This window comes from Aquila chrysaetos, chromosome 14 (genome assembly GCF_900496995.4).
Source record: "Aquila chrysaetos chrysaetos chromosome 14, bAquChr1.4, whole genome shotgun sequence".
In the NCBI taxonomy this organism is placed as follows: Eukaryota; Metazoa; Chordata; class Aves; order Accipitriformes; family Accipitridae; genus Aquila; species Aquila chrysaetos.
The window spans coordinates 30,219,191-30,335,318 of NC_044017.1; the positions used below are offsets into that span (position 1 = coordinate 30,219,191).

Consider the following 116,128-nt stretch of genomic DNA (forward strand, 5'->3'; position numbering starts at 1 on the left):
TCCCCGCGGTAAGTATTTTAACGTGCAATAATAAATCATTATTGAGAGAAAAGGTCAGGAGGCTAGAGGTGTGGGTTCGGCATTGCAAACCAACCGACAGGAATACAAGTCGGGTGTTTCATTCCCTAGGGCTCCCCCAAAACTCACAGCTTTTGTGCTTTTCTTCCTGAAAGACTGCGTTCAGGGTGTGTCAGCACAAAGCAAAATTGCTTTATCCTGGAAAGCTGAGAATTCGGTATTTTCTCCCCTATAAGAAGAGGACCTGCTTTCCACAGGTTGTTTATTGCTTATTCTTACTGGTTGTCCGTTAGCACCTCTTCCCCTTTCTTGCCCTCTCCAGGCAAAAAATCAAAGCCTTTCCTACCACCTGCGATGCTTTAGTACCCCACGGAGTTAGCAATTAGCTTGCGCTGCTCCTCCACGCTCCATGTTGTGGACAACCCATCCGACCACACAGCCCAACATGCCCGAGGGCTTCCCTCCTCACCAAGAGAGGGAAACCACCGGGAAGCGACAACCACAACTCCCAAAGAGCCCATCTCTTCCCAAATGAAAATATTACGGAGCTGTGGCCTGAATACAACAGTTGTTCGCCAACGAGTCGGAAACGTCTCCAAAAATCTCCCCTCTGGTCCAAGCGCGAGGACCACGTGGTGCCCGGGAGCAGATGACCGCCACGTGGCACGGTGAGCCTGTCCTGCTGCAGGAGCCTCCATCAGCCGTGCCTGTTCGTCTCGGTGAAGAAGGACCTTGATTTGGGCTAGGAAAAGGGGTAGGGGTGATGCACACCAGGATAAACACAGTTGACGGGCCACAGCAGAGACCCTCGGAGAAATGCAGCATAGCCTTCAATCACAGCGTCTGACAGCTCGCTCGGCTGTGCTCGGCAGTTGCTGCCGTCTCGGTGCTGCCTGTACAGACGGCTGCAAATAGCCCACCCTTCGCGGAAAAATTCAAAGATGCTGAGGTGCACTATACACTAATAGTCCACGTCCCAAAAGTGTCATTTAAACACATTTTCATAAGATATTCACGCCTCTCCCAGCACCAAAGACATCTCCAGAAGGACTGATCTATTATCCCGCTGCCTTCTTTGCAGTGCCTTGCCCCCTTTAAGTAAACAGTGCGGGAAACCCTTCATATTTAACTGCTCCAGAGAAGCCCTTCGGTTTAACCTTATCAGGGTGCATCTGCCGGAGCAACAACGTACTGTATTTTCTGTCTCTCTTATTCGCATGGGTCGAGGAACCAGGCTGCCTACGCAACCGCCTTCCAGATGGAGCGGTCCCACACGCATCCAGACCTTTGTTAGCAGTTGCCAGACTCACGCGGGACGTGAGAAACGCCTTACGTGTAATTACAGGGCTGCAGCATTTTGCTTAATTGTTTGGCTGACGGTTGAAGGAATTGCCCCCTTGGAAACCTCCCTGTCCACACGTTTTAGGACACTCGAGATAAACGAAATCTCCTAGCAGGCTCAGGATAGACAGATATGGTTTCATGGGGGCTGGGGGAGAAAAGGGTCGAACTTGTAATTTTTCAAAGAACAGCTCTCTCCTCCTTTGCTGCGCTCCCGATGTAGTTCTGCAAAGATGACGGCACACATAAGGGACTAGAGATGGAATCATTACCACAGCTGGTTATTTTTTTTTGGAAATGGCCATTGCTATTTTTCAGTCTAGTTGATTTAGCCAGCTGTTTCCAGAGAACAAAAAAGTCGGTGCTTTCTCTCAACCCTTTGTTGCAAAACGCAACCTGAGCTATCTACTGCAGAGCAGTTGGTGCCGCACAGTGTCCAGGTTGTAGATGCTGTAAGAAAAGCACTCCAGAAAGTCTTCTGAAGTTAACTCTAATTTTAAGAGGCTCCACAGAGCTGCAGCATTGTGCAAGCCCAGTTTGAATGCTGCTTCTCACCCGTTTGCACAGCTAAAAGCGAGCAGCCATTTACCTTCTCCATTTTTGTAAATGAGGTTGCAACCTTTAGTCCTGCCTTAAGGAACAGATTGAATTGCTTTTGATGATCCAGAACAATGTCATCATTTATTCCCTCTCCAAAAGCAATTAGTTTTTCAGCTGGATTATTTGCATATAATATGAGTCACCAGATGAAATACTATGGGTAGAAAAATGTTCCTTGATAGAGAAATCACTAAAGGTTATTTAAGATTAAAGATCCAACATATGCTTAAATACCATAAAACTGTCCCACATCAAGAAAAAAATTTCAGCTCCAATTTGTGAACCAGGAGGACTGACCCTGTGTTTCTGTTTAACCCCAAACCCTTAATTAATTTGTTGCAGGATCAGGGCACCGTAACGCCAAAGGCAGCTTGTGCTACTGTCAGAGCACAAGAACAAGTCTGCTCCAACACGATTTCAGAGCTGTCAAAGCATCCAAAAACCACCCAAGTCAGGCCCAAATGTGTCATTTGATCTTAAGAAATAATTTTGGATTTTTTTTTTTCCTCTTATTTCTTTTCTGATTTCTAGCTCGGTGTATTGCAGCTCATTGGTATTTTCAGCTCTTTTCCTCAGAAACTGAGGGCTAGAAGCTGACTCATTCTTAATAGAAGGTACGAGTCTCATAGGAGCAGCTTGATATCAGCTCAGATTTTAATGGAATCATCAAATCTATCCAGCATTACGATAAGGTCATCAGAAATTAGCAATACTGAAGGTGTATCCTGGGTTTGCTTCTAACACAGATCACAGCTGATATATACATATGTCTGTACTGACGTTGCCAAGTAGCCTCACTGGCGAACTTTGGAGTTAAGTGTAGCTAGAAATGGAGGTTTGTGAAAATTTAGACCAAAAGTAAAGGTTGTTTGTCTTTTCCCTCTTTTTAGAAAGAAAAAGGAAATTGATGTCTGTGAGCTTTCACATGCAACATCTGAGAAGGGTGGATGTGCTTTCATTTAAACCTTCCCTCAGCTGGGTTGGCCTCAGCCCTGCCAGGATGACATCCTCGTCAGAGAAAGCGAAAGCAAAACTTTGCACAAAAATGAAAGTGAGCCATTTAACGATGTCACGTCTAACGAAAAGCAAGTAAAAATCGATGCTAACGAGGGATGCCAATACTCAAAGTCCTCTCCTTTTCTGAAAGCGGAGAATTACTTCTTTTAAGTATCCAAGCGGGTAGGCGCGGGTGGTGAAGGTGAAGAGACGGGGTCTGCGGAGGACACCACGTTAGCCGTGCGAGCCTACCTGAAACCTCAAGGGCGAGGACTTGCAGAGAAGCTCACGACACCAAGTGCCAGGCAACGTATCCACAGCAGAAAACTCCATGTCCGAAGTGATGCCCGGGGGGTAACGGCACGGATCGGGGCCAGTTTCGGGCTCCAGGCGTGCCGCAAGCACCAAGCACTGGGGAGCCAGGCTGGAAAGGGACAACTGCGGAACAAGTGCTCTTGCAGAGCGAGCAAAAGGATGGAAATGACTTTAAACACGTGCCTGGAGGACACGTCCAGCTGCAGCCTCCGCTTTGGGAAGTCCCAAACTTGTTGGCTGCTGGAAGGTGAGACGATGCTCGGGACGAGGAGGGCTCCGTGCCTCCCCTCGCGTGTCTGCTGCTGGCCGTGGCCAGTCGGAGGTGCTGGGCTAGGCGGGCTGGCTCAGTCCTCACCGAAAGCCCAGGCAACGCCGTTATAGACAGATAACGCACCGAGCTGCTCAATTTGTACTGAGCAGAAAGCATCACTTTAAGTGTAGCGACATCAGTACCACAGTACTTACGCTGGAGAGAGTAGCAGGAATAACCACTGCTAAAATACAACCAGGCTCATGCTAGGAGCTCCCATGACCCCAGCAACAGGCTCCATCTCTAGCAGAAACCCCTACTTTTAAGAACATAAACGCATTTTGGGCAGCAGTACTTTGGGAATGGCTTGTAAGGGATGAGTCAGCAAGCGGTGTTCCAGTATCAGGGTGCAGTATTTTTATGCCAGGCACTTCACTAAGCGGCGTGTTTTCCACTCGTGCCCGGGGTGCTGCAGCACACACTTGGTCAGGCAGGAGCTGGAACGGCGATGAACTGCCAGGCTGTGCTGGAAAGACTCTTTCTTCCCCCCTGGGATGGACCAGGGTAAGATTTTCATGACCAAAACCACCAAAAATCACCGTGTGCAGAACTGCCCTCGCCTTCTGCAGTGTGTTTTTTATTTACATTAGTTGGGGTTGGGGTTTTTTTGTATTACTCATTCTTCTTGATTAATTGAAAAGCACACCTTAAATTTATCTTGAGAAAAGGCAAAGGGTCTAACCTTCCTGTAAACAACAGACTGCAGATACGAGAGCTTTTTCCTCTCTAAATTACTAATAACTGATACCTGTATTTTCACATCCCCAAAAGGAAACTTTTTTAAAGAAAGGGGCGTTTGCCACTGAAGCAGCACAGTGAAATGCAAACAGAGTTGTGGTGCGGGTTGATTTTACCTCCGGGCTGACTGCGAGCAGCCACGCCGAGATGAAATAAGAGTGCCACGGAAAACCAGAGTGTTTTCCCCTGGGCTACAGGGTGCAGCTCTCTCCTTGCCCCGTGTGCCTCAGCACTCGCCACGGGCATTAACCCACGCGAGGAGCACCGCAGCTCCTCGAGGGAAGGGTGGGTGGGCAACGGCCGGCTAAAAGCCCCCATCCCATGGTCGCCTGGTCTTACAGGCCCTCCACCTCCCGTTCCAACAGGATCAGCGTAGATGGTTTGGGGGGTCTGGGCACATATATCTGCTCTGCTAAAACCCAGAGCGTCCAGGAGCAAGTTTAAGCACTGCAGGTGTTGAGGATGCTCCCGTAGAAAAACAGCCCCAAAACTCCTTGGGGGCAAGCCTTTAAAACAGATAAGGGCCCACATTAGACTTCAATATTGTGAGAGAGGAAAAAAAAAAGGGGGGGGCTTTCTCTTCAAGCCTTTTCAAATATCCCCTGCTCTGCGTGAGGTTCATCACGGCAGCTTGGCCCTGGTATCTGCTCCCAGACCTCGCTGGCTACCAAGGCCACCAAAGCAGCCCAGGGCTCGAGTAAACTCATTGCCTAACTCCGACATTTCCAATGATGCGGGTATTGGCATCCAACAGGTCACATCAGAATACGGCCTCTCCCGTCACCTCCCTCTATCCTAGATCTACCTGAGCACCCCCAGCCCTGACTTATCTGTGTCCTATCGTTGGTTGGAGCCACTTCAGTTTTCTCCACGTGCCCTGGCAATACAGCTACTGCCATTCCTTAGAAAGCCCGAGTGCATTTATGGCACTTAAGCAGTAAATAGGAGTAATTGCCTTCTGAACAAACAGGCTGTCCTGGCTCAGATCCTTGACACGAACCCATTAAACAGGGAGCTGCTGTTCATTAAGAGCATGACTGAACTTGATCCACCACCGTTGCTCACTGGATTTAAAGCTGATGGAGACAGGGGGAGATGGGTAGGGGACTTTTTCCTCCACCGCCTACAAGTACTTACACTTCCATCCTCTTCTCGCCTCCCTCTGACAGACACGAAGCACTTCCATTGTCACCGTTGGGACAAATCCCTTGTGAATGGCAGGTGGAGAAAGCCCACGGCTGCAGGGCGCTTACCAAGGCTTTGCTAAATCCTACACTCAGGGGGTACGGACAGGTAACGGCACCCTGACCCATCGGGGCTATACTCAGGTGCATTGTTCCGCTCCCCGTTTGCTTTTCTCCCATCCCAGGTAAGCATTAAATCTGCCTTTCTATCAGCTGGGGGCTGCTGCTCCCTGAAGGCAGGAAAGCTCGCAGTGAGCCGCAAGCCACATCCACTCCCCGCGCTCACCTTTGCTTTTCACTTCTCTCCGGATCTGGGGTTTTTGTCAACTGCATCTTTTTTTACAAAGAAGCCCCCACAAACCTCCCTTCTAACTGCTTTCACTTGTGATTTTGCAAGCCTTTATAATCAGTTTTTCGAAATGCTTTAAGCAAGACCACTGAAGCACTTCGTAACATCCTTCTGGAGCGTTTTTAAACAAGGTTGTGCTTCATGTCAGGGACCAGCCTGCCATTGCTTAGAGGTCACCTTTACCTCTAGGGTCATGGAAATATTCCAAAGAGCTGTTCCTCACAGAGGCTCGGTGGTCTGGCCTGCCCAGAAGGTGTTTGGAACCTTGCCTCAGGTCACTGCAAGCAAGAACGGCGGCCCCGGAGCAGCCGGCACCGCGGGATATGCACTTACAGCACTGAAGACTGAAGTAAGTCGGTGAAAATAAAGCAGCCCAACTTCTTTTGGTATGGACGTTCCTATCAATTCATCGTGCTTTCACGCCCATGCAAAAGGTGCAATAATTTACCCCTGGAGCACCTTTGGAGCTTCTTCGTCCTACCTCCAGAGGCAGAAAGACACCGCTCTGCAGCAACCACCTCCGATATGTTATAAAGCAGATTTTTGCGGCTCCCGGGTGATGCCAAGTTTCTAGCTTCTTTCCTGCTTTGCAAGGAAAAGGAAAGAAACTCCTACCAGCCTCCTGTGAGGAATGGGTCCCCATTTCAACCACCTGTAAGCAGGGCCAGCGGGGCAGGAGGGAGGACGAGCCGGTGGCAGGAGGCAGAAGTCCTGGGGCAGAGCCCTGCAGGCTGCAGTCCCGGCGAGCCCACGGCGTGGAGGGCACTCTGTTCTGGCAGCGGCCGGTTTCACAGAGATCGTGAGTTTAAGCACATATCTAATTGAATTGCAGATGTCTTTTCTGATGGCTATCTGGTAGCAAAGCTTTGATTAAAGCAGCAGCAGAGAGGCAGAACAGGCTGGTTCTCAGTAATAAAACTAATGGAAGGAAGAATGACCATTTACTGCAGCCTCCACGGGGAGCATAACGCAGGCAGATACTTTAAATAAGATTTTGGGGGGAGATCTGAGAGCTCAGCACAGATAGCCAGCTTCCAGCTCCTAGAGATCCTGATGTATGTTGGACTGGAAAGCAGCTGACAGTAATTTAAATAATCCACAAATAAACTCATCTACCCTCCCTTCCCATACTCCCTGATGAACAGCAGATCTGCTTTCCTTTCTGAAGGCCACAGAGGTTTGTTCTTCTTGACTTTGTTTTTTAAAGGCTGACAAATTTTATTTGCTGCCCTTTTGGTACTTCCAAGATTCAGGTGGATTTGCCCTGAGCTTGCACTTGCCAGATCTCAACTTCTCCTCTTTTCACAGTGCCTTTAGAGCTCCAAAGAGGGAGAACTTTAACAGAGCTCTCAGTCCACCCAAACTAGAAGACTGTAAATTGGAGTGTTATGACCTTTTTCTTTTTTTTTTTTTTTTTTGCCTGCAGCCACTTTCTCATGACAACTTGAACCGCATCCAATATGTATTACCACATACACATCACTGAAAAACCACCCCCACCCAACGCAGCTGAAGAATCAAAGTTAAGCTTCAAGATGACCTAAGAACCTGGCTTAGCTCTGGCACAAGGTTTTTGAGAAGTTGTTTTCCCTTTCCTCAGCTGGTCGTTACGCTGTACCCAAATTCCCGTTGTGCTACGTTTTGGGGACCTCTTGGCCACGTCCTACCCAAACTCTCTTGGCCCAGCACGACTCTCCTGGGGCACCTCAATCAATAACCACCACCCGGGACGCAGTTTCGAGGAAAGCCCTCGCAGTTTTGCTCCTTTTCCCTTTCGAACCGCTGCCCTTTTCTGATGTATTTACAATGTAAGGAAGTTAGTTTATTCACGGCTTGGCTTTTAACTTCATTGTTGAGCTTGGCTTTGCTCCTGTTGGAAACTGGACCCCGATTCAGGAGGGCAGTTGCCAGTGTCTGCTGGAAACTCCTTGCCACGGGATTTTCAAACACGCCGTTTGTTGGCCTAGCTCAGCACATACTAAATGCAGTGAGAAGTCTGCTTACTCACCGCAGGAAAAGGATCGGGCCGCTGGCAGGTGTTTGTCAAGCATTTCAAATGCCTAGGCTCATTCCAGACTTCCCCAGAGCTCCCTCCAGCAACCACCACCCTCCGTTTAGTTTCATACATCTGAAGTTACGCTGACCAGCAATAGCTGGAATTGGGCTAATTTCCAGCTTAGGCAAAGCCTTGGATTTATAACTTGTTTCAGGTTCACCCCAGCAGAAAACTCTCCAGAAAGTTAAAATGCATAATCCCAAAGAGAGAGGAGAAAAGCAAGAAATAATGCAACGTCTGTACGACGTGAACTGTTACTAAAGTACTCAAGACGCTTAACAAGAGGTTTTGCAAATGGCATATATTAAGCTAAACAAGTATGCCTTCAGTCAGCGAGCTCAAGTACTGCTATTTCACCCTACAAGGAATAAATAATAATTAAAATTCTTTGTATTGAGATAAATACATTCACTGTAGCTACAGAAATCAAGAGTGGTAATTCCCAAATAGCCTCGCTGGGTTCTTTCTCCCGTTGAAAGACGGGAAGCTGCCTCCCAGGCATTGATTTATTCCATAAGAATTAGGGAGAGGCATCTCTAAGGCACTGCATTCACTCCACTGCTGCTGGGAGGTTTTGTCTCGGTGCTCTCCGGACAGTTTCCAGGCATGTTATTGAAGCATACTTCTCTTCCCCAAGTATCTACAGAGCCCCCAGAATTTGGACAATCTGGACTTGCCTTAAAATTATTTGCCAGAAATTATTGGTTTTAAAAAAAAAAAAAAAAAAAAAAAAGCCATGAGAGGAAAAAAAAAAAAGCAACTTGGTCTCCCTGATAATTTGCTTCTATCAGTTTATCATATTGCTGTTAAAACAGAGCAAGTGTGCAGCTAATTGTCAACAAGAAGTTAAATGACAAACAGCTTGAATATAGCCTGAAGAGTTACTGAATTGGAGATATGCAGAGAATAAAAAGCCTTACACATAAAAGACGGATTACAGTTAATTTGATTCTCACTGTGGATGAAAACCTGAGCATCTCAGAGTTTGTACAAAGAAAAATTCTGGTGGAAAAAGACGACACACTTGACTGTTGATAACATTTGATTTAAAGTGCTCTGAAAAATGATTTGTTCTAGAACAAAAGCAAAAATCAAAACAATTCATTCCAGAAGTATTACAACACACACAACTGACTGAAACATCTACTCTTTGTTTGGGTCTCAAGTGCCATTTTAGTCAATTTGAATCCGTTTCATGAAGAGAAGCTGCAGTTTTGGCAGAGCTGTTGCTAAAATCATCTCAGCAACAAAACGTTGCTCTGCCTAACTTTAGCAATCAATAAACAGCTCCAAAAACCGGCTCCGTAGTTTTAAAACTATTCAGTCCCTAAGCCTAAATGATCAGATTTGCCAACATTGAAGCACAGTGTACTAAAATTATTAATGTATTACCTAACTGAAAACCTTCAGACTTCCAGATACTATATTAAAGAACAGTTAAAAAAAAAATAAATCTTGGATTTAGAATACACTCAGGCTGCTCTTCAAACGAAGTAAAACAAATAAACCCAGAGGTCAATTTCTTTTTTAAACAACAAAATAATTCTTTGCAAATTTTGGTAAGCGAAGCGGGTGAAAAAGCCGATCTGCATGTTAAGATTGACTTTTTTTATATACTCAGTGTTATGGCCTGGAAGTGCTGAAGAGACATTCAGAATATAAAGGCAACTGGAGACAATTAAGCCATTTAAAAAGCACCAAAATTAGCATTCCTTTTGTCGGATCCAAATAATTCAAGTGCTGTTCTGTCACAAAGGCTATCATCAATTTCTAATTTTAGCTTAATCCATGAAAAAAAGCATCTCGCATTTCTCTCTTGTGTTTCCTTATTAAGAACACTCTTATACACCGAAATATCAAGAACACAAACTACGAATTCAAGTTGACACTCAATCCCACAGAGACACTCTCGTGCGTGCACTTTGAAATACTAATCCCAATAAAGGTAATGCAACTACTTGTGCTGTGATACAGCTAAGCAGTGCCTGAACTGCTGAACGATGAGTACCAAAAAAGCAAGAATTTAGCTACGCATCACACAAAAAGGTGATCTGTCCTGCCTTTGAACCCTCCGCCTTCTTGTTTCCTCTGCTATACCTGACTACTCTCAATAACATGGAAGTTCCAAAAGAATAGTATCTATCTCCTGATTTTCATTATATAGAATAGGCAGTCATACACGACCCTATTGAAAAAAAAAAAAAAAAAAAAGATTGTAATTAACCCTTACATTTTAAGTTAAATTAATTCCTTGTATTCAAATTCTAGGACACCATTTTCAAGGTCAAAATACTGTCCTACTACTCCAAGTACTATTTTATCTCACTGTGAATACTCTTAAGTATCCAAGATTCACATCCTCAACACCAGCAAACACAATCCACTGTAAAAACTGCAAATTCCTTCGCTCCCCTGGTTGCAGGCTATCAATCACAACGTACCTAGCCATTCACCTAGACATTTGTAGGTTTAGATTCAGTTGTATTTTAATCATCATTACTAAAGAGGAAAGGATTTTTTTTTTTTTTTTTTTCCAAACTGAAGGGAAAGTTCTATCTTCACACAGAACTGGAAATTCTTCTCAACAATTTCAGAGGGCAGAATTAATACAACATGCCGAGTTCACATGATTTCAACTCACAAAATAGCTATGAAATAATCAAGGTAGGAGCTGTGGGGGTGAAAGCAAGAAATTCTTGGGCATTGAGATTTCAGCCTGGTCTCATCACTGGAAGTTTCTGAGAGACAACGGTGCTATGGCTGACCTGCTGGGGAAGCTGTAATGCTCGCCGTCTTTGTCACCCTGAATTAAGGGTGTCGAAGCTGCTGCCAGTGTGGGACAACCCGTGCCCAGGCAAGGGTGCAGTTTGCCGCTGCAGGGAACAACTGCTGGTCGAGATTTATACGTTCACGGCTGATCATACAGATGTCTGTGCTCCTGCTTACCTACTACTCCCTGTATAGAAGGCAGCCAACAGTCCCGACTGTACAGGATTGGACCAAAACAAGGAGCTCTGCTTAGTCAGGCCCCCTATTCTCCCCCCCACCCCTTCATTTGACTTCAAGCTCACTGCTTTTTTAAGAAACTGTGGAAAGCAGGAGCTGCACTTTTAGCTGAAACTAAAGCTCTGAAGCCGACAGGCAGGATCTTGCACCCAGACCTACGCTTCCTGACCTCACCGCTCATGTAAAGCTGCACTGCAACATGTTGAAAGAGACTGCAGTTAACATTAGTACAATATACAAACAGTGATTTATCAACATTGTATGCTTTATTGAAAGTTGACAAGTGCAACAGTTAAATACATTGACGTGTTACAACTGTTTAGAGAACATGCACAAAAACATATGCATACTACTATACAGATCATATGCAAAAAATCCATACTGGGAAATCCAATTTTTTTTTTTTTTTTAATTCTTTGCTAGCAGGGTTTGATAATTTTTGGAGTGGTTTTTCCTGTCTTGAACCAAACTACAATGAACAAAGATTTACTTCAAGATAATCAGCAGCCAGGGAACTTCAGAAGTTACACAAACAGCATAAATCTGCCAAATTCTGAACAGTTGCGTAGGTGCATTCTTATTTATGTAGCATTAAAAAAAAAAAAAAAAAAAAAAAAGACTTTCCAAACTTCTTCAGATCAGCCAATGAAACAACTAAACTTCAATCTGTACAACCTAAATAGTTACAGTTTTCTATTTTACAAAGTAATTACACTAAATACACAAATATACAGTAGGCAAATAACCTTCATTGTAATTATCCTATGACCCAACAGTACGTCACCTACCTGCTTTCTATATATAATACAGCTTTATGCACCTGTCCACTGCTTCAGAAAACGGTGCAAATATTTGCACTTAAGGTTTCAGGTGACAGTTAAGTGTTAAACACTGAATTTACCTTTCTCCCTCTTCCTCTTAGATCCTATGCACCAGTCCTCACTTTGGAACCCCAGTGCACTATGGGGGATTGAGCCATCGCTTTTTACTCCAGTCTATTTCTTCATATTTCCAAGCTCGAAAAGCACTTGTATCAGTTATATCACTGGATGAGTGGAAGATTTAAAAACAAACCAAAAAAAATTCAGGCATGCAGCTTCGTTTCTCAGCCATTTGCAGAAGCTGCTCAAGTCCCCAGTGTACTTGTGCTAATTCTCTGGAAGAAGTTTATTTTATTCAATCAACCTAAGAACAAAGACTCCTTCAAGCCAAAGGGGGAAGGGAGGAAAGAGAGAGACAGATGAGTGCGTAATACAGGGGGGGAGAAGCCTCTCCTGATGTGTGCAGGGCATGGAGTCCTCAGTCTGGGTTGCAGTGTGCACTGAAATGGATGAAGGGAGGCTGCGGCGGATTCCCGCTAGTCCTTCTTGCTCTGGGCAGTCCAGAGGCCAGCGATCACGATGGCGATGACATCTCGAACTACGCCGAAGGCCCTGACCCCTGTGATGCCGGCTGAGCAGGCTGCTGTGTCGTCCCTTGTGACTGGGAAGAGGAAGGCGGGGAACCAGTCTGCAGCTGTGCTTGGAACTGGGCAAGCTGCTCCGGGCTGGCAAGTGTTTTTAGCAGAGTGTTTTCTTGCTCCAGCTGGGAGTTCTTCTCTATCAGCTCTTTGATTTGCTCTTTGAGGACCTCCACTTCCTCCCTTACCGCATACATCAAGTGACTCTTTACCAGATCCTGAAACGCAGAACAGAGCACGTGCGTTAGGAAAGCAGCCCAGCGCCCGGCCCGGGCTCCCTCCCAGCTCAGCCGGAGATCCAGCGGATGGATCCACCTTCGCAGAGAGCCGGTGCGAACCCAGCTCCGCTCGGGCGCAAGACAGCATCCCGGCCAGGGCCTCGAGCCCCTTGCTCACGCCCGCGGGGCCAGACCGGCGGCCCTTCGGCGGAGGGAGTGGGGCCGGGCAAAGCCCGGTTAAGACGTGCCGGGGCTCGGCCGCCCCAACCGGGGCCGAGGACGGGGACCGGGACCCGGTCCCAACGCCGCTGCCTGCGGCCCCGCCGCACACGTGCGGCCCCGGAGCCTGGCCCCGCCCTCCCTCCGCCCTGGCCCCGCCCCCTCCGCCCTGGCCCCGCCCCCGCCCCGCGCACCGGCTGCAGCCAGTTCTGGGCGCAGGTTGCCGCATTTCCCTCCCTCCCGCCGGCCGTGCGCGGCCGCCGGTGACGTCAGAGCGCGCCCCGGCCAATCAACGCCCGAGTTATTTATAGCCGGGAGTTAAAGGCTCGGAGTTTGCCTAGCAACAGTCGGCAGAGGCTCCCGTGAGAACGGCTCCAGGCACCGCTCCAGTAACAAAGGGCGGCCGGGCCCCAGGCGCAGCGCGGCGGGACCGCGCCGGGGGCAGGGCAGGGCAGGGAGGGGGGGGGACGGTCGGTCGGACCGGGCCGGCGGACCCCGAGGGTGAACCGCCGGCTCCGGGCGGCCCGACGGGGGGGAGGGAAAAAAAAAAAAAAAAAAAAAAAAAAAAAAGCGAGGGCACGGAGGCGGAGGATGCGCCTCTTTAGCGGGGGGTGGTCCGGAGCGGGATGCGCTGGGAGGGGAGTTCAAACCAGTAAAACGGAAAGCGCCCCAAAATACACTCCTCCCCCCCGCAAATAAATGCCGCTCGCTGCCCCAGCAGCGCCCCTCCCCCGCCGCATGGAGCCGGGATCAATCGTTTGGGGAGGCAGGAGCCAAAAGCGATGCCGTCATTCCTTCCCCGGCATCGATAGAGAAACGTGCGCATTCCTCCCCGCAGGAAGCTTTTGATCAATTAAACCACCACCACCAAAAATCCCAAACAAACAAACAAAAAAAAAAAGCAGCCCCCAAAGCCAAACCCCTGCGTCCCCCCCTCCCTGCTCGGCCCCGCTATAAAAACCGTGTCCGCGCACGGGTTAACCATCACCCCGCCGCATCCCCATATTGTTTACTGCTTTAAACACGAACGGGGTTTTATGCCCCAATCGGTACGTACCATCGCTTGCTCGATTTTGTTGTCGATAGCTACCACGCTTGCACCAGAGGAGCTGCAAGAGAGAAAGAGAGAAAAAAAAAAAAAAAAAAAAAAGAAACAACATACAACATTAGCGGCGGCTGAATTATTTAAGAGACAAGAGACGCGGGCATTGGTAGCCAGTTGGCTGAGAAAGTCATCCTCACGCTGCCCTGCCGCCGCCGCCGCCTCACCGGGATGCTCCAATGCAGCAAAGCAACCTGTGAAGCCGCCCCGACCCCCCCCACCTACCTCTACCCCCCCCTTCCCCGCCTGCAGCCCGTTCAGATATCCCGGCGTTTAGCCCCCCAGCAGACCACAAAGATGGAGCTTAATCGCAGGGCTGCGGCAGAAGCGCTCGGCGCCGGGGAGGGCAGCCCCTCCGGGGAGGCGAGGCGAGGCGGGCGCCCGGTGCCGCCGCTGCGGCGGCTCCCCCGGACAAAGGAGCCAGCCCGGCGTTCACCTGCCCCGCTACCGCCGCGCCGGCGAGAGCCCCCTCGGACACAACACGTATTTACCTACTGTCGAGCCTCAGGGACGAGTTGTCGGTGCCCAGCAAGGACGATAAGAAAGAAATTGAGAAGTGTCTTAGTTGATAAACTCCTAGATCCATTGCCACTGGTCTACAACATCGGGCATTCATGCAATCGCGGCCAGAAACGCTCCCCGGAAGAAATCAGGTCTCCCTTTCTCCGGACGGACGGACGGGCGGGCGGGCGGCGGGGCAGCTCCGCCGGGCGGCGGCGGCGGGCGGCGGGACCCTGCGGGGCGCGGGGCTGCGCTCGGCCAGCTCCCAGGTCAGCGCTCCGCCGCGCCGCACAAAACCTGGCCATCCCGGCCCCCCCCATAATTTATGCGGCGGCGCCGGCGCCCATTGGCTGCGCCGCCCCCCGGGCCCCGCCTCCCCTTCCGTCGCATCTCATTAGGAGCGCTCACCCCCCCCTCCCGCCCCGGCGGCCGGCAGCGCCCTGCGCGCCGCGCAGCGCCCACGCGGGACGGCCCCGCACGCGGGGGGGGGGGGGGGACGGGACACGGCACACGGACACACGACAACACACACACGCACACACCTGTGAAACCCTGACAGGCTCGCCGTGCCGATTTCCACGCGCGAGAATGAAGGGGGAATTAAAAAAAAAAAAAAAACAAAACACCAAACAAAACCAAAAACCCCCAAAAAACACCGAAAACCAACCAAACACCGCAATAATAATTACGGGAGCGGAGGGGAAGCCCAGCCGCCGCCGGCGGGAGCGAGGGGCCGGCCCGTCGCCGCGCCGACACCGCCACCTACGGGCACCGGGCAGCGCCGGCAGCGACCGGCCCCGCCGGCCCCCCCCAGCCGCAGATTCGCGCTCTGTCCCCCGTGGGGAGGCAAATTTTTAGCCCCGGAGATTGAAACCCGTACCCCGCTTCGGCTGCGAAAGGCGGTAAAAAGCAAGACGGGCGCGCACCGTATGCGGGTAAAAAAACCCTTTCCGACTCTTACGGAGCCCCCAGAGCAGCAACCGTCCCTCCGTATCCCTTACACAGGCCTCATTAGCACATAAAACCATTCATGGAAAGAAAAAAAAAAAAAAAATATTCAGGCATCAGATCATCCACAAAAAGCGTGGACAGCACAAGCCTGCAGATTTCTAGCAAGCCAGCCCATATACTCTTCTTCTACAGCAACCTATTCACTCACGTTTAGATTCTACCATACGGCACTTACAGTCTTAAAAGTTGCAGCATGTGCGTTAATAATTTAGGAAAAATTCTTCTCCCACCTAACTGTGGTGTGTTTCTCAACACACGTTATGCTCTCACGTGTCATGGAACACAGCCACTGCAGTCACAACCCGTTCAAGGGACCCTCTCCACCAGTGACAGTTACAAGACCCAACAGTTAGAATTAGACCACTGCAGAATACCGCCACAAGAAACGGCCCACCTCTAAAACCCGCTATTTTCTAGACTGCACTTTCATCAGGCATTACATGACTTAAAGGCACAAAAATGAAATCAAAAACCTCTTCGATTCTCTACTGCAAACTTCTCCAAGAACTAGAAGTCACATCTATGTCACAGGTGTTGCTCCCAGAGAAGCAGGAAAGCCAGGAGGCACAGAATAATCATCTTAAAGCTAAATTTAGCATTTGCGTATCTGCATCATCCTTCTTAGTTTATTTATGCTGTCCTAGCCCACTATTCTTTCATTCAATAATGCCAGCAGAGTAGTACAAACTAATCCTATTCACGAGAGAGGTCACATTTAAGAGTTCCTCATAGCCGCTTTCCTGCTACCACATAGGATGCACGTCCCGCAAGGGCACAGCTCTCATCTCGCCCTTCGGGCACCTGGGGAAGCTGCACAGCATAGCGCCTAACGGGCAGAAAATTAAAGGAAGTTTTTCAAAACAACCCCTGCCTGTGTTGACTTGCAAATTTAATAGCGAGTAAATTAGAAGCAACGCATTAAGACATATGCATCCACCTCCTGACGGACAAACACCCGGTAACCATACCTTGTACGTACGCTTCAACTAACCACTTTCTTTGCAGAGGTTACTTACTACACACGATGGTACTCATCACATTCAGTGATCAAGCGAGCCATTTAATAAACAGCTCCAAAAGCACATCATCTGGACCAGAACCTGTATCAACTCCTGTCCTAGGCTTGGTCCAAATTAATGTTTTATGAAGGGTTGGGCTTGAAAATCAGTAACGTCTCAAATGACTGCTCACCATGGCAGTTACTGGGGACCCTAGAATTAACAAAATTGCAGCTGGACACAAGCTCAGGGCAATCTCCGTCCCCTGAAGCTCTTAATCAGAAAAGGGCAGAGTAGGTGTAAAAAGGGAGAAGTCCTATTTCTGCTAATTAGGTCCTTATAAAATGACACACTCAAGATAGCAAACTCACACGCCTGAACAAACATACCCTTGAAACGTCTGCTTTGCAGTTGCAGTACAGACAACAAACATTTGTATGTATATTTTTACATGTACAAATGAAAAAAGTCACGATGCATTGTTGGTGCTGCCATAATGATAATTATTAAATGCCATCATTCCACTTATGACAGAAAAACGATAACGATTAACAAGAAATAACATTGCCTTCTTTAATCTACATTAGTATATCTTCACGAAGAAGAGATACAGATATGATCCTAAATCCAATTCCCACTAAACTCATTAACCATCTTCCATTAACTTCAGTGGGCTTTTAGCAAATTCTTTCATTTATTTTTAGATGCCTACAAGCTGAGTTGTGATTCAACAGAAAGCTGTCAGCTGCGTAACTAGGACTGCATATTAATATGCATGTTCTGCTTTGCCCACCCTATAAAAAGCAAACTGTAAGTGTCCCTTTATGGCTGAGAAAGCTCGGAGCTCTCAGATCATCTAGGAAATAAAAAACAGGACATGTACTACTTTCATCCCCAAAATTGGGTGGGGGGCAGGGAGCACCACTAATCTCCGATATTAGTCTCAACACCCCATCGTCTGCCTGATGAGGACAGAGACTGAACTCCATATTTAAAGGCTGGGGGTTTGCTGTTGCTTTTTAAAAATATGTATCATTTATGAAATAAAACAATCTATGGAAGATCTAAGGAAAATAATCCTCCGAACTCCCTTTCCCCTTGCCTGCTCATCGCTTTGTCTCCCCTCCTGCCTCCTCCACCATGACATTCAACATGCACTTCACTCAGATTATGGTGTTTTCACTCACTCAACAGCACTAGAAGGGAATCAAGATGACTACTATTGTGTTGCTCAAAACCTTCTAACCATCTCATTTAACACCTCATTAACAGATACTACACGATATTAGACTCCTGCAAAAGCTTACAGTTTTACATTCCTGGGAACAGAGGTGAGAAAGGCTGCAGAATTCCACATTTCTGTAAAGCCACACGAGGGACATTTGTCCAGAGACCCCTCACACGGAGGGCCACTCGCTTCGGAAGCCTGCATGTCTACGGAGCACCCCGGGTGTTCACAAACTGCATAAAGTAATAGAAAAAAGACTCGAGATGGGTGATTGAGAAACGAGTAGGGCAGAATACAATACAGTGCTAAACAAGTAGTTCACCGGCATCTCTGATCCTCAAATAAATTAACTGCTTAAGTTGAAACATACAGGGTAGTCAACGACTTTTTAACAGCTTCACCTTTTGTAGTGTTTCAGTTCTTTAACACTGTTTCTCCCGCTAAATAATTTCCTCTTGTCTCAATTCAATCGTGCTAAGCACTTGAATAAAGTGCTTTTCATCTTGAGCACATAATGAGGTAAGCTGCAGCACAGAATCATTTTGTCTCTATGCAAGTCTGGTTTGGCATATATTTCTGTGTGCATGTGAAAAAATTCTTTCACTTAAAAAAAGTTATCTTTCAAGTACCTTGTCAACGTATGCTGCCTTTAGATGCCAACATTAAAAGCCCTAGACAAGCATCCCCTGAACTTAAAATAAATCTTGTCTTTTGACTATGTTGCAAAGACACCACACCAGAAACCATATTAGAAAACAGCAATTTCTGTCACAGCGCACTTTCATCTTACACGACAGACAGGCTCAGATCCTGTGGACTTCAGCTGCAGTTTTCAACTATAAAATAAAAGTACTGAAGAGGTTAAAAAAAAAAATCTGTTAATTACTCAAGAAAAGACTACAGTAATTAGATTCTACATGACATCTGACTTGACATTTCACTTGGCATCTAAAAAATGGTCAAGAAGTGGCAAAGTACTATTCTGCCTTAAAATTCATAAATTCAAAACTATGTTTATTGACAGCAACCACCCCAGTATCAAACTTACGCACAATTGCTCCAAGGTAATAACCTAAAGAGGAAACTCTGGCTGCAGTTGACATCAAGGACTGAAGGATTATTCCTTTCAATAGGCTGTGATTTTTTTCTTCATCTCAGTAAAGGTACAAGATAGGCTGGAGAAGCTGCCCAATGAATTCTTTTTTCCCCACAGTAAGTGAAAGTTATGTTTTTAACAGACTAAGGACCAAAAAAAAAAAAAAAAAAAAAAAAAAAAAAAAAAAAAAAAATCACATTCAGATAGTCTAAATAAAGATCACAGCAGCTCAGCCAACCTCCTTTTCCAGACTCAAACTTGTAGCTAGGATCTTGATCTAAAGAAACCAAGCCACTGAGAACTTATTGCTCAGCACCAAAGGCTAACACATATTTTATTTCTAGTTTGAATTCTGCAGATTTCAATTTACATACCTCTGCTAAACTGAAGAACCTCTCGCTACCAGATATTATTCTCTCAGTTTTCCTAAATGTGTGCTTTTCCTCCCCCACAGTAGTTATTTGCATCTATAATTTGGTTTGCTAGGAACTGGTTTTTAGTTCCATGAAAAACAGATAAAAGGGAAAGCTATGCAAGATGCTAGTGAAATGAAGTGCTGTATTTGTAATTTTTTTTTTTTTGCCAGATGTGCAAGCATAACTAAATAAATATTCAGCGGAAAGAATACATACACCCTACTGGGGTTCTGGAAATAACTTGACAGTATCTCTAATCGCAATGCGTACACAGAAGTATCACGCTGTGCTCTATGCACAGGAGACAGAAGGCTGCATTTAAAAGCAAGAAGATAACCATGTAAGATCAAAAGACAAATAAGGAGTGGTTCTCACTGGCTCCTCTGAGAATATCCTCTTTCCCTTTTACAGGCAACTAATTGCTAAGTCAAGCCCAGTTGGTTTTAATGAGAATTATAATGATTCTACCAATTTTAATGCTGACAAAATAAAACATAAGGTCTGTATCAAGTACCTGGATATAGACAAACACAGAGATAATCCACTCTTCACTGGTCAGAGGGAACTCTGCAAGGAAGTATGAACCATCTTAAAGCAATTTTGATGCTTGGAGAGGGACATGGGGCATCCACTTTCCTGAGATCATCCATAGACAACCATCTAGTAATGCGGTTGGGATGAAGGACCCTGTTTCTGTGCACATCCATTGAGTTTCAAAGCCTCCTCACAGAGTCAAGTCACTTGACTTATTAAAAGCGAAAGCCCTCCTCAGTATCCCATAAACTGTCCTTGACCAAGGACTGCAAGTGGGAAAAGATCCACCAACTGTGTTAGCATCCTGAAAGTTTTAAGTGAGACATCTGAGCCAGGAATTGATTTTCCTTCCTCCAGAAAGCTGCACAGAACGTCACTCTGCATGCTGACACCGTCCCCAGGATAGAATGGGAGAAAAACCGTTTAGTGCCATAAAGCAGCATATGTAGAAAAGTTATAAAATGTTACAATCTTTAAGTTTCACTACCTGAAGCATGGAGCTGAAATTCGCTTTTCCTTTATGTCAAATTTGTTTTAAATTATTTTAGATTTAACATTTTTCATAAAAAGAGCGTTCAATTCCCTGGTCTTACACGTAGCTTTCACGTGCAATGCTTTTCTCAAAGTGAAGGAGAGCACCTCGAAGTAAAAACCACTTACGCTAGCATTTAATCCCACTTGTTCTAACTGTACAACAGATTTTTCAACCATGTATTCCAAAATTAAATGAAGAGGGGAGGAAAGAGAGTCACTGGAGCATTTCAAGTTACACCTAACATAACAAAAGAAACATAGCAAGTGGTTTGGCACGACAAGCATTTGGAAAGCTGAAGTTCTCTATATTAATATAAACAGCATCTCTGACCCAGGGGGGCAAACAGCCCAGGAGTGACAGTGGCTGACACCCACCCACCCCACCCTTCCTTGATAACACACAGTGGGATTTAGTCATCAAATTAAAAAAACCAGCCAATTTAACCTGTAACTGAGAAGGGTCATCTTTTGCTATTTTTTAAACTCTTAATATCTTCTATTTCCTTAAGGCTACAGAGGAGTCACACCAAGTCACATGAAATGGGAATACCACATCTTACTGACTGGTGCTAATTGTGGAAGGGGGCAGGGGGGGGTAGAGGACCTTAAGTCCCTCCATTTCCCCTGTCCCCAGCCCCCTGTAAAGCCTACACCTGTTATTCTTTTTTTTTTTAACCACTTAATCCCTTCCTTCCTCTTTTCCCACCTCCTCCCCTCTTTCTAATTGTTTCCCTTGAAACTATATTGAAAATCTTGGATCAGCTAATAATTTAGTCATGCTTATTAAGAAATTATTTATATGGCATAACAGCTGGCCTACACATCTCACTGAGTATCGTTTTCCCTTTGATGGCCACTTTTCAACACTTGAAATTAAGCCTGTATTTCCCACAGAAGTATATCACACTAGAAGCCAACTCAAAGTTGCCAGGAGCAAAGCTAAAACCCCTGCAATTAACCAGCATTGTCCTATGGTCTTCAGAAAGCTTGGAAAGAAGTTCCCTACTCCAGCTTCTATGGAAATTATTAAAAACAGTCAACAAAGATGAAAGGAGAAAAGTACAGAAACAAAATATAAGGTAAGACCACAGTGCGGGAATGGAGCACACGGGACGTGGAATTCAATCTGCCGTGAACGAGGATGAAGGTCTGCCACTGCTTGGCTTTTGACATGGCAGATCACTCATTACCACCCTGTTGTGCAGAGCAACTTTTAAGGCCGTTCTGTTAAATAATAATAAACCTCGAACACCGCTACTCGGTTACACGTGTACTAGAACAAAGACAATAAGGTGAGAGTTCAATGCCACTTTTCCTCCTCAGCAAATATGCTAAGACAACAGACTTCTATCCACTTGTCTGTTTACACTCCCACAATCTCAGTTTCTTCGCAATCCCTGGCAAAAGGCTTCAGTATCAATGAACAACTAGGTGAATTGCTTTCAGATTAAATCCCCTGGCTCTAATGCATGTATATGACACAAATTTGTAATACCGCATTTCCTAATTTCTGAGTGGTCAAAACACTCTACTTCAGTTGTGCCTGAACCCACAGTTTATCATGTTTTGGAAACTTCCTAAAAAATTTAGAGAAAATACCAAACCTCCTGTTCCATCCAAGCAGAAGTGCACTTAAACAGGCTGAATTCACTCTAATGTATTTAAAGGTATTTTTATACCCAAATGGAAACTTTCCTTTATAGAAATCAAATCTCATGTATCTCCACCCATTCAGGAAGCATGGGGGAATTTCCAGAAACACATAAGAATGACCTGATTTACCAGATTTATTGCACAGTGTGGTATATTCCAAAGTCTTGCTTCCCTTTGTAAACCACCAAGTTGGGCATTTGCTGGACAATTCCCTGCCCAGCCTGTGCTTTTCTTTTTTTTCCTCCTTTTCTTGTGGAAACAAGGATATGAGAGAAACCCGATGTATGCTTGTGCTTCAACTCAGTTTGGCGTTAAGAAACAGGTACAGCTAGACCCTGGAATGGGAAAGTACTCCCAGGCTTCTTAATCCAGGCATAGCTTCAGTGACTTAAGAGACGCAAATCCTGCTGACTCACTATTACAGAAATCCCAACAGAGTATCTCCATGTAAAAAACATTTAAGCTTCCCCTACTGAAGAAAGAAATTGTAAAACAATACTGGTTTGAAACAGAATGCAAGATACCTGGGAAAGTACATTAGACTATGAAATGAGGTGTGTTTTAAAGTTACTTAAAAAATTACCTAAAGACAGATAAATAGATATTTTAATCTGACCTGACTGTGCCTTACGGCTTTTGAGATGTATTACCCACTGCAGCACAACACTACTTTCCTGTAATCCTGCCACACTGCAAACCAAAGAGAACAGTCAGAACACAGATGTGCCGGCTCAGCATGTTTTGAACATGTCCCTGGAGCACCTTCCAGGCCAGAGACTGCAAACGGCTGGCATAGGTCCACATCACCTACGGAAGGCTTGTATATCCTGAAGTCCTGGTTCTCCTTCAGGTGGGATTCAGTCTTCCTCAGTACCCTACTGCTGCTCTAGAGGAGACTCAGGCAGTAGAAAGCCCTCCTTTTCCACAGGACTGTATCTTCTAGCTTGTAAACAGCAAGTACCTCAAGACCATCGGCTCTGTGGTGGCCACTGACGCCACTGACATTTAGCCACCCTTGAGCCAGACATTCTGCAAACAGAAGATACACTCTTAATCTTTTAATACACAGCTTGCGAAGGAAAGATTACAGCATATTATTTCATACTTATTCAATAACCAGGTAATCGTCTTTATGCAGAGTTGGCTAAATTTATGAGTGGCATCCTGTTTACGAAGCAGCCCAGTCCATTCCCTCATACTGCTGATGGCTGTTTTCTGGTGGACATCCACCTAAAATATGTTTCATTAGCTGTTCCAACAGTCTTTCGTACAAAACAAGGTCTGAGCTCATGTATATACTGTGTCAGGCACCTAACACTTCTTGAAAACAATTACCTCATCCTCCAGAAACCACTGTCGTTAAGATGACACCTTGAACCTTTGCGGCTTAAAAAAACCCACCAAAACTCAAAACAAAACAAAACCCAACCAACTCCAGTATCAGAAGCCTGAGATGAGTAACCCACTTAGTAACGCATGGGAGTCCAAAACAGCTCCCAGGGACGTTTCCTCATTCTCACGCAGGGTGTTAGCCCAGATGCCCAGTGGTCCCTCTTCCACAGCATCAACGCGGTGAGCTGCCACACCGCTGTCAAGTTATAGGAAGGAGAGAGAACTCCTGCTGTGGGACAGGATCTAAAGCCCCTCTTCCAGCTCCACTGTTGGAGCCAGGGAATCACCGCTGCGGTGTCCCACCAAGCAGAGGATAAGTCACCTCTTACAAGAACAACCCTAGGCAGCCTTCCCTCTGGGGAAGCACTGCCTGCACCCACACAAGGTACAGAACAGGGGAATTCCTCTCTGACTCTTCCCAGCCACTACTAATTGCTAGAAGCCCCAGGCAGGTAGACCGTAACAGCAATCAGCAGTTCAAGTACAAGCAATCATGACAGCTATAAACAAAAATATTTGTTAAGTGAATGTTTTGAGTCACAGGGTAGCACTGGTGCAAACTGAGATAGGCTCCTGCCTTGAATTAGTTTGCCCAAACCTGTTTTTCAGCCCCATTACTGAAGAACTCAGCATTTTAAAACAAGCTGTTGATAAACCAAAACAGGTAGAAAAGAACCATCGAACTGATTCAGAGATTGGGGTTGAGGGAATTTACTTATACTGATAAGACTAAAAGATGTCAAGATACTTCAAAGGATCCTTGAAAACCCTGGAAGGACCCAGACCTGATTTAACTAGCATGAACAATTACTTTTAAATAGAGTAAATACTAGGTTTCAGGGGCTGTCAGATTTTTGTTTTTATTTTTCATATTAGAGGGCATCTATTTATCTAATGATGAATTAAAGTCTGCCTTTTAAAAACAGTAAGAAGGACTATAGTGGGTTTTCTATCCCTTGGTATCATCAGATAGAGACTGGATGCCCTTTACTAAGGTACGCTTTAAACAAACTGAAGTTACTGAAGTTCGGATAGGGATGACCTAAATATAATAGCGCAAGACCCAGTAGTTTTTGCCCCTGCCTTCAGTATTGTTCATGTATGTTAACCAACTACAGCCCACCTTAAGCATCCCAACAGTTAGCAGGTGCATCCAGCACGCCCTTCTCCTACCTGATGCCATAACTAGAGGCTCAAAGATCTTCTGACTTGTTTTTTCCCCCCCGCCGAGGCTCACATCATCTGCGTTTCCAACCAAGTTTCAAAAAGAAATATGGAGGATGCCACACCACCATTCATTCAGTATGAATATGGAGAGGTGCTGATATACACCGGATCTCAAGTGGACACAGCCACTTGTCTGTGGTCTGCACTAGAAGAGAAGTAGGAGCTCCTGCACTCCCATATAATCGCCATTTCCAGCTGCCTAGTGCTAGACAGCTACCCAGTAGCACAAAGACATTAGGGATCACTTTTCCAAAGCACTTTGGTGGAGCTCCAGTGCCTGAACTCTAGATCTTGGACTTCATTCTGGCAGCCAACGCTTAAAATGAAAAAGTATAAAGTATTTAATTTTCTTAAGAGTAATAGCCCTTCTCAGTAGGCTGTAAACTGCCCTTGACCAAGGACTGCAAGTAGGAGATCCACTGTGTCAGCATCCTAAAAGTTTTAAATGCGATGCCCGACCTGGGAACCGCTCCTCTTTCCTCCAGAAAGATGCACACAACTTCACTCACTCTCAAAAGAGATTCTGCCTCTAACCCGGAGAAAGCCAAATGGTTCTTTGGATTTGGCCCACGCATTCAGTAGGGTCAGTTTTGGAAAGAAAATACAACCACATGCAACATTAGCCAAGAACAGCTGCAAGAGAGGTTAAAGTTTCTCCCTCATTTGCAATTTATGGTGACATGACAGTCAGCCAGCCTTAATTCACCAGAAAAACAACTAGAGCAAAACCAGCATCTCTGCAAGAGAAACTAGAGGAAACAAAAGCAAGTGAGAAGTAAACAGGAAGTAGCTTGCTGAATAAGAATACAGGAGAAATCATCCAAATTTTCTATACAACACTAACAGATGCAGATTTTGGTTTATGATTAGAGGTGCTACATCATGCTGCTATGTGCATCAGTAAAAATCAGTTATAGCAAAACCTCTTAATAATGCAGAAAGGTTAAAGAAAATCACATGCCTACTCCATCACACTTTTTTCACTACACTTTTGTGGAATAGCATGGTTCGTGGTAGGAAACAATCTTCTCAATACTGCTTTTCCTGTTCAGCAATATATAATGACACAGGTCATTGCTGTATACACACGCTGCTCAAGCATAACATAACTTTTGTCATTATAGTTGAACTGCTATTATAAAAGATTTCCATTACGCTGGTTCCTTAGGCATTCAGATGAATTAGTGTAATTTTTAACATTAATTTGAAACTTCAAGCATGTTTTCAGATACTGTCAATTGCTGAAGAAATTAAAAATGAGTTTTCAAAAAAAAGTTTTCCAATGTATAAATTTATATTCTTTAAAGAGGCACCATTCACAGAGGAAAGCTATTCTCCACAGGCAATACCACAAACATAACATGACAAGAATATCACGTAAAATATATTAATTGGTATTTGTCAAAATTTACATGATAAGAGCAAAGCTTTTGGATTTTAAGGGTGTGGCATAACAAAAAGCACCAGTTCAGAGATCAGAAGTTACGAAGAACACATTCTGTGCTCCCTCCCACAGAAGGGTATTTGCCTTCTGTACACAGAAAAACAACTCTGCAACATGACGAGTCAGGGCATATCTTTTCCCCCACTGTCATATATTTTTAACTCAATAAACTAATTCTTCCCATTCACCAAGTTAATTGGTATTTCTTTTAAACACTAGAAGGGAACCAGATCAAAAACATGTATTTCATATTTCACTGTTTATATGGAAAAGGAGGTTTAATAAATGTAACTTGCAGAAGACTAAACTGTATTTCAATGCCTCTCCAAACATTTAACAAAACCAATTAACTAAACTTTTCTTTAAACATGTGACAAGACAGAAGATAGTATATATTATGTATGAAAAATATTTGAATGAATATGAACATGTTTGATAATAAGTTTCAAATCATGTTAAAATTCTTATTTTTGGTTTAGCATTACATTACTTAAGATTTGGAATAATTAGAATAACTTTTTTTGAAAAGAGGAAAGAGAAGTACTGTAATGGCAAACATTTTATAATATGGATTATTTTAAATATTGCGGTAAAGATTTCAAGACATGTTGATTTTCAGTGAATAAGTAAACCACTCTGTGTGACACAGTACCCTCAAGCAGTATGACACTCCTAGCTTGAAATAGTTTTAACAAGTGCCAAGCACCTTGGTTCAGGAGAAGCATTTTTAAGTACTTGCTCAAACAAAATAGTTTAAGAAATCATTAAAACAGAGGAAGACGAGTAAATCAAGCATCTAAAAATTAAAAACTTTATAAATACCTCTTTAGATGCTGTTCCAGTTCCAAGAATAACACTTTCATGGTTATTCGGTCAGAGTCTTGTTTCTGGAGAAGTGTCACTTTCATTGATGTATCTATTTAGTACCTGCTGATTAGTTTCCCCCAGATGGAGGGTCGGAAGAAATACCTCTCGGTCCTTGGCAGCCGTAAGATTAGCATTAGCATTCCACTATTAACCACGGGTCCTGAACTCCGCAGCACTTTCAAGAATCACAAAGCCTCGCCCGTTAAAGATTATCCACTTGCTTCTATTCAAAGTTTGCAGAGTTTAATAGTGGTTGGTCATGATCAACAAAAACAAGAAGGGCGAACAGTGACGACACCACAGATCCTGAGATCACATGGTGTTCTGTTACATAAAGCATCAAGAGAGATTAAAATCTTCACGATTAGGTTTTCAAATCTCAAACAAATGCATCTTCTTTCAGCACTGCCAAATTCGCCAAGTCTCAAGCTGTTTCAGCCTGCTCCCACTTTTTGTAAAGCACATGTTCATTGCTACAGGTAGCTAATTCTGCTTAGAGAAAGGCAGCTGAGTTGTACTGTTTCTCAAATCAAAGTTCCAGCGCTTAATGGCAACTGTAATTAGACACAGAATCGACAGTACCCACTTTGCCAGAAATACTTTACACAGGCAAATCCTATCCCTGACTGCTATTATAACAAGAACCTGTGACAAAGAGTTACAGACATGCATCTAGTTACAGTCTTCTGCAGGCCAGATAAAGACGATGACTCATCACGTATCAAGCCCAAATTCAATCAAATATTGCATATTCTTCCTTGCAGAAACACAGCTCACCATAAGGAATTTTTGGTGGATTGTAGGACATCTATACCATGTTAACTACAAGCCTACTTGCATAGGTAGCATTATCCAACATTGCTTCAACGTAAACATATTCCTTCCTCTATCATGGTGAACACTTTTCAGTGCGAACAAGAGTCGACTGCCCATGGTACATTGTAGTGAAATGAACAACCTTCACTTTCCTAGTCTACAAGTGAGCTGGAGAGCCAGAGGGAACCCCTTACGATGGAAATAGCCGGCTACTTGCAGCATGTGTGCAGGAACCCCCACCACAGAAGGGAGCATAGGCATTGATGTACATTCTTCCATCAGACCGAGACCACAAAAATGCAGACAAAACCAGAAATCAAACCTAGCAAATGTTACTTGGGCTTACCGCTGACTGCTAAAGCGATGTCAGATGTGTTTCCTCAAGATTTGCCTTGTAAGACTATGTAGGAAAGAAACCAAATGGAAAGGCCAAACAAGTTGGCTAAGAGCATGGCCATGTACTATTTAACTGCATTTCTGTTGTACCTTGCCAAGGCACTGAAGAGGTGACTGATGGCAAGAGAAGCAGGTAGCATACAATAAAAAGAAAACAGACTGGCTTGGGGGAGGGAGGGGTAAAACCAACCCTACTTATTAGAACCAACAAAGTCTACCATCACACAAAGGAAATATTTTGGTTAGGAGGTGGAAAGGAAGCAAGCAAAAAGAAATAATGCAAAAAATATTTTTTTTTCTGGGGGTGAGGGGTGCAGTGGGATTAGTTCCCCATTCCCAGAGCCAAGAGGGAATTCAGGTAATTTAAACTGGGCATAAGAGCCACTAACTGTTAAGCAGCACAGAGTATTTCTAAATGGTCTTCCCAGAGTCTGGTATGCCTGGCTTGTAAGGACAGAGCATCACGTTCCTTTTAAAGCACACCAGGGAGATTGAAGCAGACAAGTTACGCTTAACAATAAATGTTTCTCCCATTACATCAAATCCCTCTCCCTCAGCAGAGCATGGAAATGGGCAACAGCCACGGCTCATTTGAGCATTCTCCTCTCGCTCCCACCGAAAAGCCGTGGAGGTGGGACCACTCAGATGGCGGAGCACTTGTACTCCAGGATCTCGGTCCTTGGAGAAGAGGCAGACAGGTATAACGGCCCTACGAGAGTGATGCTTGCTACTCCTGAAAGCTTCAAGTGGAGACTAACATGGTACAACCACATATAAAAGGGGGGGGGGGGGGGGGGGGGGAATGATTTGTAGAAGGAAGTGGACTTTCAACAGGTTTTCAAGGAACAGTAAGCTAGGAGTAAGTAACAGTAAGCCATCTTTGTTGCCTATATTCCCCTCTATAAAGCCGCACAATTGACATTCGCTAGGAAGAGAATCTTTCTCCGTGACTGTTGTGCATATAGTACATGCACTGGTCACAGCTGTTTTCCAGGATGCCTAAAACAATGAATACACATTGTGCTATGTTGGAGCAGGAAAGGGATGAAAGCAGTGATGTTAGCCTTTCCCGTGGACAGTCTTTACTTTCTCCTTTCCTATTCCAAGATGCCCTCTGAGCAGGAGCTCCATCAGGGCTGTATCAAGACAGTTAAAAACAAGATCCACTAAGTTGTGCACATCTGACCAATACATCACTCAGCTCCAACACCGCTGACTCAAATCTGGGTTTCCTTTATAGCCAGAAGGATCATTAAATGTTAGATTACATGGTGGGGGGGAAATAAATTTTTTAAGAGACACAAATCTAAGCATTGAATATAATTTATGAAAGATAAATAACCAACTGTACTATCGTCTCATGCCCACTCAAAAATTAAAAAAAAATACTGTAAAAAGCTATCTTTCCAGCATCCTCCTCATGAGCTTATGCTAAAATCCTTTTAATTTGCTCTGGTTGTTAAAAGAAGTCATGCCAGAGTCAGTTTGAAAATGAAAGGCAAATATATATAGGGAGATATAGATATGCATGTATGATGCAGGACTACTGAATATATTCAGCTGCTTCATTCTGCAGAGAAGCCTACGAAGAGAAGCCATAGGTAGCTCCATCTCTGGTAACACTCATCACCTTTCCTCATACTTTAGCCCCAATTCTAGTGATGACTTTACAGTAAGGCAACACTCACAGGCTTCATTTGATGCTAATTCTCCAATTATACCAAGTAAAATGGTTTCTATACCACTGATCTAAAAGCAGCTAATTCCAACTTATCACCTTTTTATTTGGGGTGTTTGTGCCCCAGAGGAGTCTTATCAGTTCCATTTATCACCTTCATGAAAAACAGCAAAGGATTTGCTTTGTCAGTTACCAGATTGAAACCAAATTAAATGTTAAAACATAACCACTTCAGAGGCAGGTATTCCAGTAACTTCGTGATTTTTCTCGTAAGCATTCCCATAAATTTGACAATTCTGGTTACAGTGCATTCAAGTAATTAAAAACATTGCTCAGTTATGTGTAGGTCAACAACTTACAGGTAATAGAAACCACAAAGAAATTGTAAGTCAACTGGATTAACTAAGCGATGGAACATTTTTACTGCTTTGAAAAATAGCCTCTAGCTGCAACCGAAAAATGCCTGAAGTACAAGGATCTTCTTTCTTCTCCTGTCACATTCAAGAATTCAGCACCAAGCTATGCTTTCCTTCCTTTGTCCTGAACCATTGTGGCTGTTATATAAAGTGACAGATTGCGCACAGATGAATTATCACTGTGGGTACACTAGGATGTCAGATACGCATAAGTTTTAGCATTTAATGAAACAAAAAACAACAAGATTTCATGCATGATAGCATCAGGGTACCTAGGTTCCCCCCCCCCCCCCCGCCCATACCTCTTATGCCCAAAGGGGAGAAGGGAGTATATTTCAAGATACTTAACTTGCAGTACTCCTTGACAGTTTTGCTTAAAAAAAAAACCCAACCAAACAAACATCAGCCCAAGTTTAGATTTAACTTGGTAAGTGAATGAATCTGGCATTCAGCCAACAGAATTTACTGTTTATGTCAGTCTGAATGAAGTGCAGCACTTGAGCACGAATTCCTGAGCATGTCACACATCACTGAGTTAGCTGACATACCTTCATGGGGTAAACATTTAGCAGGTTCATTTTCCGCATGCTATAGAAGACTTCAGAGACAGCTTGAATAATCCAGACTTTACCATAGGAAAAAGCAGAAAATAAAGCACAAGCCAACCTTTAGACTACAGCCATAAAAAGCCCTACGGTAACAATGTCAATTTTGATGTGATGCAACAAACTAAGAATGAATTTAAAATTCTGATGTGCATACAAGTGCTTGACAAAGCAGAAAATATACCAGACAAACATTCAAGCTCTTCTGGAAGCTTTAAAGTTACAAACATGCAATCCTTAAGATATTTAAGGGTTAAAAAATTACTAAAAGAGTGATCCGAGACCGATAAAAGCCACCAGTATTCAGGATTCCCAAAGTTTCTTTTGTGATCACAGCACAGTCTCCAAGACTACTACTTTAGGGGTTCAAAAAGAACAAACTTTTATATGAAGCTACAGCGCTTATTGTTATTGGAGATGCCCCAGATACAATTTGCATCGTAACATGGGGTTTAATGCTTTGTTCTCCGTCCCCCAACTTAAATCAATCTTTATGGAGTACTTTGGCACAAAGTGTTTTGCAAGACTGCTAGTCAGTGACAGCAGCACACAAAAACCAAATCTGACTTCACAAAATACTCATTAGAACTCATCAGTGAAGCAATGCACGCTGGATTGTCAAAGGAAGTAAAACTGAATGAGAAAAGGTAAAAAGTACAAAAAGCTGTACAAAGACATCTGCACCATAATGAAAACCAAAGCACTGAAGTGAAAGACAAGTGCGTGGATGGTGGGTTGGGAACTATCTCATTCCCAAATGCTAGCAGCAGAAGTCACTCCTGTACCTTTGCTATCTTTGTATTTTGAACAGATGTAATGAAGTGCAGTTAGAGAAGATAGCTTTATTTCAGTCCATCATTAAGCAACTCAAAAAAAGTGTGTCTTCAGCTATTAACATCCTAATTGAACATCTGAGGAATATTCTTACACATCCTTCATAGTCATCACCAAGCAATACATCAGGTAAGGCTTTCAGTTACACAAAGATAAGCATTACAATTGCACAGGATTAGTCTGTTGTTTTACACTTAATTTTTATTTTCATCTTGGTACCACTCCATATACTGCCAAAAAGCAAATTCTCTCTATGTGAAAGATCAAGAAACACATACAGGAAAAATCATACTGGGTCTGAAACACCCATCTAGCCCAGGAGCCACCTCTAGGCATGGCCAGAGGCAGAGGCCTGGGGGAGAACCCAAAAAGGCAGGCAGATAAACGCAACTTTCCTACAGTATCCTCCTACCTGTCAGCAACCAGCAGCTTGAGGAGTTCCTGCACAAAAAGGAGTAACTTAGTGTTTAATAACTCAAGAGCACTTTCTTCCAAGAACTGATCCAGTTGTTTTCTTTTAAAGAAATTACACACACCACATAGTTCTGAGACTTTGAAAAACTCTGGTTGGCTAATTCCAAGTTAATTACCCAGGGAAGAGACACTTTCCAAACTACCAAATATGAAGCATCAACCACCCTGGCTACTAAGGAGATATGAATTTGAATCTCTAGAGCAGACCTGACTTGAAGAACACACATTATGAACACCTGGAAGCCACCAGAAGCATGACAGAGCAGCTACAGGAATCAGTCTTCTCCAAGAACCACAGTGAGCCATCTGCAAGCGAGTGCTTTACATTCCACTAACTGAAGTCACTGAACTTCTAGCATTCAATCATACAAAAGAACAAATGTCCTCAAAGTGTATTCAAGCTGCGAAACTATGTTAGCATTGGGACAAAGAAAAATGTTTAAAAAAATTGAGTAAAATATCTTCAGGGGAAGAAATAATTTCGAGCATTGGTACTGAATATGTATTGCCAACTTTAATATTTACTGGTTACTGCTTTTTGTACTGTGGAGATCAGTAAAATCAGATTCAGGAGACATGCCTAGCACCTCTACTTCTACAGGTAAGGCATCTCTTTACCCTGGCTACGCTATGCTATCCTAGTCTAAAGGGAGTGCTCCTTTCCTTTGCTGTAGCACCTGTGAAATCCAAACCACCAGAATCTCTGATTAACCAGGAGCCTGATTAACATGGACTGACACAGCAGCTCAGCATTTTTTTGCTGCAAGGGAATGTCAATTTATTTTGCACATTACATCAGCTGAATGCAAAATTAATAATGAAGGATTTATGGACATTCAGCTAGATTGGAGGGGAAGGAACCCCCAACACACATGCACATGCGTTTGGTTGTGTTGGGGTGTTTTTTTTTTTTTTTTTGAACCTACGCATGCAAGAGAAAACTTCAGAGAACTATGAAGCTGCTAGTCATACAGTCCATGAAATGGAGCCTCACAGTTCAGGGTAAATTAATTTCAACAGACAACTGCAGCACAAAGCAGGACTCTCAAGCCTTCCTACAGAGAAGGCTTTCCTATTGAGAAAACCTTCACAGGACTATTCCAAACCAAATCTGCATCCTGCCCACACCTCCAAACTGAGACTGGTCACAAGGTATGGGCTAACAGGAACCAGTTACAGCTGTTTCTGGTTACCAGAAACTCCTCGATAACACAGGAACTTTATGAGACTAAATTACAGCTGACATTCCTTAAGCATTTGGTGACATCCATATTAAAGGAGTAAGTTAAATTACAACAATGTAGTTTAACTATTATCGAGACAGGAAGAGTTTTTAACTCTACAGCAATCCTCCTCCAAGTTGTTCCTTTCTTTCAGATTCCAGACAGCAGCCTGCACTCAAGCAGCAGTTCAGGCCCAAAAAGCTTTGGGCTCTGTGATGCAAGCATCTTATTTTTAAGAAGTCAGCCTGTTTCAAAAAGGAGGCAAGTAGCAGAACGATGCAGCATCACCTCTGAGACACTACACAAGCAGAAATTCATACAGGAGTAACCAACCCCTTTTGGTATTGAGCACAGCAGCTGTAACATGACTTTCAATGCTCTAAAGCAAGCTGCGGAGACCAGACAGACAGGGCTTCTCTGCCACACTCAACTTTTTCCCATGGAGGGAGCAACACTTTGCCATCCTGATTCTCTTCTGCAATTAGGCCAGAGACTCTGCAAGGTGAGATCTAGCTAGAAAGTGATTCTCTGATGTTTAAACCAGAATAAAACCCTCCAGAAACCCACTGCTACCAACAAGAAGGCCACTCTCCCAGGCCCAAGCATTCAGCTCCTGGACCACCAGGACCAGAGGTACGGCAGCAGGACCTCTCAGCAGCAGCACGACGCAGGCGATACAGGCGCAGAAGGAAGAAGGGTGTCACTTGCTGCTCAAACTGAAACTTCAGGGTCTGACAAGTATTCTGTGCATAATCTGTTCTCATACAAGTAATTTTCACCGTGCTGTGAAACCTACTCAAGTATGCTGATTTCTCTGAATGTATGCAAGTGCTTAACAAGGTTTGACAGGAAAACAGCAGCAACAAAATAACACCGCAGGTAGCAAACTGGATACCTTGCCATTTTAAGCCACAGATACTGTAAAGTTTTTTTCCTGCAATGAATCCCATCAGTGGCCCACCATGAATGATTAAGCCACATTAGTTCAAGTGTCAGCAATACCCTAACATTAAGCATTAGTTCCTTCAGCAGGCATTAGAAGACACTGCTAATCCTATACTTGATTAGTTCTACTGTGAACAGTTAACTCTTACACAGCTCTTACCCTATGTCTATTTCGGTATTCTTCTAAATTGAATGTATTCAGCAATGTTCATTTCAGAAAAGACTGGAAGTCACAACCTTCAGTTTTCTTATCTGGCCACATAACAACAGCAAGCGGTTCTGAAATTAGCTGCTTCTGACAAAGCATTTTCTTCTGAAACCTTCTGACTATATTTTCATTTCTTCCCTTATCAGTAGGGAACACAGAATGTGACAACATTGCAGATGTGCTGAAATGCCCCTCTTTTAAACCAGAAATTGGGACTTCAGTTCCATAACCAGTAATCATCAGTCGTTTTTTTGGAAATTAATTGCTCTAATCAGGTAAGTAAAAGCGATGGAGGTTATTTGGGAGACCAAAATAGAGGTTTGGAAGAGTATTACTACATCTCACAGAGGAATAGAGATTATTTTTATATACACTACTATTAATGAGACTGAAAAAATGTATTTATCATTAAAATAAATAACAGACTCATAGAAAAACGATCTAACTACAGATTTGGGAACCAGAAAAACATGTCAGTGAACTAAAAGATATAATAATGAGGAGAAAAGAATAGAAATAAAAAGGCAAGTGGAAGCAGGGAAGGAACAGGGAGAAAAAGTAGTCAGAGGCAACAGCAAGGAGAGCAAGGCATTAAAGACAGAAGGGTCAGGAACCGCATGAGGGAGTGAAGAGGATAAAGGAATTATGGGCTAAAAATACCCAAAAGAAAGGTAACAGCAGATGTTATTTTTTTGGTACATTTAATACAACATCTGAAAATCAGAAAGCAGCATTTCTGGAAGTGCCGGGTTTTTCTGGAAAAAGAGAAATATAGGAAGGGAAGGATTAAGAAACTAAATCTACAGCGAGCAGCTGCCAAAGCCCTGCAATTTCCCTTGGCAGACCAGCACTTCGATTCATTACCCAATGCCATGACATCACTGTCTTACAATGACAGCTTTTGGAAAAGAGGAAGAAAAGGGGAAAAAAAAAAAAAAATCAGAAGTTTCAGATTCTCAATCTCTCTTCTCTGCATGAGCGAAAACATCCAACCTGTGACAACTCTCCTTAGTGCATGCTCCAAATACAATGTACTGGAGAAATACTTCAACCGGTCCAAGGTACAAGAAGTAAAACAGTTATGTTAGCCAAGATCTTTATGTGGCTCAGCTTACCCCACTGGAAAGGTCTAAGGTTGCAACGCTAGGGTAGCTTATTCCAAAACAACTCATACAGCTCTGAACTGTGCTGCCCTGCATTTTGTAGCCATGCACAAAAGCCTCTCCACCATGAAATTTCTCCTGCCTGGAGCACTGCAGTTCAGTATCACACCAACAGCCCACTAAGGCAGCTGCCATTCGGTACAGGTGGGTTAAACAGTACAGCAATTAAAAGCAAAAAGCCAGCCCACACCCACCTTTCCACAATCACAACTGATTCAGTCACCACAAGCATGAGGATTTTTTAAGATAGTGGCACTCTGTGTGAGCTCCAAACAATACAGGGCTATTTTCACTCCTCTTCAGAGCACAGGGAGGAAGAGAGAGCGAGCAGGCGTTTGAGTGGGGAGGACAGATGGACGGACACAAAGCTAGTTTACTGACCTATCTGCATTTCAGCTGTAGTTAATAATGGCTAACACTTCACACTGTTCACTGAAAAAATGCACCAGAAGCAGTAAGGATGATGGGTTCTAAATGTATTCCAAAAAGTCTCTGTACCTCTGGCTTCTGAGTACCAATTTATCAAGTTATAAGAACTGAGAGTTCTTGTTTCCAAGGTGCCTGAAAAAAAAATCAAAGTTTATTACTTTCTCCTTCAGCAAACAGTTCAATATCCCATTAAACATTTGCGGTGATCCCTATTGGTACATACATACCGATCTAAGTCCAAAGATGTAAGTAATCTGCTCAGGCATTCATGGCAACAGGCTTTCCATTGACAAAGGCTGAACTTTCCATGTTTTAATAAAAAGGCACGAACGCAGCTAACAAGACCAGTTAAATAACATTCTTTTCCTCTCACTCCATTACACATATTCCACTATTGTATTTCACAATGGGCTCCAACTAATTGCCATGAAAGGTTCTCCTACTTCATCACACCCACATGTTCTTGCCTTCTCCTTTGCATTGGATCTGATGGAAAACCAAACATTACTACCTGCTACACCATGTGAACAATATAGAAGTGAAAGCAGAAATGAGTGACTGGCAGAGAGGGAAGAATGAGAATATATAAACATTTTTCATTCAAGGCTGCTTTCCCCTTCCTTACACACACACACAGGCCAACTCCACTATCAGCACAAGGTCTTCAGGAAACACCAGGCAGGAAGCACTACCACCAAAAAGCAAACATATAATTTTGTTGTTATTATTGTCTAACTGGATGTTTTATTGTTGTTGTTGTTAAAAGGGGAGAAGAAATAAGAAAAACAGATAAGGAAGAAAATATTCAGGCCATTTTCCTGGCTAGTCATCTTTGCTAACGATGCCCATCATGGCAGTAGGATTTCCCTTTCCCAGTCTACAGCTAAGTGTGTGGCATGTCTGATTTAAGATTCATTGCAAACTGGCAAGCAGAGGGCATGCTCAGTAAATACAGATACAAACAGACTGATATTTACCTGTGTCAGAAGTTTATCAGAACAGTTGAAGAACCACATTCCAAAGAAGATAAGCAGGCAGGCAGAAAGGACAGCAGAAAAGAGAAAAAAATCTAAATTATAATCAAAGCTATCATATTAAGAGATACACAACAGCAAGTACAATTAACATTAAACCTGTTACTTCAAGGTTACTTGAAAAGTGATTGAATCATTTGTGCCTAGGAGCAAAGAGGTATTGACACGGATATAGCATTATGTAACTATTTTATTAAAAAAAAAATATGGTTAAGTCATGGATTTGTTACTGTGACACTGTCCGGTCCGTTCAAAGGAACCCTTCAAGATAAGCACATGATTAAAAAAGTCTGTTTGCAATTTTACTGAAAGTAATTCATATATTGGCTATCAAGAGGTGTTTCCCAAAGCTCACTTTAGCATAGGCAAGCTTTGATGTCTAGAGGGTACTACCCAGCCTAAGGCCCACTGTCCCTGCCCTTCTCTCCACTAACCACAGCGGCAGCCCAACACAATGAATCTCCCGCACTAAGGTTAGCTTTTATAAATATCCTCCCCTCTTATAAAGCAGTTTTTCCAGTGGCCAGCATAAGCCAAACTCTAAAAGGGAAGCTCATAAAACAAACAAAAAACCCACAAACAAACAAAATCAATTCAGTGGACTAAGAGAATTCTGGTAGCTAAAAGCCATTAGGCACAGCACCTAACAACATTCTGACTTCACAAGGTTACTCAAGCTGATGCCCCTACTGTGAAGGAGCTTAGTAGCACTTCATCTGTTCCTGTGCTTCATTTTCCTGGTTTCTGACCCCGTCCACTTCTCCTTCCCCACCTCCCCCGTATTCTTTTCTCTGTCCTTTCTGGTACTTTTCCCTTTGTTTTAGTAGACTGGCACACAGTAAACCTTCCAGGTGTTTCCCCGCCACCCACCAGAAGACACAATTGGCCATCAAGTTCCAAGCATGAGGGTAGTGTAAGGAGATGGGTCGAGTGGCAACGGCAACAGATACCAAGCATGCATAATTCATCCAAGCTATGGCTGTCTCTGTAGAGAATGGAGAAAAATTGTTCCTCCTAGCATACCACACTGTAAAGAAAGCTGAGATCCACAGCACACAAAAAAAGATCAGTCTGGCACCTTTAAAAAAGCCAAAGGTATTGGGGAAAAAAACCCCAACACCCAGCAATTAAAAAACTTTATATATTATCCTGAACCGCACAGACTAACCCTAAAACCATTTTAAGTTCAGATATTTTTACACTCAGCTCAACAGCTCTCAAGAAGTGCTCAAAAATCCAACAACTCCCATTGCCCTCAAGAAGAACAGCTGGTATATGTTTTTTAAAGACCTGAACCTTTGTTCAATTGCACAGCAAAAGGTATCTGAAGAAACTGGAACATTACAGTCTTAATTCTGTTTTATCACTTGTCTCAGTTATTTTCTTGCCGACGTGAATTAGGAGAAAATTAGACAGTTTTCAGTCTCAAATTGCTGATTATGCTCATGCAAAAAAGAAAGTTCTACTAGAATTAAAAGGTATTCCACCTAGCACATTTTGTTTTTTAAAGCAAGTAGTTATTCATGCTGACTTGAGACTCCCTTCGTTCACCAGTTAGGGGGCTGCTTTTTTCTTCAAGGCCGCTATTTGTAGAATAGCTCAGCTGCCTATAAAACACTCCTATGTCTCCATGCAACAACCATGAAAGACAAATTACCCATTTTTGATACAAACACTCCTCTAAATGCACAAAAGCAACTTCTTCTGGTTTTCTTATTCTTTATCTCTGCACCAACTTACTTTTATATTAAGATGAAACTGCCACTGATAACAGGCACCTAAAATAGCAATGCATCTTTAAAAAAAAAAAAATCAAAACCCAAAACTATTCTTTGACCATGTACATAACGTTTGAGGAAAACCAAAGAGATCATGCGTATTTTTAAACTTGCCATATAGCACACTGCACACAAAAATAGGAATCAGAAGTGCACAATGATTCCAGAAATGTAACCATAAAGTCCGCAGTCTCACTGCAGGAAGGCTCAACATTATCCACACCAACCCTGCCCCGGAGGGCTCTTTATATGTGGAATTAACTTTCGCAGTCATGCCAAGACAAAAAAGCCTCCCCGTTTACAACTGGGAACTTGAACATGAAAGATATTTTTCTCCCACTCACTATTTTTCTCCCAAGCATCATGGAATTCTATGATTAATGATTCTACCTGGGATTTATTCAATGACAACAATAATTAAGGATGCCTTGAGAGTACCATACCTGAGTGAACTCTGTTCCAATACACTACATGACTGACAACGCAGCCTCAGTGGAACATAACCCAGCCCTGGCATTTTTGAAGCTTTTTCTGCCTTTCCTTCCTTTAATGCTTCCCTCCTGTCGGGGTCTGTGGGCTTGGAGAGGCAGCCACTCCTCTAGTCAGAGACACACAGCTGGTTTGCAGAGGTCGGGCAAACACCTAATGATGACTTCTCCCCAGAAGTCTAGCTCTAAATATCTTCTATGTTAAAAGCTGAATAAAAATGAAATTTAAGTAAGCAACCCCAAACCAGTACTCTGCAGAATCAATCACCATCATACGTAAATGCAAAATAGCCAAATATGGCGTCAGAAAAAGCAACTGCAATGCTATTAGTTACTTCCATCAACCACCCCACAAAAATGTAAGGTATATAAGGTCAGCTCTGCCTAATTTACTGAGTACCACTTCACAACTGTCATATGCCAGCAGCCTGCATCCCTGTAGATCATAGTGGAGCATCACCGCTCCTTCCCTCAACCCACTGCTGTTAGTTTGGTCAGATGCAGATACAGCTGTGTTTCTGACTACCTGTACATGCAGATAGGAGTTATTCTTGACCAAAGCTGTTCTGGTTTTTACTGGCTATCAAATGGTGTTTAGACTGAATCCTGCTTCTGGTGAAACAATCTACTTAGGAGTAAAATCCAAATCAACAGTTCAGAACATTTAAGATCTCATGGGGAAAATGAAGACGCCAAATCGTGCAAATGCCTCACATTCTGCCTACTTTGTTCACTCTGCACAGCCACCACTGAACTCCACTGCCTTTTTTCAAGGAAACGAGGACTTGACCCTCTTCCCCTCTGCAAGACCTTTCCGCTGATACCACATTCAGCGCGGCTGCACTCCAGAGATTAAGCTTCCACCAAGAAGAAAAAAAAACCAAAACCTCAAGTTATGTCCAGTTTCTCGCAATTCCTGAGGATGCCACTTCCACACGAACACTGCTTTACTTAACTCTCCGCGTTAACTCGACAAAATCTAGAGAATTTAGAAAAAAGTCTAGGGCCAAAACGTTCCTTCGCTGCCCAAACCGTTCATTCGCACCCCTCGGCTGCCGACGGCGCAGGAGGAAGGAGGGAGGCCAGCAGTAACTCAACCCCGCCACCTCCTGGCCGCTGCCGGAGGGAAGCCGCGCTCCTCTCCGCCGCTCCGTGCACGGTGGGGTCGCCCCCCCCCCACCGGCTCTCTGCACGGATACGGATTTTGGGGGGCAGAGGGGGGGGAACACGGAGCGGGGCGGACGGACGGACGGACCCCCTTCCCGTAGGCGCCGGGAGAGCTCGCCCGGCCGCGGGGATCCGCCGGCCCGGCCGGTGCCCCGCCGCGGCCGCGAGGGGGCGCCATGGTGCCGGCCGCCGGCGGGCCGGGCGCCGGTTAAAGCCCGCAGGGCTGCCCGGGGAGCTGCGGGCACGGAGCGGCTTCTATACCGGCCCTAAAAACTCGCCGTAAACCGAATGAATCGATCACGATACACCCCCAAATAAAACGGGATGGAGCCGTCCGAGGTCTCCTTCGTTCCTCCAGAAAAAAAACGTTGCGTCGCCCTGAAAACAGTCCGCAAACCAAGCACCCAACCGGCCGGTTTTGCCTGCGTTCACACAGGGAAAGGCCAAAAGTAGACACAGAAATATCTCTTTTTTTACACAGCGGCTGGGTATGTAAGAGCCTCTGACCCCCGCGACGGCACTCGGAGGTGCTGCAGACAAAACCCGACTCGCAGCACAAAGCGGGTTCTTGGGTGACGGCGGAGCACAGCCTGGAGATGGGACACGGGGACCTGCCTGCCACATCTGTCCCCAGCTGCTCTCCATCCCCCCCCGGCCCAGGCCACGCACCTCCTACCTGGTTTTTATATCCTCCTCCGGTTCATTTTCTTTTACTACAGGGTTAATGCATGAAGACCATGCCAAGGGGAAGCTTGCAGGGACAGAGAGCCCCAGAGAAAACCTGAGCAAGTCAGTCTTTGCCCCGGGCCATGTTCCCACCAGCAACTCCCCTCGTTGACTGCCTGGAAAAAGTGGGTGCCTCCGGGACACAGCACCAACCCCACCAGCGTGCCCCTTCCCCAGGGCATCCATCAGAGTCACTTGCTGCACCTTCAGGTCTAAAAAGAGCTCAGGGCCAAAACCTGTGTTGGTTTTCCTGCTGAGTAAATATTTAAGGCTGTGTGCATGCAGAAGCCCAGATAGATCTCCGCTGTAATTCACGTACATAGAAGAAGCCAGCGCAGCTCTGATTGGGGGAGCCTGCTTGTGAATGGGGGCAGAAAGAGACCGTGATCCGAATCAGACTGGGAGCACACCATGTTTTTCTTGGGAGAGTTAACCTCCAAAACACCACGGCAGACAGGCTGCAGTACACCACGCTTGCCAACTCAAGTCAAGCTAGAACAATGTCCTCCCTTCCCTCAGTCCTCTCATCAGCGACAAAGCCACAGACAAGGCTAGCAAGGTACTGGTGTCACACCAGAACATCCACACTTGATGAGAAAGGGAAAAAAAAAAAAAAAAAAAAAAAAAAGGAAGAGCATTGCAATTTATGGAGGCATAACTTATAAGAGAGACCTACTCCCCCCCCCCCCCTTCAAAACACTGGATTCACAGTATGTTTAAAAATCCTTCTCCCTTCCCCACTGAAAAGCCAATGTCACTTCTCAGATTAAAGTAATCCTTATACTAATTGGATTACTAGATTCCCTCCGGTGTCTTCCTGAAAACTCCCCTAAATTTACTACTTTTCATTGCTAGGAGGTCATTAGCTTACCCACAACAAACATGCCCACAGCATTGCAGCTTTATTGAGAAATGACCCCCATCCTTCGTGCCAGCCTCACAGCATATGACAGGACAAAAAAAGAAAAAAAAAAAAATATCCAAAGAGTTGTTTTAGCCGAAGATGCCAAAGGGTCATTGCACTCTCCCCCCCCAAACCAGTCCAACTTTGCTCACTGGCAGTTACCTTTGATCAAGTACTAAGGCAGCAAGACGCTGTGCACTCAAATCCTGCCACTACTCCCAGGGATACTTATGAGGAAGAAACAAGTCCTTGCTGAACCTAGCTTAAGAAAAAACACACAAGCATGTGTGTGTACATAAGCACACAAGTGAGGTTGCTACGTCAGAACGCACAGATTTTAGAGAGTCTTAATTTCCGAGACTTAAAAGTATATTCTAGCAGTGAAAAAAGTCAGATTTTATGATTTAAAAAAAAAAAAAAATGCTTCTTATGAAAGATAGGAAGCTTGAAAAAAAAAAAAATAGACTACTCCACCATGCAACCATTTTCAGTGCTGATGAGCATGTAATTCAGTGTTTTTCCTTTTTATGAACACCCAAACACTTGAAGGTATTGTTTTTTGTTTTTTTCCTTCCTTGTTTTTTTCTGTTTGTTTGTTTTAACAGAGCATCAGCCAACATGGCAAAGACTTGTTCTTCAACTGCCAAAAGCATCACTAGTATAAAAGTGATGTCAGCACTGTTTTGTTAGTAACGTTGGCCTTCCTCGGAAGAGGCAGAGCATACACATTGCCAGGTCAAGCATTAATGGAAACTATTGTTAGTTTACTTAGCCCAGCAGCGTGAAAGCTCCTAAGACAAGACAACATCATCAAAAAAGACCTGGGATCACCTCAAACAATCACTCCAACTACTTCTGAAGATCCATATGCTCAGAAATCCAAGCGACTGAAAACATGGCAGAGGTAATCACAAAAAAAAGGGATTAAGTCTTGACTTTTTTGCACTCCTCCACCTCACCTTCCCCCTCGCTGACTTACCTACACGCACTGGAACACAGTATTTTGCAGAAAAAGACGTGCCTGCAAGATTGTGAACTCAATGAAAAAAAGGCTTGCTTTTTTTTTTTTTTTACAGTCTACCCTTCCAAATTTAGTAATGAATCAACTGTCATAACAGGATTTGACACAAGAGTCTGAATCTTTTGTTACTGTGCCAAGTTAGAGCTTTGTCTACTACTGTAGTTTCAATACTGCACGTAGACTCCATGAGTTATCTGATCAAAATCATATTTACACTTTTAATTATGAAAGCAGTATTTTATTCAATTATTTCAGTGAATTGCCTTAGTCTTCCTGGTTACTTTCGTAAGTGGCTGAGTTCTTTCTACTCTGTACTTTGCATAAAGTTACAAGAAAACTCTCTGAAAATGGACCTTGACCGGGATGCACAGAAAGAAGAATACTGAAGGGCAAGCATTCTTAACTGACCAAATGTCTTTTCCTATAGGTTCTGCCAGTTAGAGAATTGAAGTTTCTATCTTTAACATATGGGAACAAGTAATGACACAGCAGGTCCAATAAAAAGAAAAAAGGCAAGAAAAGTAGCTAAAAATAGAAGCCTTCGAAACCACTTAGTGAAGTATAATAATACGGGTGCTACCAACCACAGAATAATAGAAAAAATTAGATTGGAAGTGTTCTTTGGCTTTCATGTAGACCAACCTCCTGCTCAAAAGTAGATCAGGTTGCCTTCCGAAGCAACTGAACAAGAACAGACAGACCTCAAAGTTCATGAGCACTACTACCCTGACAGACCACCACAAGTTGGAAAGTGCCATCTGAAAGACTCAGCCTTAGGAATGCTGAAGAGCAGCAAACAAAAATGGTGCAGACTTCATATGGACCTTGCAATTCAGATCAGCAACCCTCAACTAAAACAGCATGAGTTATTTTCTGAAACAGCAGAAAGGAAAAGAACAGAGCATCAGAAGAACTAGCAATCGGTTCCCAAATATTACAGTTCTAGGATATGAGAACCAGGAAAAACTGTACGGCTCATCAAAAGTACAGTTACAGAAGTACAGCAGGCAACTCCTCAGAACATACCTTATATTAAGCTATGTTTTAAAAATTACTTCAGCTATTTGGCTTCTGCACTCCTGGTTGGAGGCCAAACCAGAATCTCAGCCCTCCAACAGCAGTAGCCTTTAGCATGTCATACCCATTTTCTTGCAACAGTTTAAGCTAAGAGATCACACTAGCCTGAAAAATAAGAAGTGTAAGTCTTCTCCCTCCTGGATGATTTTAAGGAGAGAAGTGACATTCCCTCAGTCTTCCAGGGTAAACAAGGCAGCAGCTGAAGAGAGCAAGAAACTCAGCACATGAAACCTTTTCAGAAATGCCCAAATTAAATTTGAACTGCTGGGGGGGGATATCAAAGTGAAAAGTGACAGAGAAAAGAGGACCAAATACATCAGTCCCATAGAAGGCAACTGGTTTTATAGTATAGTCCCAGATGAAACCCTACTTGCTTGCCTTGCAAATGTAAATATGACTAGGTTCTAGCTCCAAAGCACCCAGAAACCAAGAATTCAAGACAGTGTAACTGTACCACCATATCATGCTAATAAGATCCAATTACATATTTAAAAACAACGGTCACAAACAATTATGTTGTAATTAGGTATGATGTCACGATCCAGGGTGCAGACAGCATTGAAAGAAGGCTATATCCAAACTGGCAAGAGAGATCCTAACTAAAAACCAATGGCAAGAGACTGATCCAAAACATTAATGCTCTGAAGACTGCAGACTTAAGACTAAGTAGAATCCATTTTAAAAATGCCAGGTCTGTTTAACAGGCAGCTATAGGTAATATTTAAAAAAAAGGCAGGTGAAAATTAGAATACTTTGGTCTTAACTTTATGTTAAAAACCTGCCTACGAATCTGCATGAGTTTTACATGTTTTGGTGCTGTTCTGTAACACTCCAACGACCACTTCTACAAACACCTGCATATCTTGGGACTATTCCCTTCATAACATATCACCCTGTTTCAGTCCAAATGTTTAGATGAATGCTGCCCGAATTAAACCACGATTAACAGTTTGTTAAAGTGCAAAGATATGTATTTGATTAGTAACTCTGTGGGTACTGCTCTCTACAGTCCCTTCTGGAACTCAAAAGCAAAATAAAGCAGAAAACAAGAACAGAAACACTGACATTAAAAGATGTAGAAATGAATTTGAGAGACATAGAAATGAATTTCACCAATGGCTAGCTCAGGAAAAAAAAAAAACACAGAAGAACGCAGGGTACATGAAGTATGAAGACTACATAAAGGAACTGGAGACATATCTTAACCTTTTATCATCCCATTTAAAATGGCCAAGTTACACAACTACAATTTTAAGTATTTTTGAAGTCTCTTAAGACCCAGTTACTTTTTGAATCCCAAGCACTCTTGCCTGCGCTGACTGCCAATAGTAACCACACACTTAACCGAAAGTCCTTCTATAGCTTCTACAAGTTAAAGATTGACATTTCTACTGTTTCAATAACTTGATGGTCACAAAGTTATGACAGAAGTTTCCTTTTTTCAATGCTAGAAGTTGTACTCCAGACTGAGCTCTAACAGCAAGGTTAGAGACATGCTAGAAATGTTTGCAATACATGTTTGCTGAGGTTAAGAATAGCCCAAAGATAAGCAGTTGCCTAAACTTGGCAGTTATGAACTGGGACTCTACACAGGCACAAAACATTCTTCTGATGCTCAGACTCATTTGTTCTCAAACACCGACTGTCCCGGCTCCAAAGCCGTACAAAAGTTTAATGAGGTGACAATCCCCTGCTGTCACAAAGTTTTGAGATATTCAGGTCACAGGAAAAAAAAAAAAAAAGAAAAAACCAACCACCAAAAAAATCCCCATGGGTAATTTGACACAACAGGAACTCACTGAAGAGAGTTAGATAATAGGTGCTGGGAGTTAGGTTTTTCCCATAAAGATAAAAATCCTGTTTTTTTTCCCCAACTTTAAAGGAGAAGGCTCACACTTGCTATCAGAAAATGTGTGCATATTTGATTCTTGAATCTTGGGGAGGATTTAAGAAAACCTCTCATAAACCCATTCTTTTCAGGGGAGTCACCATTCAATCATTTCTTTACCAAAGCTCTCACAGAAGCTTCAAACATCTTAAAGACAGTCTTACCTTTATATGCATCCATATTAAAACTGGACTTGGAGATGTAGGTTAGCAGGGAAAGAAGAGGTGTAGCAATGCATATATCATCCATGGTGATTGAGTAAGTCTGTCTTTCATCAGCAAGAGTGCCATATTGAATTTATCTTCGTTAACAGCATAGAATTTCCCATAGCATTTGTGGGAAATAACAATTTTGCAAATTTAGCAGTATTTGATCTCACATGCCATCTCTACCATTTCTCCTGAAGCCACTGTAATGCTATAGCTACTAGAAAAATAACTTAAAGTCATGGCAGCAATAAAAGAATTCCCTCAGCCCATAAAATACATCCAATTTTGTCTACAATGAAACCCGTTTTTGGTGGGTTTTTTTTTTTCTTATTTTACATTCCACTTTCAAAAACAAAGTATACCGAAGGCCTTGTTTGTACCAGTAGAGCCCATCAGACCCATTATTTCCATTTAAAATTTGATGCAAGAACATTCATAAACACCCTGAATGCAGACACACTAACAGCAACTTGAGTAATTGTACCTGCCTGCTCCGCATTAATTTTATTTATCACCAGTTAGCGTAACATGTAAGGGTCCATTAAGTTCAAATGCTTCCATATTAGAAAGCTGCACTGAATCATTTTTCAACTGACTGTAATTAAATAAGACTCTTCCCTAGAATTGGTGATCAGTTCTGAAAGCAGATCATGCACAACGGGACAGATTCTTCACCTAAATTAGTCAGACATTGAAGTTCTTTCATCTTCTTCCCTTTTTTCATAGATTCTTACTAGGAAGTACCCAGGTTTCCATTCATTTTAAAAGCAAAACCAGAAAAAATGGCATTTTGGTCTCTGAAAATACAAGAGTGTTCTATTTTCAGTAAAATCTTCACATCAGTATGCAAGACCATTACACTGTCATTACGTTTCACAATCATTAAGAAAATGGAACTTCCAGATTAACAAAGGGCAGACACAACAATCTGGACATTTCCTCATCACATGTAATGGACAAAAATTAAATGATCACAATTTAGACTCAAGCTTTACTGTCTCCCTGTCTGCACACACAAGACAGCTTTTCATTCTTCTCTAAAATAGCTGCATCTCAGAATTAGCTTTCAATGGAAAGTTACTCTAGCTAGTGATGGATACTACCACTATAAATACTTACTCAAAATAAAGTGATGGAATAAGCTGTTAAGCTAAATGGAAGACTTGTTTTCATCCTCAGATTGACTCTCAAACACACTAGCCATAATCAACAGTATGATCCTCAAATATTAGCTAATAAAAATGCCAAAAAAACCATGAGAATTAACAAAAAAAGTTAGCAGAGTCAGAAAGGCAGAGCTATAAATATTCAACATCTACCAAAACACAGGAAAGTATCAACATAGAATAGCCAAAATTACATACATAGCATAAAGAGTATCAAAGATTTTTATTCCTTTCTTGCACTAAAGAGCATAGAAGAGTGAGAATTTCATTCAGTTTCTCTCCCCCCATATCATGGGATAGAAGTTTCATGTTTTCGTCTAGATAATTACTACTTTTGTCTTTTGTGAATTATAGTGTCACCCATTTCCAACTGAAACCAATGCATTTATTAGCTTAAGCAAGAAGGATTTGGGCTTCAAGTCATTAAGTATTTCAGAAATATAGGTTAGCCTATCTATAATTAGCATTCCTGATGATTTAAACATGGTTTGATGATTACTAAATTCATCGTCTTTAAATAAACACCTCTGACTCAGCATCAGCAGAATAGAGACATTTTCATCAACTAATTTAGCTTAAGACTTTTTGGCAAGCAAGAATAGGAAAGAACCAATACTTTTATAAGATCAGTGAAGGCAGGAATAGGCATGCAAGTATGCTAACAAGTAAAAGGGAAAATATTATCATGAAACTGAATCCAGAATCACTGCAGACAATTGTTCCCATACTCCAGTGTTCTGCGTTTAAGTGAGTAATCAGTAAGCAGACACTACATAGACAAAAAAAGTTCTTATCTAAGTATTCAGGTAAGGGACCTACCCTTTTTTTATTATGATTAAATACTAACATGCTTTAGAAGTCAAGCTGTATCTTGTAGGAGCTAACAGAATATAAAATGGAAAACATTTATTTCAGTACTTAGTGGTCAACGAGGATGAAGCTAATGACTTCTGAATCAAAGATTTAATCCCATAATGGAGCCACAGTGTTCCAGTTGCCAACGATGAGCAGCAGTCATCTCAGCAAGTCACCTGCTAAGCAAGCCAGGAAACAATACAAAAATAAAAAGCGCCATGTATCCATAGTGGAAGAATGTATGAAGAGTAAAAGGACATGTGCCCACTAAGATCCTCAGCAAACAAACAAAAACCAAAATCAGGTACTAGAATTATTTCATCAGTTCATTATTGTCCAGAATTGAGACCTTCCCACAGCTCTCAAAGATCTGACCCATATTCTGAGGCCAGATCCAGAACTTTACAAGTCATCTGAAACACAAAATCTTGTTTCCAATACACTGGTGTCACACAATGTATTGTCAATCTTTCTAAACACTCACAAAAAGATTTTTTCAAAGATTCATATAATCCTTTACACTAGTTTATTGATAATACATACACACCCCAATAATTGCACTAGAACACAAGTCATTTTGCATATCAAGTCTTAAAGTCTGTTTTGTCTACAGACTCCTTGGAAACTTGGTTTGCATAACACATTCCTTCCAAAAGACTCCTCTGCTGAAATTACTTTCTGGTTGGTTTCTTTTTCTTTTATTAAAGATGAGGCAGTTCTCTTCTAGTTTCAAAAACTCAATCTAAATTTTTTTATCTTGAATTCAGCAGAGGACCCTTCCTTCCATCATCATGAAGCAGGCATTCCACCCTACAGATTTTAACCGAAATCAATCCTTTCCAGATTCAGTAACCCCCTCAGCTTTTATATATTGCATTGGCTTATTTATTCCACATGGCACATGAAGATATCAGAGACCTTTAACTCTCTTTTCTAGTGTGTTACATCAGTCTTCAGCTACTAGGCTGCATACCGTTCCTCAAATAGCACAAGCCATTCAGATTTTTTAGCAGTACTTACACATGAAGCAAACCATTCCTTATTTTCCCCTACATCAGTTGCTTTAAAATAGATGAGAACTTAGAACGACGCTCAGTGTCTAATGTGAGCTTCTTCAAAGGTCTGACCATATTTAAAAAAAAAAAAAAAAAAAAAGAAAAAGGTGACAAGCGTATCTGTACTGGGTACAAGAATATGGCTGAATACAATAGCAACCTATTTACGCAGTGCCTGTGACATTTTGAAACAGCCTTGCAGCAAAATATCTGGGGCTCCACAGAGCACAACAGCATCAAACATTCATCCACCTGCTTACTGCAAGTAGATTTCCACATTCTCTGTTGGTTTGGGGGGTTTTTTTGTTTGTTTGTTTGTTTTTTGTCTAGTGGTTATTTTTTCCAGCCAAATAAGTGCTAAGAGAATTCACCAAAGCAAAATATTTTTTAAAAGCTGTCAACTTACACAAGATTAGACAGTATTACTAAAGAACAGTTCAAGTATCTAGAAGGTTTTATGAATAATGGCTTTTGTTCAGAAGAAGTTTTTTACGTCATTACAGAGAAACTTATTACAGGTTTAATATGATTTGCAACCTCCACTAAACCAAAATAGAGGACTATCTCAGGAACTGGAAACACTTAATTACATGCTGCTTGTCTGGATTTTTCTTCAGGGGATGCATGTGGGGAGAAGGCTTCAAGGTCAGATTTAGGACCCTGAATTTTGCCTAGAGTAGTCCAAAACCGAAGCGTAACAATAATAAATAAATGACAATATGCTACCAAAAAGATTTCATTAACATTCTGAAAATCCACTTAGAGGTCTAGCAGGGGAACAATGCTGTCAAACACTGTATGCCCACTTAAAGTTGTATTTTGAACCAAACTTTATCTTCCAAATTATATATGTTCAAAGTTAGTTATAAATGGTGTAATCTCGGGCTTCTGACTTTCTGTAAGCCACAGCATCTGTAAATCTTTACATTAAAATAATTTTCTGTTATTCCATTATACTACTAAATTTCTTATGCTTTTCGTCAGCACAGTACATTTGAAAACTGAAGTCAGTATCTCCTGAAGTAAATGGTCTCTGATGTTCAGTTTGAGCTTTAATAAGGAGAGATTTTTCAAAGAGCCTCAGCGTCTCTTCTCAGACCCACATCCCTTTATTCGTAGCTGCCGAATCCAGCAGCCCAACAGAGGTGACACAGCCCCAGCTCCCTGCCCCAAGGTCCAGCCCAGGACCGAAGCTGAGCACACGTTCCCTATAGGTGCACACGCAAAAACACGTGCACAGCACATACGTACACGGCTGGCCACACAGGGCAAGGCAAACTCAGCACTTCGGGAAACACAAGCAGCACCACCAGCCTCCTCCTGCTCCTCTCTGATCACGGTGAAAGTCCATCGGGAGAACATGTACGCGTGTGCGGACACACAGAGGGAATATGGATACCCCTGTAACTGGCCTTGGGCTCACTCTCAGTCTCCCTAGCAGCTGTCCCCAGACCCTCGGTCCCCACAGCTGCCAGCACATGGCACACGAGCCCCTGTGGTCCCACTCCAGTTGCTGGTACTCACACCCCCTCGCAAACATGTAGACACACTCGCTATGGATCCCTCCAGGACGTGGCCTTGGACTCTCCGTCTACCCAGCAGCAGGTCCCCAGAGACTCTTGCCTCCGGTTACTTCATGCACAGACACACACACACAAACTGGGGTCTCCCCAGCAGTTGGGCTAGACTCCCAGTTCCTCCAGTAGCCAACTCCTCCAGCTGTCTCCTGCAGATGCACACACGTTTTGTCTGGACTTCACAGCCACTCCCAAGCCTCCTCTTCTACTCCCTGGCTAGTCCTGCTTCGTAGTCCCTCGCGATCACACGCTGACACGTGCACTCTCGCTTGACCCAGCCACGTGGGCCCTTGTCACCTGTGGACTGACTCTAGCTGCTGGCACCGAGACCCCCGCAGGCACACGCAGTAGGCAGCCCCTTACCCAAGGAAACAATTAGAAATATAGTTTAATGAGAAGACAGGCCAGATTGCGCTGATGAGGACAGGGCATGGCCAGACAAACATACGGTCCAGCCACCTGCTTACACACAACCAGCCCCCTTTACCCCTTGGCCCCTCTATTTTCCCCACGGTTGTTCTTTCCCCCAAAATCACCCCGACGCCTCCTTTCCCCAACCTTGCTCCCTCCCCTAAGCATCCCATGCTGAGTTGTGTACAATCCCAAAACATTCTTCCCTGTGTCCCATAACAAGTCCCACAGCGACTCTACCCACTTCCCAATCTGCAAGCTGACCCCGCAGAGTCTCTCCATTTTACTCATCAAGTGTCTGTCACCCAGGTCCCCGCGGCTGATATCCCCAGTGACAGCCCTGGCAGGAGCCAGGTCGGGGGCTCCTTTCTCCGACGAGGTTACTGGGGTTCCCTCGCCTGCCGCTGTGCCTCAGGGCTTCGCTGTGCGCACGGAGACAAGCCTTTTAATCACATAACCTATTACCCTATCACCCTCAATATCTCCAGACTGAACATCCAAAGCCGTTCCAAGAGTATTTATCAAAGCCACGAAAATAACATTTCAAAGTTCAAAGCTAATGTGTTTGGAAAATCATCATGTTCACCACTTGTTTTAAGTTGTGGGGTTTTAGATTAAAAAACACAAGCACATTATTTATCAGATTTACTTACTCAAGTTGTTGCTCTTAAGTGTCAGGTGCTTGCTCATGTGTAATCCTAATAAACGTTTTCCAACAGTTATCAGGCCACTTAAGTAATACAAAAAGCACCACATACCTTGTTGACCATATCATATTATATTTGCTTTATAAACACTCATGACTGTTAATGTTATTGCTAAGCAACTGGACTATCTACCATACAGTATTTGCATAGCACTGTCTATCAGCAAACAAATGATTTTGAACTCTTTTAGTTCACAATTCACAGAATTACACCCCTAACTAACACTGTACGGGTTATTTAAACTTCTGATAAATTATTCAAATCATCAGATGACAAAAAACTCATTCACCGCTAGCATTTAAAAGATTGGAACTGTGAGGAGATTAAAAAATATGGGAGGTTTGGGTTGTATGGGAGATGACAGGAAAGCTGAAGTTTTAATCATACAGCAGCTCTGCAAGGTAGAGGAAGCAAAACTAAAGACATTATCTGGAATTTGTGAAGTACCTTAGCAAGCTGCAAAGATGCAAATCTGTTCAAGCACAGAAGAAAAAGAATTAGTCAGAAAATGGAAGAGGAACAGAGAGAAAGGAACTAGGGCTGTGTTCCTAATGTAACTGAAAAGCTGCCCTCTTCCATTGTCTCCCATGTATTACTTTCTCCAGTAACCCTAATTGTGTCCTTCTCTACCAATACGTGGGGCAGTAGCTCTATCAGATCCCTCTTCCTTTCCATTTTCTCTAAAAAGCAAAGGTTTATTTTTATTTGAATTAAAACCTCACTGTTTCCAAATTATTTGATCCCAATGAAATAATTTACAATCTGGCAAAACAGCTACTATTACCGAATTATACTCTAATGCCCCCACCCCGAGTTTCACTGTTACATGGTGCATTCCCTTGTGCAAACAATTCTACAAAAATTCATATTCCAAGAGAGTAATGAGCTTGGCCAGACACACTGAGTGAGGGCGCATGGCTGGGCAACCCCACTAAGGGCAAGCAAAGCAGGTTCTTGCAGGGTTTATACAGGGAGCAAGATTTTAACAGCTGAATTTCAGCGAGTGGCTCTGAAAATCTGATGTAACAAACAAGTTGTGCTCTCAGCACCGCAATGATGAACTGAAACGCTGTCAGTCACTGCCATGGAAAGGTCAAATATACAGTAAGAGTCAGCGTATCATTTTAAATGCCCCATTCTTCCACACAGAAGCATCACCTCAATTGAATGGTGTAAGCATCCATACACTGGCTGAACAGCAGCAGGAGGAGCTCACATATTCCTGTTACTGTCAGGTCAAAACAGTGGGTAATTTTAGAACTACTCCACAAGAGACATGTTTAAAATAGACAGATGAATGATAGGAATTTGGAGTGGTGGGTGAGACTACAAAAATTCTGATTACCAAGTGTCTGGAATTGAATGCTCTACTAGCTAGAGATTAACCCAAATATTAGTTAGGCAGGTTTTCTAAGCATGGAGCTTCAGAAAGTCTACGGCCACCCACACAGCCATATGCTTAGGTTATACCAGACATTCCCAACATAAATTGCCTTATTTTTTGGTTTGGTCCTTCCCTCATCATTATTGATTTCTCACCTTTACTATTATCAGGGAAGCTGCGGCATCACTGTTAGCAGCCTACAGCTGAACACAGACGTAAGTGCAAAGAATCACACACAAGAGGATATACAACTGATTTAAGCTGCTTTTGCACAACCACTGACCTGTTAGCATAGTTTGTGAAGTTTTTAGGACAGACTATATCTTTTCCGTATTGAACATGAGAGAGGAAGCTTCGGTTTGCTTGTAAAGTCAACATTACGACAGCTGGGGTAGAGGGAGGAAGAAGTGGTAAGAAGGATGTCATACCCACCAAGTGGAAGTGGGTAGGCAAAAGAGAAGAATATTGCTACGCTTTTTAAAAGGAAAAAAACTTCTAAGGTAATGCTCTTAAAATTTTAAAGCATATGGCTAACAGCAAGAATTAGGAGTAGACAGAGTAAGGCTGAGGAGAAAGGACACAGCTCCCTACCTCTCCAGCCCTACAATGTCTACTTAACATGCACTGCACTAGTAAAAACATGTTCCCAGTAGAAGAATTAATTTAAATAATTGCTTCCTCAGGTGAAATAGTTTTACGAAACAATACACTTTTAATATTTATACAATGACAGTACCTGGCTTCATACAGGCCTGAAGTCTTTCTGGATAATGGACTGCACATCAACTCTGTCTTCACGTTAAAATGTAAGGCATTCTGGAGACTATATCTCTGAATTTTTCCAGGAAGAGTTGGGGAATACAGGAAGAAGTGGTACAAGACAGACAGATGCTTTTAAATACATTACATGTGCTTACTCAGATCAACAGTCATAGGTTTTTAAATCATATCATAAAACCACATTGTTTTTCAATATAACAATAGAAGAAAGAGAAGGGAAACAAAGCACACACCATCAGTGTCAATGGAGAACTACTCATGTACTGATATACTGGGATAATTTTAGTATTACAGTGCAATAGTGTCAAATATGTACTGGTTTAATTCCATTACCAAAATAACAAGTTGGACTAAATTTAACTCTAAGTCCTGCCACATCCGATTATGCTAGAACTTGGATATCACAGTGATAACAACATGAACGCATAAAAAAGGGGCTTTCAAGAAGGTATCTTTAGATACATGTAACAGTTGCACATGGCCTAAAATTCTCAGAATGAAGTATTACAGAAAGAATTAAGAGAATTTAATCAATTTCAATGTTGTTGATCAGAGAAACACAAATTTAAAAATCCCTAGTCAAACTGTTACGGTTTTACCACTCAGGTTATAGAGGAAATGACTAACTTAACATCACCAAGTATCTGTGACATCAACGTTATTTTAACTATTCTTTGTGCAGATTCTACTTCCACGTAAAATCACAAGTGCAGTACTTAGTTCAAAGCATATGTATGACAGAAGGAAAACAGAGTCTTTATGGCTCAGCAAAGACCATTTCCTATTCTCACTCACACTTTCAGTCCTATTTTAAAAGGCAGTCAACAAGACTTCAGTAAATTACTTCAGTAAATTGTGCTTCCTTCATTGTAACAACTAATCTGCTAAGAAGAATTTTATTTGGTCTACGTAACATCAAAATAAGCTCTAGAAAAAGGATTGGTAGAAAACAAGAACTCCAGCCTCAGATTTGTGTTAGCACAATTAAAACCTTGCAACCAAGCTGTGCAAGATGTTAAGTCATGTATCTGCACAAGCAGAAAGTACATATTTCTGCATGTGAAGCACCATCTGCAAGCAATAAACTTCTTTATCTTATTCTGGCCTCCAGGAACATGAATAATGGCCTTTCACGCAAAAGATCCACAGCTGGAGGGGGTGCCAAGATAAACCTGCAGTACTTGTGTTTACTGTACCAAGTCCTACACAGTCATTAGGAGCTCCCAGGAATAGTCTCTCCTAGAAGCCCATGTCTCACTTCTTTCTACACATGCCCCAGACTACACCATCTATTCTGACATGCTGTAACAATTAGGTTTAGTATAACCCAAAAGCTGTTGTTATACCCCAAGAAGAGAGGAGGAATGCCCCCAGATCTCTAGGTGAGATGTTAGAACAGACCCTCTTAACAGCACTAGCAGGACTGCTTAACACAGCATTTGGGGAAGAAGTACTGCCCTATGTATGCACTGTCATCCTTCCAAGCAACAGTGACATCAAATAAGCATGTGTTTAGAGTCAGAAGGTACCCCATAACGTGTAAGACAAATACAACAAGCAATTATGTCTACCAGAAATACCAACATGCCCTGCAAGGGCACATCAGCTCACAGAGCATAAATCGAGACAAAGATTCCTAACTGGTAAGATACCATGAGTTGGTAACAGTGTTAGATAGTACCTTGTCTATCCGTAAGGACCACAATGTCTCTATGAAAATTCAGTAGCCACCTCTCAGGGAGGCTGCACTGCAGTTAACAGGTCCTCTCCTAATGCCATACAGAATTCTTATGGCTTCCCTACAAATGGGAAATGAAAGTGGTATTAATGAATCCTCTTGAGTTCTTAGCTGAATGAAAGATCTTTTTATGAAAAAAGATTTTTATAGATGGCCTCAGGACTCAAAAGCGTCTCCTCAAAACAGAAATCTTGAGTTGATGCTCTTGTAAATACACCACAAAAGCAGGAGAGCCACTTCAGCATTCAAGTCCACTTCTAAAGCTAAAGATTTGAATAATTTTTTTTCCCTCCAGTGAGACCTTTGGTCTTGGTCTTCTATATTGCTATGTTTGTGACTGAGAAATACTCAAGTCCACCATATCTGAAGTTTAGAAAGTACTGAAAAGTTAAATTGCAGGTCATGTTATTTCATTACCATTTCTAGAGGACATGATTCCCACCTTCCTCAAGCCCTAGCCCACTTTATTCCAAGTTTCACTGAGCTAGCACTCAGGTACTAAGCCATAGGAGTGGCAAAGCCACCTCTCGATAAGTAAATCTAGTGGTGTTTTGTAACACAAGGAAATCCCTTTAAAAAAAAAACAACAACAACAACAACACACATTTACAAATACTTGTTCCGAACCAGGCTTGCACTCTTCAGATTCATTTACAACCTTCATCTTTAAACAAGTTAGTAACACATCTGTTGTTCATCACTGCAATAGCTACCATGAGCAAGCAGATTCAGTAACTTAATACTTTGAACTTCACAATTTAAGATTGAGAACTAAAACCACCAAACACCACACATGGTTTAAAAATCCATACTGCTTACATAAGCCATCTCTTTTACTTAAAATGCAAATCAGTGACCAACAAAACCATGTTAATACTTTATTTAAAAATGAAAGAATTAACTGACTTAATGCCTTGTTAATCAGCCTGTGCTCAGCATTTAAACCTCACTGCCCTTACACGGCAAGAGCATTCAGGTCAAGTCAAAAAAGCAGCACACAGGAGTAACAGATGGCAAAAAAAAAAAAAAAAAGCTTCCTACAGCCCTATCTAGTAACAGAGGAGCACCACCACTGCAGTGACTGATCACCGCTCCTTGTGGGGACAAAAACATTCAATTACACATTAGTGCAGAATCATCGATAACTAGATAAATGTAGTATAATAATATTGTTTTGAAAGGCTGGGGAAAAGTTATTTTAAAGCCCTTATCTATTTAATGATTAAATGCTGGGTTTGATGGACTTTAAAGTCAAAAGGAAGAAATTGAAGTTCTGGGTTCCCAAAGCTGTTTACAAAAGTGATATTCTGCACCAACACGCTATAACCATCTATAGAAATATACAGACATATCTATATATCTATTGATATAGATATAGACATATAATCTCACTTGCACAGAAAAATATACCTGATACTCCAACATACTCTTACAGACTGCAGGAGTTTGGACTGGATATAAATTCATGCTTTTAACTTACAGAGCACTTAAAAAGATATCAAGAGTAATGGTTTTGAAGCTGTAGAAAACAATATCCTCTCTCACCAAATAGCCACACTTTAAAAACAGTCATCTGCATCCTTAACCCAACCTCCTTATAACCAGAGGAATAGCCTCCTCGCAGAACTCGTTATCTTAGTCTGCTTTCTGCAGGCAATCACAGTAGTTGCTTTAAGTTTGAGCTTATTTTGGTTTTAGCTTTCATTTTAAAGGTCAGTATGAACGTCTAGTGCTATGAAGCAGCTCTTTAAATAAGTTTAAGACATCAGAATTTAATTTACCACTTTTCTTTCATGCTTCAATATAAATGTCACACAATATACCATCTCCAAAACTCCTCCTCAGTGTAAAAAATAAATACACAAAATAGTGTTATTCAACTACAGATCCCTTTGTAACCTCATATATACATATTTGTGTACATATATGCACACCCCCATACAGATAATATTCATGGGTTGGAAAGATACTACTTTGATTTCTTCTATATACAAGAGCATAAAATGTTATATAAAACACTAAAATATATATTTAGTTCCCTTACCTGTAAGAATGCTTTAATTTAGCAAAAGGCTAACACAAACTCACAGCTGAAGCTGTCACTAACAGCACCATAGAGGAAAAAAAAAACCAACAACATATAAACCTATAAACATATACACTAAAAAAAAAAAAAATCCACTACCTTTACATGAAGAAGACACTACTACAAACCCAGTCAAAAAAAATAAGGTCAGTGTGCTAAATAAGACAGGAACTAGGCAACAAGGGCAGAGGGCTTATTAAAAGTAGGTCTTCACTAGCAAAGCCTCACACCACTCAAGTACAAACTACTCCTTTTTAAAAAACCTCAAGCTGTGAGGGAAAAAAAAAAAAAAAAAACAGGGTAGAATCCCCAGTCTTTGAAGATAATTATTTGTGTCATGTTAAAAAGAAAAAGAAACATTGTATCATACATTATATTGTACTTCATACTATAGGTCTGGAAACTCCCACCAGTGGGATTTTTGTCTTTAAAAAACCTTGTATGACAGCCCATGCTTAAGTCGAATTTTGAGGGAACAATTTTCAATTTTGGGTGCAAGCGAGGAAATTCAAGCTCCTTTGGGGTGTAGATAAAAACCCTATGAATTAGTTTTTGTACTGAAATACAATCCATGGCTCTCATTTAATAGGCAAAGTCTCCTTGGCATTGAGAGAAAAACGGGAAAAAAATGACAGCCTGAATTATTGTACACAGACTAAACTGAAGATTAGATTTGAGGGGGAGGTAGAAACAGCATTCATAGCATATTACAGACAGTATAATTCTAGGTTAAAAGGTAAATTCCTGTATTTTGATACAGGTCAAGGCTTTTTTTTTTTTAATCAAGATTAATATATTTCACAGATTAGGTTATGGATCATATTGAAAGCAATGAATTTTCCAGGTTTATCTAAACTGCAAGGATTCTCCGACGGGTGGGAGGAGTTTGCTAAGTAAATAAAATCTCTTAATTGTGCCAGAAATTAAAAAGGAAACACAGGAGCGAAGAAGGAGGAGGGGAAATATGGGACTCTGGCAGTTTTATTGTATTTGCTTTTAGCTAGAGCAGAAAAAAGTTCCTTCAGGCAACAAGAACACTTGCCTTTCAGAAAGCCAGTTACTAAGTGATTTACTCCAGTGCAGTCCACCTAAAAAAAATGTTCCAAGGAATGTCCCGAGAATAACTGAATATCACATGCCAATCAAACTGGTGAGACTATTCACTGAACCAAGGCCTTACACAATGTGTTTCTCAAATATCTCCAATCTATAATTCTGCACTCTGTGCAAAGAAACAAATACAAACAGCTAGTCAAGTCATAACATCTTACATATACTTCCATATTTATGTAAAGGCAAAAAGCAGACTTCCTTTATGAAGTACACTGAATTGCAGAGCAAGCCAGATCTTGAAACAGTAGGCACTGCAAGAGGGACACAAAACAGACAGTAGTTCAGGGTGACAAAATGTGGCAATATAAACCATTCTCTGCTTAAGCGTAAAGGCAACGGAAGATCCTAGATTTATCACATCCATGGCATTAAAGCCCTTAGAAAAAGGTTTGACTTGCAAAGTCATAAGGAAAGGGCAAGGAGCATAAACATAAAAATAAATGGACAAGTCCAGAAGCCCTTCTAACTTGTCCTTACTTCCCTCTTAAAAAAAGCTGCAGCATTAATTCAACTGTTTTAGACACCATTGGGTGATAAACATAACCAGTGCCCGAGGCATAATAAAGCTTCAAACTGGCGCTTATACTTTATTAGACACCAGAGAACCTAACCACACAAGCTACAAATCTATAGGAGTCCAGACTTTACTGGTGTCATTGCTTGTAGGGGGGGGGGGAAGCTTAGCTGCTGCCAAGTGATTTTCTGTCAAGTCTACTGCCTATTAAGGGAGAGTTTCTACATTAGCTGGCTGCTTGTTATTCCAATCCCTGCACTGTTCCAGTAACCGTCTCAGCCTCAATTTCTCTGTAGTCCTGAAGTCACTCAGGAACATCCCATCTGTACACAGCAACTGTGCTGAAGTCAGCTGTTCTTCATTTACTTTTACAAGCTGCAGTCTGATTTCATCTCTCCATTGTTTATACACTTACTCAAAGATTTTGCAAATTAATTTTTCATGCTTTCTCATCTAATGCAAAGTACTACCAGAGATCAGGAGGACATTTTAAAAGGTATTCCAAATTTTACTATTCTGAAGAGTTCTAAACACTAGCCAGCAGCAGGTGTGTGAAAAATCCCTGGAAACACTGGAACGGATAAGGATGCTTTCCCAAGTCACGGTGTATATGTGTTCAAGGTAATTTCCACTGTTTCTCAGAGACACATGTTTCACATCCACATGTTACTCCACATTAAACAGTAATTCCTTGCCTTCCACAATACCCTCTCTCACCAGTAAATGCCAGGATATACAACTGTGGGACAACATAACGAATGAGAACAGAATTAAACTTCTTCCTTAAGGAGCTGAGATTTCCTAATTTTATGCCTTAAGCCTTCTCCTAGCCATAGGGAACCAAGCTTTGGAAAAATTAGTAAGAATCTGTTATTTGTCAGCAATTTCTGCAAAATCACATGTCCAAACAGTCTTTCCATTCTTCCTGTAGCCCCATGCAGAGTACAGAACAGTGTATTTTATCTCCTGTTTTTAACAAAGGTTTCCTACCGACAAGAAGCAAAACGTTTACAAGCTCATGCTGCCTAACCAGTTAAACCAATTTTAATCAAGGTAACATACAGAAAAAAGTGCATAAGCCGCAGAAAATTCCATCATATTTTTACTAGTATTAAAAATACAAAAATATACTTATCTACCATTTAACCTACAGCTTCTCTAAAGCATTGTTTGACAAGTCTTTTAGTTTTTCACCAGAAAAGCTAAAACCAGAAAGAGCAACAGTAAATTTCCATATATGCCATGCCAATAATTCTAAAGATTACTTAAAGTGATATTAATTTCTAAAGAGTACTTTTCCTCAATAGCAGTTTACATTTGCTGGCAATCTTTCTGCATTAATATTATCGCTATTTTAATGTGGGCTCCAAATGAGGCAATTCTACCTGGTGAATAAGCCTCAGTTCAACTCAGCACAAAGCTAAATTTTGGGGAAATCTATCTAAATCACACTTCAATCTTCAAAATTCAATTATGATCACATGAACTATATTTATAATCATAAAAGTTTTGTTATTTGTTCAAATGCTATTTTCTTCAGAATTAGAGATGATATCTTTACCTGAATTTGGCAAGAGTGGGTCAGATACTGATAAGGTTGAAATTGTTGAAGCAGTTACTAAGAAGAAAACCACCCCAAGCCATATGCCTCTAATTGTACAATATCTCACAACCGTCCATCAGGATAAAATTATTTTGCCCCCATACAAGTGATACCCATTTGTGCAAGATAGATTTCTTCACTTACTGTTCTGTAACAGAAGCCTAAACCCCACACATTTTCCTGACCTCCACTTGATTGGTACACAGAAAAAGAAACAAACATCAGTTTCTACCGGGGAGAGAAAAGGAAAGCCACCCATGTGTGAGTGGATCAAGGAAATGAAACAATGTTTATCAGAACAGTAATTTTATATTCTTCAAAAAAATATTAGCAAGTGATTAGGGAAGCATCACTATCATCAGTACAAGAAGCACAAATTTAATAAGGTCTTCAAAACTACTTTTTAAATAGTTAATTCATCATGCCTTCCATGTCATTTAGACAACCCAGTTTAAGTAGCACAACCCAACAATTCCTGAAACAACCCACCAACTCACCTCATGTTGCCGATATCAACTTATGGACCTGGCTTAGGAGCTGTGCAGCCACCAATTCTTCATAAAGTCCATGCAAGAAACAAAACCGGAATGGTTCGACCGTTTGTTACCATTGCTTTCAGAGAATGCCTTTTTCCAGTTTTCAATTAAAAACACTTTCCTAAACTAACCCCTTAATCACATTCATTCTTTAAAGGATCAGTAACAGAGGTCTGGCAAACCAACGTATCAACCTACCTTCCTCAACTAAAAAAAAGAGCTGAAAAAGGATTTTTGTCACTGCTACCTGCTCAAATCCCAGTGCCCTGCAAACAGGACTGGAGAAATGAAATCCAATGTACAGCACACCACTGCTGATGGAACCAGTCTGGCTTTCAGAAGTTCACAGAAAACAGTTGATGTTTTGTTACCCATCTCCCTCACTGTAAAGCAAGGGAATATAAACACCCCAGAACCTATGCTCATTTTCTCCTTTATAAAATTAACATCATTTTCTGGTTTACAAAAGGAACACATTTTTTGATACATCTCCCTTCTTTAAACTACTCTAAACTGACAAAGCATCTCTCACACATGTGACAGGTTTAGCTCTGGTTGAAGTAGCAACATTAGCAAGATTTCCCCCCAGATTTCCTCATCTTTAAAGAGTAATTCTTCACTCTCAAAGCATCCCATAACAGAGAAAGAGTTGCAACATAAGCCACAGAGGGTGGACAGAAGGTGGAAAGAAGAAAGCAAATCTTTCAGGTTAAACAAGATAGCTCTTCTGGGATAGGAAAAAAGGAACTGTCAACAGCCAGGATTTTACTGACTAGCTATGAAACAATTAGGAGGAGCTGGCATCTGGTCAAGAAGATGTAAAGGATTACATGAAGTGAGTTAGGTAGCTCAGATGCTCAAGGAATCTTAAAGGGAATAGAAAGAGGAAAAATAGGAACACTACAAGTCTATTTTGTGAAATTCTGTTAGTACTGGGGATTAAAAACTTCTAAAATTGTAGTGTTTTTCCATGTTTCCTGGAATTCTGGAGTCAGAAGAGTCACTCGATACTCATACAATTATTTTAAGTACAATATAAACAAGAAGAAAATGGTTTTAGACATCTTTATTATTTAATAACACAAAGGCAGGAGTTATTGCTCTAAAGGTGTATCAAGAACCCAGGATTCCAGCTGCAAAACTCAGAGCATGATAGTAATATGCTAACACAACACTGATAGACAAGAAGTATCAAAATACTGACTGTAGAATAGCAACAGGTTTTTTGGTTCGGGAGGTTTTTTTCCCCTAATTGTGACTGGGGGGGGGAGTAAAGTCATTTTAGCAACTGAGACAATAACATTAGCAGCAGTTCTCAGTGCCCCTGTTATTTTACTACAAGTGTTTTGTGTTCATAAGTATGTGATGGTCTTAAATTTACATTATACTACAGAACAAAATGACCAAAAACTGTGGCTGAGGCAAGTATACCTATTAAGGAAGGCACAAAAGATATCAAACCTTAAGTGGACCAGAAGTTAGAAAAACAGGTATTTTCAACTCAAAGCACTGCCGGTACAGATCTCCAGCCACAGATGTTAGTATTTATTTCTAAGACTCACAGATCTTCAGCTTATAACTTCTAGATTACTCCTGTTCAGCACACAATTCACGTCTATACCTATAACAACTACTCAATTTTAAGGTCATCACATACCTATTTCCACATATTAAAAAAAAAAAAAGTATTGAATTTGATACATTAGAGTTAAACTGATTTCTCTTTAAACTTCAAAGTTCACAAGTGTTACTGTGGTTGCATAGTTTAACACATGCATCTGACTATCAGATTTCTAAAAATATCAGGTTATAAATCTAGCATTTTACTCGATAACCACAGAAGCAGCAAGGCAAAGAAGTTTGATATTCACAGCAAAAAAAGGATATTAAAAAGCCATCCAACAGAGAGCCAAATTTCAGAAAGTCCAGTGAAAATGGCTCACTACATAAGTATGTACTTAAACAGCACCATCTGAACAATTATTTTTAGAATGTACTAAGACTGCAATGCATTCCAGCATAGTAAGAAGTCACAACCGCCATGAAGCAGTAGCCTCAGGGCTACGTTAAGACCGTTCAACAATTTAAATACGCTGGTGAATTTAATGAAAGATCTAGGCATTAGTTAAAAAACAATGTTTTGTGGTAACTGATTTAAGAAATTAATTGGATCCAAGCACAAGCATCTGACTACTTTACTCCAACTGCCAGAAGCAGAAAACAGGAAAATAAAGTGCTCTTTACCTACTGCCAGAGGGTCCAGTTCACCCTCCTGCCACCCCTCCTCACACTCAGCTTCAGAACAAAGCTTTCCCCTTCCCTAATCTGAATGTTCAAAGTAAGTCCTATTCTTCAAAACTAATTTCCTATAGCGAAAAGAACAAAAGCACACGGGCATGCGTGTGTGTTGTTCACTACTGCCAAACATAAGGTTTTTATTTGAAATCTCGCAAGACATTTAATTAAGTTTGACTATAGAATCCCTTAGGGGGAAAACAATTAAAAGCTGTCTGCTTTCTAACAAATAACTTTCCACTCTCAAAGAAAAAAAAAAAAAAAACACCTAAGTTTTTCCACTTTCATAGCTCTCAACACTTCCAACCTACCTTTTCTCGACACGAAACCATAGGAAACCTCAAAAGATGCAGTACTTCCCATATTGCCATTGTGATATTTTTGGCTCAAATTTATTTAAGTAAACTTGGAGAGGTAGAAGCCTAATTAAATACCATTTTCACAAGAAGCTTTATTATTTCCCATCATTTAAATGGACTGTAGTAGAAAAGGCTTTACAAATATAACAGTCTGAACCACAGCAGAACCCTGTTTCACAGATTCACATGGCATCTCCTATGCAGGGGACAGCAAGATCCGATCACATTAGACCTGTGAACTCTTAAACTTGGATTTATTGACTTGATCTTCAGATAGGAAGATGCCAGGTTTAGGTTTTGTAAAAGACATCTTCATGACACTGTAACAAAAGGACCATGGGAGGCCAAACAAATTTCCTAAAGAATGATGCGTTAGAAGTAATTTTCTGCCTAGGCCTCCATTTCTAGGGTGGCTCTGTGTGATGGAAAAAGTAGTCATTTCTTTCCCAATCCCATTTTTGTCAGGAGATCCTGCTTAAGGAAGGCCAAGATCCAAACCCAGTCATCTTCCAGCAACATAAATGGTTCTCAAGATCTTCTGCTGAAGGCTTGTGATGCAGTATAAAGGTTAGAAGGTGTCCTGAAGCAATTTGGAGGGAATGAAGAGGGAGAGAAGAGTCACAAGATGCACCAAAGTAATAATGCACGTAACATAGTTCCAAATGACTTCAACTCAGCATGAAAGAGGAACTGGTAAAATCTCCTTAGAATTTCATTGCCAGTTTTCAAGTGATTCCTTTTGCTAAAAATCAAAAGGAAATTTAGAATAAACTTCCTGTGCCAGCAATGACATAGCTGGAGAAAGAAAGGTTTGACCGATGTTTGCAAGGAAGCGGCTGTTGCTCTGCACAGCGTGAAGCGAGAAAGGCAGAATTTACCTGAGCTGATTCTACTGATTCCCCTTCTCTGCGCCTGAGGGATTGCCGATCGTGTGGGTTAGTAGCACAGCCCCTTAATCGGGGTGCTCCAGTCTATTTCCTTCACATGGACAAAGAAACAGGACTTAACAAACCCAGCAGCCACAGGCTCCTCTGAAGGAAGAACGTATTTACACGTTTAGAACTGGGGAACTTTTTCAGCGCTGGGAATCAAGTTGGATTTCAAACCCATTTGGCAGTTTCCACCTTATTGCTCATTCAAACCTAGCACTGGTGTAAAGAGACAGGGAGGAGATGAACATTGTGTGGCTATGGGCCATATACAATCACTGGCCTTACCTTGGCCCCAGCCACCAGTTTCTGCTCTTGACTTAGTTTCCTGTCTAAAAAGGGTCAGACGAAGAATGTCGTTAGTACTTCAAAGAACTGAAGTACAAATATGACCCATGGACAGGAAGCTTACACAGAGGCATAAAAAACATTCTTTCCAAGTGCCCAGGACATTTTTCTCTCCTCTCTCTCTCCCCCACATTTTTTCTTTAACTGCTCACACTATTTCCCTCTCTCAGCCTGGAGAAGTGGAAGACAACATCAACAAAAAAAAGCATAAAGAAACAGCATAAAGTCCATCCTTCACACCTGAGCGGATGGCAGTTCAAAGGGGCCCTACCTACCTGCAACCCTGTTGTTTGCTTCAAGAACTCTCTTTGCCCAAGGAAAAAGAGACGAGCAAATCCTGGAAGCAGATCCTTCCCCAAAGGAAGTTTCTTTCTGAGTCTGCAACCTGGAGCTTTTGCTTGAGACTCAGTCCTCTGAGCGGGTTCTTTCTTCAAACTCTCACACTGGTTCTTTACTTTTGTGGGCAGCTGGAAAAAGAATGAAGCCGTAGGCTGAGGCAGGGACTCCATACTTCCAGGATAGGGAGGCAGAAAGACTGGAGGGGAAGGAAAAGTGCTAGTTGGTAACTTCTTGAATAATGATCTGCATTCCCTCATTTTCTGCCACACAGAGACATACACATAGTCACTGCAATAGGGGAGGATGACAAGAGATGAGTACTAGACATGCAGTTTTTTCATGCTCTGATGCCAAAAAAAAAAAAAAAAAAACCAAAACCAAAAAACCAAAGTGTTGAGCCATGAACTTTCAAGACTTTTAAGACATCTACCAATAGATGAGACCAATCATAAGATGTTTTGTCCAGAAAGTTCTCTCAGTTTGTTACAAGTAGATGTGGGTGGGGAGAAAAAAAAAAATAAAATTTAAGTGCTCATTTCTTGGAAGAAATTCCAATCTCTCCTCTGTTCACTTTCTCTGAAGTGAATTAAAAATGGCATCTATTGCAATGCAGTGAACGTCTCCCCATAATCTCTTTAAGAAGAAACGATCATACTTACCTGAATGTTTCCCTCACCACCGACTTCCTAACCCCACCCCCAACTTCTCTGTAAAGGCCTCACTCCAATCTCAAGTCTTCTACTCTATTTGCAAAATCAGATCAATCACTGACAGTAGTTTAATGCTCTTGTGACAACCTCTGACTTAACCTAGGCACATTATGATTGCTGTGGAAGCTAAGAACCTACCCAAGTTCCTGGATCAGGTTTCTGGATTTCTAGAATATTCCTCTTTTTTCCTGAAAACCTAGATGTCCTAGGAGTTAACTATCATTACTTGAACAACAATAATAAAATGCATAAGAGAGCTTTTCTTCTTCACAAATCCTGAGAGCTGGTAAGACTCCTGTGAAATTTTATCAGTAGCATGGAGCTAACATGCAACAAAACAGAACTAGAAGTCACTGGACTTACAACACAATTATATGCATAGCCTCTCATGTATGCATTTACTGGTTATTATCCATTGCAATACCTTTTGCACAACAGCAACAGTGTCTGGTATTTACAAGTCGGGTAGCCATTGTGCTGCGTGCCTCAGATGAGTACTTTACTTGCAGTGCTCTTCATTGCTCTCAAGACAACAGGTAGAGTATTATCCAATAGTTAACCAAGGAGGTATGCTAGTCATTATGTCTGATGCAATTTCACTTAATTAATTTGGGGGCAATTTTGGTGGTGTTTCTTCATTCTCTCCTTTAGAGCACACACCTAAACAAAATAGCTTTATATGGTTAGGTATCTCATGTGTCCTCAATTATAAGCTTTCCCCTACTCAAAGAAACTTTCCTTGATTGTGCTCCAAATAATACAAGGAGAAGTTGGAAAAAAGCTAGGTTTTGTCATTAAAACCAGAGCAATAATATATTTTTAAAAAGGCATCTTTAATTTTTGCAGTTAGAGTAGCAGACAGGAAAATTTCCTTTTTATTTTCTTTTAACAGGTGACAGATAAAGCTGTCAAGGACAGAACCCAATATCCTACAGTAATTAAAACAGAAAAATCAGCAAGCTTCTTCCAGAGAAACTGCTTGGGCATGCAGAAAGATACTCTGCTTCTTGGTTCCTCTGAGGATATTGAATACGGTGACGGTATCTCAATCTAAGAGATTTACTCTAAATAGCAAGACTATATCATAGAACTAATAGGATTGCCTTTTGGTGGAATCTCGTGACTTTTCAACAACATGAGACTGAGATGTGTTCCTATACCTTTACAATTTGACACAACATTGCCTTTTTGATTATTTCAGATCAGCTTTCAAAGGTTAGAGACTCAGGTTCAGTCTTTTCATCCCATGTGCATTTTTTTTGTGAAAGACGGTCTTTCTGTTTGGAAAGACTAACTGACCAACACACACACATAGGTACTTGGCCAACAGATGTCTCCAGGCTGACATTTACACTCTCCTCCTCCAGTAAGGTACAGGATACAAGATAAAAATAAAAAGATAAAACATAATAAACAGAACATATTCAATGCAAATTTTTACTGCTCCGTACTTGCTGGCTAAGAAACTATCATAAAAGGACAGCATAATTAAAAGCACATTTCTTCTTAAGATTCTCTTGTGAGTAGAAGGTTCTTTTTCACCAGATAACTTGCAATACCTTGAATCTCAGTAACTTTTCAAGTTGCTAATACTTGTTACTTAGAATTCATAACTACAATGCCACATAGAGCATTATAGGCTTAATTTCAGGTGATGTGTTGAAGCCTACAAACACTACTAACACTTCTGAAGTCAATATTCTTTTCCAGCTCTTAAGCAATAGAAGGTATCAGAGCAAATCAACCCAGATGAAGCAGCATGACCCAGCTTATTGCAGGTTCCTTTCAAACAGGAATCTGCCTAGGGCCTGTAATATCAATACAAGCCTGTCTTTGAGAAATCCTCTTTCACCAGGGAAAGATCCTACTCACTGGAAAAAGACTCCAGATCACCTTCAATATACTGCACAGTATGAAATCACCTATTGAAGTTTCAGGAGTGTAGAAGAGAGGATTACTTGGTCTTATTCTCTTCATGTAGCAGTTCAGTAGAAGACACAAAGATCCAATGTAAAATTTAAGAGGAAAAAAAAGCATTTATGAGGACTTTGTCCATTGCTGTTTTCCCTCATAGAAATAGCTGAACAACAAAACAGTTTCTGGAAGATCAATCTGAAACATGCTGTTAGGAATAACTTGTTTTTAAATGCCTTTCCTTACACCAAGGTCACAGTATCTCTCCTTTTCCAAGAAAGGGAGAACCCTTTACTTCTGATTTTTGTCCTTTCATACATCTTTCTTCCCTTGAACAGACTTGTCTTGAATTCTAAAGAAAACACAAGGCTGGTAATTTTTGTGTTCTAGCTATCAAAAATACTAGCCTGATTATTTCCTATATGCAGATATGTATTTCAGGCTGAAACAACAGCATCTTTCTGCATTTTGAGATGAGAAGTGCTAATAAATGCTCCTTTGCTCTTCAAAAGATTTAAAAGAATGGAAAAGAGGTCTAGAATAGACCATCCAAAGTACCTGAATCCCTCTTATGGGAATTTTGGGAGAGGTTTTTTTGTTGCCTCGCATCAGTCATCAGAAATGATTCACGCTACTGAGATGGGTAAGATATATGTTCAGCTCCTTAAGCTGGCTTAACAACAGCTCTTCTCAGTCACTGTACCATAGAGTTTGCTGATTTACCTCCAGTGCAGGCTGTGATGGGATCCTTCTAGTTGGAGCAGGAAGAAATTATGGCTGTGATGACACAAGAACAACATATGTTGATGATCTCCAGATATAGATGAAGTCAGGAAAGGCACTGGTAGTTCTGTTTGTGAGCATGCAGAAGATGGTAAGGAATCCTGTAATCAATGTTCTTATCTCCTTTGGGCAAAGAAAGGAATCTCTGCAACGTCCTTCCATAGCGACCTGGCTGTTGATAGATATTCTGGGAGGAAAACTCCCTTTAGTGCTTTCATCCACCTTCCTTCTCTACATGGCAGGTTTCACTGCCACACACTAATTCCAAGAGCCAGTGAAGAGTGATGATTTTTCTGCATCAGTGAGCAGAAGCTCAACAGCCAGTAAAGAAAAGTTTAAATAATCGTGAGTAAATTCTACAGAATACCATCTGCAAAATAAGCAAAAAACTGAATCTATGTATTTGGTAAGTGGTATAGAATATAAGCAACAATACTTTTTTTTTTTTTTTTATTTCTAATACTGCAGCTCCAACAGCTGCAGGATCCAAGTGAAAGAACACAAACAAAACACAAACTGCCACACCTGATTCAAGTTAGCTGCAGCTAGATCAACTATTTCTCAACCCTCAAACTTAAATTTTAAAGCATCATGCATTTATTTTAGATTTAAAGTGCAACTAGCCATATGGAGTATCTGCAGTTCCTAAAATGAAACTTGTTCTAGGTTAAGTACTTGTTGCCCTGCTGCCATTAGTCATACCTCTAGAAATATGTGCAGGCTGCAAACCCACTGCAGGATCTATGCATCAGCATCCAGTTGAACTGTTATTCAAAATAAACATTACAAGAACAACAAATTTTAGTAAAGCATCTCTCTCCTGGAAACTAGCACCAACATGACATGCATATTAAAGTACCAACAGGAGTGACATAAGGCTGACTGTTTAAATTCCAAGCTACTGACACTATGAAAAAAATACTAGTTTCTCCAAACTTCCTAGTTTGGGGTTTTTTGGAGAGAAGGGGAGGAGGGGACTTGATGAGAGAGAAGGGAAGAAGTCATTGAGCATTACAACAGCTACACCAGATAATGTTATCAAGTCCCAAGATGAAGAAAAGGCAGCAAAACATTGATCAAAGTGTTGATTTTAAAAGATTGTGTCATGCAGCCCATCATTAAAAGCTAAACTTGCAGACAAATAGAATGGTAGGAACCTTGACTTTCTGAATTTCAGAATTTGTTTTAAAGCAGTTGGCCTCTCTCCAGAAATGTTTGGTGCTCAACTTCTCTAAAGGCCTACTAAAAACTAGAGAGGGCCACAGCGTTGTCTAGATTATCAAACAAGGCATCGGACAATACCTACTCAAGACTGGTGTGGGTACCAATCCCTGAAAGACACTTCCTATTGCCAGTTTAGGAGTGGTAAAAAGCTACGGCTTTTCTGAACTCAGGATGACAAAGAATTCCAAAATTGTATATAGCTGCCACAGCAACACCCATTTGAGAAACACAGACAGTATTTCTTGGCGCATATGTAACAGCAGGAAAATGCTAGGGCTATAAAATTGAATGATTGGTTGATTATAGAAAATACTACCTTTTAAACATAATTCCCATTAATAGATGCATCAATTTTATAGAATTTAACAAATACCCATTTCTTTAACAATGTTATAATTACTTTTCATTCTTAAAACTGTTTACATCGCAAGAAGATTTTTAAATGTCTTTATTAACACACTTTTTGTTTCTTGTCAACTTTGTATGCCAAGTACAGTTGAGAGCAAACCTTTCTTTGGCCCAACTAAACCACATTTTAAATCAGTTGCAACAGACTTTACTGGCCCTAATATACATTTGTCATAAAGACAGACCTTCATTCAGCCTTAGGGAAATTCTATGCTTCTGGTCAGAGTGCATGAGCCAATATTAAAAAAAGAAAAAAAAAAAAAACCACCAGTGTTTCTAAGACATTGTATGATGTCAGATTGTTCACTTTTTTCCTCCTTAAGAAAGCCAACTATAGCAACAAACGTTACAGTATATATGTATACCTTGAAGAAACTACATAAAATCTGTAGTTTAATATTAACAATGTCTTTGTACTTTCCTTTTTAGCTCCTAATACATGGCTTGCTTGATTTAATCCAATTCCATTTACATGCAATTAGCTTACATTAATTTCTTACACTTTTTTTTTTTTTAAAGCATCATTTTTCATAGTGAGTTCTCAATCTTCACATAATTCCCTACACTTCTCTGGTCAGGGTCTTTCAGCCAGTCTATCTGCGGAACCTGGAAGGTGAAATACTACACATAGCAATGTTAAGAGGAGCCATTCCAGTACTGTTCAACAGCCACACCGTACTGGATGCCTGTGATTTGGGGTTTTTTTGGGGGGTGGGGCAAGGTCCAGACTGAATTTTCAGGTGAGAACAGCTCAAGACTTTTCTCTGTAGGTTTTGACCCTTGATCATCTCCTTCATGACTTTCCTCTGGTGTTTGGGATCTCTGTAGAACTCAAATGCAGCAAAAATGCCCCTTTCACGCAGTAAAAAAAAAAAAAAAAATTATTTTTTTTAATAGATTAATGTTAGTAAAGGGCAACATGGATGCACAGGAAAATAAAAGCTAAACAAATGATTTGGTTTTTTAAAGTCACCAGTTTTAAGAAGTTCTACTTCGGAAGTACTCAAAACATGCATTTCAGAATTGAGCACTTAACTGTGTTACTTTCCGTATCAAATAGTAACTTCTACATCTTTTATGTTAAAAGAACTTCCTGACTCTAAAGCTTACAAATTTAGCATGCAATCTGACCAACAGGCTTGATCCTTTCTGCATTTTCAGTAGCAGTAAGAACTCTACAGCCAAAGCTGGACTGAGTTTTCTAGTAACTGTTACTGCTGAGACACAAACTGATGTCAAACGCTACTGTAAGCTGTATTAGTTCTCCAGCACTAAGAAGTGCGTGATATAACTAAGGCTTATTTTTGTCTAACACAAGCTGGTGACAGCAGAGACAGAAACCAATTTAGACTCATGACTTGCAAATGATGCGCAAGCACACCATGATACCTCTGCAATATATAGTCTGACTCTAAGGTTCAAGATTCAAGTTTAGAAAGTCTCATGTGCAGTCAGTTATGTTTTAGATTAGAGTTACATTTTTTATTTTTACCCTGTAGGTGTTAAGAATACACGAAAAATGCATTCTGGATTATCTTGTACTGCTACCACCACACAAAACATGCTGTCTTTAATTAGCTAGTTAAATGTTTTCTGAAGATTTGCTGACTTAACTTTCCTTAGAGACTAGTGCCTCAAATTCACCCATATTTTAGTATCAAATTAAAATTGTGTCATTCTCTCAAATACCACTTGGAATAAGACCACCCCAAGTTTTATAATAAAAATGTTCATAAGTCAACTGAGGTAAAGGCCATTTGAAATGTATCGTTTAGCTTTATTAAAGAAAAACTCTTTGCATTGAGTTGTCCCTGTATCTTCTCTCCATGCAAGCACCTTCACACCTACCTGCTTTGATCAGCCAGAACTCCCAGCTTTTGCACTAGAGACAATTAACTTTGGCAGTGCCTCTTCACAGGCATACCAGTGTGCAGTGTTTGACTGTCATTCTGTATCTGTTGAAATATTAGCACTTGGTTTAGGTTGCGTGTAAGAAGAAAAAAAACAGTATCAAGTCATACATAAAAAAAATACATATGAAAACACAAAGGTCTATTTCTAGCCTAGGCTTATGGCTTTCACAAAATTATTCAGAACAGGGAAAAAGACAAGACACCAAACATCCGTACCAAAAGAGAAACTTACCCCACTGACTGATCTGGGTTGGAGAGTGTTTAACCATACATTGAATCTCACAGGACCCTCTTTCCTTCCAGTCAAGACTCCATTGACAAAAATAAACACAATCCAGGGCAGGAAAAAAAAAAAAAAAGAAAAAAGCTTCCCACACACTCAGGCAAACGCGCAAGACACTATGAAACCTCTTAAAAAAAAAAAAACCACCATTTGAATCATTACTGAACACTTCTGTATGATTAGTATCTACAATATGCGCAGTTTATTTTGAAGCAAGTTTGACAACAACATACATCAGAGATATTCTTGACATGACTCTTTTAGCATGAAATTAGTTGCCTGATCTCCGATTTCTGTGCCAAAATGTAAAGGCCAGCGTTTCCTCAAAACAGCTGTTATATTTAATAAAATGCTTCTGCCTTTAAGTTCCTAAGATAAGCTGTCCTGTAAAAGACCAGCAAGGCTCTTCTCCTTCCATCACATTTTCTTTTTAAGGCAAGATTCTAAAATTAGTTTGCAGCAGGACCAAGAGAGATCTGCATTAAAGTTCTCATGGTTTAGCTGTATATTATATGCAAACTATCATATTTTCTACTTAATGGCTTTCTAGCTACCAAAAAAAAGTAAAAAAAAAAAAAATCTCACAAGCATTCCATGCTGCCATTACATCTACATGCAAAAAAGTTCATATTAGAAAACTCTTAACACACTCTTAAGTCAAACTCCACCTTCTATTTTACTGAAATGTAAAAAAAGGAAAGTATAGTGCATGTGACAAAGCTTCACATAGCCAATGTAAAGAAAACCGCAACGCAGATGCCTAACAAAGTAGAAGTCCTTCATTGTTGGCATGTGTTCAAAATCCATTCTCTAGAGTTAAGCATTACATTATATAAAATTCAACTGAGAATGAGGGTGTTTTTAAGTGTAGTTACTCTTCCAAATAGCTATTTCCCCAAGTTTTAAATGATGCTTAATTCACAGTTTAATATCTGCATAACTAAAATCCCCATAACAATTTTGCAAACTAGACCAGAGTTTAACATTGCGTAACTGCTTTTTTCCTCCTTTTTTTGCTGGACAAGCATTATATTGAGTATTACTTCATGTATATAATTTTACATGTGAACATCAAGTAATTTCCTGTTCTTTCATTTCCTAACTATTTTTATTGTAGACTTCAGTCCAGCAGAACAATTCCTCAAACAGAACTGCCAACTTCATACTTCAAGATGCGACTTACTGTAACAGTCTGCTATTCCTAGCCCAAGCAATCTTTTAACGTCCTTTTTCAAATCATCAGGGAATTGTCATTTACCAGTCAAGTTCTTTCATTCTGTTTTATAAAATAAAGCATGCATATATATTTAAGCAGCCTGCATGACAGAAGGATCATATATGGTACCCGATAAAATGCATTCTAATGGTATCTGCATAGGCAACTGCACAACTTTATTGGAGAGAAGCTATAGGAAGGACTTGGGTGAGCACTAAATGGCAGACTGCAATACACCATTAAAACATTTTTTTTCACATGAATTGAACGCAGGCTTCAGAAATACAGCATATTCAAGCTTATGCTAATCAAAAGTTTGCTTTTCCAGCAATATATCTTGATATTATGACTCAATATTTTCATTCATTCATTAAATCTTTTCCTTCTTGTACGTAGACAGAAAAAAGGGGTGTTTCCATACTACTGCAGTTCTTTACGAAAACATGCAATGAAACATATATTCTGCATTCAACGGAACTATATGGAAGATGCTTCCCATCTCTAAGGCGGGGGCAGAGAGCATTGTGGGGGGAGGAGGACACGGGGAAGCGATACTCCACAACTCCAGTGGAATCACTTGAACACCTGCTAGCAGCACGTTCATTGGCAGATCGTTTGCAAAGAGCCAATAATTTAACCATGATAACCTCGGCCTTAAGGAAATGAATCATTAACTGGACTGTACAGATTTTGAGCTCCACAGTATCTAGAGCTCTTTAACTGTAGTAAAATAATGCTGAGTATAGACTAAAAAAAAAGTATGCAAACATATGATAAAGATTCAACTGCAACTTAATAAACAGTGGTAGAAGACATTATTGAGAGAGTATAAGTACTTCAAAAGGAAAGAGACAAAATGTAAATCTTAACATTGTTCAAAATGTAAATCCTAACATTCTTCTCACTAGACAACCACTTCATGTCTTCTTTTCCTACAACACAACACATATTCCTTCCCTCTTCTTTATCACTTAAATCAGAGCAAATGGATATTCTGAGCAGTGTCCTAAATATTAATGTAAAAAAATTTTGTCTATTTAGCAGCTAGCTATTACAGAAGTCAGTATCATCTGACTATCTGTTTTCCATCTATCAAGGCAAATTTAAACTACGACTACACGTTCATTTGGAGCATGAAAATATAGTGTAAACAAAGTTAATCTGAGGTAAAAACGTAACACTACGGACAAGAATATCAGTAATCCATCTCTACATGGCCTACTCATTAAGTACACAACTCAATGGGAGGCTCCAGAGTTAACTATGAGGAAGCCAAATTCACCTAAGCTTAACAATCCACTTAAGAATTGCAGCTAACATTAAACGCAAAAAACTAGAAGTTACAGGAAAAGCGGGCTCATAGCTATCGTAACAATAAACTCATCTCCATGTTTTATTAGAATTACTCATTTTGTTTAGTAAATGACTAAGAGTTACTAGAAATTTCTTTAGTTTACACAGTTTAAAACTTGCAAATTTCTAGTTATTACACTTAAATGGCTTGCAGTGATAAACCACTCAGACTCCACAAGGTCAGTGGCCATTACGCATAGTTCTATCTCAATTTTGATTGGGTCTTCAAAACAAAAACAAACAAAAGAACATGACAAACCAAGTATTTCTGCTGCGTGTTCCCTACAAAACAACCTCTGAAGCCACTGTTCAATTTAAATCCAGTTTGAGACCTCAAAGAATAGGGGTGTCATGAAAGCAATGGAGTAGATGAGCACAGCCCTATTTCTGCCTCCACAAGCACAAGGCAAGCGATGGCAAGAGGCATCCCCAATATTACTCGTTCTGATGGACAACGACCAGCTATCCAGGTAGCACATCCCAAGCTGAGAGAGCAGCAGACCAGCCTGTTTTTTCAGGCAGCCAGCAAGCCAAAAGACACAAAGCAAAAGGGAAACTACAGTGGGGAAGGCAGAGGAAAGAGGCACGAGAAGAACTTAAATTATTGGGGCAAAGGGAAGAGCAGCATGGCAATAGCAAAAGGATAACTGCAGTGCCACGGTCAAGGAGACTTCTGATAGAAACCACTAGAAGCCCTACACACAGCCCCCCTATTTTTTTTTTTTTATTTTATTTTTTTTTTAACTCCAGTACTCATGGAACTTTTTGTTTGTTTCTCAAACAAAAATACCCAGGGAGGGGAAGAAAACAGACTTGAAAGTCAACTCTTTTAAGGTTGGTTCCTACATCCTACACTCCCCCTGTAGCAGAACCACTGACTGGAATGAACTCCACTGACTGGAACGCTCTTGCAGCATTAACTTTCTTCATTTATGAAGCCACTGGCAGGACTGGAGCCAATGTTATGGGTATAATACTTAGGCTTCAACATTAGCCTGACTATTGCATCAGCCACACTATTTTTAAGTACAATTCAGCTTTTCTTTCACGATCTGATGCAAGCCTATATGTTTTTTGTTTTTAAACACCGTTCAAATGCAGTTTGTTCAACACCACCTTATTTGCCAAATATATAAGAGCCATTCTAATATCATACAACATCTACCGGTGAGAACATTTATTAAAAGCAGTGATTGCTATGCTTGACAAGAGAGCTGCTAATATTAAAATGTAGCCTTCTAAATAATATGCAAAGCTGGCAAAACATTTTTTTGTTATAACTTCCATTTTACTATTTTAGGCTGTATGAAGGACGGTATCAAAATGTTTGGCATCACTGTGCAAAAAAGTTAGAAGGCATCACAGGTATTAAACCCTGAAACCAAAGCTTTTCTAACAGAGGCTCACACTAAAACAAATAAAAAGCACAACAGGAAATAAGTGGAAATTTTGAAAAATCAGATTATCAAGATTTAAACGATCAAAGTAGGGGAATTCTCAGAAAGACAACTTTCACTTGTCTTCAAAACTTATAACCAATACATATTCTTATTTGTGCTGTATTTCAAACAGCTTGATCAGTTAATATACAGCTTGACATTTTAATGCAGTTTTAACTTGAAATTCGTACATGCATTTTTTTGGATGATCAATGCACACATTAGCACTTACCAGAGCTGGCAATCATGCATTTAGAAAAAATTAGGTCCTGTCAAGAATATTTTGCAATAGATACAATTGTTCTTCCCCACATTTTTTTTAATTGCCTGTACTGGGGAAGAAGAACATTAAGTTGCCAGTTTTTAAGCACCCAACATTTTAAAAAACCCTTCCCCTTTAACCAACCAAAGCACGGATGAATGTTTTGAAAGTGTTCTCCAACTGCAAATGGTTTTGAGTGCCCAGTTTCAAGTATCCTTGGCTCAGCTTCAGCAGCATTATTCCTTTGAGACCACCAATACAAGTGCATTTTAGAAAATTATGAAGTAAGACTAGTCTGTGCTAGAATAAATACCATCCAAGAGACAGCATGAAATAAAGAATCAACTAAAACCAAAGGAGTTTTATTAGAACACGAAGCTGCAATAAAATGGAATGCAGCAGATGAGTCAAAAGTACAAGAGAACTACACTAGAAAAAAAATGTTTCTTCCGAATCCTCTGGGGTCAGGGAGGAACAAATGCCCTTCACTATATATTACCTTCTTTTTGGTTTATCTAACCCAAACCAAAGTTCAAAATATTTCCATAGAAGCAAAACCACATTTATGAAACATTTATGAAAAGTAGTGCATACTCTCTTAGAAAGAATTCAACATTACAAAAAAGCTTAGCTAAAAGGCTACTTGAAAACAAAGAGTTTGGGAGTTCTCAACCTAAGACTGCAGCAGAAATGCAACAGAATTCTTTATGCAGTTTTGCTGAGCTTTCCCCAGTTCCTACACTGTGTATGTGAAAAAGCACCTTCCTACAGTTTTCAGACAGTTTACAACCTCAGAAAAAAATTTTAGAGTCTGATTTGTCAGGTAATTTAACTCAATTAGGAGGCTACAGTCACTGGTTTGTTTCTCATGCTGGCTTTATCCTTAAGACTTGCTTTCATTTTCAGCAAGGTACATTCAGGATGACATTTGAAATATTGGCAGTTTCTCAGCCATAACACTAATATATCTTAAAAATGTATCATAGGAAACCAGGCTTATCATGTGTGAAACTCCCGTTGTCATGGTGATAGAATCAGACCCCAAAATACAGGACCTGGCAAGGGGAAGACAGACTTGAAGATATCTTTTCTCTCCTGTTTCATTTAATACTTAACATCCTAGCTTTTTGAAAAAGTTTCACTGAAGTTCATGAAAAGGTAATCATCAGGCTCAAGACAGGGTGTTTGAAGAACAATATGCAGTTGCCAATTCCTCCACCTTTGTTTTGCCTTGAGTTATCTACCAAAGCCATTTAGCAATTCAACAAACAGGAAAAAAAAAAAAAAAAAAACAGTTTGAATAAATCTGAACAAGGATTCCAAAGCATATTCCATTTTCTTGGCTCCAATACACCCACTCTGGTCTGCTCACTGGCCAAAGTAAAACCACAAAAAACCTAACAAGTTCTGAATTACTAGTATAACTAAAGTCTGAGCATGTTATTTTCACTCCATTATGCACTTACACCACATTCTCTACTAGTTCAGAAGACACAAAATGAGGAAAGGAAAGCAATGAACAGAAACTTTCCAATGCTAGAATATCTGGAAACAATAGGTCTAAAGTACCTCATTAGGCCTAGTGATCCCTTGAGACTTACTGAGATGCATACCACAAGTCCAACTGATATGCCTCTCCACTTCTGTGACGGTCTACACCTACCTAGCTGCTGCTTCCTCTGGAAGGAGTTTCAGAGCCTGCACAGGTTGACAGCTGTCCAGAAGCTTGTAGGCTGCTGCCCAAAGCAACGGAGTAACAGCATACCACGAGAAGTGGAAGAGTTGGCAAACAAGTTGGACAACAGCACGTCAGCAGGTTCTCCTGCGACACTCTGTCAAACCTTTGGTCTTTACTTCAAGCTTCTGTTCTCCTCTACAAGCACCAGTGAAAAGGAATTCAGAACATAAGAACAAAACTAAGACTTTTTCTTTCCTTAGAGGTCTCCCCAAAAATATGCATAACAAAATAAAAAAATCCCTCAATCCCAAAGGATTGAACTCAAGGCAGCTTTGCTGATTGCATTGTGGATTCCAAGACTGAAGGAGCCAGGAAGAGGGACATGGTATGTCTTTCAGGCAACAAAGGGCAAAACAGGCAAGCATTAGTTAGATATTGCAGAAGAAACAGTAAGTTTCCTTATGGTCCTTCTAGAGATTTTACTTTACAGAACACCAGATGTTCACTCTCTCAAACCACAGTGTAGTGGTAAATTAAATTCATTAAAAATAAGTATTCACCATAGTACTGCTTAAGATATAAAACTGTACACAAATTCTATAGCTTGCTAAGACTTACTACTTTTAAGTCAACCTGGCAATCATATAATGTATTAGAATAAACTAAATATAGACAACAAACAGTGCCAGAACTGTGGGCTTAACAGAGATAAAATACAACGGTGAATTCACCACAATTCCTTTCTCTTCCCAAAACATTCTGTCTGAAGCCTTCAAAGAAAGCAAACGAACAGATCAGGGAGGAAGGCAAAGATACAGACAGCCAACACAGTTAAAGGGACCTTAGGAAGGAAGCAAGCTGTTTGAAACAGGCCAGCCATTGGAATTTACAGCAGTATCTACATAAAGTTTCTTGAAAAATGTTTCTAGGGGAAAAAAAAAAATCTAAATCAAATGCAGGTGTGTCAGGAATAAGTTAAAAGTGTTCTAGAGAAACAAGAATTAACTGCAAGCTTAAGAGGACTAATACATGTCAGGCTTGCAGTCTACACATCAACCTAAGATAGTTAAGGTTCTCAGTTTCAGTTCTGTGATAGAGGAAGAACATTATCTGTTTTAGTGAAGCACCACCTTCAGTTCCTGTTTTACCATGATAGGTCACAATTTTTATGTTAATTTCTTCTGAAAAAAAAAAAAAAGCATCACCAAGCAAGCTGTCATGTTTCATTGCTGCATAAGTAATATAACTTAAAAGAATAATTTAGAGAAGTGTATTGAAATTCTCACGAGATCACTGACTAGTTGAGGGTTGGAGGGGATCTCTGGAGACCACCTAGTCCAACCCCACTGCTCAAAGCAGGGTCAGCCAGCAGAAAGGAGTAACAAGCTACAAAAGGAATAGTAAGCTGTGAGATGTTCCAGTGTACCAACTTCTGAGACTCAGAAGCAAGAAGGACTAGCAACTAACAGACCACCTTCCCCTCTTCTTGCCCATTTTTTTAAAAGGTGGGTAGCAATAGTACTCGTACTTCATTATGGGTAACAGAAGCTGCATTTAAGAGACCTGTATGCTAATTTTTGGAAAAGCAGGCTTTTTCTTTACAAGAGCTAACACATATTCAGTGAAGCACAATTTGCCACAAGGCCATTAAGTAACTATATTTAACATATCATTCTGACACCTCATTATCAAATCGGTAAACTTTCTTGTTTACACGTGTCACAATTTGATATTTCCCAATTTAGGGCAAGCCTTTCTCTAGTTGTATATTGCCTGGAAGAGGATCTTGACCAGACCTGCACTGACGGGAACAGTCTATTATTGATTCGTAACTAAAAATCTATATACAGCAAAACTAGGGCATCACATAAAAAGCTTGCACTTAAAGTTTTAGTTTCAAGAGTGTAAAATGTTTAGTAAAGATGGTAAATTCTTCTCCAACTGATACAGACCTGAATCTGTGCAATAACTCTATTTTTTAATTTATACCTACTTGTTTTGAAACTGAAAAGCCAAGAGACAGCTACAGAAAATATGTGAATTTTTTTTTATCTATCTATATGACTTAACCCAGGAAACACCAAAAGACATGAAAAAAGAATGTGTGAACAGAAACAGAAGCTTCAAAGAGCCAGTTCCAAAAAGAGCAGAGATAGCAAGTAATATTCAGGGACACTATTTTTTTATTGACTTCAAGAGATTTTCATCAGGATGCTTTGGGACACATTGCTTTTGAAGAGAATACATGCCAAGACTACTAAATAAACCAAAAGAGCAAGAAAGCAAATAATGTAACCTCTCTTGAAGCATGAATATTAGCATGAGTTTTTTTGGATGGGTGGGTTGGTTTGTCTGGTTTTAAGAGTTGAGTTGTATTAACTCAAATTCACAAGCAGAATTAAGGAGACTAAATTGCTCCTTCCTAGTTGTCAAGTAAACACTTACAGTCACTTGGGACCCTTTAAAGACAGTGATTTATTTAAACTGGGCCAAAGACTTTGAAATTATCACAGGCATTTCATACTATATTTCTATATTACATATTATAAAATAAGGTTTTAAACATCAATGATTTGGAGATTTTTAAAGCTATGATGTCTGTTCTAGTTTTTATAAACTAAGTCACATTAATAATAAAGAAAACACTATACTGCAAATACAGTAGAAGAGATGTAACACGATTCATGAATAAACCCAATAGCTTCAATAAAAACTCTTTAAGTACGTATAAGTTTTCAGCTAAAGCTACATTATTAAAAACCTTAAGGATATAAAAAGTTTCAGAAACCAGTCAAACAAAAGTCAAAGTTATGAAAAATCAAAATCCTCAAAAGGAAGGTATCCAGATTACTATTTTGGGAGTTCACTGGTGCAACAGATAGATGAGACGTTCAAAGAACTAATATAATCAACTCTCTGTCAAACCATGGCAGTTCACATTTCCCCCCTCTTCCTAACGTTCCCTTGGAGAGCCATTCAGACAAAAAAAAGAAACATAAATAAGCAGTTGCAGTACAAAATCTCAATGAATTTTTAGATGGCTATGAGTAAAATTCCAACAGAAAATTCTTCCCTGGCTACGTCATTCTTCTTTTTCCTCCAGGGAAAAATGGGTTCCAAATATCTAGAAATAATAAGCATTTTGTCAAAGGCTTTAAAATTAATCCTGCCTAGATACAGCACAGAAATAACTATCATATCATAAATGCTAAATACCTTAAGAATCCTTTTCCTGGATCTATGCAGCATTGCATGATCAGGTATCAATTAAAAAGTTAAGGAAAGATTTGCTTGTCCATCTCCCTTCACACCTGGGACTTCCATGCATCAAACCTCAGGCGTTGGGATTTTTTTAATTATTAAGTAGGCTTTCTATTACACAGCTAATTATTTGAACTGATTATATTAACCTTTAGAGGACAAAAACTATTAGTACAAACAAGAGAATTTAACGGCTTGTTTTGATGCTGGAATGTGATGTAAGGTTCTTTTGTGCAGCAACTGAAAAGCTTAAATAACATGGGGGATCAGATCATCCAAACCAAAATAGAAAAACAGGGTTACACAAGTATCTGAATCAGGTTCCACAGTCCTTAGAACAGTTCCTATTTTCCATATGAATTTCAAACAATGCAAAAATTGCATTTCAGTCTCATTCCAAGGAATAATATACTTATTAGTAAATACAATCACTGAAATTCTACTTCTCCATCTGGTATCTCCTAAAGCTTCTGGATTTTGGCAGTTTACATTTTAAAGTAAGTCACATACTAACGAGAGTAACAAGTTTTCAGTAGAGATCTACATAACATGCAAGTGTTTCTATTCCCTTTTGCATTTTTTAAGGGCACTGACATCAGGAGTCACTGATTTCAAAGCAATTTACACAGTACGAGTTACACACTGAGCCGTTCTGGCTTCCTTATTTTTCCTCTGAGCTTTGTCTTCATCCTCACTCTACTTAGATGATTTATTTTTTTTTCCCCTCCCTACATAAAAGGACTTTGGTACCATTTTGGTATAGAGTTTAACAAAGTATTTAAGCCACATCAATTAACCAAACCAAAGAATCTAAATACTCGGCAATACTAGAAACTCAGCAATCCCCTTCATAATTTTCTTCCATTAGTCTCAAACCCCTCATTACAAAAGCATGATTGTTTCCAAAACTCAAACAGCAGTGACAATTCTTTTCAAAGACAAAACAGAGTCAACACTTACTCTTCAATTACTCAGAACCAAGAAGTATATCAGGAGCACCTTACCTTAAGTCCTCATCCAGCAGAAATAACATTCCATCCATCCTCACAGCCCACTAACCAATACTGCATACTTCAAACACTTCTGCTGAAATCATAACTGATTGCATAACAGAAGTTTTTGCAAAAGACACCTATTAAAATTACTGGCACTAAGTTACTCAGCTAATTAGATTTATAAACTTATCCAACCCAGCAGCCAGCATTCTACAGAATTACTTGGCTAGTTTAGAGCAGTTTAGCCCCTTACACCGTTGAACTGTTCATCACAGCCATATCCTCTTGTATGCAGGAAGCAGCACATACAGATAGAATTCTTACATGCACATCTTAAAAACAATGATTCCACAGTACCATAAACGTGGAAGATAAAAAGACAAGAGTAACAACTGTAAGATCAGCAGAAAAGCCCTAGTCAATGACAGTGTGGAAAATGTTTCTGAAAAAGGTGCTAGCCAGTCTAATTAGATATACCTAAACATACTGAGTAAGTACAGCAGCTTAAAATAAAGGGCTAAAACGCCACATACTATTACAGAGTAGTATCTGGAGGAAGAGGATATATTTACAGTCAACGCACTTGGCTTTATCTTCCTACCTGCCCTTCCCCACCCACCAGTGTTTATAAACATTCCCTACCAGAAGATCTCTTTCATAAGAACACACTCCTTTTAGTCTTGATTATCGGCACCCCTTTCTTGTCCTGCATTTTGGCTACTTAACCACCTTCATGAGCATAGTCTTCCCCTGCAGTCAAGCTTCTACTCCTGATCTTCAAAGGCCCAGCTGTCCTGCACTACTCAGCAATATACAAATTACTGTCTTTTTCATGATACAAGTCAAGTCCAAAAAACACAGATCACTAAAGTCACCAACTTCTTCAGACCCCTTTCTCCTAGGACACTTTACAGAGATATCAACAAAGGTATATTAGAGAGGTACATTAGGTCAGGTACATTTTCTTAAGAGTAAAGCTACACATAAGTAGTTTATACATGTGGTTGTATCCCCCTCCAGTTTATCTTCCAAGAACGTTAGATGCTCATATTTGTCCCTCTTTCAGTAGACATGAGCAAGATGTGGCACGTGTTAGGTGCCAACATAATACATTATGGTTGTTATTTCTTTATGGGTATTTTATTCCACTTCTAACAACTCTGTATCTGCTTCCTGAGAAGTTTAAGATATTCAAAACTAACTGAACAATTAATTCACCACCTTACTGTTCCCATAACCACAGCATTTTACAGTATCACCTAGACAACAATATGATGCAAACTTCAAACACAGACTATCCAGCATGAGGAAGAAACAAATTTCCTGAATAGTAGTCAAAGCGTAAATAGAACACTTGACTAATCCTATTTTAGTTTGTGTTATACAGCACTTTCTAATCTCATATTCAAGATGACTCATTAAGGCCATGGAAAGATAGTCTCCATGAACTTATTACTGAAAACAGGTTATAGACAAAAAAAAAAACAGATTAAGTATGGAAACTCATGCCAAGACACTAATACTAAGCAAAACCACATTTACTAACTGGTCTTATACATTAGTTATATGTCATGCAATGACTTGGGAGTATATTACCTTGTTTTTTGATTCTTGTATTTTAAGCCGAACATAGTAATTCCCTCCAATACTGCCTGATGTTGCAGCCAAAAGGGAACATTTGAGATAGTTTGTATTTGATATCTAGAAAATGTTAAGGTAATTTATTTGCTTTAGTAACTGCAATTAATTTTAAAAAAAGGAAAAAAATAAGTTTTGCCAAACTTTTTCTATTTAAAACAAGATCAACAGGCTTCCTTCATTTCTAAATTTATTACTCATTTTACTGCTAACCTGCAACATAATTGCATTATTTGCGTATAATCCACATCACACCCCTCTTTAAAACCTAATCAAACATCCTCTCCAAACACCAGGTACAACCCCTGAAAAGTCAGCAGACTCCTCCAGCTTCTGAAGTAGGGTTCCTGGAACAGGTGCTGTAGATGAAATACAATACTAATATTTAGCAGATAGCCACATGATAAGGAAAGAAACAGGCAGATACAGTACCTGGAGCTTGTCTTAACCTAGGTTTTGACTTAAGTCCTTCCCACAATGGTACTCTTTTGGGGATCATAATCAGGTCTTGTCCAAGCACAAACTCATTAAGCAAAACATACAGCTCCACAGACTGGACAAGATATACACATTCTACTCTGTGTAAGTATTCTGCTGTTGGATGGATTAAAACAGAAATACAACACAACTAAAAGAAAGCTATTTTCAATATATTACAAACTAGAAGTTCTAAATAAAGTCAGAAAAAAACTAAGTAGATTACTTGTCTCCTTTGGGGTTTAGTGAACTGTGACGTGCTTGCTGATCTGCAGAGCACCTGATACGCCAGCAACTCCAGAAATCTGTAAGTACTGAAAAATGTGCTCCAGAATTTATTAGTAGCATGAAGTCAAATTCCTCCTCAATTTTACTTACTTAAAGCATTTGAAAAAGCAGCACTGTGGTGAGGGAGTGTTTTGAAAAAGTTACGCCAGATTTCAGAGTCCTGGTAACGCTCTTTAAAATGACTTATTAGTGCCCTGGTTGCAAATGTGGCCACACAGGCATGAATCAAGCTGAACTGTCCTGTTCTCTTTTTTTACTACAAAGACAGTTCAGAGCAACTCTGGTAACAGCATTTACCTGACAGAATTGGAAGGGGAAGCACAGGAAGCATTTCACATCTTTTATTCAGAGTCCTTTGCTGGCAGCAGTAAAATTGAGAACCTGGTAATTTTAAATGCTTGCTACTTGCCTATTTATTCATTAGCAACAGCTAATGGACTTATCCACAGACACTCTAAGAGGGGTTATCATAACAGAAGGCATCTTTCCTCCCCTGAGGCAGGATGTAACTACCAAGGATGACTTTGGGAGGAGCAGGGAAGGAGGCTGCTAAAGGCCATCTCTCCTCCTGGTACCTGCAGCATCCTGCAAAAGGACAAATGACATTCTTCAATTCCATCACATAACCACTAACATTTTTATGTTTATAAAGAAGAACTCGCCTAGAAAGACCTACCATGTAGCCTGATGTACAACCAAGCATTTGAAAAATACACAAGCAGGGAGAACAGAAAAATCCAACTGCTGAAGTTTATTTCTTCTTACCTCACGGGCACAGCTACCGCTTTACTCTGTACAACTTTAGTAATTCTTCACAGCTAGCTACCCTGCATGCACTCCTATAATCAATTTAATTATTTTGTGTTGCCAATAAAAATTGTTGTTACCTAGTGTGTCTTTACAGGATTTTAAGCTCACTCTCAAATATTTTGTTAAATAGGCACATAATTTTAAAATTTTAGAAAATTTAAACATCAGAAGCTGCCTTCTGAAGACTTGTTTAACATTTAAAGCATTTTTCTTCTTTTACAGGCCTCCTGGATGTTTGCCAATGAGGCTCTAATGCCAGTGCTATAGCATCCAAAATGCTATTTTAAGCCATTGCTGTTATGACCATTACATTTTTCAAGCACGAGAACAGCTTCCTGAAAAATAACGATTGCAACTAAGTGTTTCTGTTGCTAATGAAACCTTAAATATCTTGCTTCTGCTTACATGTCATCTTAATTTCTGACCTATGCTTCGACAGAGTAGGGCAGTTGTTACACTTTTCCCTACTTTGAAGGTGCAACAACCTCTAAACTTTTGCTACTCCATAAAGTCAATAACACATTATTGCATCCCAGCTAGCTTTTAGCAGCTATGGGATCAACTGCGATCATTCGCATTTCTATAAACAACAGTCAAGGGTACATATGGCCACCTTCTGTATGTCTGTTTTTCCATTTGACTGGATTAGTTTCCTCTCCTGCCCTCACACTTCAATACTATTTTCAATAAAGTTTAAATAAAAAGAATTTTAAGTTTTAATTTATTTCTAGTTTGGAATAAGAAGGTATGGAGCAGTACCCTGTCTTCAATAGTTGCCAGCACCAACCACTCCAGAAGTCACTGAAAAAGGTGAAAGTAGCAGCTACAGCACATCTATCTCAAAGATGTACTTGCTTCCTGGGAATTAGCTAGAAGTAGTCCCAGAAGCTGAAGCCAAAAGTCATTTAATTTTTCATGTACTATTATAATTCTGTATCATTTCCTACATAAACATACACGTGTCCACATATTTTTTCCTTTAAATGCTGTTAATTTCTAGGCCTCCACAGGATCTTGTGGCAATAAGCTCCATGGACAAAACCTTCCTTAAAATTAGCCAAAGCAATTTTATCCATGTCCTCTTGTTCCCAAATTATTTGAGGGCACATAAGGTCCAGATCTTGTTCTAAACTAGTTCTCATTTATAATTTAAAGTACAAAAAAGTGGGTGTGTTATCATAGCTTTAGGCTCCTTATGAGTCATTGTCTCAATCAGAAGTCTGACGGAGGTTTACCATTCAGCTTTAGAGATTTGTTTCTTGGTTTAGGTATTCCTTTGTCATTTCATTTTGAATTCCTTCTAATACCTGTAGATCATCTTTAGTCATTTTAAAAAAAATACACCACCACAACTGAATTCTGAGATATTGTAGGACAGGCTCCAGCAACACAGCAGGCCTTAACTCAGTAGCTTTTTGTTTTCAAAGTCTCAAGTTAAAGCACTTGTTTAATTTACATGATGGACATTCTGGGTTTTTTATCTGTCCACACCAAAACCAAATGACCATTTTGGCACATTTGGCAACAGGTTTGGAACTCTTAAGCATATTAATTCACCACAGTAATAGCGGTAAGAGTGGAAAATTCTTAGGAACACAAAAGTGACCAGATAAGACACTCCATTGTACTTGGAGAACGTATGCGTGAAGTAAATTACTCTATTACATCTATTACTTATACTTCCGGAAGGTGCTGGCCTCAACAGTTAAGCATCAATTAACACAGTCGCTTCCAAGGATATATGGCATCCCCACAACACTCTAGTCATACTAGCCAGACCCTACAAAACCCACTCTAGCTGGCCAAAAGCTTCTCCACTAGTCACTTCTTCCTATGGCAGTGGGCCTCTGGCCATAAGCCATCAAGAGGGAGTAGAGAGAAACTATATCCCCTCCCAATAAATTATACTGAAGGTAAGAGAAGCACATACGTTTCCAGATACCTGTGTCGTAGAAGGCTAAAGATTCAAAGTCTCCATTCCAAACTGCTCCAAAATGCAAACCTCAATTCAGGATTTTCAAGTTCTCCACTTCACAGGGCTCTATTCAGCTTCCTTCTTCAGCAGCTCTTTCTTCTATTACTGTTATCAATTAGTTGATTAGATGAATTAACGCAAGTATGTCCTTCAAGAAGATCAAGCTGCCAAGTCAACAGCAGCCATCCTGGCATTTTAGGTGTTCATTGTTATGTTTCAAACATGATTTTTATTCAGTTTTAGTTCTCAGAAAAGCCAGAACTGAAGAGACAGTCTTAATTTTCATGTTTCATGTCTGTGCAATCTTAATTCAACCCACTAACGTCAATATGCTTTACAGAGAGAAAAACTGGTTACCTCATCAGAAAAAAAATTGCAAATCTCTTTTCAGATACTGCATTTCAAACCATTTCTTACGAGTTTGAGATTACAAACAACCTTTGTTTACCACTTAAGGACAATCTCACAGAAACTTGTCACATTCACTGACAGGCACTGTAATTAAATAGTATTCAGACATGGCTGGATCTTCTTTCATAAAGAAAAAAGCCTATTTTTCCTGGCAATTATGTTTGGTACATTTCTTTTGTTGTCACTTTAGGCAGATTAGACTACCAATGGTAGTTACTCCTTTTAACTCTTATTCCTGAAGCAAAACGTAGATCTTTCCAGCAACCTCATGATTCCTGAAATGCCTTTGTTTCTAAATCTTGCCTCTTCATTAGAAGCAGACAACATTAATCAGTGGCTGAAAACATGCAACTGATGAGCAAAAATTAAAGTGCCCAGTGTTCACCTGTCATGCTCTAAGTATTTTGCACAGGGACAACTCATTTTAAGAACTTCATTACAGAAGTATACCTTAGGATAGAGTATATATTTAGTACATAAAATGCTACAGAAGATAATCGTTTCATATGATGTGATTTTTCATATTATAGTTACATTTTTTAAAAATACTGTCCAAGAAAGTTGAAGTTTTTAGTAGAAAAGGCATTGTTTAAAAAGTTCTAGCATATAACTTACAGAAGCTCTACATACACATATTACCATTTACTACAGAAAACCAAAACTTACGCTTGAACATTTCTGAACACAGATCTCAGCACCAAAGTTGCCTACGCCAAATTGTGCAAAGCTACACGGCAATAGTATTCAACGAATGCAATCTGTGTGACTGTTCCAGTGATCACAGTAACAAAAGCACGGGAAGATTTGTCTGCATATAGACTTAATGCAGAAGAAACCAACTTTCCTCTTAAGTCACAGACAGCAGGTCTAGTGCCTATCAAAGTACTTCTTTCTGTTCCAGAGCTATCTGACAGCAACTTTGAGAAAGTAACTCTAAAGAGTACCTGTAAATTCACCGAGTTACAGGATTTTTAAAATCCAAAGAAGAAAAAAAGAAAGTTTGGGATTTTAGATAACTGCATGGATCTTACATTGATCTGACCTGATCATCCATCTAACATAATATGCAAACTCCACCATTTAACAAAAAGTTTAGTCTATCATGTTTGGAGGTTGGAGTCGGAAGGAACTCTAAAAATAAACTTTAAAAAAGCAAGCTTCCTTAAACATTTCTGCAATTAAAAAGTATTAAGAGGGAGGTTTGCATGGCTTTCTTAAACACTTTTTAGGTCAGTAAACACCAAGACAATCCTCTATTTTAAAATACCTATAAACACTTCACACAATTTCAATGTGCTTTACAGAATTCTTTGGAGAACTGTTTGTGATACTTTCAGAGAAAGCACTTTTATCCAATAACTTCACAGGCACTAAAAAAGCATGTTCTAAATATTTTAAGTATTTGGACAGTAAATATACACATTAAAGACTCCCAGAGATTGGATTCTGATAGTCAGGCAAATGCAAAAAGTAAAGATAACTACTGCTAGGCACAAATGTCTGCTATAATATGTTAATATTTATTTTTTCCCCTTCCACAGATCACAATACTCTCTAGAAGCTGAAAATATCTTCATGCAAATCATCTTCCATTTACGTGTTAATTTCCAATGAAATAAAAAGACTGCTCAATTACTTCACCATGCTCCAGCATAAGCAAGCAGCACTAAGAATCTACACATCCCAAGAGCAGAGTCAGTAAAACCTTAGAAAAGAGGCTAACCCATGCTTTCATGACAAAATGGTGACTTGAATAATTTTCAGTGCAGTAGTATTCCAGAGATGGTGTACTTCATTATTAATAGGGTACATCTCTATGGGAATATACAGATTACTATCCTGCTTTGTTGCTCTGTATTTTTATAAACTACTAAAAACATTTAATATTTTGCCTGCTTTACAGCATCACTGTCTTAAAATCAATTCAGAAATTATATGGACATCAGACAGCAAGTCCTTTAGGATCATCTTTTCTGCTCTTTGTTATAAAGCAGCCAGCAAAGCGGAGCCCCAGTTCACAGCTAGGCCTTTTAGCTACTATCCCATAAATAAGAAGAGGCTGTATTGCCAACAACTACATATACTTGGCTCTAACACATGCATGCCTGATACCATTTAAAATTGCTTTCCCCACCAGAAGAAGAAAGAAGAAAACCAAAACCACCATCATAAACATTTCACACCTTCTTTCCTCCCTCTTCTCTCTCCAATCAAATACGTGCACGAGAACTCCTCTTTTTCACAAGCAATTACAGAATTGGAAGGAGTCTCACAAACTTGGAAAGAAAGAAAAGAACATGGAGGCACATGCACATCCTGCACCAATCCCTGAGCATTTATGAGTAACTTGCCATTTCACCCAATTTAGGATATTAGGCCTACTAAAGAAACACTTGGCAGTGCAACTTGCTGATCCATTCTTAACATAATAACCTCATTCAATAGATTAAAGAGGTACATTTATACCTTGAATTCATTTGAGTGCTACAGTAAATTATTTAACAAATACTTAAAATATGTAGTCATTAACTCATGGTTCCTTTTATTTTCACTTGGTCTTATTTTGTAAGACTGCAAGAAATGAAACTGTAAAAGCAGCAATTGCTCCTTCTCTCACCAGCAGGTTTCTTTAGAGGGGGTTTTTTGTTGGTTTTGTTTTGGTTTGGTTTTTTAATAATTAAGCTTTATATGGTCTTATATACATGTATACACAGCGTTCCAAATTTTAGACCAAAGAATTTTAAAAAAATTAATCAAGATGTTTAGTAGACATGTCAGGTTAAGGCCAGGTCAAGATTTTCACTAAACAGCTTATAACATAAACAAACCATAATGCTGAATATAAACTAATTATTACTACAAAATCCTTCCTTGCCAGAGTTCAGAGATGCTCAGTTTGAGAATCCTGTACCACAAGTGACAATGAAAATTAACACCACGTGCAAGTTTGACACACACAACAATCATGAAACATCCTGAGTTGTTCTGCTTCCCCTTACATGCCTTTCTATAGGGCAGGCATTGCTGCATGAACCCTCACGAAATCCCAGAGGAAACGAAAGCATTCCCCTTCTGCCAGGCTCAACCTATAACTAAGAATTAAAATGCTGTTTATAGTCCACAGACAAGACTTCCTCAGAGAAATACAGAATCTTTTCACATGGTACAAAAATACATTATGATACTTTGACACATACATCCAGTAAAATTACCAAGCTGAAAATAATCTTCCAGGAAATCTACACAAGTTATTTTTTTGACTATGCTTATCCCAACTCAGTGGCAATATAGGCCAAACAAGTCACTCACTATTCAGAATCCGCCCAAGAAATTTTTCCTTGCTCTTCTTTAAAAAGAGAAGTATTTCAAAATTGCAGTCACAGTAGAAGTCAAAGCAATCATACATGAGTTACTGGGTTAGTTTTTAATCACAATCTTCCTTACTAGCTATAACAGCACTAAATACATAGAAACACAAATTTAGTATGGTTACGTTTTGAATTCTTTGATTTCTACAGCTTCTTATATGTAAGTTAGGACTGCCAGTCATCACCTCTCTCTTTCATCTCTACACAACTGTGAGAGTTGGGTGAAGTAAAGGTCAGAGGAAGCTTAAAAGGCATTTAAGTTTGACAGGGATTTCATCCCTCTACATTGCACAGGGAGTTCAAAGTTACTGGAAAAACATTAAAAGTTACTTCTATACCATACATTTGTTATAACAATTTAAAGGAAAATACCATTTCTAAACAAAGCACAAGCAACTCGCAACAGATACTAAATTCAGAAACGAAACACTTTATGCAATTAAAGGGACTGCTTACTAGATATGTAAGCACCAAAGAAGATTAACACTTAGTTACCAATAACTAGGACTGTTATTGACCCATGAGACAATGGATTACAAATAAAAGATCAACAACGTCTGAAAAAAAATGGTGTAACTTACATTTGATTTGCACCTTCTGATCTTACAGGAACGAACCAAGTGTAACACCGAGGATACAGAAATAAGCATACACTAATAGCCCTGTGCACTGAAATTACCTTATCTGCGTAACTCATCTTTAAGAACTACACTGCGGTATAGTAGTAAAAAAGCTATTATTAAATGCATTAAGACACTAAGACTATTACTGAATGTGTATCCACATCAGTACTGTCCCTAATACTTAGCACAGTACTTTGATACTGTTGCTTAAGCAACTGCTGGAGAAGTTCAAATCTTGATTACACACAAAGAAATCGGAGCCCTGAAAAGTTTCTGCTGGATATCCCTGCTAATTAAAACAACCAAAAAGACAGACATACAAACAGAAGGTTGGGCAAGTACTTAAGTCACACACAAGCTCAAACAATTTGCCCAGCCAAGTGGTTTAGCACACTTAAGCAGCAGGTTATAAAACACACTGCAACCAACTTCCAGTTGCTATCAAGTCTATACCTTACTAGAAATACTGTCTACTTTTTAACAGACCGTGGGCCCATCCGTATCCTTCTGTTAAGTCTAAACTTACAGAAGACGTTCTGCTGCCTGTTTTAACAATTTATAAATCTGTACTCCTCCACTATACTCAAAAGAATGGGTTATTCAAAAGCATTTGAACAGATGATCAAGATACCCCTTAAGCTTTATTAAAATAAACATGAAGCACAGATTTCTGAAAGTTTCCTTGAGAAAAAACAAACATCAGTGGTACCTGCATTTGTTGCTCTTCAAGGACTACAGTCAACTTCAAAAATGTGTTAAATTTCTAATCCTTAATGATAAACAAAACCTCAAACTACTTTACTCCCTACTCTCTTCTTCTAATGCACTTTCAAAATTCTGTATCCATTTCAGTTTGTACAATACCTACAAACCCGAGCAAGGAAGGCTAATTATAAAGATAGGTTGTTTAGGTAGCCGTTCTCTGTTGAACAAAGAAAAGTTACTTTGACTATTCTGGACCATCGCTAACCCTGCACTGCAAGAAGAAATATAAACCGGGACAAGAACTTCAAGCCTGAATGCCTGTAATACTTAAATGTATGTCCTGATTGTCAAAAGGTACTCAATATATGAAGCTTCACCAATACTAAGCACCTCAAAAACAGTATAATAAACACTGAAACGTGAAGAAAAAAACATTTAAACACATGGCAACACGCATTGGCCTAAATGCCCAAATATAGACATACCTACATGTGAAGTTTTCCCACTTAACACAGTGGTGAAAGCTTGACTTCATATATGAAGCACATATGGAGCAACACTTCGACTGAAACATATTCCTATGTTTATAAAGCCCAGTTTAAATGTTTTTTAATAATTCATATAGCATTATTTTAAACTTACAGTAATAATGTTTAGGCTCAATGTACGCTTTCTCTAATTTTAAATATTATGATAAAAACACTAGTTAAATTCTGGAAAATTACTAACTGAATTAAAAAAGGTTAAAACAACTTAGATGAAATCAAGACACGTAAGTGTAAGTTAAGACTGTGGAGTAGAAAAATACTGAGGAATATTTTGACGTACAAAAAAAAAGCCAAAATAATTTAAAGAAAGTCTAATAAATTAATTGCTTGAAGAAAAATAGTGAACAAGTTTACTGTGACTTTTCTGCTCTACTGAACCAAAGTGTTCAAGATTTTTACCTTGCAAGTGTAAGAAATTTCATAGCATTGAACACGTTCAGTTAAAGCATAACATTGTATTTGAACTATGATGAGTATCATTCTTAATCTCTGCATGGCACCAAAGTCAGAAGTTCTCATTTAGTAGGTACTAGCAAGTCATTTAGTCCATCAGGTAACCATCAATGATAAAATATCTAACTATCACTGGCGATACTCTAGAGTTTACATGTATGGATGGGATCATTACAATCTCTGCCTGCCAAACATTTATAACCTCTCAATCTCCCTCTCAGAAAAGTCTATCTAGCTTCAGTGGAAGATAGAGACTTTGCATGTAACTGCAACCACAAACCAAATCCTGCTTCAAACACTGATAATGCATAACAGGTGTTTGGAGGCTTGCACAAAATGAGCTGATGAGGTTTTCTACACCACAACTGACAGTAGCACAACTATCTTTGTTAGCAAATTCCAAAGGCAGACCAAGAGTTAAAAAGTGTTGCAAGACATTAAAGCCAAAAGGATGATCAAGTGCTCCAATTTGATACCATAATTATGCTGCACTTCCATCATGCAATTCGTAACTCCATGAATGCTTTAGAACAGGCTAAAATAAAGTGGTATCTCCAGTCACTCAAAAGCTCTCTCCATCTTAGCTTTAGGCTATTGTTTCTTGTACAATCACACTGAGAATAAACTAGTTCCTTATTTACCATTACCATGAAATAATTTATTGAATAATCTTACCCTTAGTCCCTGCTTAGTATGCTGTTAAAGCATGATTTTGCTTAATAGCATTGCCTTTGGTGGCCTAAGTGCAGTAAATGAAAGGTATAGGTCCACTTTTAAAAAAGTTTTTAGTCATTTGTTAACGTATAATACATATTACACACAGCACATTTTAGTCTCATAAATTAATCAAGAATAGAAAAGAACCAGTGCGTTAAATCAATGACAACAGATACACAGTACTCTTTTCTATTCTTTTTTTACGTTTCACCTACACCAAACTGCAAACCCAGATCACAAATCATTCCCAAAAAGGTCATAGCAAGAATACACTTGCTATTATTACAGATATTCAGATGTGCATAGTTTCTTCTTCTAAAAGACTATACTAGCAATACTACTGTTTACAACTTGACCTGCTTCCGAAACTGGTAGAGACAGGTCTGAAAAGGCTTTTTTATTACTCTCTGTAAAGTGAACAGCATTATTACAGGGGATTTTTTGTAGCATAGATGTGCTACCTGTATGTCTTTTTATTTACACTTAAGCAAGATACATTAATGTTTTGGGGTGGTTTTCGGTTTTTTTGGAGTTTTGGGTTGGGGTGGGTTGTTTTAATTATTTTCCCCTCCCATCCTCCTAACTTTGCTAGCTTACCACCAATTGTTACAATCATTACTCTGTTGTGGCATTATCTAGATCACAGTAACTTGTAAAGGCTGAAACACTTCAATAGCACTACACAAAGCGACAAACAGATAATTCTAATTTCCAGATTAGCCTGTAACGTAAAGAATGCAAATCATGAGACAGTAACATTAAATATTTTAAAACCTTTTGTTTGTTTTTACATACACACACATAGATGATTTAGTCTTCTTATACACTGACAATTACCAAAGAGCAGCCAAAACTGTAGTGCTAAGGAACTTTTTCTGGAAATCACGTTATCAGTTGGAGAGACATTTCTCAGCATCTGCAACAATCTTCCTTATCTTAAGGGCTAAATTATGCCTTTTACAACCCCCTGAAATCTGTTGGTTCTTCCTGTCTTTAAAGACAATGCAATACCAAGCACTGCAGCAATCCTTAGTTCAAAGCATATCATGGCATGCAGAAAATGCATCTATAAAAGCCACCAGAAAAAGGTCCATCCAAACAGGTATTGCCACCTACAGCTGGCGAGCAGACATACAAGGTGCAGACCCTATATTCCTCATTGTTCTTTACTTAGAGCAGAGAGCTAAGTCAGTTCCGCCAACAGTAGGTATTTTATTTCATCAGATGAAATGAGAAGCTGAACTTGTCAGCATGACACAACAGCAACCACATTTTCTTTGCCAAAGCGCTCTCTTTTTACTCATGTGACTTGCCATTACTGAGGGTAAGTAATATTTTCAAGTTTCATAAACAGCCAAATTGAAGATTTGACTTTTTTAAAAGTCAATCTCCTAGAACTCAAGTTACGCAATTTTCAAATTGGTGGCAAGACTCTGAAGCAAGTTTAAAATCTGAAAAATGGAAAACAACACTGCCCCTAGGATGCAACAACAACAACAAAAAAAACCATAAAAATCTATGCTAAGCCACCATAAATCCTTTGTTGTGAAGTATCTTCTAAAAGTATCTTCTCCCTCTTTCATCAAACACAGAAGCAAAACTCACAGCAAATAAAAAAACCCATATAAACTCTAAAACAGCTTACAAAATAAAAATAAGTATGCAAAATAGTTACCGCATCAAAAATAATGTTTAATTGAAGCTTCCAGTTCTATTTTAATATGTTTATTCACTACTGCTTACTAACATCTTCAACAAGTATTTATCTGTAAGTCTCACTTGTACCTGATCAACCTTCCTACTACATACTTGCATACATGATGAAAATTCACCCAATCTCCTGACTGTACTAGTTACTACTATCAGAGATACTCAAAGGCTGTTCACAAGTTTCCAATTCTCACACTCAGCTTTAATCTTTCAGCCTCTCCACAGACTTAGTAACAAGTCAAAATGTACATCCTATACAGAAAACATTTCCTCCACTTTTTTTTTCCCCACTCTGTCCAGCTGTAAAGGGATCTTTTAATAAAAATGTCTCTTCAAAAAGAAAATCATGAGAGTGTCAGACAATGAAGAGTACTTCAAACCTCTATGTCAGTTTTATGTGTTTATCATCCCCTGCTCCTTTCTCTTTCACTTCAGTGTTGGATGAAATGCACAAACAGGTGAAAACAACTTGCATCAGACTAAAGAATGAAAGCAACTCTACAGGAAATGCTGTCAAGGACAGGGAGACAATTTTTAGTTATCTTTCATTCACAAAATCTGCTTTTGAGTAATGGTAAACAACAGTTCAGATTAAGTTATTTTTAAATTCACTTACAGCAGCCTTTATAAATGCTGTAAAATACACTGATTTCTTTAAGTTTTCATTTTACAGGTAATTTAAGAATTATACAAGTCTGTACAAAATCTTATTACAAGCATCCATAGCATACTAAAGCATTGTCTAGGAAGATGTAAAACTGATTTTGCAACACTAAGTATAAATACACAAAAGAATTCACTGCAATATAAATATGTACTTTTCCATACTTAAGTTTCAAAAGCATAAAAAATAGAAATCCTCTTCTACACTTCTAGAGATGAGATATTAAGCTCAAAAGACCATGTCTAAAATTGACAGGATTTAATAACTGAACTGAGTAAACCGAGGTAACTGCTGCAAATCCAAAAAACTATATGAGAATCATGCACTAGAACGAGTCCATACCATGATTCAAGCTAAGAAAAAAAAATACTTAACAACCACAAAACTGGCCTGCATTTTTGTAGCTTGAAATATTAGAAGAGATGATGAATCTACCAACATACAAACACCTATGGCATACCCAACAGGCTGAAGAAAGACTAGTCAGAAGAACTACGTGTGGGGTGGGGTTTTTTTGTTTTGATTTTTTGGTTTTGGTTGTTTGGTTTTTTTAATACAGAAACTATGATGGTATTATTTGTATCCTCTTTAATAACTAAAGTGTGCAAATTAATTTTCCATACAGTATTCTGCCAAGCAGTTCATTTTTAACATCTCTTATTTCAAGTCAGAGTGAAGATTTAAAAAAAAAAAAAAATCACGCATACTGGGGAAATAAAGGTTACATTTTCAAAGAAGATACACTCCAAACTGTCTATATTTAAAAGGCCATGCCCTGATAACAGGCATAGAAAGAGCTGCAAATGGTGTTCTAATAACTGAACAGGGCTAAAGACTTACAGATACTGGCATGTCTTTAAAGGCAATTATATACAGGTTTAACGAAAGCTGGGAGTTAATCTAAACAAGGTATTACATGGGTCAGATGTTTTTTCAAAGGCACACTAAATGGAATTTTACAGCTTCTTCACTGGCCCAATTATGTCATCGCTTAGTTCTTTCTCCTACCTTTTCCCTTGCCAGGTTTAGAATCTCTTGGGATGTATTGATATAAATCTTCAGTGATATATGTTTGTGTGCACATGACACAGAGAGAGAAATGGGGATTTTATACATACATATTTACAGTATACCTGCTTCTTAAATGTTTATGTACTTTTACAATACACTACCCTTTACCTCCTGTAAAAGAGGGAATAATCTAACAAACAGGCAAAAAACTCTCAAGAGAACTCTGGTTAGAGACATCCGATGGCCAGAGAAGTGAGGAGCCAAGCAGAATAACAGTGTTATCTTGCACTACCTTTAGTGAGAGATGAGGTCTAAGCTCCAGACCAAAAGAAGGTCCAGTCAATATGACAATATAAATAAAACCTTGCCCTGAGATCCCCTGGAAGCGGAAACAGAAGCAATCTCACTAAGTTTTTAGTGTTACAGACAGATACACAGGGAGAAGTGCTGCTGTAAATTATCTAATTGTACACAAAAGCGACCTGACCACTACTGCCATGCAAAAAACCACAATTATTTTTGGTCTCCATTTAAGAGAGTCATATCCTGCTCTGCGTAAAGAATCTAAATGGTTTTCCAACTGCAGCTAAACAAAAGTGTAGTCTACCTGGAGATGACAGATTGAACAAAGACGCAACGTGCATGGGAGAAGAAAGGATATGATCTTTGTCTAGCCAAATAACAGAGGAAGAAGGTATTTCTGGCTATTGTTACCCTGAGGGATTTAAACATTCTGGAAAAACTACCAATCATGACAAACAGCTAACATATGCTCTTAAAATCAGGGTACAGTCACATGCTAGATGTCATTTTCCAAAACACTGAGTATCACTGAGATACCTCTTACTTAGCTAAGATGCCCTGAAAGCTTACGGGGCTTTTTTCATTGGTTGGTTAAAAAAAAAAACAAACACAAAAAAAAAACCCACAAAAAACAAAACACCAAACACAAACCACCAAACACAAACAGGACCCATGAAGAGAAGGATTAGTGTCCTGGTTTAGAAAGATCGAAGGAAGGAAAACCAAAAAACATTTCTGAGAAAATTGACTGCTAGTAGCATAATGGTGACACCGTGGGCTTTAACACCTCAATCTGTCTTCTACCACCTTCACGTACTTACTGACTAAAAAAAATAATCAGAATGAAACAGTGTTGGAACTTGTCTTCTAGCACTCCTGGAAGACAAGCTGCTACTCATTATAGCTCTCTGGCATCTTAGAAAGATGTGATGAAAGCCACTAAGGCAGTCAACACCTCATGATCAACATAATCAGAGACTGCTGATAGAGTTAGTATTTTCAATATTAAGAAAAGACTCCAACCTCTCCCAGCAACCCTTTTTATTAATTTCTTTTTTTTAATAAAGTTTGGCCACTGATATTACTCCTCATTTAAGTTATGGCACCAAGAAGATATTTAAGTACTTCACCTCCCATTACTATGGCATTTTCCCCACCTTGTAAGCGTTTAGTGTTTTGTCTCTTCACCTGAGTCTCAGTGTTTCTCTTCTAGCATTCTTTTCTGTCCTCTCCCACGTTCTCAAGGCAGGTTATCTACCTTAAAGTTACTTCTCCCATTAACGTAGCTTATTCTTAGACAAGGGAGTTCTTCGGGAGAACCACCACAGTCTTCCTGTCCATTTGTAAAACACGTATCACAAGAGGTCCTCAATACAGTGAGGAATTTCCACACATAACTAGTATCAAACAATTACACATTAAAACTGCTGTTCAGATCACTTCAGCCTGCACATGCAAGGACCTTTCACAACTGACACAGATTCTCTGCACACAGTGTCAAAGGAATGAGACTATTCACATGCACATGCCGTTAAGATCAGTCAGTGGTCATTTATTTCAAAAGGTGAAGGTGGGAATACATGTGCAGTTTTCTTACTCTGAGTGCACAGAATCGGTGTACCAGATTCAAGGCTCACCACCCCTCCGCAGGCCTGAGCGGCTCTCACAATGGAGTAACGCTTTGAAGCAAAACCACCAAGACCAAAAGTGCCTCAAGTTCAATTTAAAGAGCCACAATGGTGTTGCTGAACCTCCCTTTTCCCACCATACTCATTTGCCTACAGCGTCTCTTGGCTGTCAAAAAGAGAAGGCTTCTACATACACCACAGGCTCGCAACTGGTTCAACCTGAGTAAAGTTAATACTTGAAAAAGAGAAGCTGAGGCAGGATGAAGTCTAGGCTTGTGAAAAAAAAAAATCTACCTAAGAATAAATATTAATTATTTCAGTATAATAAATAATCTAAACTACAATCACCACTAGCATACCCACATTCCACAGTATTCTTTTGTCTTCCTCTATACAATGGGAATATACACACTGTCACAGATTGTTAAACACAATTTACCCACACAGTAGTTTCAGAGCATAATCAATACAACCCACCCCCTCAAGAGAAAAACAAGTATTTTAATATAATACCTACATGTGCTGGGACCTGAGAAAAGAAATATTTCTAATTAGACAAACACATCACACCGCTTCATTTCATCGGATGGCTGTAACAAGACCTGCAAGTTAGTGCAAATCGAACTATCAGACAGTCTATCTTTTAATAAAGTTACAGGCAGTCTTACCTCTCATCCTCACCATCTACTCCGAGAGGCGTTGTCAATGGCAGCACCTTCAGCGGAAAGAGGGAGGCAGAAGATGGCATGTTGCTGCTACCACCATCTGAAACGGCTGATGCTCCAACACCACTCTCGCCACTGGCAGCTTGAGGTAAACCCACTAAGGAAGGTTCTGTAGGGCGTCTGCCATCTTCAGTTTGGCTTACAATTGACTGAGCTAGTGATTGTGCGGGGAACTGGGTAGAGCTTAGCGGTATCTGCTGTGGCACACTCTGTGCCACTGGCATACCTATACTTGTTGATATCAAGGGAGGCTGACTAACACTTTGAGCCAAATTCCCATTCTGCACAGCTGAAGCTTGTGCTATATTCTGTGGCTGTCCCAAACCTATAGAAGCAGAAGGTATGCCAGGAGGCACAGCTGAACCAGCTTGACTTGGTGCAGGAACAGTACTAGCTGAAGGTATAGGGCTAACCGCAGGCAGCTGCTGGCCAGTCATCCCTTGGACTACAGATTCCACTCCTTGTGCCTGCGGCTGTACAGGTAACAAGGTGTTTTGCTGAGCAATGACCATTTGCTGAGGAAGGCCTGAAGCGCTAGCCTGCAATCCCTGCTGCATTATTCCTGTCTGCACAGGCTGCACTACTTGTGAAGATGGAGGAGCAGCCGTTGACGGCATAACTGGAGGTGGAATTTGGTTTGCAGCAGATGGTGGTTGCACCACAGCAGCTACGCTTCCTTGCTGCCCAACATTCAGCATTTGACCACTGGTACCTACACCTGGTATCGCCGCTGGAGCATGTGCAACAGGCTGAGCCGGGGCAGCGGCTGGATGTGCTTGTACTGAAGGCTGCATGCTCTGTGCCTGGGCAACAGGAACCGGTTGCCCTGCTCCCACCCCTGTAGAACTAGGCTGCATGGCAGGGGCTGGAGTTTGAAGGATCTGCTGATGTTGAATGTAGTCTGGCATAGCCCCCGTAACGGAGTTTTGGTTCACCGGCTTAACGTGACCTGCGGCCATCTGCGTAGGAACTGTCTGTTGCTGCTGCTGTTGCTGTTGTCCATACTGCAACTGCTGCTGCTGTACAACTGGCAAAGTCTGCGCCGGCTGAGAATACGGTAGCTGCTGTTGAGCCATACTTTGAATGGCAGGTTGCTGGTGGCCCAGAGATGGGGATACACCTAGTATATTAACTGGGGCTGGCTGAACCCCAGTAACAGTGGTTAGACTGGCCTGTGCAGGAGGTTGGACCCCTGGCTTCTGCTGTGGATAGTTTACTTCTTGAGAATGCAGCTGGACTTGTGCAAGCTGTGATTGAGAAACACTCTGTGGTATACTAGATGCTGGAATTGCCGGAGGAGCAGCGCTGCTAAAATCCATCTGCTGCGGACCCACACCTTGAAACGCTTGCTGCTGTACCACAGTAGGTGCTCCCATTTCTCCACTTCCCACACTTTCTGTATAGTGACTCAGTGTGCTTACATTGCTGCTAACAGAACTCCCACTGGTGCTCTCCCTTTCAGAAGTCACTTCAAGCGGGTTTTGTTTTATCGTCTCTACTGCTTTGTTTACTGCTACTCCTTCTGAAACTGCAACAGTGTTTTCTTTATCATAGAATTCAGTGCATGTCCATCTACCTTTTTTGAAAGGTTCAGAACTAGAATCTAATTTTACAACCCTAAACCTTGACGTGCCAGATGCAGGCTGCTGCTGGCTTGATCCCACTGCCATTCCTGCAGCTGGATTAGTAACATTGTTAATGACACTAGAGGAAGCACTCGTACCATTGCCAACACCACTCAAGATATTCACATTAACATTGCTGCTAGTTCCAGACAAAGCATTTACGTTACCAGTACTCGTGATGTTGCTTAAATTTATAGTACCAAGCATGCTGCTTGCCATGCTAGAACTACCACCACCCATATTATTTAAGGTACTAGTTCCAGTAGCAGGACTTACACCTAAATTGCCAGGAGTACTTGTAGTGCGGATATTAGACACGACAGGTGCTGGGGAACCAGTGGATGATGCAGCAGAAACTGGTGCAGTTGATATAACATTGTCAGAGCTTCCAGTTGTTGATAGTTTCCTAAACGACGGACTGGGCGGTGGTCCTCCAGAAACTGGGGCACTGCCTACCCCAGGATGCGATGGATGATGGTGTCCATGATGGTGGTGGTGAAGATGGTGGTGGTGATGAACGTGATGGGGGTGAACACTTCCATTGATCACAACACTCTGCTGTGGGTGATGAGGCAGAGGAGCATGCTGCTGAGGAATATGAGGCTGGTTTGGAGAAACAGCCCCTGGAGTCTCTGCCTCTTGGAAGTTATTTAAAGTCTCTTCAGAGGAGCTCCTCTCAGGTTCTCCCAAGTCAGTGGCCCTGGATAAAGAAACATCCAAGATTTCTGAAGACGACAGGTCTTCAGTGTGGGACTCATCCAGGTCATCGTAGCTTTCTGTATCTTCAGCTATGCTGTTATTAGAGCTCATGCTAGCTGATATTTGAGCAGGGGTCACACTGGTAATTTGGAAGCCACTTTTCTTTTTCATTTGAGCTCCAGTCTGTGCAAGAGGCTGTGGCTGGAGCTGAGACTGCGAGAGGAGGTTCAGGCTTTGTGGAGGAGGGGGTGTCGGCTGTGGACCCGCTGATGAAGATGCTGCAGGAGATGGAGGCGGCGGCTGGACCAGCAAAGGTGGCTGATAATCCTCGGCAGAGAGGGCAGTGCTCCCAACGCCGGTACCTGGTGCAGTGGGAGCAGTAACGCAGCTGCTGCCGCTGCTACTGCTGCTGCCCCTTCTAGGAAACATTGCCGGGTGCGCCATCTTCCTAGCACTAATGTCTGCGGCTGAGTCAGGCTGGTGCATTGTATCGGGTGTATTTTAAGAGTGCAATCCCCCGGTATGGAGAGAGACAGACACACACACACACGGTTAGCTTTGCGCTCACGGCAGGGCAGAGAGACACCACGCACAACCCACCCCCCCCGCCCGCCCCGGCTCCCGCAGAGCACGGGCTGAGGCGCCTCGGCACCGCCGCTAACCACCCCCCTCCCCTCCTCCTCCTCCTCCTCCTCCTCCTCCCCTCCGAGACAGGGAGGGGGCGAGGACCGGTCCTCTGCCGCCTCTAGATTAGCGCCTCTGAATGTGACACTTTCAATCCTCCGCCATTCACTTTCTTTCTCCCTTCCCCCCCCCCTTTTTTTTTTTTTATTTCCACCACCACCCCCCTCCTCGGCCGCCCCCCCCCCCCCCCCCAACCACCACCACCTACCCCTCTCCCCAGGGGCGGTGGGCAACGGGCGGACGAAATGCCCGCGGTAGCCGGCCGGCCCCGGGGACGAGCCCCTTTCCTCCCCGCGGCTGAGCCGGGCGCCGCGGCTCGCCGGCAGCCGGCAGAACCGCCCTCCCCACGGCGGCCGCCGCCGCCGCCACCGCCGGGCCGCCGCCTGCTCGACGGCGGGGCGAGGGCAGCCGGCGGGCCCTCAGGGCAGCCCGGCGAGGCGGACGGCGCCCCTCGCCATCCCCGCTGTAGTAGTAGGAGGAGGAGAGCGCAGATACGTACAGGACTGGCACACGGCAGGGCGGCAGCGGCAGGCTGAGCCGGGCAGGCACATCCCCGTCAGTGGCAGCCATGGAGCTGAATCATTTTGGGTATTAAAGAGACGGAATAAGGAGGGAAGAAAAGCAGCAGCAGCCCGACAAGAGAGTCCATGAAAAGGAGGGAGGGAGGAAGGGGGAGCCAGCCAGGCAGCCTCTCTCTCCTCCCTCTGTGTCTGGCTGTCTCTGGAGGAGGCTCCGCTCCGCACGCTCTTCCTTCCCCCTCCGCCTCCTCCCCCTTTATAACAGGCGGCACCCGCTCTTCCTCCGCAGAACCGCGCACCGGGATCGAGCCCTCCTCCTCCCGCCTGCGCCCGTCCGCCCCGTCCTTTCTTCCCTCCGGGTTCTCTCCCGGCTTCCCTGCCGCCGCGGAGTCTCTCCCGGCCCCGTCTCCTCACGGAGCCGCGGGAGGAGGGCGCTGCGCGGGGCTGCAGGGGGGAGGGGAATAGCTCGCCAAAGGGGAGGGCAGGCGAGAGACAACGTAAGATGGCGGCCGCCGCGCACGCGCGCCCCGCTGGCAGACATAAAGCCCGTCTGGCCGAGGCTGACGGAAATAGGCTCGGCTTCGCCTGGCGGAAATTGCCGAGCGGGCGCCGAACCCGAGGGAAGGGGGGGGGGGGGGGGGGAGTTCTCCTCCGCGTTGGCGGCGTTGCTGGTTGGGGAGGGGGCGCAGGGCTGTGGCCATGGCTGCTTGTGTCGTGTGTGTCCCCCCCCCCAGGTGCCCCTCTCTGCCTCTTCTTCGGGCCCGCAGCATGACTGTGCCTCACATGACCCGCCGCCGCCTCCCTCCCCCTCTCCGTTGCAGATTTATTCAAGTTATTCATCACCTTCTTCCTCCCCCCCCCCCCCCCCGCCCCTCCTCGGTCCAGAATATTCCTGCCCATTCCTTCTCCCCTCGCACGGGGAAAACGGAGGCGCCTCGCTTGGGGGGGCCGCCTTCCCCTTTGTGCCCCCGGCGGCTAGTGTTCCCCCCCCCCCCCCCCACAGCCGCGGCGGGGGTCGCGGCGGGTGACTCTCCTCACGCCCCGAAATGGCCGCCCCCCCCCCCCCCCCCAGCCTCCTCTCCAGGCGCTGTTCCCCGCTCAGCCGGGCGGGCGGGAAGGCTGCCGGGGCGGGAGGTGCGAGCCCGGTGGCGGGGCGAGCACTGAGGCGGCGAAACGGTATCGGGGACGCGGGGCAGAGCGGGGCGGGGGGGGGGGGACACACCGCCGGTACCGAGGGGGGAACGACGCCCGGAGGCAGCCGGGTCAGGTGAGATGGTTCCTCGGCATTCGCAAGCGACATGGGTGGGTGGGTGCGTGGAGGAGCTTCTGGTGAGGGCTCGAGAGGAAGCGCGACGGAGCGCTGCTCCGAAAATGATGCCGTTCAGAGGTATTTTTTAAGTTACTGAACGGAATTGAGGTGAAATCCACCAGCCTTCCCTCGATGTTTCAGTGCCGGCGAAGAAAGACCGCGTGGCCCTTGTCGGAGCCAGGCGGCAAAGCTCGACAAGCTGCTCCAGCTCTCCCCGTCCCAAACAGAGCTTCTCCTCCTCGTGGAGCAACCACCGTCTGATCTCTGAAGATTTTCCTTCCAGGAAAACCTCCGGGAGATTTTCCTTCGCGTCCTTGCGGCTGTCGGCGTGCACAGAGCTGCCCAGCAGGTAGACGGGTATCTCATGGCCACACAAGCCTGACAGGTTGACACCATCACCACCTCTCCCACCGGCAGGACCCTCTCCAGGAACGCTTTCCGCAATAAATTGGGCGTCCTGCTTCCCTACGGAGAGGGGGACAGGTTCTCTCCCCCTTTTCTCCGCCAGCCCGGTGGTAGGGTGTGCGTGAGTGCCCAGAGAGCTGCTCGCCTTGCACGTCCTTGTCTCCAAACACGGGCATCCATGAGCGGGTGGAGGTGTCCCAAATTGCCGCTTTGAAATTGGTCTGGTTTGCATGGAATAATAAAACATTCGCAAGACTTGACTGGCTCAGGCTAATTCTGTCACCTGACTATGAAGACCGCTGGTTAGGACAGTCAGCAGGGCACAGGGGAAAAAACAGGGCTTGGTGTTTGCTGCAGTGAATATTTAAGCACATCATGAAGAGTAGTAGAGCTTGAACGGGAGGAAAGTTGTGAGAGTCCAAGGTATTATATCATATAGCTGAGTCATTAGAGAGTTCTTGTGGGAGATGTAAATGTTAGTTCCTTCAGGCAGAGAGGAGATTTGAGTCTCCCATGTTCGGCGTGTGGCGTTTAATCACTGAGGCACTAAAAAAGCTCCATTTTGTGAAAAGGATGAGGATTCAAGGTCACACACGCCGTGCGAGCTTTTGCTGCCTGTTCCTGAATTTCACCCTTCCATCTTGCTTCTCCCTGTTAACCTAGCTTATCTAGCTCTCACCTGGTGTGGGGACAGGGGTGGCTTTGAGGAAAATCCCACCTTTTGCAGCCTAATTCCTTTTATGTCTGGAATGCAGACACAAGAATTCAGCTCAGGTCTCCAGGTATCTGAAAGGTAGACTTGCAACCCTTGCTCCGTCCGTGGCTCTAGGACACTGCCTGTATACACGCACTATGAAATCATTGACATGTAAGTAAATAGGATTCTGCCTTTTCTGAGAGCAAGACAATATTATTTTCTAAAACTGATAATCTGGTGGAACAGCTTGGAGAGCATGCTACCCACACGTGAGCTCCCTGCAGGAAGGAGCCTCTGTGTAACCCTCACAGATTTCAGGAAAGATCACAAAGGTGCCCACAATATGTCTACATCTTGATGCAACGCTAAGGCCTTATATGTGTCTTTAGTGAGATACCCGCGTATGTAAACATTTTGGAGATGAGAGCCCGAGGTTGCAAGCCAACTTCGATTATAAATTCCTCTTCTGTTTATAACTTTCCCAGAACAATTTCCTTGAGGAATTAAGTCTTCTGTAAGTAGTTGTAGCTCAAAGATGATTTTTTGAACGTTTGAACAAAGTCCAACTACTTTTAAAGCGCATAGGCTATGAATACAGATGAATCTGTTTCTAACCTTAAAAATTTGTGCAAAAGTGACTCAAAAAGGATTGAGCTGTAAAGTTTGTATGCACCTAATAGACATCAACAAGCCTGAAAAAGAATTAAAACAGTAATATTGTCATTGGTTAGATGTTTGCTTTTACCCACGCTAACTAACTTCTATTAATTTTGAATAGTTCTTAAGTCTTTTGGGCTATAAATTTCTTTGTACAGCATGTGAAAGAGTTCTTTAAATTGGGTCCATATAGTTCTCTTCTTACACAAGAGAAACTGAAGAAAAAATGAAATTTAGATAACAGTGTTAACTTATCTGCACAATGTGGTCACTGGTCAGTTGACAGTCCAAATGTTGGTCTAGACAAGACAAAGCACATCTGAAGTGGCATGTTTGAAATTAATTTTTTTAATGCATTTCGTAAATATGAACATTTTCATGGTACACCTTTTTTTCTTTGCTTATCCATTTTCATCAGGTATATGCTTACACTTCTCTCTCATTTTTTGTACGCCTTAGTCTAAGCATGAAAATTGGCTTCTCAAAGATTTTAATTCCTTTTCATATCCATTAAGGTTTATGAAATTAAAATTAAACCATTGATAATTTAATTGTTATGAATTGTGTTATTTAGTTGTTCAAAGTGGGAAAAGAAATTTCATCATATACCTCATTTACAAAACACCAAATATTTCAAAATGCAGCCACAACACAATGGGCCACCTTCACGTATGAACAGTAAGTGAAATCACCCAATAGTTTTTTCCAAACAAGTCCACCTGCTGTTTTTTAATGAACTCTTATCAATCGACTAGCTGGAACCAGAGGTGCTTGTGTCATCACTGGATGGATCCAGCACCTTGTTCACCGTGGTCACTGCTCGTGACTACAGGGCAGACGGTCCTGCAATCCCGTCATGACCTCAGCTGGAGACTGAAGACTGCTGGAGGGTTGCCAGTACAGAGGAATCCCCTTGGATTGCATCTCCTATGTCCATGCTTCCTGAATGGCCACGCACAGGTGGGCTTGATGCAGCCCTTGCTGCCAGGTCGGGAGAGTGAGTGTCTGGAATAACTCTTATTTCAACCTTAAAATCTTATCATTCAGGTTAGTGCAAGAGAGCAAGGTCTTCACAGTGTAAATATTTAGAGATCTGTCTCCCATATATTTCTTCAGACAGGAAACAAGAAGCCTTGTTGCCACCACAGATTCTCCAAGGATACCGGAAGCAGCAGTATTTCAATATTTTCTTTCTTTGGCTGCCTTTACTATTTGACACAGTTGTATGCGTTCATCCTAGCATATGCAGTAGTTTCTGTCTTTGTACAGCATAATTATAAAGCCAACAAACAGGAGTACTATGGGTTTTTACTCAAGACGGTCAGAATCATGGCAAATCGGTTTGATGTGTGTTTTAAATCCTGTGTGACTGCTTCATAAATAATTTTTTGAAAACTTTAATGAAAAGAATTTTTTTATGATCTGAAGCTGCCATTGTTAGTTTAGACAGGAGGCTTTTCTGTGTTCGTTAATATTGCTGACTGTAGTCTCTAAGTTGATTTACAAAGATATATGCAATTTTTTTCTTCTTTCTTAGAGAAGCACTCATAAGAAAATTCTCACCTTTCAGCTCTGAAAAAGTTGTAATTCTGCTTCTGCATTTTCTTAGAAGGTTCAAGTCAAGTCTTGATCTTCCTTTCTTGTTTTGTTTTTAGTTGGCTGGTTAGTTGGTTGATTGGGTTTACTGACTGATTCCAAAACGCCTACTGAAACATTTTTCAGTCCTTATTTTAATTCTTATGAAATAATGTTGAACTTTTTGGAAAGGGAAGTTTTCTCGCAAGTTCTTATTAAATAAATGCTTGCAGAAATAGAGAATTCTAGCAATCTTTAAAAAAATCAGCTTCCCTTAGACTAGTCATGTCTACTCCAATGCCAATATACTCAAAACCGTATCTTTCTAGATAATCGGGAAGAGTTGTTTTAAAATGCTCATTATACCTGCACTTGGAGAATGTGGCCAAGTAGGTCGTCTTGGTTTTTTATGGCGATTTGTCCTGGTTTCGGCTGGGATGATAGAGTTAATTTTCTTTCTAGTAGCTGGTACAGTGTTATGTTTTGGATTTAGAATGAGAATAATGTTGATAACACACTGATGTTTTCAGTTGTTGCTGAGTAGTGTTTATACTTAAAAGTCAGGGATTTTTCAGCTTCTCATGCCCAGCCAGCAAGATTTTACAAAAGACTTCTGGGCTTCTAGAAGTTTTATCATCACTTTAACTTTCAACCGTATATAGACTATAGGTGTATAGGCTATGTGCCCTGTATTGCAGGAGCAAGGGTTAAAACCAGCCCATGGCTGATGCATTACCAGCTAAAAGTCCACCATGATTTTATCACTGTTATCATCGTGCTCTCCTTTACTTCTCCATTTTCACTTGCCTTTGCAGTCAACTGATGAAATTGCATCTTACAGAAACACCAAGTTCTGGAAAGTATTTCTGGGATACCTCAACCTATAACTGTAATGGATGCAGTTCCATTGTAGTCTGAGATCATTTATTTGTTTGTAGAGTATGGGTCTTAGATTGTTAACTGCTTGATATGTGATTAGTCAGCTAAGTGGTATATATAATTAAGCTGAAGATCAAATAAAATAGATTATCAAATCATTGAAAAATGGTTCAGTTGTTAAAGAGACCCTCCCTTTTTTACCTCTGGAAAATCTATGAGCAAAGTGCAAGTCAACCAGTTTTTTAGATTAGTTTTAGTTTCTATGAATTAATTGTAAACATTTGCACAGGACTATTTAATAGTGTTGGAAATGGGAGCTCTTGGTTTGTAGTTCTCAGTCGCAAGGATTGTGTGGAATTGTTTTCTTTTGACTGACCCTAACCCTGATAGAGGAAAGCACTTAGGAAAACGCTTTGTTTAAGAATGACGCTTTGTATCCCCTGACTACACTGGGAATTCTGTGATGTCTAAAAGTTCTGCAATTTATATGTGATTTTCTTGAATGATCAGGGGTGAGTGTGTCTGTTGTGATGAGGCACAAATCTTTAAAATCTCAGGCTAGGAATAAATAAATAGATTTTTTGGATTTTTTTTTTTTTTTCCCCTGAAGCACCAGGCTTGTTCAATGCAGAATTCTTTGGAAAAGCAGAATCTGTAGCTGGTTAGTATTTAGCACAGCCATGCAATTTTTGTCATTATATCATCACATAGTAACTGGAGGCAGATAGGCTGTCCTAGTTGTGAAGGGTACAGAGAAATCCTTCTTGAACTCATTTAGTTGTCTGAATCTTGTGTATCTAATTTTCATCTCCCTTTCGGCTGTGTCAACAGTATTTCTTCCCACCTAAAAGATATTCTGTGGAAGCAAATATTTGTTTGCACAAAACCAGAATTTTCTATTGGACAAATTGAGCAAACTTAAACTTTGGGGTTTATATGCATTAGTCGTAGTGGAACTGAACTCCTTACTGAAAGCAAGCACAGACTGGTCATGAGCACAGCAGAAGCAAACACAGTTTTTATGAGTAGTTACTTGGTATGTTTTTCCGTAACTCCAATAATAAAAATCACCTATACTACATTATTTCTCTGCTAAAGGACAAACAAACGTATTCACGGTAACAGTAAATATAATTCCTCCACTCCTGTGAGGTCCTTGGTTTGTTTCCCAACTTTATAATTTTTCAGGCATCTTCTCTTTGATTATCTCTGCATTTTAAGTTACTGTATGTGACACTTTTGCTTCTGTGCACATACACTGACAAGCCCTGAAAAGTCAAATTAAATGTCCTTGTGACAAAATTCAGTGGGAAACAGGTTTAGGATTTCCAACTCAGGCACCAGAAAAGATTGCCTTTATCAATTTCAGTAGAACAAAAGATGTGCAAAGTCCTAACAGTTCAAACACATAGTCAGAGGCTTAACTTCAGTCATGTGAATAGTCCCTTTGACTATTCACTTGTGGTCACTAAACCCCTAAAAACTTAACATTAAATGTGTAAATATTTGTAGGCTCAGAAGACAAAAAGATGAGGTGTGTGCTAAGGTGTGGTCTTACGGAGCTTTAGGATTACGTTGACCTTTAGCTGGTAACAGTGTTGAGTCCTTATCAACAAGAAGGTTACTCCATATGCTGCCAGACCAGGTATTCTCCAATATTTTTTGAAAGATGCTAACTTTTTGTCTACTAAGAGCTTTGTGTCTTAGCTTAAAAGCCAGCCCTGCAATATTTCACTGCTTTAGGATCAAGCCACTTTACATCATTTCCAGTTTTACTACCCATTAAGGCATTTTAACTGTTGTTAGTAAGAGACTAGAAAATTGCCTATTTTAAACAGCGCATCAAACGAAAAAGCATGTTTCTATTGGTTAGGAAGTGCTTTATTTCTGCTCAGTCTTAATACCTTTATTAGTAGTTCAGCTTGGAAGCACTGATGAGAGTTTAAAACCCCTTGGGGTTACTTGCCACATCTCACTGCCGAGTGAATTGTTAGATAATAAATGAGGAAAGGTAGAAATAGTGTCAAAACATGCCTCAGACTGTGCTGATCAACTAGCCCATCCTACTTGAATAAGGGGCAGTATGTCAGTGTGCCTGTCCCGTGAGACAAAATACAGCGACGCCGTAAGCGAGGGAATTGCTTCCCGCAGCTTAATGTCCCCTGTCCGGTATCACCCCAGTGACTCAGTTGTCTCTTTTAAACCATCTGTAAGAAGCAAGAGACAAATAATGGTCAACACGCATGCTAAATCTAGCTCAGAACCATCCAGAGCACTTGCTCTCGAGTTGACAGGTGTCTTCTCAGCAGCTAGCGAGGATGGTCAAAGGGGAATCCTGGGTGGGAGGACTTCTAACAACTCCCTGTTGGCATGGGCTGCGGGAGATGGTACTTTCTTCGTGCATAGAGAAAGAAGTTAATAGGATACAAATGAAATTCACAGACATGAAGGTGAGAGGTGGTGTGGAAAGCAGACAGGTCCAGGAAATAACATGCGGACTTAATATTTCCAGAAAAAGTACATTTGCTTAGTTCACACACTTAGTAAACACGAAATTAGATATGATTTTGGAATATAAAATGGATGCAAAGTAACATTTTTAATGTTTGGCGACATTCATAAAGATGCAGTTGCTGGTATACCCTAGGAATTGTAATAATTTAAGCACACTGTGGTACTAAAAGTGTATTGGAGAACTGGAAATAGTCCGGAGAAATGCAACAAAAGTGATGTTGGAAAAAACTGGAGTTTCAGCCATAATGTGTGTTAGTTTTGCAAGTGTCTGCAGGTCGAGGCATAAAATCACAAGATAATAATCTCAGACTCTTTAAGGGACGGGGGTGATATTTCAGACCCAGATTCAGCTCACCCCCAGTGAGGTACCTGAATTAGAAGTGTTGCTGTAAAATTTCTCGTAGAGAACAGGAACCTTCCCCTACAAGCTCGGCATCCTCTGGAGCTGCTCATTTTGCTCCACTGACTGCTAGGAGAGCCCAGGGTAATTAGGTGTCTAGAGTGTGTCTCTCAGTAGGGACCTAGAGTAAGGTGGGAGACATGTGAGCCAATGGCAAAAGAAAAAGAATATTTAGACTGAACACCAGAACAAACAATTTTGAAGATACATTGGACACTAACAGTGAAATACAGCCTGTGAGAAAGCGATAGCAAATCAATTACAGGGACACTCAAGTTTAGCCAGGATAAAATACTAAAGAGTTGCCTGTAGAGAGTAATCCTATGCTGATCAAGAGAGGGCTCATATAATCTGTAAGATTATTCCTACCATTAATATATAACAATACTCTTATCTGGCAAAGGACAATAATCTATAATTTAAGGCTCTTACCTGATACCAGGATTAAAGTGACAGGTGATTATCCAGTGCAGGAAAGAATGTGATTTTATTTCTCAACATTATGCTGGGGAATAAAATCACATTCTTTATATAGATAAATATATGTATGCATATAAACAATACACATATATGTAAATAATTATATATGTGGGTTTATATGTGAATATATACACTGTATTACTTATATAGATAAGTTTGTTGGGTTTTCTTTCCTAACTGAAGCTTGGTGGTGCTTTCAGTGTCTGCTAATTGACACTTCTGCATCCCCCTGCTGTCAGATACCATTAGCTGAGGGTGCTCTGAGCCAGGTTCAGCCTGGCCTGGGCAGCCGAGAGCTCCTTCACTTGTTTCTTGTCTTCATTCTCACAAAACTGGACAGCTCGCTACAGTCCACATAAACATGACCTCCCAAACCAAATGCTGGCACGTAGATGAAAACAGATTTGTGGGTTCAGCCCTGGCTTCATGTTGCAGACATTGCCTGCTCTTCTTTGCTATGGCATCCGCTGCATTTGGAGGTGGTGATGCTTCATGTTGATTTAAAAAGTGTTTAAGAAGACCAAATCTGTATTCTACAAATTTCTTCATTGTTCAGCTTCTATTGACTGTCCTAACGTCCATTTAACCTGTCATTTAAATTATATACCACGTTGCTCAGCACACTGAAACGCATTCGTTGCTGTGCTGATTCTGGTTTTTTTTCTTCATTTGTCTTCTATCCTACTTTTCACTTCTCCTTTTCTTTACCTCTTTCTCATTTCTGATGCTTAGATTATTTTCTTCTTCTGTGAAACTTCCCCTTAGCCTAGATCAGCTCTAGCACATCTTTGCATAGCTGCCACCACTTTCAAAATGCTGCTTTCAGACTTCCAGTTAGACTAGCTTCTTCTCGGGTAGGGTCACAGAGAGGTTATGCTGCTTCTCGGCTAATCCTCTGAGGCCTAGAAACAGGTTTTTCAAGCAGAATAAATAACTCTGCTGAGCCATTACGCTCGTTACAAAGTGTTAAATAGCTGATTTCAGTGTTTTTGTAGACAATGATGAGTGAATACTGCATTTTGTTCCTTTTTTTAGCCTGCTTTCCTAAGGAAACAAAGCTTACACAACTGTTCTGCCTGTCTGTCTGTCTGTCTGCTTGTCTGTCAGCCTCTCTTTAATAACTTTGAACCTGTTGGTTGGTTTCAGACTGGGATAGAGATCGCGAAGGTACGCCGGCCCTGAAGTTCATGCGTTTCTACAGCTTGGGAGAGGACAAAGTCCCAACGCACCGCTCTCGTGGGACAACAGGCATCCATCCCCACGGCCATTTGGGACGGCAGTGGCCACGGCATCGCAGTCCAGCCTGCGGGCTCTGGCCAGCCACCTCGTGTCCCTCCCCAGGGACAAAGAGGTTGAGTAGGGGGATGATGTGGTGAGGAGAAAAGCGTCGATGAAGTGGGAAGGAGGGAGGTCTGCTCTGTATGGGGGACAAAAGTCTGTAGGCAACTGAGTTGCGTTATTGTTGTTGTTCGTGGAACGAGTGTATTTATGACAAAGAAGAAAGCGTGCAAAAAAGAGTTTCTTTCACAGGAGTCTTTCCCTTCTCGGAAAGGGTGTATGCACATCATAGGTTCACAGTGCGTGTGTATTCATTTTTCAGTTGGGTGGCTCAGTCTTGGATTTGGGTCACTAGGTGCCACTGAAATACAAACAGGAGGTGTTAATAATATTGCAGCAGTAATGTTAGACTTCATTCTTTAGTACCCAAGAGATGGAGCCTACAGCTTGCAATTTTCAGAGTCTTCCTGGGCATTCAAGTTTTCAGCTCCTCAGAGACTTAATCTTCTTCTCAGTATTGCTACAATTTCCAGCTGTTTATTCTTGCAGGACGCTGATCTCCACATATCCAGTATCCAGATACTCAGTAGTTGTCCTCTATCTCTCTTTGTGCTGTGGAAGATGAGACTTTGCAGCTGCTGGTTAACAGGCTTCGTACTCTAAGATTTTAACGTCTTTGTGCTTCAGCTCTGGAGGTCATGGTCTGAACTCTCAGTCATGATCACTAATAGCACATAAGGTAAATCATCTGATTCACATGTTAAGCGATAAAGGTGCACATAATTACAGTATCTCAAAAAAACAATCTCGGTGGCAGCTAATACAAACA

At 41.1% G+C, this 116,128-nt stretch overlaps 1 protein-coding gene across 6 annotated transcripts; it reads right to left on the minus strand.

Moving 5' to 3' along the window:
* Positions 1-11,160: 11,160 nt before the first annotated feature.
* Positions 11,161-105,548, minus strand: TSC22D1 (TSC22 domain family member 1). Of its 6 annotated transcripts, XM_030036317.2 has the most exons (4): positions 105,087-105,548; positions 101,523-104,380; positions 13,867-13,918; positions 11,161-12,590 (listed from the first exon to the last, which is right to left on the minus strand). In XM_030036317.2, the coding sequence occupies exons 2-4, from the start codon at positions 104,345-104,347 to the stop codon at positions 12,333-12,335; spliced, it is 3,135 nt and encodes a 1,044-aa protein (XP_029892177.1). In that variant the 5' UTR covers positions 104,348-104,380; positions 105,087-105,548; the 3' UTR covers positions 11,161-12,332. The 6 variants fall into 6 exon arrangements, with proteins under 6 accessions (XP_029892177.1, XP_029892175.1, XP_029892179.1 ...); XM_030036315.2 differs by lacking the exon at positions 105,087-105,548 and having other exon boundaries at positions 101,523-104,389; XM_030036319.2 differs by lacking the exons at positions 101,523-104,380; positions 105,087-105,548 and adding an exon at positions 26,768-27,278.
* Positions 105,549-116,128: the final 10,580 nt, after the last annotated feature.

Bases quoted from the DNA above. Each gene is read 5' to 3' on its own strand.
- TSC22D1 (XM_030036315.2), bottom strand. From the start codon at position 104,389: ATGCACCAGCCTGACTCAGCCGCAGACATTAGTGCTAGGAAGATGGCG. The intron at 13,919-101,522 runs GTAAGACTGCCT...TCTCTCTTGCAG, and splicing joins GTAGATGGTGAGGATGAGAG to CTCCTCTGGTGCAAGCGTGG. The intron at 12,591-13,866 runs GTACGTACCGAT...TCTGCGTTTCAG, and splicing joins ACAAAATCGAGCAAGCGATG to GATCTGGTAAAGAGTCACTT.